The sequence below is a fragment of the Dipteris shenzhenensis genome, chromosome 9, assembly GCF_047967505.1.
Source record: "Dipteris shenzhenensis isolate YYH24624 ecotype China chromosome 9, Dip_SZ_1.0, whole genome shotgun sequence".
NCBI lineage: Eukaryota > Viridiplantae > Streptophyta > Polypodiopsida > Gleicheniales > Dipteridaceae > Dipteris > Dipteris shenzhenensis.
In genome coordinates, this window is record NC_141604.1 from 55,214,939 (window position 1) to 55,359,117 (window position 144,179).

The 144,179-nt window shown below is 44.3% G+C and overlaps 1 protein-coding gene across 3 annotated transcripts; it reads left to right on the top strand.

Moving 5' to 3' along the window:
* The first annotated feature begins 1,206 nt into the window (after positions 1-1,206).
* On the top strand, positions 1,207-118,240 carry LOC147898859 (uncharacterized). 3 transcript variants are annotated; one of them, XM_087378917.1, is made up of 6 exons: positions 1,610-1,734; positions 1,872-2,984; positions 8,112-8,264; positions 42,989-43,060; positions 105,808-105,972; positions 117,747-118,240. In XM_087378917.1, exons 2-5 carry the CDS (start codon positions 2,058-2,060, stop codon positions 105,925-105,927), a joined length of 1,272 nt encoding a protein of 423 aa, XP_087235043.1. In that variant the 5' UTR covers positions 1,610-1,734; positions 1,872-2,057; the 3' UTR covers positions 105,928-105,972; positions 117,747-118,240. The 3 variants fall into 3 exon arrangements, with proteins under 3 accessions (XP_087235041.1, XP_087235042.1, XP_087235043.1); XM_087378915.1 differs by having other exon boundaries at positions 1,207-2,984; XM_087378916.1 differs by lacking the exons at positions 8,112-8,264; positions 42,989-43,060; positions 105,808-105,972; positions 117,747-118,240 and adding an exon at positions 6,932-7,045 and having other exon boundaries at positions 1,207-2,984.
* Positions 118,241-144,179: the final 25,939 nt, after the last annotated feature.

Below are 144,179 nucleotides of genomic sequence, written 5' to 3' on the forward strand. Positions count from 1 at the left end.
CTCATCGTGGTGGATTTGTATGGAGAGAAGGGCACTGACAAAACGACACTCAGTATAATTATGGCTACTGAATTCACAAACGACGCTCAGTATAATTATGGCTACTGAATTCACAACACTTGGACTCTCTCATCGTGGTGGATTTGTATGGAGGGAAGGGCATTGACAAAACGACGCTCAGTATAGTTATGGCTACTAAATTCGCAAATTTGCGAGTTCACAACACTTGGACTCAGCATAGACACATGAAGAGAGTCTTGGCACCGTGCATAGTGAATCAGAGAATGTCGAGCCTCCCAATCTTGAGAGTGCATAGGAAAAGGTTAATGCTAGTGTTGTTGGAGCCCACGAACCATGCTAGCGCGATTTCGACAAGCTTCTTGGCTCTCATCGGCTTTGGCACGATTCCCAGCTCTCATGATCGTGACTATGCATTGAGACTATGGAATGTTGGTCTACAGGAACGAGGTTATGCAAACATTCGCAACTGATAAGGTAAAAGCAAAAAGAAAGTTCCTCGAAACATCAACAATACCACTACGCGGCACCTGGATTGATGAAAAAACACTCAAATACGAACAGCATGAGCATGCACGATTACAGGTCATGGGTCGTACCTTGCTATGCAAAGGGATACAAAAGGAGATGCCTGTGACATTGCTGCTATGAATTCCATAGGTACAAGTTTTGTAACTCGAATGGAAGCAGCCCACGAACCTTGGAATTTGAGTGGCACATGTTTTATAACTCGAATGACAACACGAATTCGTAGCATATGAACTTTGAAAGCTGAGTGGAGCGCTTGAAAGTTTTATTAGCTCTGCGAAAAAGCTAGGAAAAGCTATTAGAAGCTAGAAAGCTATAAAGGCAATTATGGAGTTGAGTCATCCAAAAGTAGAGCTTCTGAATTACAAAAATTCTCAAACAAGGTGAATGATAATAAATCATTCACAAGGCATGCCCGAGATCCAAATAGGGAAAGAGGGTGGAGATGATGCATTGAAAGCGATGAGGGAGGGAGGGAGAGAGCGAGAGAGAGAGAGGGTAAAAATGTGGAGGATTTCTAGAGGCAAGTGGATCAATAAAAAATCTAGATTAAAAAAAATAAAAAATGGCCAGGTATAATCACAAAAACTCTTCAATCTTTGAGCACTGTGTGACAATAATAATTTGTATGGAAGGACAAGTAGAGCAGCAAAATGCGTATGCTAATGGAAGCCCTCTACCTCTCCAGGCTTACGAGCTTCACCACCTCCTCCTCCTCCACCACCGCCTGCGCTCCTCCTCCGCCTGCCCTGCTGCATCCACGCCTCTCCTCCACGAAACCCATGGTTCACTGCCTCTGCTCTGCCCACCTCTTCACCCAGCCTTCCCCTCTCCCTTCCTCCTCCCCTCACTCTGATGACCTCCACCCCCTCGTCCTTCATCTTGAAGCGATCCAAGAGCTCGAGCTAAGCCCCTCAAACCAGCCTCAGGAGATAAATGAAGAGGAGGTATCATCTAAGGGATCAAACATTGCTCATCCCCCTAATGAAGAGCGCGCTGCGGAGGTTGGTCTGGCGAAAAAATATAAGAAAGTGCCACAGGCACAGTGGCGTGCTCTGCTCAAAGGCCTTTGCTCAAATGAAAAATTCGAAATTGCCATCCGCTTGTTGCATTGGATTCGCAAACACAAAATCTGCACTCCCTATGATGAGTTGTGTTCTATTGTAGTCGCGGGGCTCGGCGCGAACGGTAGGTTGGGTGACGCTCTTTTGCTTGACGATCAACTGAAAGGAAAAGGATGCTTTTTTTACAGCACATTGATGGAAGCCTGCCTGCGGAACGATGATTACTTCAGAATTCTTGATTTGTTGAAACGTATGCGACAGGAGGGCCCTCGTCCAGACATAGTGCACTATACATTTGCCGTCCAAGCGGGCATCAAAGCCAAAGTAGAAAGCAGCGTATTTGTGAAATTATACAGTGATATTCTACAGGATGGAATACGGATAGACTCAAAACTCTACAATGATCTGGTCTTTGCTTCCGGTACATCCGGTGATGCCGACCAAGGCATGCTTCTGGTGAAGAACATGCGTGCAGCTGGTTTTATTCCGAACGTCGCTGCCTACACTGCTGTTATTTATGCTCTAGGTGAGAAGGGCAGGATGAATGAGGCCGAGGTGATTGTTCAGGAAATGAAATCTGGCGGTTGCATCCCGAAACTTAGGACTTACAATACCTTAATCAGGGGTTATACGAGGAAGGGGCTATTAGAACAAGCAGAAAGCTTGCTGCAGTCTATGAAAGAAAACGATGTGGCACCTAACAGACAGACTTACAGCCTCCTGATCGATGCGTGCACAAATTCAGGTCGCTTGGATCAAGCTTGGGCCTATTTCCAGAACATGGAGGCTGATGGACACGAGCCTAACGCGTTTATCTATGGTAGATTGGTCACGGGTTTTAAACAAGCTGGCCACTGGCGGAGAGCGATGGAGATATTGCAAAAGATGCAGGGGGCAGGACTCCCTCCAGAGAGGCATGTCTACAATATCACCATAGACATGTTCGGCAAGCGCAAGGATGCGGTAAAAGGTCTTAAAGTATTCCAGAAGATGAAGACGGAGGGCATTGAACCAGATGCGGTTACCTGGAATTCGTTGATAGAGTGCCATTTCAAAGCAAGTCAAAAGGAGCAGGCAATGCAGTTCTTCTCCCAAATGCAGGCAGAAGGGTGCCCGCCAACTCAACACACTTATAATATTTTGATAGATTGGCTAGGACGGATGGGCAGTTGGGATGAATTGAAGAGAATTCTTGACAACATGAAGAGCAATGGTCTAGTCCCAAATGTTGTTACTTACACCACCCTAGTGGACATCTACGGTCGATCTGGACGATTTCAAGATGCATTTGAGTGTCTTGAGCTCGTGAGGTCGGAAAGCTCACAGTCTACTGCAAGCGTATATTGTGCCCTTGCGAATGCATATGCCCGGCAGGTCAGTTGCCATCATTTGTCCATGGCTGAAAATTGCATGTTGTCTGTAGACCCTCTTTGTTAACCTTCAACAGTCACCTCCATTCTGCAATCTTCAGTTTCCTCTGCGGTTCCGATATGGAGCAGTCATCGTTCAGACCCACAAACACTTCTAGCTTTTATTGCTCTTTACATCTTAAGCCCTTGTGCCTTCACTGTGGATTGTTCTGTCTTAGATCTCACCCCAGATGTAAAGATTTTACCTTTCACGTGGGGCATGAGAGGTAGAAAGGTGAAGTGAAGTAGTCTTCATTTTCCTGCTAGGGCACTATAATACCAAGCACCATGCCAAATTTGGTCCCATGTAGAGGTCTACATATGCACTTAATTTCTGTCAGTGCTATACCTAGCCGCTTTGGGAATCTGTTCGTGTCTTAAACTTTATGGAAGAGATTAAAACAAGCTTGTTCTACATGTTTCATAGATTACTTCACTTGTGAAAGCCATTAACCATCACCTCTTTTCTTTTAGTGGAAATCCCCCCCCCCCCTCCCCCCAACACACACACACACACACACACCCCACTCCAGGCACAAGCACATGCATGTGCATGTTGCATGTACACAAGTGCAGGTGTGGGATTATAAAGAGAGTGTGAGGGACTGTAACAGACTACTTAACATAACTTTTTGTTGACGGATGCAACTGTGTGGAAACGTGAAAACCTATCCCGAGCCCACAACGGAGGTATATGCATAAGTTCGTTGTCTTTCTTGACCTATACTTTCATTCAGGAGTATTGTGTGTGTTGCACCAAAACAAGTATCTATAAATCCATGGCCTTGGTCTAAAATTTCATTGGATGATTCATTTTCTACTGAAAGGAATATGCAGGATTTTGAAAGAGGAAGGCTTTGCTAAGCAGAGATACTGGGCTGCAAGACTGTGCACCTACATTAGCAGTTAGTCTCCAAAACTGAAGTTAGTGGTAGAATGTGTGCCCTTCCTCACAAAAGTTGGTCGTGGCACTAAGCAATGGACATGAGAATGAAGCGTTACTGCAGTATGGGTGCTATGAACAATGATTTTATTTTTATTGAAATACAAATCCTCAGAGGCTGCAGTGCAAAATCTCCACAAAAGACCCAAAATTTACACAAATCATAGTTAGATGTGAGTGGCAGAAGTTTCTTTTTAATAGCCTACTCCTAATGACTCAGCAGAAGGCCTTGTGGGTCAACCTAAGGCCTGAACTGGTCTCTAATGGTGCAAAATTGTACCAAATGTTTGAACAGACAGGTTTGTGCATAGCTCTACACCCACATCTAGGTGGCTGCCAAAACAGACTAGCCTAAATGGCTAACTGCCAGCTTAATTGCACCTGGGTTGGGCAAGAGTAGCCCGAAATGTGTGCTCAGAGTGGATGACAAGAGCCCTATGTGAGCCTAGAGGTCCATGCATGTACGTGGATTGCCTCTTCTCTCAATATCAATCCTGTGGACTGATTCTTGAGAAGACAAATTTTGTGAGTGCCTGGCTCAGCAATGCCAAAGCCCAAGCTCTTGATTTAGGATCTGCTCCCAAATCCTGAGTGTATGCACTGTAAATCAATAAAATGCTGGGCTCCAAGCTTGTGGGCAGACTAGGCCTGAAATATGTTATGCAGTGCAGACAACACTGCCGATCATTCAGTGGCCAAGGGAGCTACACTGGAGAGCAGCCAGAAGAATTTGGAGGTACTAGAAAGGTAAATCTGATTGCAGTGAGTTACAATAGCTTAGTGATGTCGACCCAGGCAGGCTAACTGGGATGAGAGGAGATCTGAGAACTGGGTACATGTTCTCTCTTGATTCAGGGGCAGGTACATCAGGCAGCAATGATCAAGATTGCCTTATCTGATACTGAAGTAACATAGAAAGCAGCCAGGATGGCAGTGTGTGAAGCCACAAGGCTAGTACTTCTACTGAAGGAATATGGATACAGCAAATGGAACGTAAAGCTGTTTGATTAACCCCTAGACTAGGTCTACATAGTTTTAACTGTTTAAGTAGGTGTGTCCATGTGATCCTTGTGAGAAGTGCAGTGGAAATGAACGAGAGAGAGAGAGAGAGAGAGAGAGAGAGAGAGAGAGAGAGCACGCCTCACACACTAAGAAAAGGGAAAAGGAGAGGACACGAGAACCTCGGAACCAACAGGCTGCTCAAGGGCTCAACCGGACAGCTCAGCAACCACAAGAGATGGAAGCACAAAGAAAGAAAGAAAGAAAGAAAGAAAGAGGCTATTAACGTCCACTGGAGACCAAAAGGTCTATGGGACAGCAAGAAACCCTCTAGTACATCTGCTTTAGGGAGGGCACATGGCAACTCCCAAGGAGTGCAAAAAGCAACCCCAATTATTTAGAGTACCTACATGATATTCTGGAAGAGTAAACAGCCATACATCAGTTTAAGACTGAGAGTCTTTTGGTTTTGATTTAAACTCTCTGATAAGTGCTACCCCTTCACGATAAACTGCCCATTTTCCATCCTTTCTGGCAGCCCTGACTTTAGCTAATTCAGTTGCCTTAATCTTGAGTTGAGTTTGTGTAAGCTCCTCTGCTATCCATACTTTGGTGCCCTTCAGCTTGTAAGATTGTCGAAGAAGCTTGATCCGCATAATTTTTGACTTCAGTGTAAGGATTGCATGACCTCTATAGTGCAAAATAGAAGCTGGATCATCATCCTGCTCATCATCATTCACCCATTCGATGTTGGGCAAACTTGATTTGATCTTTGTCAATATTTCACTATATGTATCCTCGTCTTTGTACCAATCTTTTGGGAGCCCCCCTATTCTGATCTTCAGCGCATTATCACATCTAGCTTCGTGTTCTTTAATCTCTGCTTGGATATCAGACTTACTTGCTTTGTTGTCCACACTCCTGCCCTAGGACTGCTCAACAAGGCAGGCTATGCTGCTCCACAAGGCACTGGACAGCAGTGGCTATACTGCTCCAAGAGATGATACTAAGAGGGCTGAGGGAGGGGCCTATATATACCCCCCCAGCCTCTCCCTAGTGCTGGCTGACCAGCCTGCAAGGTGGCTGACCCCACAGTACAGCATGACCGACTCAAGAGGGGGATGGGCTGACCCACCTGTGCCCTATAAAAGGGCCTGGTAGCAGCCCTACAGGGGCCTGCTCAGGGCCGACCCCCTAGGCGCCTCCATAGCCGACAGCCCCGCCTCACACAGCCCTAGAAAAGGGCTCAAGGACAGCCCTAAGGGCTGGCCTCTCCTCTTGCCCCTCAACACTGATCAGGCTGCCACTGCTGCAGCCCTACAGCAAACACGTAGTGACCAGCATACCCTAGACTATCCTCACGGGGGGGTGGGCACACCCACAACACAGGCCCTCACTCTTTACGCTAGCCTCACTCATTGGGCGGGCACACCCACATGCAAGGCCCTCTCTCTAGGTGACATCAGGAGATGCTGACCTCTAACAATCCTCTCACACACTCTTGTAGATATTTTGGTCCCTTTGATTGTGAGTTCAATCAATGAATGCAGGCTGTTTTATCTCTAGATAGTTTTAACTGTTGAAGTAGAGGTGTGTCCATGTATTTTGTCTGTCCTTTTGGAGCTCAATCAATGAACGTGGGCTGTTTTATTCCTTTCTACGCATTCATCCATTCCCATACACTCCATTTAGAGGATAGATAGAGGAGCAAGATTTGAAGTAGAACATTAACTTTTGTATATTGTCTGTCGCTTTGATTGTGAATTCAATCAATGAATGTGGGCTGTTTTTTCCCTTTCTATGCATTCATCTATTTCCCAAACACTTTGTTTAGAGGATAGATACAGGAGTAAGATTTTCTATGCTCACTGTATGATAATAAAAAACCTATCTATATTTTCCCTATACACTGCATGGCTCAATATTCCTATGTAGCTGGGATCATGGGTCATTTTCTTTTCATTCAACAGGGAACCACAAAACAGGTAGTAAGATGATTCTCAAAAGGGCCGATGGGCTGTGGCAAGACAGCACATGTGGACTCAGGGCTGGGCCATTTATAGGCCCAACACCCTTGTCGGCAGGAGCAGCTGCTGTTGGAGCAAGCTAGATGACATGGGACATTGCATCCTCAGGGAAGAGTGCACCTTGATTTCCAACTGGTGACTACTGCTAGAGAAAGGATTACCTTTTATTCACACCGGTCCTTCTACAAGTGCCTTACAGGACAAAAAGTTTCTCTGTAAATTTTTAGTACATGATCAGAAGTCTAATATAGCTTATACTGCAGACGACCATGTGTGGATATGTATGTGTGAGAGCATAGGCTTATACTAGGGTGTACACCCACCATTGGGTGCTGATGATGTCGGTGGGAAGCTAGTCATTGCTATGCGTGAAGGAGTTTATGGTTTTCATTGTTGTGAGTGACTGTCATGAGATTGAAGCTGCACTATGCGTTGTGTTTGAGAGGATGAGTTTGGGCATGTTCCTGGATTCATCTATATATAAGTACGGATAACAAGTTCAGGGATTGGGCAGAGGAATCTCATTATATTTTGTACCGTCTATCATCTTTACATGGTGAAAGTCACAACTTGTCAACTTGCTTGATCCAAGGTCATGTTCTTTCTTTGTGTTCTTCAACATATCCGTACAGATCTGCAATACCAAGTCGACATCATGCCTATATTCAAAGTATCCAATGAAATTGAAATGACAGAGGTACAATGCATGAGGTCAGGGGATTGTACTGCATGACATGTTGAGGCCAGCTGAAATCAAAGTTTAGAGGCGGCTTCTTAGTTTGTTATGCGCAAAGATCAGTGAGTTTTGGCAGTTGGAGTTAATACGTAGGCTGCCTCTCGTCAGTGATGCCTTCTGCAAGCTTTTGTAAGGGCTAGAATAAGTTGTGTGATGCTTGGGCAGGTCTCATTTTGTTGCTATTCTGATACATTTTGGAATTCTGTTCAGTTTTTAATGGTTTACAACCCGCTTTACGTGGGAGTGATTCTTCTTACATTTTACTATTTTCTTGTTTTTTGTAGTGATGAGATAATGTGTTTCCAAAGTCTTATGACAGCATTTTGCAATTTGAATTTTGCAGTAGACTTTCCGCAAATGACTGCTGTCTGATGGGACATGCTGCAGGGAATGTGTCAGCAAGCTGTGAACATATTCAAGAAAATGGAAGCAGATGGTATCAAGCCCAATTTACTGATGCTGAACTTGTTGCTAAATGCTTTTAGTGTGGCAGGAAGGCCCCTAGAAGCTTTGGCTGTGTATGATTACATTCTTGAATCTGTAAGTTTTCCATTTTACCCTGTTGTCTCTGCACCTTGTTTTTGCTGTATCTTTTGGTGTTTTGATCTGTTATATCCTCTTGCATTCATGTGCATTTCTTGGTATGCAAAGTTAGTGCATATCTCACTTTGTTGAGAGACTTGAGGTGCTCTCAAGTAGTCAGAGGTGCCTTTTGTTTGATTCTATTCACATTGTAAGTTTATTCTTTCTGGTTGGCAGAGTACAATGTGGGTTTTCAAACTTTTTGAGATTTTGTAAGATGTATTTTCTGAAAGCATTATCTCCTTAATATTTCATTGGCTTGAAGAGTTTTTATTCTAAATAATCATGGTTGCTAATGTGTTCCGAGTTTTCAGTTTGATTTTGTGAGGCTCCCCTGTGATCCTTTAGTCGGAAGTCATCTTATCAGAGGAACCTTTTTAAAGGCTATCCCCTTCAGAATCAGGCCAAGTCTATGACTTGAAAGGAAAGATCTGCAACTGCCAAGCATAAAAGTTATACAATTACCATGGGGTGGTGATTTGGCTTAGGTTCAGAGTTGTCAACTTTTTACTTGTACATCTGATTTGTTGTTCTCTCTTAGTGACGTGCAACAGATTGCTGTGGTCATGTTTGGATGTATGGGGTTCTGCATGTTGGATGATGTTTGGATTTATGGAGTTCTATCTTGCAATTTATATTGTTGCCTTTCACTGTTGTTTCTGTGCATTCACCTGTAATGAAGGCCAAGATTGGGCCAAGTTAGTGAGGGTTAGGGCTAATTTGGCTAGGGGATTTGTAGGCGTAGAGAGGGCAAAAAGGAGATAATGTCTCCCTTCTGCCAATTCTATTCTTTTCCCCTATTCAATCCTTTTCCTCTCTCCTCCCCCATCTCCCTCCACTTCTTCCTTCCTCTCTCTCCCTTCCGCTCTTCCAGCCCCTTTCTCTATTCTGCCCCGACCCCTTTTCTACATTTGTATTAGAGCATTTGCCTGGCACCTTTCCCTTCAACGATAGGAACCGATCTCTGAGACAGATTTAGATGCTTGGAAAAGATTAGCACCTACCACACTGATCAGTGGCAATGTTTTGAAGCTGGCTTGAACGGAGAAATACACAAGACAACACTAGTCTGCAGTGCGTGCTCCCGCCACCAATGATGATTTCCAATTGCAGCTGCCTAAATAGATAGCCACAAACACTCTACAAGCTACGCACCTAAGCTACAGCCAGCAACCGTTGCTTGTAGCAAGCCCCCTACGCCCTGTCGCTAGTTTTTGGAGAGCTTGTCAGTGAACTCTGGAACTGTTATGTTGTATGGATTCACTACCTTAGCCTTCGTTGAGTAAATAAGGGTCCTGCTTACCGTGCTCAGAGCATCTTGCCAGGTCTCCGCTGCTAATAATTTTGCCGATATTGGTGCTTCAGCTTGTCTATCCCTTTGTTTGCACGCTTGCAGCAACCAGCTGCTCTCCCTATTTCCCTCCGACTTGAACTGGTTTTGTCAAGACACCTAATCCTTGCGCAATTCTGCCAGCGTTGCCACCACTTTCAGCAGCAACGCGGCTAGATTTGCAAAAAACTTTAGATTAGGTTAATTTTTCCTAAGGTTAGCAGCTTGGGTAAGGTTGGTTAGGTTAGCAAGTTTAGTTTAGGCTAGGCTAAACAAAACTCGAGTTAGGCTAGGTTAGAACTAACTTGGGTCAGGTTACTTTAACTACAAGGTTAGTTGGGTTAAGTTAGGTTAAGTAGCCTAAGGGTCCTAAGGATACTAAGGGTCCTTGTCGTACCTAGGTGACCTCAGTCGACATTTCCCTTAAAGGATCTATGTTTGTAATATATTTGTTTGCGCTTTATGTAAATGATCGGGAGGGAATTAATGTCAAGGTCCTAGGTGAGGGTTGATAGCACCAGACTAGGTGGATCTAAGGCTAAGGGCCTAATGCATGAAATGTGCCTAGGGGCAAAGGAAATTAAAGCATCCCAAGAGAGGGGTGAAATGTTGCATTAGTAAGGCCCTATAATGATGACATGTGGCATCTAGATCCATCTAGGGAGATTGGGGCTTGCTGGAGCTAGTGAGAGAAGGAGATGGTGCTTTTTACGTGATTTTTGGAATTTCTGATTCTCAGCTAGCTCTCACGTTTCAGCAAGAAAGGCTGGGTGGAATAATATCGGTGCTACTCCCGTGATCTGCAGTAGGAAACAAGAGAAGGTAGTTAACAATTGGTATCAGAGCCCTTAGGTTGAACTAGGGGTTGGGTGAAAGACTTGCGAGACAGGCAGTGATTGGACGGGACGTGAAAGGCGTCGTGAGTGGGTAGCTGTCGTGCAGTGACGAATGTGTCTTTGATCTTGGAGCGGACAACAGGTTGGAGCGCAGACCTGACGAGGAACGACGTATCTGTTTGGTGGTATTCCCGCGTTGGCTAGCAAGAGCTTGCGGTGTATTAGGTGAAAGCTTTGGTAATTAAGCGATACGTGGATTGAACGGGTCCCGCAAGGATGGTTGATGAATTACGAATGATCTAACGACGAACAGCAGGGCCTAGGGACAGCGTGGTGGCTGAGCTCGTATTATGGGAGACCTTCGAAGCAATTCGTGGGTTTGGACGTGGTCATGGAATAGCCCGTGAGCAAGGTGTTGGCGCTGCCCGTGGTTTACGACGGAATGAAGACCTTCGAGGTGTTACGTGGTTGACTGGTCTGAAATAGATGTCGACCTGCTTCCCTGGCGGACTTACAGTCAGAGCCCTCCAAGGCCACGCAGACAGCTTGTAGGCTCAGACAGATTTCGAACATAGAGTTACGCCTTGACATAAAAAAAAAGAGGAGCGAACAAGACCAGGGAGCACTTTACTCATTTTCCCTTTTGTTCTGTCATTCCTGTTTTGTCAGAAACAGATTAGGCTTTTGTAATTGTAGCAGTGTTTGCAGTTTACGATGCTATAGCAGGGACAGATTATGCTTGAGGCTATGTCTGTGTGTTTCAATTAGAGTTAGTTTGCAGGAGCTTCCCTAGTATAGGGAAAAGCGCTATTTGGGTTTTGCATGTGTCAAATGCCTAGTCAGGTGCATGTGGGATTGCAGGTATTCCCTAGTATAGGGAATTGTGTCAGAGTGTTAGTACACTGAATTGTGTCAGTTTGTAAATACAGTGTTCTAGCGGTGTTAAAAAAAAAAAAAAAACCCCCACAAAACAAAACAAAACAAAACACCCATTGAACTGAATGGAAGCAGAAGAAGGGGCTTCCAGGAGGGACCCTGGTGAGTCAGGAGTCCGGCCGACCCAGCAGGTGTCGCGCCCAGGAGCTCACACCTTATCTGGCAAGATTGCATTGCTTGAGGATGCCTTGCAGTAGTTATTAGCGCAACAGTTACAGGCCAATGCAGGGCAATCTGAACTTAGAAGAGTGATACACAGTATGTCTGCCAGAGCTTCTCGAGATGAGAAGGGAAAGGCTCCAATGGAACCGGAGTCTAGTGTCCATACGATCGAGCCTAGGAAGGCTAAAGTACCAAATATTGCCAATTACAGGCCGGAAAAGTATTCTATTCGGATGAACGACCGTAGTTCTGATGTCATTGAGACCTGGTTACACAAATGGGACGAAGCGTTCGTCATTTGTGAAATCAGGAATGATATCAAGAAGATGCGCGAGGCCACCTACATGTTTAGTGAGGCAGCGGATTGGTGGTGGATTAAGCAACAAAAAGATGGTATAGCATCCACTACCTGGGAGGGGTTTAAAAGAGAATTCAGGAAACACTTCTTACCTCCTGACGAAGCATCCCGCGCTTGGGATCAGTATAGGAACCTTCGTCAAAGAAATTTATCAGTGGCAAAATACACTGATAAGTTTCGAGAGAGTGTAATGAAGGTTGATGAACCCCTGCCTCAATCAGTCCAAGTGAAAGATTTCATATTTGGATTGAATGATCGGATAAAAATGGAAGTTCGGGCTAAGTATGCGAATACGTTGGATGATGCAATAGCCATAGCCCTGAACTATGAAGATGCCAAGGGCAGCAGACCAAGTGGGTTTACACAGGTTGGAACCCAGTATGGGTACCAAAAGAAATATGGGTTTAAGAAGAAATGGATTAGTAAAGGGAGTGGTTCTCAGCCGAGTAGTCAAGCCAAGTAGGCGAAACCAGCTGAAACTCCTAAACCAAGTACCGCCATTGGAGTGAAAAGGAAAGTAACCCCAATGGCAGCCCGGGCTTGGTCTAAGTCTTCCTTAAACCCAGAGCAGAGAGAAAAAGCGAGGAGAGAAGGCTTATGTTTTGGTTGCCTTCAGCCTCATCAGTGGAAGGATTGTCCATGTAATAAGGATCGTCGGATGGCTGAGATGGTAGTCTCAGAATGCGACGTGGAAATGGAGGGAAGTCCCAGAGCGAGAGATGCTGATTCAGCTAGCGGGATCTTCTCAGAGGTCAGTACCTTGTTTGTTATGTGTGTTTGTTGCTAAGCTAGCAACGAGTGCACCTGATAACATCCTATCTAAGCCCGCAGCAACGGGGTATACAGCCTTTAATGATACGGAGTTAATTAAAATGAAAGGGCAAGTGGCCAATCATGATGTCATTGTGTTGTTTGACTCGGCGTCAACTCACAATGTGATTAACTCCAAGCTCGTGAAGAGGCTGAAATTAAAGACAAGTCCATCTGACTATGCGTATACAGTCAGGATGGCCGATGGAAGTTCAACTGAAGTATGGGACCAAAGGGTTACCCAGTTGGAGCTTCGTATTCAGGACTATGCTGAGAAGCTTGATTTTGAAATGACCAAGCTTGCTCATGCAGATATAGCCTTGGGTATGGCGTGGCATTCTAGGAAGAATCCAGCCATTGATTGGAAAAAGCACGTATATCAATTCAAGATGAATGATGTGCTTTATGTCTTGCGAGGTGAGAAAGATATACCTCAGGGACCGTTGGTTTCCGTGATGGAAATCCGAAAAGCTCAAGAAGAGTTTTTATTCCTTTGCACAGCATCGGTAGAGCCGGTTGATGATTCTTCGGCTAGCACTGATGTTATGCAAAGTGATGAGATGGCCAATCTTATTGCAGAGGAGTTCTCTGAATGTTTTAGGGATGAACTACCTTATGGGTTACCTCCAGAGTGGAATGTTCAGCATAAGATTGAGCTGATCCCGGGGGCAGAACCTGTAAATAGACCTCCCTATAGAATGAGTTTTACCGAAGAGGCGGAGGTGCGTAGACAATTGGAAGAATACCTCAAGTTGGGCCAGATTCAACCAAGTTTCTCACCTTTTGCTTCGCCAGTGATATTAAAGAAGAAAAAGGATGATACGTTTCGCCTCTGTATAGATTACAAAGCATTGAATAATATCACTGTTAAGCACATGTATCCGATGGCTCGGATTGATGATTTGAGCCGTGATTTTCAGCAAGATAGATCTTAAGTGTGGCTACCATCAGATCCGGATTAGAGCCGAAGATGTGCATAAAACGGCTTTCAGAAGCAGGTTTGGTCATTATGAGTTTTTGGTAATGCCCTTTGGACTTACCAATGCTCCAGTGACATTCGTCATGCTTATGAACGATTTACTACGTCCGTATATCGGAAAGTTTGTAGTACATTTTATTGACGATATTCTAGTGTTCAGTAAAAGTATTACTGAGCATCGTGAACACTTGAGTTTGTAGTACATTTTATTGACGATATTCTAGTGTTCAGTAAAAGTATTACTGAGCATCGTGAACACTTGAGAATAGTGTTCAATACTTTGAGGAAAGCCAGTCTTTATGTAAATAAAAAAAAAACTATACTGTGTATGGTTAGGCTTGAATATTTAGGATTCATAATTACTCGAGAGGGGGTAGAAATGGATCCAAAGAAAGTGGCAGCGATACTGACTTGGCTAATCCCTCAGAGTCTGACCGCGTTGCGATCATTCTTGGGATTTGTTCAATTTTATAGAAGACATATCAAAGGATATTCCGAAATAGTATCGCCATTGACTGATTTGACCTCAGATAAAGTACCTTTTATATGGGGACAGAATCAACAAGAAAGTTTTAACACCATAAAACAAGTTGTGGTCACAGGACCGGTGTTAAAAATAGTTGATCCCCAGAAACCGTTGTTCCTGGAAACCGATGCAAGTGGCATTGCGGTAGGAGCAGTTCTCCTTCAAGAGGGAAGGCCAGTAGCCTTTGAAAGCAAGAAGCTTTCTCCCTCTTAAAGGAATTAGCCAACTGATCAATTGGAGTTGTATGCTGTTATCCATGCTTTGAAAATATGGAGGCATTATTTGTATGGTTCAGAGTTTTATGTGGATGTGGATCATGATACTCTGAAGCATTTTTGTAAACAGCCTGACTTGAGGGGCCGCCAAGCTAGGTGGGCAGAGCTCATGCAGGAGTTTAATTTAACGATTCGGTACCGAAGAGGGAAGGATAATAAGGTTGCTGATGCGTTGTCTCGCATTATGCACAATATGAGTTTTACGGTATTAGAGAGTGCTCTAATGACCGAGATTAGAGAAACTCAAAAGGTGGACGAGTTTGTCCAGAGCCTATGGCCTAAGGCTCATATGTTAAAACCCGGGGAAAAAGAAAAGGATAGCCTGGCATCCAGAAAAGGCCAAACATATGCAAGATATACCATAAGGGATGGTATGCTGAAACGAAATGGCAAGGTAGTAGTACCTAGTCAGAATGATCTCAGGCAGAGAGTCATTCGATAGTGCCATGATAGCCCATGTGGGGGACATCCAAGAGTCGAGAAGACATATGATCTCGTGAAGCGAGATTTCTTTTGGCCAAAGATGGAAAAGCATATTCATGAATATGTGACACGGTGTTTTTCGTGTCAAGTAAGCAAGGTTGAACGGGTGAAGCCACCCGGACTTTTACAGCCCTTGGAAATACCACTAAGTGGGTGGGAGAGCATTTCCATGGACTTTATTGTAGGGCTGCCTACAACACAAGGAGGGTATGATTCTATCTTTGTGATGGTTGATCGTCTAACCAAGATGGCTCACTTCATTCCGACTAGAGAGTCTGTTAGTGTCCCGCAAGTAGCGGATTTGTTTATTAGACATATATTTCGTCTACATGGATTGCCTAGATCCATAGTGTCAGACATAGATGTCAGATTTACCGGTCATTTTTGGATAGCGGTATTTGAGACACTAAGGACTGAGTTGGGAATGAGTAGTGGGGATCATCCTGAGACGGATGGTCAGACGGAGAGTCAACCAGACTTTAGAGGATATGCTGAGGGCATATGTGTCATTTAGGCAACATACATGGGACAAGTGGTTGCCATTGTTAGAGTTTGCCTACAATGATAGAAAACATTCCTCTATCCATAGTGTCAGACAGAGATGTCAGATTTACCGGTCATTTTTGGACAGCGGTATTTGAGACACTAAGGATTGAGTTGGGAATGAGTAGTGGGGATCATCCTGAGACGGATGGTCAGACGGAGAGAGTCAACCAGACGTTAGAGGATATGCTGAGGGCATATGTGTCATTAAGGCAACATACATGGGACAAGTGGTTGCCATTGTTAGAGTTTGCCTACAATGATAGAAAACATTCCTCTACGGGGTTCAGTCCGTTTGAGCTGAACTATGGTTATAGACGAGTGAATCCAACTATAGTTGGAGTACCTCAGAGAGTGCCTAGTGCCGCGAACTTTGTAGTTTAGATGCGGGAGATGCTAGCACTTGCGAGAGCTAATATCCGCCAGGCTATGGATAGAGCCAAGGTGTATGCGGATGAAAAATGGTCTATAAGAGTATTTAAGGAAGGAGAAAAAGTTTTTCTCAGAGTTCCTTCGCACTCGAAGTCGTTGACTTCAAGAGAGTGTGCTAAGATATCACCTCGATACTGTGGGCCGTGGTTAATTCTAAAGAGAATAGGCAAGGTAGCCTATATTGCTACAGGGGTGTAAGGTGCACCCGGTTTTCATGTTTCGCGCTTAAAGAAATTTTTACATACAGGTGACTCACTAATCGAAGGTGTGGTTTTGTTTCAGGAGATAGAGGATAATGCGAGGCACAAACCAACAAGAATCCGGGACCGAGGAACAATGCAAATACGAAATCGGAAGATACCCACGGTGTTGGTTGCATGGCATGGTCAGCCTCTATCCGAAGCTACCTGGGAATCCGTGTACTAGTTGCGGAGAGTGTTCCCAGACTTTATCATTGAGGACGCTGATGTCTGAAGAGGGAAGGAATGTTACGCTCTAGCCGAGGTAGCATGACCTCGGAAGAATCAGTTGACATTTCCCTTAAAGGATCTATGTTTGTAATATATTTGTTTGCGCTTTATGTAAATGATCGGGAGGGAATTAATGTCAAGGTCCTAGGTGAGGGTTGATAGCACCAGACTAGGTGGATCTAAGGCTAAGGGCCTAATGCATGAAATGTGCTTAGGGGCAAAGGAAATTAAAGCATCCCAAGAGAGGGGTGAAATGTTGCATTAGTAAGGCCCTATAATGATGACATGTGGCATCTAGATCCATCTAGGGAGATTGGGGCTTGCTGGAGCTAGTGAGAGAAGGAGATGGTGCTTTTTACGTGATTTTTGGAATTTCTGATTCTCAGCTAGCTCTCACGTTTCAGCAAGAAAGGCTGGGTGGAATAATATCGGTGCTACTCCCGTGATCTGCAGTAGGAAACAAGAGAAGGTAGTTAACATGCAAACATGTACGTAGTCGATGGACAAGAGACAGATGCAAAAAGGGTTCTTGACAGGGTTCCTGACAGTGTTCTTGATAGAGATGCAAGCAATTCTATGCTGGAAGTGGAGATAGAAATGCTATGGAGCAGCCAACTACTGTTGAAGCTATGATGCCTATGGCAGTTATGACAAACACTCAGATGTTAGAAATGACCATAGCAGAGGGTACCTTACACAGCGGAAGACTGATAGATAGCTCAGGAATTGTGTTTAACTATGGAATCCAAAACTTCTTTACTTTGTGTACTTAATATGCATGTGTGAGCGAATAAATAGAAAATGCTCCTAGAAAGATATAGAACCAACAATATATTTCCGTCCAAAGAACACAATACAAAAGAGTCCAGAGTCCCACTAAACCGTGGACCCCTGTCCTTAACAAAAGTTGTCCTACCTCCTTGGCACTTTTAGATCCCTGAGCCCACGTGCTCCTTATCGGGCTTCCATAAACTTTAGTCACCGTGCCTTGATCCCTGCACCTTGCTGACCTAACTGTTAGCCTAGGTGTGCAGCCCCCTCCATGCTATGTCTGCAGCTCTTCAGCCTCCTCTAGACCTCCTGGATGTAGGCCCTGTAGGTGCTGATCTGCTGCTCCAATCTGCTGGTTGCTTGCTGCTCAAGTGGATGTGGAATGAGCCATAGGCCCCCCCCTTTTATAGGGCTTTGAAAGCCAGTAGGGGTCTTATTGGCCGACTTAAAGCCTGTTTCAGCCGACCCACTCAGTCTGTGAAAAGTGACTGGTGCCTAACTGCTGTACCAGTTCCGACTCTGTTCCAGCCATCTCCAGCCCCTGGAAAGCATGCTGCAGGTCCGTACAGCTTCTGTAGCAGGTCTGTACTGCTCCTGCTTGCAATCTGTACTGCTTACGTGTCTATCCATTGCTGGAATCACTGCACAATCAAGCTCTTCATCAATCGCTGACAGCCATGTTGCATATCCGTATCTCTGCAGTCCACTGTGGTGGCTCCAAACTGCCAGCCCACATGGCAGCCCATGTGCTGCCCATGTGGCATCCCCATGCTTTTATGATTTCTTGTTGTGAGCTTGCTGCTCAGATGGTAGTCAAAGCGCTGCCCGTGTGGCAGCCACATCACTTCTAGGTTCACCCCCAATGCTCTCCTCATATGGGGCGTACAGATGGGGAGGTGACCGTACAATCTCCGACATAGAAGGTGTGAGGGAAAAGTGAGGGAGTGGAACGATGATGACAGAGAGAGAGAGGGGGAGACAGAAAAGTGTGGGTGTGAAGTGTTGAGCCACACCACAAACTCATAGGTTTTATTAGGATTAGGCTTTCACCCTATGACTGTCTTAAGACAGTCATAGGTGTCATAACTTTAACAAAAGGGTGGCAATGTGCCTTTACCCCAACAACCTCCCACCTAAAGGCCAATGTGCCTAAAGGGGAGAAAAGAATAAAAATTACAGCAATATACAGTTACTGTATACAAGACCATAAAATAAGAATGGTCTCATCCTAATCCCATGATGTGGCGGCAATGTGCAAACCGCTCTGTAGGCAAGCTCTTAGTGAGCAAATCTGCAGGATTATCATCAGTATGCACCTTCACAAGCTCAAGTCGCTTGTCTTCCAGTACCTCCCTGATGAAATGATATTTCACATCTATGTGCTTGGTCTTTTGATGAAAGACCGGATTCTTTGCCAACATGATAGCACTCTGACTATCACAATGCAAAACTGGCATATCTCCTGTAATGCCCAAATCTCCCACCAGCCGAGTAAGCCATATTGCTTCCTTGCAAGCCTCAGTGGCTGCAACATATTCAGCTTCAGTGGTTGACAGTGCAACGCATTTCTGCAACCGAGACACCCATGATATAGCACCTCCTGCAAATGTGAAAATATAGCCGGTAGTAGACTTCCGGTTATCTGCATTCCCTGCATAGTCTGAATCTGTAAAACCATGCACCAATGCATCCTGCCTACCATAGCATATGCACAAGTCTTTGGTACCCTTGAGATACCTCAAGACACCTTTCACTGCTTCCCAGTGCCGCTTGCCTGGATTTGCCATATACCTGCTGATGACTCCCACCGCAAAAGCAATATCCGGACGAGTGGCAACCATGGCATACATCAAAGAACCAACTGCAGATGCATACGGAATCTTGGCCATTTCAGCCTTATCATCATCTGATCTGGGGCTGTCCTTACTGCTGAGTTTTAAATGTGGAGGCAACGGGGTACTAATAGACTTCCCCCCCTCCATTTTAAACCTCTGCAGTATTTTGTCAATGTACCTGTCACGAATAATCCGCATGCCAAGAATATGGTTTGCATCACCCAAGTCTTTCATGTCAAAAGACTTATGCAGTTGTTTCTTCAAAGCACTAATCTCCTGCTGAGATTTGCTGGCAATCAGCATGTCATCCACATATAGAATGAGTAGCATTAAACTGCCATCCTTTGCCCGTTTGGTGTACAAGCAATGATCGGTTTCACACCTATGATACCCTTGGGACTGCATGAAGGCATCAAACTTCTTGTACCATTCTCTTGGCGCCTGCTTGAGTCCATAAAAGCTCCTCTTGAGCTTACACACAAGCTGCTCTTTCCCTTTAACAGCATATCCCTCTGGCTGACTCATGTAGATCTCATCATGGAGATCTCCGTGAAGAAAAGCAGTCTTCACATCCATCTGACATAAATCCATGTCCTCATGAGCAACAAGAGCTAACACTGCTCTCAAAGTAGTCATCTTGACTACAGGGGAAAAGATCTCATCAAAGTCAATGCCCTTCTCCTGCTTAAATCCCTTGGCAACCAATCTGGCCTTATACCTCGGTAAAGCATTTGAATCCACTTTGACTTTGTAAACCCATTTGCATGGCAAAACCTTTCTGCCTGCAGGTAGCTGCACCAAGTCCCATGTATCATTTTGAAGTAGGGAGTCCATTTCTGACTGCATGGCTTTCTCCCACTTCCTTTTCTCTGTTCTTCCCATAGCTTCCTTGAAGCTGGAAGGCTCACCACAATCTGTCAGCATGATAAAATCAGCCACATTATTGGCTCCTGGAACAAACCTGTCAGGAGGCCGTTGTACACGGGTGCTTCTCCTAACAAAATGTTCCGGATTAGGCTGCTGTCTAGCCTGTTCGTCATGCATGACGGGTGGCTGTACCACCATATTTGGCTGTTCTACAGCCCCATTTGCTGGCATATCCAGTGGTGCATCATTGGCAAAATTGTTTGGCTGATTTTCAGCCTGTATACCCTCTTGAACAGGGTTATCTACAGCAGCCTGCTGCTGCATATTAATGGGCATTCTTTGCTGTCCGACATCATCATAAACAACCCTCCTGTATTCCACAGGTTGCACGGGTTCTTTGTGTACACTATCCTCTTTAAAGATGACATCATTGCTGCGTATAATCTTCCGTTTGACGGGATCCCATAACCTGTACCCCATTTCGCCTTCGTCACCATAACCCATGAAGATGCATCTGAAAGACTTTGGCTCCAGTTTGGTGCGTAGTTCTTTGCGTACATGAGCAAAGCACTCGCAGCCAAACACACGTAAGTGCTTATATGAAGGTGGCTTGCCAGACCACACCTCTTCTGGCACTTTCAACTCCAAAGCCTTGTTCGGCGACCTGTTAATTATGTGAACTGCTGTTTGCACGGCTTCTGCCCAAAAGCCATGGGGCAATGCAGCATAAGACAACATACATCGAACCTTCTCCTGAATAGTTTGATTCATCCGCTCACTCACACCATTTTGAGATGCATTATGAGGGGCTGTGAGTTCCTGTTTAATGCCCTTAGCTTCGCAAAAAAGTACAAAAGCATGTGACACATACTCACCCCCATTATCAGATCTGAGGCATTTCAGCCTGCGACCTGTCCGATTCTCAACCTGAGCGACAAACTTCTTGAAAGCATCTAAGGCATCGCTTTTATGCTTCAAGAAATAGACCCACACTTTGCGTGTGGCATCATCAATAAAAGTAATGAAATACTTTGCACCCCCTAGTGATAGCTGTGGCATCTCACACAAATCAGTGTGCAGTAGATCAAGCGGTGCTCTATTTTGGGGAGTTCTCCTCTTATGAGGAGTCATAGAATGCTTGCCAAATATGCAATGATCACAAGTAGGCAAATCTGAAAATGAAAGAGACGGCAGATAACCCAAACGTGACAGTTCTTGCATTCCTTTAACGGACATGTGTCCCAACCGGCTATGCCACAATGAGACCTTTGGCAGCTCGGCTATGGCAACAACATGATTACCTACACTGGAAACATAAAGAGGGTACAAGGTATCACTCTTATAACCCTCAGCCACTACAACCTGGCCATCAGTAATCACCCATTTGGAATCCCCAAATGTGGTGTGGTAACCACTGTCATCCAACAAGCCAGTGCTAATCAGATTTTTCTTGATTTGCGGCACATGACGAACACCATCAAGCATAAATGTGCGTCCATCAGGGAATACTATCTGTATACTGCCAATCCCTGCAATCTGACATGCATAGTTGTTCCCAAGGTGAACAACTCCATGAGTACCTGTGTAGGAAGTAAACCACTCCCTATGAGGAGTAACATGAAAAGAAGCACCTGAATCCAAGAGCCAGGTGTGCATGTCATGACCATCAATAACCAATGTATGTGCAATTACAGCAGAAGAGCATAAAACATCATGTCTGTCACTGTCACTGTCCTCTGCTGCAACATTCACTGCATCCAAGTCATCTGCCTTGGCCTTGCCTTTGCCTTTGCTTCCACTGCCTGCATCCTTTGTCTCAGCCTTCTTGGCTTTCTGATCCCGTATAAACTTGAAGCACTTAGACTTCACATGTCCCTTCTTGCCACAGTAAAAGCATTCAATATCCTTTTTGCCACGGGACTGACTGCGGGATTTGGACTTTCCAGCAGATCTCCCCTTCTGCTGAGTCCTACCTCTTTCCTGTACCTGCAAAGGATTGGAAGACTTGCCGCCCATATTATTCTTCCTGCTCATCTCCTCCATAAGGAGAGAGCTCTCCACATCAGCATACATAAGAGTGACATTTGAATTAGACAGGGTCGTCTTGAAAGTGTCCCAACTCTCAGGGAGGGTACACAACAAGAAAGTAGCCTTGAACTCCTCATCAAGGTTCAATCCCTGTGCAATAAGCTGTGTAAAGATGGCATTGAACTCACTCAAGTGTGAGGTCATAGCTGTACCTTCCTTCATGCGAAGGTCTACAAGCTTTTTCAACCAATAAACCTTACTGGCTGAACTCTTTTGGGCATACAACTCTTCTAGCCTCTGCCATAGGCCATAAGAGGTCTTTTCAGCCTGAACATTGAACACAAGAGAATCACTGAGAGTAAGCATGATAGCAGCCCTAGCGGACAAATCAAGCTCCTCCCACTCATCATCTGACATCCCAGATGGCTTGACACCCTTCACCCTTATGGGCTTAGAAATCTTCTTTAGTAGAAGTACATTCAAACACTGTTCTGCCCATATTGCATAATTGGGTGCCCCTTCCAATTTCTTTATGTTTAGAATTGAAGATTCACTTCCCCCTAGTGCCATATCAGATAAGGGAAGTACCTGACTCCCTGTAAGTCAAAAAAATGACTAAATAAAATTCTGATTTCTCAGAAAACCTGCTCTATCAAGAGCCAGGAGCACTCACAATAGTGCTGTTTTTACAGTCAAAAAATCTGCAGCAAAACAGAAAATTTTCCCTCCAGTCACTGTACTTTCTGACACACTGTACCGTGCTCAAATAGGCATAAAACAGTAACTTCAGAATGCTGCAGCTGTTCCACAAGTGCTTTATCAGTGCATCATCAGCTGACTAAGCACAAAACACTGCTGTCCTGGACACTTCTCCCACCTCAGATGAGGTATTGCACTGATTTTATATGCATAAACCACTTGTCATACATTGTTTTGTTCACTGAAAAGAGGCTCCAAACACCTCAGCCTGTCAGAAACCTGCAACAAAGAATGGGACAAATCCCAAGCAATCACCCTTCTGCCAGGGGGAGAAAAGGCATCTGAAGGTCTCAAACAGTAACTCAAGTGCTCACAAGAAAAATCTGGGCAAAAGCCCCTTGATTTGACACCTGTACCAAGTGAAAAACACCTCAACACTGAGGTAGCATACAAAATACAGCGCTCTCCTGGCACTTTCACCTGACAATGTAATGCATAAACGGCCCTGTGTACACAGTAACAACACAGATCCCAACGTACAAACACTGAAGAGAAAATCTTTTGAGCACTGTCAACGATGGACAGTTAGGGACCGAGTAAACTCGATGCGCCCTGGCCAAGCGTGGCTCAACTGAGATTTTTCAAGGTGTTGTACACAGAATGTGACCTGCAAGAAATGTCACTGAATACACTGCGGAAACAAGACCAATGTGAGCACCCTGGCTCCACACTGCCTCAAGGCATACACTGCATAAACTTCCAGGCAAAAGCCCTTTGAAATTGTCACCCGAAAGCTGAGATTTGCACTCAGCAAAAGCATAAAAGCCCTCTGCAAAATCAAGGCATTTGACCTTCCCGAAACAAGATAACTGTGCAACCACCACACACTGTGGCACTAGTCACCTCAAGCACGAGGGACACGAGGGTACTTGCTGTACCTTCAACACACAGTTTTGAGAACTGAACAACCGGGAATGAAGAGCAGAGTGCTCTCTCTTTTCCTTCTTCCCCCAAAAAAAATGTGCCTCCTGTACCTGCGCAGGGTACCTGCTGTACCCTGTACCTGCGAGGACACAAATCCCAAGAAAAAAAAATAATTTCTGACCTGTGCCTCCCTGATGCAGCGTCTGTACGGTACGGCTGCCTTGCTGGCCACGCGATCGTACAGCCGTACGACGGCCTGTACAGATTCCGTACAGCCGGTATGGGTGGCTGTACAGGTCGCTCGTGTACGGTTGCCCGTGTGCAGCCTGGGTGCGCGCCGGCGCTGCGCGCTGGCTGCACCCGCTTGGTAGCGGGTAGCAGCTAGCTGCTGCTGTTGCAAGTGCGAGCTGCCCCGCGCTGCCCTGCTCTGCCCGCACGCGCTGCCCCGCTCTGCCCGCGCGCTGCCTTGCTCTGCCCGCGCGCTGCCCTGCTCTGCCCGCGCGCTGCTGTAGGGTGCGATGCCCGAGGGGAGAGGAAGGGGTAGAGGGAGGGGTAGACCGGAGTGGAGTGGGAGAGGTAGAGGCTCTGATACCAGTTGTGAGGGAAAAGTGAGGGAGTGGAACGATGATGACAGAGAGAGAGAGGGGGAGACAGAAAAGTGTGGGTGTGAAGTGTTGAGCCACACCACAAACTCATAGGTTTTATTAGGATTAGGCTTTCACCCTATGATTGTCTTAAGATAGTCATAGGTGTCATAACTTTAACAAAAGGGTGGCAATGTGCCTTTACCCCAACAGAAGGACTATGAAAATAGATGCCAAACTACTAATGCTTGTAATGCACTCCAGCCATGTTATGCCACTCCCTAGCATGCAGCCAAACCATGCTTCAGGGCCATTGATGATGCCTTTCGATGCAGGACAAAATTCTGATTGTTGTCAAGTGATTCGAGCTGCAAATACCAAAGGATTTTGTGGGGGTAAGTGCTCTAATGAAAACAGAAGCTTAAATGGTGGGAATGAATATGGACATCAAGAACCACATGCTGGCATTTCCGAAGCATTCAAGGGTATTATGAAAATACCTCCTAGCATTTGCAATGCACATGCTTGATGGCACAAGGGCCAAGTTCATGGACGCTTTATCGATGTTGCTTCAGAGCATGACCCAAGATCAAGCTCAAGGTAGTGAAGCAGATGGGCCAGCAAATCGGCCAACAAATTTGTGAGAAGATCAGAGAGGTTGTGCACATTGCAACGTAGGAGATGGCCAAGTAGCCCATACTTATATGCACCAAAACGATGGGGATGGGAAGGATACATTTAGTCTATCACAAGAGGTACAATGACCCCTCTTTAGGGGACCTAGGATAGACACCAGGAGGTCTCTTGTTAGCAAGGATGATGCTTTGACGTTGACCAGCCACCAGGTTCCCTCTATGTTGACTATTCCTACGGAAGGCCAACTGCATTTTTGAGTGATTCCCATGGACAACATGAGATTCTGGCCACTAACACCAAACAAGAGCTTGTCACCCATTAGCATGGAAAAGCTCGATGCATTGACCAAAGTTGGTGGGTTTGGGACGAATGCCTATTCAAATAATCCACCCAAAGAGTCTCCTAGACTCCCACATCAAAGGGCAATTGAAATTTGAGATGCTCAACCTACATGCCATGCTCATGAGGCACACAAAGAGATGCATTCACAGGAGGTTCAAGCTTCTACCTGCGAGCTGTACCCCCCTTCCCCCCTTCCCCTCACTCTCTCCTCCTCCTTCCTCTGATCTTCTCCTCCACTCCCAGCCCTCGAGCTCACCGCGCGAGTGTGGTGCAGTCCACGCGACAGTAAGGTGGGGGCGTGCTGTTCACGACCCCCCCTTTTTCGTTTGGCGCCTCTTTTGAGCTGTGTGATTGCTCCTAGCCCCCCGCGGGGTCTCCAGCCAAGCACATGAGTTGCGAGCTCTTGGTGGCTCTTTTAGTACATTCTACGGAGGGCCACAAGAGCCAGGCATTGGCGGTTTTGGCTTGGCCTAGTGCGTCTGTCCAGCCCGCCATTGCCACTAGCCTTGCTCCAGCTTGACACCGGCGACCACCCCTTGCTCCAGCTGCATCCCTACAGTGCCCAGCCCACCGTTCGGGTAGGGTGTTTCTCAGCGGCAGCAAATATTCCTTCCCCTCTGAATCACAGGTATTACATCACTTCTTTCGACGATTCAGTAGATACTTTCATTGTTGGTGGATGGGCGCATGATGAACTCTCCTCTCTTGTGGAGTTTTTCTCTCGTTCTTACTAGGAACGTGTGTCAGCAATTCCTATCCAAAGCATTCTTTCCTTTGACGTCTTCTAGTCCCCCGCTTCTTTTCTCAATTGACAGTGCAGCTTTCTTGTTTTCTTTGGTGATTGTGGCAACCTTCGGTTTGGTCAGAGGGGCTCTATGGTAGCACTCCCCTAGCTGTCAAAGTTCTCCTATCACCAGCTGATAAGCAACATGTACAGCAAGTAGTGAACCTTCTACAGGTCAAGGCAGTTGGTGGTAGGATAGTTGGCCTTACTCCTTCGAGGAGACAGATTAGGAACTGGTGGCATTAGATGGCGACCACATCTAGGAGGTCACACGAGGTGTGTTTTTCCTCCAGGGATACCGCTCTGGATCTCGTGGAGAGGAGCCCTATTCTCCTGGGCCCACATTATCTACAACCTCTGCATCAAGAAGCTCCCCCAATGCTACAATAGACATCTTGGTGCCATTGAAAACCCATGCATCTATCCCTTAGAAGATTGCCGGTAGCCTCAACAATAAATAGAAAAGGTAGAGGGGGCAAGGGACATCCTTGTCTCTATGGTCTGATTATGTGAAATCTCCCCTCGAGCTCCCTTCATGAAAACGTGGCTATGTGTCGTGGAGTAGAGTGCTAACACCCCTCCTATCCACTATCTCAAGCCCATCCTATCTAGAATCCACTCAAGAAACTCCAATCCACCTTATCATCGGAAAATTCTCAAAATTGAGAAGCAGAACCAGTAAGTCCTCTTGCCAGAGTGTTCCAACACTGAACTTGCCAAAAATAAAAGAGATTATTGAAATGCTCTGGTCCCATGATAAACCTATCTGGGTGGGCTAAATAACATATGTTAAGAAAGGGAAAAGTCTTAGGTTGATGGCGACCTCGGAAGGGTTGGTGGGCAATTTCCTTTAAAGGACCAGCGTCCCTCAAGATTGTGGCTAGCACAGAGAGGATGATGAGGGACTTCACTTGGGGGATGGCGGCTTGGCTTACGGAGGGAGGAGACGCCTTCTCGATTGATCTTGTCTCACTGGCCTACATGATACATGGACAACAGGTCCCCCGGATAGAGATCTATGATGCATCTCAACCCTCTTGATCACGTCGAAAATCTCCACTGGAGGATATTGTGTGGGAGACAGGAGCACCAGGGTACACTAATGCATGGGGATTTTACTGTAACCCTACACAAGGTGGATTTTGGGCAGAAGGCAGAGTATTTATTACACAGCCAGCCAGATCCTTCCTTCTTTGGGAAGCCTTTTAGTGAGCAGTCCGCTATGCTCTTGCCCATGGGAAATTTGAGCCAGAGACTTCCAACAGTGACCCCTCCAAGGTGTGATATCCTTGAGTTACGTGCAGGGGATAGAGGCCAGTCTTCACAAGGCACTTCCCAACCTCATGGGGATGCTTTTGGGAGAGCCTTCCCTCTAGCATTTATTTCACAGCTGTTTTTCAGCACATGTCTATGAGAGGAGTTGGCCTCAATCTCAATTAGATAGGAGAGTCTAGGCCACCTCAAAGGGAGCCTGGACAGTAAATATAGTCTAGGCAGATTTATGTGGGAGGTCGCCATATGCCCAATACGCACATGGGTTTGCACGGTGAGTGGGACATTGATGTTCCCTTGTCAAGTCTGCACCATGCTTACATGGGCCTACCTTCTGAGGTCAAAGATAATGTCTTTCTTACATCATGGCAGGGGCTTGGTTGGACAAGTGTGTGCTAGACACTTAAAAGATAGTTTGATGGACCACCGATTCAAAGGAAAAACCAAGAATCCTAATTAGCGGGAAGAATGGCTCTCAGCTTTGGAAGGATATATTAAATTATATTGAATGGATGATGAGGGCAAGATTCCTTATGATGGCCTGTGCCATGCCCACATTTGGTTAAAGATGAGGACTTCATCTTGAAATCACTATACATCTGGTTAAAGATGAGGACTTCATCTTGGAAGCGCTATACATGGGCAGCTTTCAAAGACTCCGTGGGTCTTTAGAAACCCAGTATAGCTGCTCATGCTTGGGCACTGATGACAATGTAAGTGTTGCTTTGCTTGCCAAGTAGGTCTTCCCTTTATTTTTCAAAAAAATTTGTTACCTCCTTTTTCTTCTCTTTCATTTTCTCTTTTACTTTTTGTGTAGATTTTGGGACTTTAGAGCATCAAAAAATCTAAATTTGTACGATTGGATATATTCTAGTCTTACAAAGATATATAGCTTTTAAATTTGTCATGGGTGTCATGGTTTGAAGGAAATTACAGCAGTACAATCTAGGGCTGAATGCCTTACATGTGGGGACTGAAAATCTCTGGAATGTTGAGGAAGCTCAAGGACTACTGGGACTGTTTGAGCGTGAATATAGCATCCATAATGAAGATGTCTTTCAGTTCTTCAAGGACAACTCAACCATAGATGCAATGCAAAGACAGGATAACAGCTATGATGAAGATGATTTAGAGTTCTTTAAAGACAGCATAATCAGAGATGCAATGCAAAACAGCTCAGTGAAGCGCACATTGAAGCTGCCGTGTGGGATCTATGGCAAAGCAATCAATGCTTCCCATATGGCGAAAGGTGGACAGCAAAGCACAATGGGGTGTGCAGAATAGAAACCACGAGAACATGCGGAACTTGTGTGATTATGGAGCTTTGTGATGATGAGTGTGGAGGATGGATACCACCCACATGACCCCAGGGTTGCCAAAACACCCAAGGCAAAGGAGGATTTCCTTTTGACCGTGGTGGCATGCATGATAGAGTATGCCCTTTTGATAGCAGGGTGCCTTGGTGCCTAACCATCACCTGCAAATTTTGAGGACAAAATTATTTTCGAGGAGGGATGGATTGTAATGAAGGCCAAGGTTGGGACAAGTTAGTGAGGGTTAGGGCTGATTTAGCTAGGGGATGTTTAGGCCTAGAGAGGGCGAAAAGAAGATAAAGTGGAGGGGGGGACTATATTCCCCACCCTTTGTAAGGACTTTTTGATGTGACATCTATCTATCTACTCTCCCACCTTCCTCCTCTACTTGCTGCCTACTCTCTCTCTCTCTCTCTCTCTCTCTCTCTCCACAATCTGATCCTTCCCCAACGACCCGATCCGCAGGGCCCGAGATCAAAAGATGCCTCAAAACCCTTGGCTCAATGACGAGTGTAGAGAGGCGAGAGCCCACCTTACACGGCAGCGAGCCCTAGGCCATTTGACGACATCTAAGGCACAGTGGGTCTTCCGACGACTAAGACGTCATAGGAGATGGGCCTTTCTCACACACAAGGTGGATGAGATTATCAGATCATTTTGAGGAGGAGACCCGACCACTAGATGGGGGCTTCTATCTGAGGGGAAGCCATCTATTCCCATCACTGATCCCAACGTGTGGCACATGTATGCATGCTCTCTATGTGATGTTCCGATGCAAACACCACTGGACATGTCCTCTATGCCTAGGTCCACTACATGTCACTTGTTACACTACACAGAATGTATTGGTCGCACTCCTTTGGCTACACAACCGAAAAGCACATGATCATGAGGGCCTACGGCGGACTGAGCATTTTGCACATGGACATGAGGTCTTAGCTCTAGTTCTAGCATTGATGTTCAACCATGTTGTATGCCATGGCTTCCAACCTGCTTGGAGCACTACCACTATTGCACCGATACACAAAGCAGGAGACCCAATTGATACTGGGAAATTCTGCACCCTCATGGCTGGGCACACACTAGCCAAGATTTATGGATCAGTACCATAGAGGGTGATAAGCAGTCATACAGAGCCTGTGGGGCAGCGGGCACTAGGATAGGCAAGATTCCAGAGGCAGGATTCCACCCTAGATTAGCAAAAGAACCATGAAACTGTATTACAAGCCCGTACTCTGCGATCTGTACTGCAAGTACACTGCGATACGTATTGCAGGCCCATATATTGCGATCCATATCAACACAAGCCCCAACCCCAACACAAGCAATAGGTATGAATCCAAGGCGTCTTCCTGCTTGCTCTCGAAATCCGTCGTTACTTTTCTCCCTTATGTGAAATTCCTATGGATTCTCCCCAGGTTTACCTCCAGGTAACTTTCCAAATCCATCCAAGGTATGGGAGATGCCACGTGGTATCCCCCTCTTCATTTGCCCCCATGCCCATTTAGTGGGGCACTTTTTACGACCAAACCAATGGCCAACTTAAACTTCTAAGGTCCTGCCACGGGGACGTGATTTTTGTTGGCAAATAAACCGTGACTACCTAGGCTTTGGGGGACTAGCCAAGAGGAAGCGCAAACGTCCTAAAAGTCCCTAGGAACTACTGTTGAAGTAGGGTCTAATTCTAAGTGCACCTACTAGGCCCAAGTGCTAGGCCAAGGCAAGGTAAAGAGGGCTCAAAATTTTGGGCCCAAGGGAAGGCATAAGTGTGTCCTTGGTTAGTGGGTTAGAGGCTTTAATGAGCCACGTGGCATTCATTTCTTCGCATGTGATGGCATGTGTGCTTTTCTCTCTCTACCTTGGACTTTGGAGGCTGCTCATTTTGACGTACAACGATTCTCCTCTCCCCTAGTGAGCATTGGCATGCATCTCGAGGTCTTGTACGGATTTTCTTCATGCATTCCAAGGCACATGAACTGCTGTATGGGCTGTACGGCTCCTCCGGGACGTATCGCAAGGTCTTTCGCGGGCTGTCCAGCTTGTTTTGCTCACATTTCGATGATCGTGCATTTCGATATCTTGCTCTTCTCTCTCTCTTGCACGCACCCCCGAGGTAGGCGGCTGGCTGTATGGATTTCTCTCCCCTGTGTGTGATCATTTCGGCCTCTGGTTCCAACACTTTCTCTCTCTCCTAGCTGCCCATTCCTTGCTGCTAGCTCTTGCTTTGTGGATCTGCTGCCTCCTTGAGGTGTTCTAGCCTGGAATAAAGCACCTAGAAGTTGGATTGATGCCTTCTGGAGCTGGTCCGAGCCCTTTTGCTGCTGTTTTTCGACTCCATTGTGATTGAAGATCTTTCGTGCACTGCTGGGGGCCTGGATAGAGGATAGGTGCGAGGCCATAGCTCACCCCTCTTCGATGGACAGCGGGTACAGTCGTTCTGACCTTCATTTGGATTTCATTTGTCATTTTTGCAGCTTGTTGTTGCTCTTTTGTTGTTCATCAAGCTGTGGACAAACACCCAGACACAGAGGGTGTGCCTAGATTGGTGCTAGAGGGTCAGTGTCGTGAATTTCTTCCTGCCACCACCTGGACTCTGCATTGTTGATTTGGGCAATTTTCACGGACAGGAGTGCCTCTCAGGGAACAATTTTGGGATCTGTGTTGTTGCATTGTCGCCCTGAGAGGTTGGACATTGGTTTGTGGGACTGCCAAACACTCTTTAGCAAGCTAGATGCCTTGTGGAATACATTGTCAGCTTTCAGTTGGTCACATACATTGGGGAATGCCTTAGCCTTGCCTTGGCAGTGGGGTGCTAGTGTGTGCTTGAATCTGATGTCTACTGAAGACAGGAATTGGCTTGGACAGTGGAATTGCTAGTGAAGCAAAGTGCAATGGTGAGCCCTTGTTGTAAAAGCATTTTCCATTGCCGGAAGAAATAAATAAATACGGAAAGAGGTGCCAAAGCATTTGGGGCCAATTTGCATCTCTTGTATATGGTTCATGAGTAGGGGCACTCTAGCGACTGCATTGTCAGTTTTCAGTTGGTCACAGACACTGGGGAATGCCTTAGCCTTGCCTTGGGAGTTGGGTGCTAGTGTGTTCTTGGAATTGGATGCCTATTGAAGCCAGGAATTGCCAGTGAAGCAGAGTGCAAGGGTGAGCCCTTGTTGTAAAAGCATTTTCCATTGCCAGAAGAAATAAATAAATACCGAAAGGGGGTGCCAAAGCATTTGGGGCCAATTTGCGTCTCTTGTATATGGTTCATGAGTAGGGGATCATCACCATCTCCTCACAGAGGTGAGCCCTGGTAGTGCTGGGAACAAAAAGCCTTTGCTGCATTTTTATTACAGCCACAAATTTCAGCCACAATGGTGAACACACCTAGTGATTGGGAGGACTCCTCAGAGCCTTTGAATATAAGGCATGGCATTAAGAAGATGACGAGCAGTATAAGGAGGAACATCATGTTCCCTTAGACTAGGCCACTGAGGTTTCCCAGGATGAGGCAGATGAGGCCGAAGAACTAGATGTAGAAGCCCATGTTAAGGTTCAGTTGGCACCTTGACATAGTTGACTCAAAACCTTACTGAAATTTTGAATGCCCCTCCCAAAAGTAAACAGACAGCTAAAAAGAAGCAGCAGAAGAAAAGGCATACACATAGTCATGCACCCTCTGGTGGACAGCATGATGCCTTCAGTTGGTCTTGGAATGGGAAATGCCCAACATGCCAATAGTTTTCAGTTAGTCAATCAAGGAAAGCAAACCTTTCCTCCCTCAGGGATGCACCCCGGGTTTTTTGGAGGAGGCTTGTTTTTTCAGGCAATGGTTGGACAGCCATTGCCTTGGAACTTACTTGGCAAGTATGCAGCCAGGAATGCAAAATTTTCGGCAACCCATGTTGGGGAGTATGCAGGCTGGAAATGCAAGTATGATGTATGCCAACATAGGGATGCAGCCCGGAATGCAAATGGGAATGCCTGGGATGATGGGTGGTTCAATGAAGATGCCTCAAATGCAGGGGATGGGACCTAGAATGGTCAACCCAACTGTGGTGGGAAGTGGTAGTAATGAACAGAGCACGGGACAGATGATGCCACGTCCATTTTTGTAGCCACTTGTATATGATAATCTTGCACCCAAGGGTAAGTTGAAGGACCTTAAAGAAGGTGGGGCTGCAGTAAAGTTTGAGACTTCCAATGGAATGCGGGATATGCTGAAGGCCTTGAACTTTGTGTGGCAGTTTGATGCATGGTGGGAATTTCACTGAGTAATCAAAGGTCAGAAAGGCAGCCACTTTTCTAAAAGGAAATGAACTTCAGTGGTGGACAAACTTGCTCTTGCAGGGTAGAGCTCCTGCAACATGAGTGGAGTTCAAGCAAGTGTTTTTATTTGCAAAAAGTTTTACTTAGAATGTCTTTTGAAAGGAGTGAACTCGTCTGCCAAAACTTACGCCCCTGCATTAGTTTCTCAAAAGGATTTGATCTCAAAACACCAGAGTTTTTGCAAGTCTTCTGGGTTTGTTTGCAATCCAAGTATTCCTTTTCTTTGTGCTCCTTGAAAGTTTCACAAAACTCCAAAAAAGCCAAGATTTATTGCAGCTGCTTGTGAGACTACTTTGACGTATGTCTCTAAATGGGTAAGCTACTGCTTCAAAGCCATGTTGCCTAGTGCCCATGAACTTTGGAGCGACTTATTAAAGGAGGTAGATGTCCCCTCGCACTCAAGCTGGATTTTAAATGACTGTGTAAGAGTGATTCCTATTGTAAAATTTTTTAGTTCCTCTCGAAGCATTCATGCAAAAGAGTCTCCTATTCTCCTTCAAACCTATGATTTTACTATGCTTTACACAAAGATCGAGCTGGAAGACCTGAAGTTTAGAATCAAAAGCTAGTGGCTGAAGTTTTCAAGTTGAGATTTAACAAAGATAGATGCAAAGTGCTAAAAGTTGAGAAAACAGCTTTATGCTTTGACTTTTTGTGGCTAAAAAATAAAGATCATGACATCGGTTCCAAAAAGAAAAGATACACAAAGGTAGTAAGTGGTGAAGATGTTTGCTCTTGGATAGATTTTCTTTAAGATAATCTTTACATCACCATAGGTGATTCTTTGTTTCAACAAATTATAGGAATCCCCATGGGCACTAATTGTGCTGTCCTTTTAGCAAACTTTTATCTTTTCACTTATGAATTTGAGTTTATGCAACGTCTTATTTCTATCAATACCTGCCCTACCATTTTACATAAGCTTAGCCAAGTTAGGCGTTTTATAGATGATTTATTTGTACTAGATGTTCTCGACTTTCAAGATTTTATGTACAAAGACGCTTGTGCTTTTGGAGAAGGAATCTATTCTCGTGACTCTTGTGAACTGAACTGCATATAGCTCCCCAGCCCCTCCCTAGTCAGGTAGGGCAGGTCGGTCGACCAACATGCTAGGTGGCCGACTCAACAAGCCTGCATGGCCGACCAGCCTGCTTAGGGCCGACTCTCTGGGCACCACCAAGGCTGACTGCCCCACCTCCACACTACCACACAAAGGGCTCAAGGACAGCCCTAAAGGAGGACTCTCCTCCTGCCCCTCAGCCCCGACCAGGCTGCCAGTGCATGCAGCCCTATAGGAGGCTGCCCTACACCAAACATGGCAGACCCATGGTGACCAGCCTACCCTAGACTACCCTCACGGGGGCGGGCACACCCACAACAAAGCCCTCACTCTCTACCCTAGCCTCACTCGCTGGGCAGGCACACCCACAACCAAGGCCCTCTCTCTCTAATGTGACATCAGGAGATGTTGACCCTCCAACACTAGGGCCCATATACCATATACAACTAACCGCCGCACTGGTGATCACGTATCCTATACTACCATTGTGCTGGTTGCGATCCTAAAACAAAGGAAAATTTTGAGACCACTTATCCTATACTACCACCGTGCTGGTTGCGATCCTAAAACATCTTGTTTGTATAAAGGAAGATCGTAAAACAACTTGTTTGTATAAAGGAAACTTGTATTCAAATGGCTATAGATATTATATAACTCTGGCAATATTTAAACAATGGTTTCATTAATAACTGAAAAGATACATCTCATACATTGAGGTCTTTGAGCTACATCCGATCACTGGGAGGTCTTTTAGGTACATCCTGTTGCTTGGAGGATGGGCTCTTCTTGCTCCTTTCCTTCAGGGGATGAGTTCCGCATTTTACTTTTCGCTTTGAGCTCTCTTCATGAGGTGCCTTTGAGCCACTTGGGTCCTTGATGGGAGGGTTGGCCTTGACGGGGGATTGGCCCTTCTTCCTGAGGCTCGAGCTTAGGCTCCTTTCTTTTAGGGGGCCGGTTCTTTCCTTCAAGACCCTTTGTTTTTGCTTGTAGACCCACTTGGCCATTTCTCTCGTAGCATCTACTTTCTCGCTGTTGCGGATATCTTTAGCAAACAGGCACAATTGATGTTTTCACAATGTGGACAGTGGCATACTAGTGGGTATACCTTGGCACTGCAGGGTGGGGGCTCTTCTGGATGCAAGAAACAAAATGTCGACTTTGACTCATAGAGGCAAAACCCATGTTTTGGATGTAAAACCAAAAGGGGAGTCTATACTAGTTGTATTTGCTTCAGCTATTTCTAATGTAATGAAAAAGCATCTTACAATGTATTTAGGTTTCGCAACAGAAAAACAGTTAGATGAAGAAAGATCCAATCTTTCCAAGCTGGAAAAAGAGAGGACAGATTCTCTTTTTCAGTTTAAAGATTGATTTTCTGACTCTCTACCACAGGAATTACCTCCAGAAAGATTTGAGGATTATGCCATAGAACCAGGGAAAGGATCTCTTTTGGAAAAGGCTAATTGAGCCCAGCTCTTCTCGCTATTGTTCACCCGCGTTGCTTGTGCAAACGAAAGATGGATCCTGGAGGATGTGCATAGTTTACAGAGCTCTAAATAAGATAACGATTAAGAATAGATTCCCTATACCCAGGATTGATGATATCTTAGATAAGCTAGAGACGTAAGGATACGGCCTAATGATGTGCATAAGAGAGCTTTCAGAACCACATTTGGCTTGTATGAATTACTTGTGATGCCATTTGGGTTGACAAATGCATCTGCCACCTTCAATAGAATAATGGACATGATCTTCAGAGAGCACATAACTCTTTGTGGGTATTGATGATATCATAGTGTTCTCTAAGAGTGAAGCTGAGCATATGGAGCATCTAGTAGTTGTCTTTGCAGAGCTTAGGAAGCACAAGTTGCTTATGAATGCCAAGAAGAGTGAGTTCTTCATGCACAAGATCCTTTTTCTTTGGCACATAGTATCCAAAGACGGAGTCAGGATGGACCCTGTGAAAGTTGAAGCCATTAGGAATGGTCTACCATTGAAGAATATCCATGAACTACGCAGCTTTCTGGGTCTATGCTCGTACTACAGGTGGTTCATCCGCTACTTTGGAGAGATAGCTTCACCCCTTCATGCTCTACAGAAGAAAGCATGCATCATTTGTTTGAAAGATGTTGAGGCATATGTGAAAGCATGCATCATTTGTTTGAAAGTTAAATATGATAGGCAAAAGATACTTGGATTGCTACATCCACTATCTATTCTAGATAGACCTTGGTTGAGCATTGCCATGGACTTTGTGTTTTGATCTTCCTCGTACTCCGACTAGACATGATGTGATCTTGACAATCATATGCAAATTCAGCAAGCAAACGCACTTCATTCTAGTTAGGAAGAAGATTACAACGAATCAGATGACAAAAATATTGCACAATATTTTCGCCTCAATCTATTGTCAAAAATCATGGAATGCCTCAATCTATTGTCAGTGACAGAGATCCGCATATGACCACCCTTTTCTTGAGAGGTCTCTTTGCGAACATGGGCACTACGCTGAACTTTTCATCCTCTTTCCACCCATAGTTAGATGGACAGTCAGAAGAGGCAAATTCTACTGTCTTGGGTCTTCTAAAATGCTATGTCTCAAAGCATAAAACAAATTTTGCCACTTGTTGAACTTTTCATCCTCTTTCCACCCATAGTTAGATGGACAGTCAGAAGAGGCAAATTCTACTCTCTTGGGTCTTCTAAAATGCTATGTCTCAAAGCATAAGGCAAATTGGGAACAAATTTTGCCACTGGTTGAGATTGCATACAACAACACCGTGCATTCTTCCATAGGGAAAGCACCCTTTGAAATTTTGGAAGGTGGAAGAAAGGTCCTGCTCATTTTGCACATAAGGAAACGATCTTTGAAGCATATCGATATCTGTAAATTCTGGATGCAGCTTATAAGAAGGTAAAAGACAGCTGAATATGAGGTACGATGGGCCATTTCAAGTCTTGCAGAGGATTAATGATGTAGCTTACATGCTGAAGCTACCACAGCACTGGACAATTTACAATGCCTTTCATGCGAGTTTGCTTCATTGTGATGTGCATGAAGAGATGCCTAATGAGGAACAGCCTGAAGTGAAAGTGCAAGATGAGCTCTTGATTCTAGAGCAGATCTTGCACATAAGGAAAGAAAGGTCAGAGATAGAGTTTCCCGTCGTTATCTAGTGAAATTCAGGAATTTAACAGCACTGGATGCGAAGTGGATGGAGGAAGGTGAATTGGCAGATTCACTTGGGTTATTGCAGCTCTACCTGAAAGCATTTCAACTCGAGCCGACTGCGGTTGAGGCTCATTCAAGCTTAGCAGAGCAAAGGTGTGGAGCATTGCCTGATGCTCAAGAGGGGGGTAGCACCTCCACTCCCTCAGGATAGACAGGCTCACGTATCTAGAGGTCGCTTGGTGACACTGCATATCTCACTCGAGGTACTGGTTGCTGATAGCATTTCTGCCACGGGACCTGTATGATGAGTGTACTAGTCATTCCACATAGACAATGAAGTGATATATCAATGGACTCTCGTGCTCTCCTAGAGCATATGTTCATTGCCAATGGTATATTACAGATGATACATAGTCTGGTATGAGCTATTCATACCTATTTCATCGTTGTTTATTTGCTGTAATTTTCAGCAGCAAACTAGAAAGTTTGTTGTCTCAAAAGGAGTTTATGTCACGGGGATGTGATTTTTGTTGCCAAATAAACCGTGACTACCTAGGCTTTGGGGGACTAGCCAAGAGGAAGCGCAAGCCTCCTAAAAGTCCCTAGGAACTAATGTTGAAGTAGGGTCTAATTCTAAGTGCACCTACTAGGCCTAAGTGCTAAGCCAAAGCAAGGAAAAGAGGGCTCAAAATGTTGGGCCCAAGGGAAGGCATAAGTATGTCCTTTGTGAGTGGGTTAGAGGCTTTAATGAGCCACGTGGCAGTCCTTTCTTTGCATGTGATGGCATGTGTGTCTTTCTCTCTCTACCTTGGACTTTGAAGTTGCTCATTTTGATGTACGGTGATTCTCTTCTCCCTTGGTGAGCATTGGCACGCATCTTGAGGTCTTGTACGGATTTTCTTCACGTATTCCAAGGCGCATTAATTGCTGTATAGCTCCTCTTATATGTATCCCGAGGTCCTTGGCGGATTGTACGGCCTGTTTTGCACGCATTTCGATGAGTGTATGGCTGATTCGCGAGTTTCGAGGGTGATTGTACGGCCCTTCATCACGCATTTCGAGATCTTGCTCCTCTCTTGCACGCATCTCGAGGCAAGGTGTTGGCGGTACGGATTTATCTCTCCTTCCCGTGATCATTTTGCCCTCTGGTTCCAACACTTTCTCTCTCTCCTAGCTGCCCATTCCTTGCTGCTGCCTCTTGCTTTGTGAATCTGCTGCCTTCTGGAGGTGTTCCGGCTTGGAATAGAGCACCTGGAAGCTGGATTGATGTCATATGAGCTGGTCCCAGCCCCTTTGCTTCTGTTTTTCGACTCCATTGTGATTGAAGGTCTTCCGTGCACTGTTGGGGGCCTAGACAGAGGATAGGTGCGAGGCCAGAGCTCACCCCTCTTCCATGGACAGGGGGTACAGTCGTTCTGACCTTCATTTGGATTCTGTTTGTCATTTTTGAAGCTTGTTGTTGCTCTTTTGTTGTTTGAAGCTCTCTCTTTGCCATTAAGGGTGTGGACAGATACCCAGACAAAGAGGGTGTGCCTAGATTGGTGCTTGAGGGCTAGTGTTGTGAATTTCTTCTTGCCTTGAGGTCATTTGTGCATTTTGGGATCTGTGTTGTTGCATTGTTGCCTTGAGAGGCTGGACATTGGTTTTTGGGACTGCCAAACGCTCTTTAGCAAGCTGGATTCCTTGTAGAATGCATTGTCAGCTTTCAGTTGGTCATAGATACTGGGGAATGCCTTAGCCTTGCCTTGGCAGTTGGGTACTAGTGTGTGGTTGGAATTGGATGCGTACTGAAGCCAAGAATTGGCTTTGACAGTGGAATTGCCAGTGAAGCAGAGTGAAAGGGTGAGTCCTTGTCGTAAAAACATTTTTCATTGCCAAAAGAAATAAATAAATACCGAAAGGGGCGCCAAAGTATTTTGGGCCAACCTACATCTCTTGTATATGGCTCATGAGTAGGGGCACTCTAGCCTCCCTTCCAGTGTTCTTAAAGTTGATTTCTTTGTGTTTATTAACTAAAGGATGTGGCTGAAAGTGATGCATTGTGGCTGTGATTAATGTGGATGTCAAGTTAGTTACGGATTACTGCTCTTTAGCTCGCTAGAGGTTGGTTTCGAGTCCTTTGGCCCCTATTGGGACTAAACCCAAATTTATTGCCCAAGGCACAATTCCCCTAGGGAAAATCTTGCATTTCCACACCCCATGGCCCCCTTAGTTTTCCAGGGTCTTGCCCACATGTAAGTTCAAACTCATGTCCTTGTGACATCTCATCTTCACTTTGAGGGCTATCATTGAGGAGGCGAAGTCCAGATACCAGAAAGTCTACGCTTGGTTTGTAGACTTTCGAAAGGCTTTCGACATTGCCCCACGATCCCTTATGATCAGGAGACTGCAGGAGATGCAGATTCCAAAGACTTTGATTTGGGGGGTGATGAGCCTTCATGAGTCCGTCGGAGGGAGAGTCTGCTGTAGGTGGTTTATCAGATTGGGTTGAGAGCATGATAGGGGTAAAGTAGGGCTGTTCTCTCTCACCGACTCTTTTTGGACTCTACATTGATTAGATCACATCTTTCATAGACCGTCTAGGCGGTGAGGGATTGCTACTAGTTGACCTCCTGACACATAGATTGCTGTACATTGATGACATAGTCCTCGTATCATCGTTAGCGGAGGGGTTGTAGAGACATCATGAGGCCCTAGAGGTTTTCTCCAGAGAGAGAGATCTAAGAGTCAATCTTGGGAAGACCAAGGTTATGATCTTCAATACTTCACGCGCAGTGCTTTGCCGACATAGCTTCACTTACTGAGGTGAGCTAGTGGAGATAGTATAGTCCTACACATACTTGGGAGCGGTCTTCACAGGACCCATCTTCACGGTGACTCAGGCAACCACGGCATGTCTCACATGGGTGCAGAGTGCTTTGGCCCGACTAGTGAGAATGTTTCTTCAGGATCCACCAACAAAGAGCTGGCTCTTTGACACTTTAGTGCGGGAGACGGCCATGTATGCAACACCCTTCTGGGGGGGTGATCTCTCGAGGACAGAGTGGAGGAGATTTAAGCGGCTAGAGGTGACTATGGGATCTAGGATGATTCGGAATAAGCTCTCAGTCTCACATGAGATAGTACAGCCAGAGTTCGCCTTGACAGCTCTCCAGATTGATTCACCTTGACACCTCTCCAGGTTGATGCGATATTTGGGATAGTGACATTCATTCATAGAGTTTGAGACTTAACTCATTAGAGATTGCCAAGGCTGGCCCTGGAGTCATTTAGACGAGTAGCAGAGAGTGGGACAGACACATGGTATGCACGTATATGCGCATTGTTTTCTAGGCATGGTATCTAGATGGATGAACTTCCCCCTTTTCGTACTGCATTGACGCGCCACCTAAGTTGATCCCACGAGATGAGATCAACTGTATCATATGGTTAGATCTCCTCCAGCTCCATACATCTCGACTTGAGAGGGGACTGGGAGCTCCCCACCAAGCTCTAGTTCTATCGCGCCTTCCTAAGAGTATCGGAGGAGGGTCTCATCATTAGACCCCATTAATGGGAGGACGGAAGAGTCTCACATGCACTGAGGATTGCCATTGGATAGTTGTGGGCTTTGTTCCATCAGTTGAGGATTTAGGTAGGGAGAGCTGCATGTATACCCAGAGAGCAGTGAATCTGCATGTTATGCACATTGGGGGTGGTTGAGATAGAGGAGCAGTTTCTTTGTGCTTGTCTATCCTACTATGAGATCCAGGGACGCTACCATTGTCTTTACCTGGAGGGGAGCGGGTTCGGTCCACTTTCACAACTTATCCACTTCCATGACCAGGTCTGCATTGGGCTCTATCTGATGGAGATGTGTCGACAGAGGGAGACACTACTATGACAGATTAGAGAGCAGCAAGAAGTGACCATGCCATAGGATATAGTGGTTGATCGAGCACACATTGCGTCATAGACTTCTATACATTTGAGTTAGCTGCAAGACACAGCCAAGTAGAGGAGGAGGAGTTAGCTAATACGGGGGCAGCTTGGATTAGTAGAGAAAGCCGACACAGTGCCACCGAGAGAGGGATGCAGAGACCGCGCGTGAGACAGAGAGTGCCCAGAGCACATTCTATTGAGGTCCCACCTATCCTAGCTTTCCTCAAGGGAGACAGAGAGAGATGAGGGGTCACTCTAGACATAGCTCAACGTTCAAAGATTGTGGAGACTGCGTCCCCCGCCACAGCTTGAGACAGTTCGATAGATGGAGATCCGAGATATTTTCACAGCTCACTGGAGAGCCACCACTGTGCGGGGCGTCGGTTTCTAAGTCCCTGCTCTCAGATTGCTTCGGTTTGCTTTAGTATGTATTTGTTTTGCTTTGGCTTGAGCTCTAGATCAGCATTGATTATTACTCTGCAAGGGCCCTAGTGCACCCTTTGCTCCAGCCCGTCGTGTCTTGCATGAGTCTCCTTTTTTGTGCATTTTGTCCCATAGGCCCTTGAGGCCTCCCGCGGACATTAATACATCTTTCTTTCTTTCATTCTCTCTCTCTCTCTCTCTCTCTCTCTCTTTTCCCACCTCTTTTTCTCTCTCCTTTCCCATCTCCCTCCTCCTCTCCCTTCCTCTGATAGCTGAGGAACTTACACGAGCTAAATTGAAGAATAAGGCAATGGAATTAGCTAAAGTCAGGGCTGCTAGGAAGGATGGAAAATGGGCAGTTTACCATGAAGGCATAGCACTAATCAAAGAGTTTAAATCCAAACCAAAAGACTTTCAGTATTAAATTGACGTATGGCTGATTACTCTTTCAGATTATTATGTAGGTACTCTAAATAATTGGGATTGCTTTTGCACTCCTTTGGAGCTACCATGTGCCCTCCCTAAAGCAGATTTACTAGATGGTTCTTTTGCTGTCCCATAGACCTGTTGGTCTCCCGTGGACATTAATAGACTTTCTTTCTTTCTTTCTTTGTCTCTCACTTTGGCCAATTCTATCCTTTTCCTCTTTCCTTCTCATCTCCCTCCTTCTTTCCCTTCCTCTCTCCCCCTTCTGCTCTTCTAGCCCTTTTCTCTATTCTACCCCGACCCCTTTTCTACATCGCCTAACCTAGGCTGTAGTCTAAAGAATATCTTTATTGGGAATGGAATGCTTAATCCATGTAAACAACTAAGTCTAATGATTAATTGCTCCAATTGCAACACAATTCCATAGAGAAATTACACCCAAAGTTTCCTTTATTCGTTTGCAAGCTGCACTATGTGAGCTTTGCAGTCTTTCATAATGGGGAAGTGCTTCTCCTTCAAGAGAAAGAAACTGTTTAGCTAGCAAAATTTAATATGTTTGCGGGTTGACCTCTAGTTATTTTGTTTTGAACCTCCTTAGGACTAGTTCAACCCTTTTCCATTCTTCCTTTGCAAGCCCTGGTGTCATGAACAGACACTTGGAAAAACATTTGTTTTTGTATTTTGTGTGCTTGATGTTACATTTTCGCAAGGATATGTGTGGAGCTGGTTTTTTTCATTTTATAGCAGCAGTTGGGAAGCCATGGGCAAAGCCATTGCGTAGTGTCTGCACATATCCTACAAACAATGGCTGTTTAGGCTCTAGAAGAATGGTTGGTCCTGGTGGTGGTTGAATTTGTAGTTAAAATAGACAAATCTTTGCTTACAAATATGTTCAGCATTGTGTGGATAGGACTAAACTGAGATAACTTCTCATTCCTTCCAGTATCAACTTACCCTTTTTAAGTCTGTTTTGGTCTAATGTTCTTTTTGGGTGTATGATGTAGTATTAAAGTTATTGGCTTCGGTGACTTTTTTCTCTCTTCAAAGTGGCATTAACATTCTTTGATTGAGGCTGCACTACCCATGGGACCCCTCTAATGTATTGCATTTTATGAAAAGGATATGACAACTCATCTAATTGGTGCTTATTGGTTTGTCAAAGGGCATGAGTCCTGATGTGGTGACATATACAACTCTCATGAAGGCATACATCAAGGCTGAACAATTTGAAGAGGTATGCCTTTGTTTTGATGACTTGTATGGTCACAAATGGCTTTGTGTAGAAAATTTTGGGAGAACTGATTTGTATGAGATATTGAGGTGCGGTGGGTTCAGTGAAGCACTTCGTAGTTTTATCATTTTTTGATTGCTAATGTTGATCAAGGCTAAGCTTGATCGGTGCTGTGCGCTACTAAAGAGGTGATATTAACTTGGCATGTGGGTTCTTGTTTTAGTGCTTAAATCCTTGTTTTGATGTCTTTTGATATGTAACTTGGATACAGGTCTACCTTGTGTTTTCAGGGAGGGATGTTAAGTAGGATGTCCTTGTATGGTTGACAGTTGGAAGCCTTATCTTCAAACCTGTGTTATGGAAAAAAGTCTCTATGGCTTTTTGGGATTCCATTAATTTATAAATATGTACCTTGAATGCAAAGTACTTGTGAAAAGATGGCGATGTCTTGAGATAATTGAGACGGTCTTCCAATTTAAAACATGCAATGCGATGTAGATAACAAATCTCAATAGAGCTTACAATGCGTTAAACTGGGAGCAATTATGGTGGGTTACTACAAGAAATGTTCGCATGTGAAAAACTAGGCAAATGTTAAGTACATCAACTAGTTTTAAAATTGCCAAAATATGAGCTTGCACCTTTCAAAACATCTCCAATCTTTGACCCATGGGATTGTTTTGCAATAGTTACAATTTTTGCAAGGCTTACCAATGCAAATTTCATGTCTCAAAAGGACAAAATGTTGTTGGACTTCTACTATACATGGCAAGCTCGACTATACAATCTAAAAGCATTCAAATGGGGGATGTGCACAAAACATCTTTATTCTATATTCGTGATGGCATCTAGCCAACGTATTTACAAGATTGTCTATGAAAATGTTCCATGTCTTAGAAGAACACAATGCTGCCTAGCTGAGTCATAGCCATTTAACTAGTGCTAAAACTTCTCAAATAGGGTACTTGCATAGTGTGAAACATCTCCACTCTATCTCTACATGATGGTTTAGGTCGGGTACAAATTCTATAATGTATCAAAAGAGCAAATGGTGTCTTTTAAATGCTTGATACGCCTTGTATGACAAATTTTTGTATCGTGGGGCCCCTTGCCCTTTCAACTACCTTTTCCTAAGCGCTTCTACTTATGAAGCACAGAGACTGTTTGCTTATGAAGCTCCCTTCCCATGGCCAAGTAATGAGGTGTCTCATTAAGGATGGTTGGTGAAATTTACCTATGGTGTGAGGTAGGAACACAACATATATTTTGTGAAAAGAGACAATGTAGTCCATGTGAAAACATGTGTCCAACAATGCCACAAAATGACCAACAAGGTCAAAGTGTGTCAAAGATACACAAGGCCTCCATTAGAGAAGACTCACTTGTGTAGGAGAAATATACTCCATGTAAGTAGCCCACCCAAAGTGGATGGCAGCACGAAAATGTTATATTGCATTCTTCTCGAGCTTCATTGACAAACAAAGTTGGGGAATAGGCTTTGTATTTATAGAGTTCCATGGGTGCTCATGGGCAGCCCAAGTAGGTTGTCTAGTTGGTTGATGTACATTCTCATCCGTAGCATGAAATTGGGCACCTATTCTCTAACCATCTCCTAAACAGTGGTAGGGCATGTCTCTTGCTCAACGTCCAATTGATGGACCAATGCTGGAGCTTCCAATTTACTTCCCCAACTTTAGTCCGTCGTCGTAGGAAGAGATTTGTTGCTGAACATGACATGGATTAGGACATATAGCTTGGCGAGATTCGTTTATGTGAACTGTTTGGTTATTTTGCAAGGGTAGAAATGTGATGCATTGTTGCAGTGTGCAAAAAAATGAGTGTAGAGTGGTGCTAAGTTAAAGAGGAATATAATCTTAGGCCTAGGCCTAGATAGAGGCGCTTCAACAAAAGCTATTGGTTTAAGGATGGATCTACCTCTTTACTCTTTTCCTGTAGGGGAAATAAGTTGATCCTTAAGATTTTTCCATGAAATTTAGGGGTTCGTGTGAGAGTGTGCATTGCGGAAGCATACATGAGAAGAGAGAGAGAGAGAGAGAGAGAGAGAGACAGAGAGAGAGAGAGAAGGTAGAGGCAATGGTAACTGTACCAACGAAGAAGAAGAGAAATGCTCCAGAAGATCTGTCCAGGAATGGTGAGGGCAGGGCCTTTTATAGGCCTTCCTAGCATGGTCGGTTGACCTGACCTGCTGGTCGGTCTGACTCTGACTAGGGTTGAGGCCTAAAATGGCCTAGCCAGGTGGCCCTACAAGCGAACTATTCCATCCATGCATACCCGAACAGATCCTGGCAAAGAACAGTCCACAGGGCTGAGGGCAAGAGAGGGAAGGATTGATGGGAGTGTGGGAAAGAAGAGGAAGAGGCGACCTTCTCTTGCCCATATGCTGTCCATTCTCTTGCCAAGCTGTTGTGAACAGCAGCCTGTGTGATCCGCCTCAAAATCACCCTGTAGAGGCGCATTAATCGCCTATCTCCTCAGCATCAAATCGCCTTAGGTAATGCTGTCCTCGCCTTAGAACTCTATGCCAAACACCTTGCTGATGATGTTAAAGACTCCCTGAGTGGAGCACGAGAAAGAGAAAGCGGGATTGAGAGAGAAAGCGGCCCTGATCACTGCACCAACACAGATGGCCGACCAGGCTGGCTGGCTGCCCCTCTATTCCAGGTGATGACACGAACAGGCTGCCTTGTGTCAGGTGCTACTAGATTGCTGTACAAACTGTGAGTTGACCCCTTGTCTCAGGCGTGCGCTGATTGTACCAGTCGCCTACAAGTGCTGCCTCCAAACGCCCTTGGGAGGCACTTCACAAACACCCATCAGCTTCTTTGAAGTGCTGCCAAGTCTGCAGTACACTGCATTCTTCTAGACTCGGGTGAATTCTAAATTTCTTTCTGAACCTGCAGCCTCAGATCGCCTGATAATCAGGCCTGCAAACACTGATTAGCACCTCAAAATTCTTCAGGATCTACGCTGCAAAATGCACATAAATGCTGCCCTCCCTTGGTCCCTGGCCAACCCAAGCATCTGATACCATGTGAGAGTGGTGTAATGCTGGAGCACACATGAGAGAGAGAGGGGATACAGAGAGAGAGAGAGAGAGAGAGAGAGAGAGAGAGAGAGAGAGAGAGAGAGAGGATGTCTCTTGCAGCATTGTCATAATTATCTTCAACAAGTGTTCTTTTTCAGGAGAGAACATGTGGCAGTACCACCAAAATTGTATTGTGGGCAGCCACAATCCGCAATTTCAGATTTTCAAATTACAGCTTTGTTTCAAGTTGGGAGTTGTACCTTCATCCTCATGTGTGGATGTGCCCATAAGGTCGCTCCTGCTCATGTCACACACATATATATATATATATATATATATATATAGAGAGAGAGAGAGAGAGAGAGAGAGAGAGAGAGAGAGAAGAAAGAAAGAAAGAAAGAAACTATTATTATCGTCCTCTGGGGGCCTGAAATCGACCCATGGGACCCAATGGAATGTTACAAAAAGTCTCCTTCTTTGAAGAAGGGTGGAGTGGACAGCTAGCATGTTGCTACCTGTGTAATACATTGGTCACGGTATGCAAGGACCTTGGTAATGTAATTGCCCAAGGCTGCGAGGTGAGGATGGGAAAGCAAGCTCTCCAAACTGTTGTGATGCTGCGTGACATTGCTGAAATCTTCTCTTAGATGCTCATATCGCGGACATGTCAAAAGAACATGTGCCTCATTTTCCACTTCATCTAAGTTGCATAGCTGGCAGAGGCTTTGTTCCCTTGATACTCCTTCCCATGCTTTTTTCTCCACTTCTAGGGAGTGTGATCGAGTTCGGATGATTGCGATGCTTCTTCTTGCCGTGAGAGAGATAGGTGTGCATATATATTTGTGTGCTTTGTTCTCTTTCTGAGAGTATGTGGTCCAATAGTTGGGGTTGATATTCTCACAATAATATTCATATTTGGTCCTTTTCTTCGCTGATTGCCATTTACTGTGTAGTGCTTCTAAAAGGGCTGTAGAAAATGTCCTTTTCTCCTCTTCCCTTGGCATTGCATCTAGGTAAGAAGCAACTTCCCATCTTTGGAACCAGCCTTTAATGTCATACCCCCATCCAGATGATACCATCTTGCTCTTGTTTGTTTTTTGAGGTCTCTTGCTTGCCTCCCATGCTCTCTTTGGTAGCCTATGTGCTTGCATATCTTGAATCCTCTTTATATATTTGAAGACTCTTTCCAGTGCTCTCAGCTCAATGGGTCTGCAACCAGTTTCAAGAAGCATGATTGAGTATGGTGTGGTGGACTTAATTCCTAAATGCCTTTTGAGAAATGACTTCTGCAATTTCTCAATGTCATTCCATTTTGATGCTGAAATGCTGCCTCCCCATACCTCCACACCGTAAAGCACTGTTTGAATGACATACACATCAAATAGCACACGCCTAATATCCCATCTCGTGGTGTCATTGTTTCTGCAGTCATTTTCAAAGCGGTAGTACTTACCCCATCCTGCATCAATCCTCCTCTGAACACAATCTCCCCATCTATGGTTAGATGGTTAGAGAGAGAGAGAGAGAGAGAGAGAGAGAGAGAGAGAGAGACAGAGAGAGAGATTAACGCTTGCAGGAGGCCTCGTGGGCCTATGAGACAAAGTACAAAACCAAAAGTAACTCATACAAGCCGCTATGGGCTGAAGCAAAGGGCTCACTAAGGCCCTTGCTGAAAGCTAAAGTGCTAAACTAGTGAGCAAAATAGCAGAGTAGCAAAATAGTAAAATAGTATCAGGTGCTTAGAGTTAACGCTCCTAGTACACGCCCAGGTTCCATATATCTAGGTATGCTGGTGGCTTTTTAATGGGATGTGAGGAGCTCTCGTATCTGTGTCTCTTGAGCTATCTCTTGAGGTTGCGGAGGGCGTCGTCTCCTCGATCTTTGTAGCCGATGGGTTACGTCAAGGGTGACGCTTCGTCTGTGGTGGTCTCCTCTGAGGAGGGCTGAAATAGACCGGACCTCGATCATGCGTGCTTTGGTCACTCTCCATGCCGCATGTGGGCTGTGTGTCTCTAATCTGGCAGCATCGTGGCGGTGACTCTCACTACTAATCCATGATGCTCTCATCTCATCAAGCTCTTCTCCCTCAGCCTCCCCGGTAGTTGACTGAGATGCATAGAAGTCTGTAACATGTGTCTGTGAGAAGTGCAACGGAAATGAACAGCAGTGAAAGAGAGAGAGAGCACGCCTCACATGCACCACACTGAGAAGGAGAGAAAGACACAGGAGAATGGCAAGTGATCTCTGGCAAAAGCCCCACTACAATTGGGGGAAAACTTCTGCACAAGAGGCTGCTTGAGAGCTCCACTGGACAGCTCAACAATCTCACAAATTGGAAGCACAAAGGGGTGGATGAGCTGCTCAACAACCCCGCCCTAGAACTGCTCTACCGGGCTGGATATGTTGCTCCACCAAGTGGTGAAAAGAGGGCTGAAGGGGGGGGGGCATATATATAGCCCCGAAGCCCCTCCCTAGTCGGGTACGGTAGGCTGGCCGACTAGCCCAAGGTGGCCGACGTAACATGCCATATGACCGATTCCCTCTAGTCTACAATTGGGTTGCATACAATCCTGGATAGAGGCGCTCCTTTGAGCCTAGACAGCCGACCTAGCAGCTAAGGGGCCGACCCCCTCTCGCCTCTATAAAGGCTACTGTACAGCCTCTATATGATGGTTGCAGGCCTTGCCACATGGCTAGTCTGCCTCCTCTCCAAGAGCCGACACTTGCTGCCCTAACATGGGCCTCCAGGAGAGCATATCCTATTGGACCCTCACAGGAGGCGGACACACCCACAACACATGCCCTCACTCATCTACCCTAGCCTCACTCACTGGGCGGGCACACCCAGGAGCAAGGCCCGCTCTCTCTAGGTGACACCCGTAGATGTTGATCGCTAACACCCCCTCTCAGTCTCTTGATGGAACAGAGACGCCAGGGAGTTGGGTGTGCTGTTGGAGCAACTAGACGAATTCCATTGTGTGATGCTCCATTGCTGAAGACCATGCCATAGGGGCTGTCGAAGAAGCCCTCTCTTGGCGTGAACCGCTTCAGCACGATCATTGGAAACCTGGAACTATTGCTCCCAGGCCACAGGTGCTAGGTACATTGCTCTAGTCTACTGGATCATCTGGTACAACAATCCAAGTGTTGGACTCATACAATACTCCAACAGAAGGTACTGGAACAATAATCCTACTGATACTGCCACCGGTGCAAGGTTTGCTTCCCTATATGGGCACTTGTATCACAGAGCTAGATAGCCCCCTCTCAAGTCCGAATTGGTACACGATCGCCAGATCGATGAACTTCAGTGCTCCAATGACAACGGTGATATAACAACTCACAGGGATCAATCAACTGTGTCTGGATTCCCGCACTGGCAATCTACTAGCCCATTCGGATCTCCAGCAACATGAAACAATAGCTGCAGCAGAACACGAGGAGACCCCCTCTGGATTTATTAGGTCATTACGTCCAAACAAAATACATACAAATAACATACTGCCACCTTAGTCAGCGGGAACAACTCCGTGTGGCTCGAGGTCCTACCTGAAATCCTGCCTCGATCAATGACTCCCTTCCCCTTGCACCTGATTGGCAGGTACTGTTGCCACAAACAAGCAAGCAATCCTCCATCTGGAGTTGGAAAGCTTGCTTGCAACGCCTGCCTTGTGCTACTAGAAGGTTGGAGTATACATTGTTGCGGCAGTAACACTATTGGCTAACTGGTTACTGGGCCCCTCAATGTTCCTTTGGGGACACTGTTGCCAATAATGCCCTTTTTGGCCACAATGGTTACACATATGGGAAGCCTTGAGTGCTTCTTATTCGTCAGCTGTCAACTGCTTTCTGCCTTTTTGCTTAGTTGCCAAAGCGTCAAGCTGACACTCATAGGTACAATCTAGAAAGCACTCCTCGTGGTGAAGCACCATCGGTTCCAATTCCTCCCAAGTCAACTCATTTATCCTTCTACTTGTGATCAAGGACGATTAGAAGGCCCCATGCTGAGAGGATAGCTAGGACAACAGTGTTATGGCCATGTCCTCGGATGATATTTGCTTTGCTGCGTGGAGGATCTCCTGCTGAACTTCCTGTAACTTGTTTATGTGGTCCCGCATCGACGAAGACTTCTTGGGATCCAACAACCGCATCTGGACTTCCTGAGAAACCCTCTTCATGGGAGAGGTTCGATTATTCATGGATGCCAAATGCTCCCATATACTTTTGGCCATTGTCATGTGCTTCACATGATCGATCACCTGAGGAGTACATGTAAGAAAAATGGACGATCTTACCCTTGCATCGACACGGTCCTAGAGCTAAGACAGGGTCTTGGCCTCCTCGTGTGCGAGGATGCCAAGGTCCTTTGCAAGGGGATCTGGTCTGGCAGCACTGAACAAGATGAGATCTGCCAGATCGTATGACTGTAACACAGACTCCATCATTACCCGCCAGACGTCATAATTGAGCCCATCCAACTGCGGTCAACCGGGAACGTGGGCAAAACTAGGATTTTTGTCTTGTTCTCTGCTATCTTGGACAAAGTCAATATGGAATGATGTCTTTCAAGTGTTTGCATGAGTGCAATCAATCTGGAATAGAGATGGATTCTTACTGCCAGGTTTAGTGAGAGCAGTGTACAGTAAAGGCTATGCAGGGTATGTGGATGCCCAAGGGGATGTGGAATGCCCCAGTTGTAAGAAGAAATGTATCCTTTATGTAGCCTGGAATTCAAGGCCTCTCACTTAATTAAAGAAATACCGAAAGGGGCACCAAGGTTTGGGGCCAATCTGTGTCTTTGTCTTGGTGCAGGGGCACTCTAGCTCCCAATTTGTTGGTCATACTTTTGCTGAATTGTTAATGTAACAGTGTTGATTGGTTACTTGTTAGTTTTATTGCCCTTTGAGGCCGGTTTCAGCAAGATTATGTTACCAAGATTCAAGATATGCGTGAGCAACTCTTAAATATCAATGAGGTCATTATAGACTCACAGCTTGTTTCCACTACTTTAAACTCCTTGCCGGAGTCTTATCTTTTTTTTAAAATATATCGCTTAACCTTTTGATGTGAGGTAATCAAAATTATCCCACTTCTCAAGAGTTGGTAGTGCTCTTGTTGCACGAGGAGCAAACACAAAAGAATATGACTTCATGGTCTATTAGTGGGGAGCATGCTTTTTAAGCCAAGGATAAGAGCAAAAAAAAGTTCAGCCAAGTCATGGCTCTAGGAGTGATTCCGGACATGCACATGCAGGTGGTAAAGATAAAAAGGATGCCGCAAAGCCTTTCAAGAAAGAAAGACATTTGTCATTATTGCAAAAAGACATGTGTCATTATGCCGCAAAGCCTTTCAAGAAAGAAAGACATGGTCATCACAACAATTATGCCCCAAAAGGCTTGCAAAAGAGAAGAAGAAGGAGTGTGGTATGGCAGTTTCAAGCTCAGCTCATCATGTAGGTTTTGATGATGCTTCTGCTCATTTTGTTGAGCATGTTTGGACCTTATTTATTTGCATCTATGATGTCTCTTGGGAGTCACACATCTTCAGTGTGAATGAGAAAGAAAGAAAGAAAGAAATTTTATTAGAGTGTTCGGAAGACCGATGGGTCTATGAGATTGAAAGAAAACCTGATACAAATCACAGTAAGGGTGGAGCTACTGAAACGAGCATCATCACCTGTGCTGAATCCTAAGTCTGACCATACATAATCAAATACATCTGGATGTAACAATGAAAAGAAAAGGACTGGAGCGGAGCGGAATCCTCTGTATGTCATGTTGCCTTGGCTGGTGCATAGCCGGTGATAGGATGTTGGCGCCCGTCAAGGGGTGCCGTGCGTCTCGGTCTCCTGGACGAGGCTCGACGCAAGACCAGAGCCACCATGACTCGCGTGGGACGTATCCCGGGTCTAAACAATGACGGGAGGTCCCCCAGAGTGATTTGTGTGTCCCCTCGATGTCTCGTGTGTCGTGTTGCGATCGTCGGGTCGGGGTCTCTGTCACGTCTGCGGCTAGAGACTGGACAATCAATGTCACTCGATGGGAAGAACTCTGTGATCCTGCTATGAGAGGTGTCTGATGATGTGGCCAAGCCCCGTCGCCTGAGTAAGTACTCTTTGTGTCGGACCCCCTCGTGAATGAAGGTCGCGATTCATCTCTGATCTGGGTAGGCGAGGAGTCTGGAAAGGAGCCCGGAGTCGTCTCTGAAGAGGCAGCGGTAGCGACCTCGGATCTCGTAGTACACTGGGCACCTGAAAATAAAATGCTCCTCCGACTCAACCTCTTGACAGTCGCACAATATGCATAAGCGATGCTCCCTAGGAATCCCCTTTGCTCTGCTGTTCTCTATGCGGAGGCGGTGTGATGATACCCGAAACTGTCCGATGGAGATACGTACGTAGCGAGGCATATGAAGCTTAGTGTACGCTGGTGGTGTGATGAATCCCTTCTCCGAAATACAAAGACAGTAATCTCTGTAGAAACTCAGCTTCACTGGAAGCTCCCTCGGCTCCAACCAGGTCCTAAAGGTGTGTAGCTGCAGGAGATCCTCTCGAATGACCTGGTTGGTGTGTGGCCCGATTAGGCTGGTGGGTGGGAGTAGCGGAGGGGCATCTAAACTGTACTGAAAAGGAGGTATCCTCTCGATGTGAAAGCCTAGTCTCACAAACCATCTGTGAGTCCGTGCATTCCAGCATCGCTCGTCTCTCTCTGCTGCCAATCTCATGGAGGAATCGAGAGCCAACCATGGCAAGGTACTGTAGAATCACGTGGGATAGAATAGATGCATCTTGGAAGAGGAGTGAGAGCACACGATGAAACCAAAATGTTGTTCACTATAGATTGTGAGAGAGGTGACTCTCTCTTATAGAAATGGGGAGAAGGTAGCACCTTCCCTACATAAGTGGCAATCAGCCCCTACATCAGTGGGAATCAGTCCCTACATCAGTGGGACTGGCCTAAATCAAAGGAACCTCCCATGTGGGGGCCTTTGGCTTACATCATCACTTGGGTCACACACTAGACACATCATAGCACTTGATGTGCCTTTACAACACACACAAACACACATGTGACTCCCCTAGATGCACACATGCACCATAGAGCAAACCCTTGATCACACTTATCCCAACATACCCTCCCTCAAGGGTTTGCCTCTTGCAGTGTCAAGGATATATCTAGTCTCATAGTTTCTCATGCCATCTCATGGTGGTCAAGGATAAATCTATGGCTAGGATCTCATGCTAGCAAGGGTTCCCAAGGGTGTGAGGTTCACAAAAATGGGATATACAAAACACATATCACATGGCCTACATCATATGGTGACCAGAGGTGATTTACAAAAGATAAAACATATGATATTCTTTTTGGAGTACTACTCTAGGCAGAGTACCTCAAAATTTGACCAAGTGATGATAAACAAAAATTCAAAAGACAAAGTGCTCAAAAAGCATAGTCTTTATCTTCAAAGTTTGATTCTTCATTTGCTGATGGAGTTCTTCCTTCAGCCAGATTTGCTTTGTTGTTGAAGTAGCCCTTCAATGCTTGATTCTCTTTGGAGTTGTTCTTCTTCATGGAATAACACATCCCTTTTCCAATTGTAGCCAAAGGAACTTAATAAGCAAGATATATTTGAAGCATTTCCCTTGTGCACCAAATACTGTGAGAAGATGATCCCAAGCTTCATGTGAAGTTTCAAAGCCATCAATGTGGTGAATGTATGAGTCACTTAATCCCAAAGCAATGATTGCAAGAGCCTTCTTGTCTTTGATCAACCAATTAGCTTCTTCTTCTGTAGACTTCTTTTCCTTTCCATTCACAACATACCATATCTCCTTTTTCATAAGCATAAACTTAGCTTCTGTTTGCCAAGTATGGAAACTAGTTCCATCAAACTTCTCTACTTGCTTGGGCTTAGTCATGTTTATAGTTCAAGTACTCATCAAAGAGAATCACATAGTCATCATTCTAAATGCAAAGTATAAGGACACTTATGAGCTCCATGACTGAGTTCTACTACTCAAGTACAAGCAAAACAATGAAAGTTTGCAGTAAATAATAGAAGCCCCAAACTTAATGGTGATTGCTCAACACACTTTGACCAAAATATGCAGAATTCTGTCAACAGAGACCAGGGTAGATTGGAGGGTGCAATTTGCATAGCTCATAGCTCTATTCAAGGGGATTTTTATGCAGGAAGAAAGGCCTTATACCAGAGAAGGTCCTCAACCAAGGAAGCGCCCAATGTTGCGCTAGGTTGCCATAGCCAAGCTTAGTGAAGTCGACTGGTCTTTTCTCTGTTTCTCCTCCAATACTTGACCAAACGAGCTCAGACTTCATCAGCAGCTTGCTTGTAGTGTCGCCCAACTATGGCTGGAAGCAATTAAAGATCTTTCTTCTCTGTTGACAGAATTGATCGACTGTTCGGCGAGTGAAGTTTGTGTCGGCATTGCGTGTACAGGAAATATCTGGCTAATTGCTTGCAGCTGGAGGGTCGCCCATACAAGAGGAGTCTACAGCTCAGAGGATTTGAACAATGGTCGCGTGTAATGGGAGAACTGAGCTCTCACATATTTTGGAAAGAAAGAGGAAAAATGGAGATGATGAGGAATCTTTGAAAAACTAGTAGGTCATGCTAGAGAGAGCATCTAATGCTAGGCTAGGCTAGATCTAGAACCTAAAGCTCTGATACCAAATCTACTCACGTGGGATAGAATAGATGCATCTTGGAAGAGGAGTGAGAGCACAAGATGAAACCAAACTGTTGTTCACTATAGATTGTGAGAGAGGTGACTCTCTCTTATAGAAATGGGGAGAAGGTAGCACCTTCCCTACATAAGTGGCAATCAGCCCCTACATCAGTGGGAATCAGTCCCTACATCAGTGGGACTGGCCTAAATCAAAGGAACCTCCCATGTGGGGGCCTTTGGCTTACATCATCACTTAGGTTACACACTAGACACATCATAGCACTTGATGTGCCTTTACAACACACACAAACACACATGTGACTCCCCTAGATGCACACATGCACCATAGAGCAAGCCCTTGATCACACTTATCCCAACAGGTACTGTGTCAAAGGCTCTGCAGAAATCCACAAAGCAGCAATATACCCTCTCCTTCCTGTAGGCCATCTCCTGGTGGTTCTAGTGATGCCCTATAGGCCATGGTATGTGCCTTGTAGGCATAAATATAGGCACTTGTAGTGTTAGTGCCTTTTAGGCCACATAGGACACTTAGTCCTATGTGACACCTAGGACACTTATATGTCAAAGGAGTTTGATGCATTTCTGTCTTCACGGGGCATTATTCACTCGTGCACTACTCCGTACACTCCTTAGCAGAATCTTGTTTCTGAAAGGAAAAATAGGTCCACAATGGAGATGGCTAGATGCATGCTTAAGGCCAAGTCTTTGCCCAATAAATTTTGGCTTGATGCAGTGATGTGTGCCAACTATGTGCTGAATAGATCACCTACACGGGCATTGAAGACTGTTACACCTTATGAAGCATGGAAAGGCAGGAAGCCTTCACTTTCACACATGAGAGTTTTTGGGTCTCTTGCATATGTTCATGTACCATCTCAGCTGAGACATAAGCTTGATGACAAGGCAATCAAATGCATATTTATTGGTTACAGCTAGGAGAGCAGAGGGTATCGGTTATAACAACCAAATACTGGGAAGATTATTGTCAGTAGAAATGTAATCTTTGCTGAGCATTCAGCTTCTCCTCTTGTGGACTGCAAAGCTAAGCCAGATGTTGACATGTTTGATGCCTTTGAATCTTGGTTACCTCTGCCTTCCTGAGAAGAGGACTTTGACCAGCAGCATGAGCCTCTTGCAGGCCCTCCACCAAGCAATAATCAGCCACTACCCCATGCTGATTTGCAGGTTTCTCTTCTAGCACAAAATGATCCCACTATTCATGATGCAGTCATTGACGAAAGAGCTGTCAATTGACAGCAAAGGCAAGTTCCCAGATGGCTTCTTGATACATTGAGGGACAGCAAACAAGATCAGCCTTTTGCTGTCTGGACAAGATCAGGGAATAGACAGCATGGTCACTTTGTTGAGTTTGCACTCCTTGCTACAGCTTGCAATGAAGAGCCTCTGTGCCATAAAGATGCTTTTGACAGCAAAGAGTGGATGGATGCAATGAGAGCTGAGTTACATTCCATTGCTAAAAATGACACATGGGAATTAGTAGATCTCCCTCCCGGCAAGCATGGCATTGGTACCCCGTGGGTCTACAAATTAAAAAGGAAATCTGATGGCAGCATAGATCGATACAAAGCTCGTCTTGTTGCAAAAGGGTATGCTCAACAACAAGGCATTGACTTTGAGGAGACTTTTCCTCCCACATCCAGGATTACTACCATTAGATGTGTCATTGCCATTGCAGCCCATCATCATTGGCAAGTGCACCAACTTGACATCAAGACTGCTTTTCTTCATGGGGATCTGCAGGAAGAAGTATATTTCACACAACCTCCTGGCTTTGAGGTTGTTAATTCTGAAAATAAGGTATGCCGGCTTGGAAAAGCCCTTTATGGTTTGAAGCAGGCACCCAGGGCATGGTATTGCAAAATTCATGCACACTTACTATCCCTTGGTTTTTAGAATAGCCCCACAGAACCCACTCTTTATGTCCGTGGGAGTGGATGTGATTTTTTAGTGCTGACTTTATATGTGGATGATATGCTCATCACGGGCCCAGATACTCAGCAAATTGCAGCTTTCAAGGCTGATTTGCAGCAGATTTTTGACATGTCAGACATGGGACAGCTCCATTATTATTTGGGCATTCAGTTTGCTCATGTTGAGGGGGGTATCATGATGTCTCAGTCCAAGTATATTGGACAGCTCCTTGATCGTTTTGAGTTCGAGGATTGCAAGCCAATCTCTACTCCAGTGGACCCTGGCTTCAAATTCTCAGCTCATGATGGCAGCCCACCATGTGATATCACTCTTTATCAGCAGGCTGTTGGATGCCTTATTTATTTATGTCACACTAGACCTGACTTACAGTATGCAGTATCTCAGCTCAGCAGATTCATGCACATGCCCAGTTCACAGCATTGGCAGGCAGTGAAGAGAGTCTTTAGATATCTCAGAGGCACTTATGATTTAGCCCTCTTCTATGGTGATTAGGGTTCACTTACCATGCATGCTTACACGGATAGTGACTGGGCAGGATGTTCCGACACTAGAGTGTCACATACTGGCAATTATTTTTCATATATCTTTTGGGTCAGCAAGAAGCAACCAACAATTGCCACATCTAGCTGTGAGGCTGAGTACAGGGCAGCTTTCACCGCTACAGTAGAGTGTGTTTGGCTTCGGCAATTACTTACAGATCTTGGTATTCGCCAGACATCCTCCACTATTATCTACACTGACAGCCAGAGTGCTTTGGCCATTGCTTGTAACCCGGTGTTTCATGTGCGTACCAAGCATATTGAAGTTCTATGTTTGGGAGCGGTTGTCAGCAAGAGACATAGAGTTGTCCTATCTTCCCACAGAGGACAACATAGCAGATATGTTTACAAAGGCACTTCCTCGTCCCAAGTTCGAAGTCTTCCGACAGGATAAACAATTGGTTCCCTTTGTTACATGATCTGACATCCCTTGTACATTCATAGGTGGCTATATCCTTTTGGATGAACATGTGCCACCATGACCAGAAAATACGAGGTATTCTGAGATGTTTCAAGAATACTTCAGCCCATCCCATGGAGGGGGGTTTGTAGGCCATCTCGTGGTGGTTCTAGTGATGCCCTATAGGCCATGGTATGTGCCTTGTAGGCATAAATATAGGCACTTGTAGTGTTAGTGCCTTTTAGGCCACATAGGAAACTTAGTCCTATGTGACACCTAGGACACCTAGTCCTAGGTCTAGGTACTTGTACCTTGTACTCCTTTTTTTCATTATCCGAGTTGACGTGACGGCTAAGACTCGTGCGACTCTTTGCTACATGCACTCTCTCTTTCATTCGATCCTTCACTTCCGTGATCTAGCCTCCTCAATGACACTCCTGAGTGTGAGTATGTGATCTATAGTCCCATGGTCTCGCCTGAAAATGTGATCGATGTAGGTTAGGAGTCTGTTTAGGCGTCCAGAGTAGGCCGGTGAGAGGCTGTGATCAAAGTGTATGTCGTGGTAGGTTTCATGCTTTCTATGTGGTGTGTGTGGTGTGGCTAAGCGTGGGGTGGCGATAGTGAAGAATAGGTATGTGTGATCAGCTCCTGGAGGGAGTGGTGCTATGGTGAAGTCAGTGATACATGAAGGGAAGGTAGGGGATCCCATGATGTAATCTACTACACTAGTGCCCCCCCCCCCCCGTGTGGGAAGCAAGTAAAACCACTTGAGGAGGGCCATAGGTCAAGCCCGTTGTAGATGATGAGATCATGCATCCTGCCCAGATCAAGGAGCGCGTGTCCATATGGTGTAACAGGCCCGTGTTGGTCCGATGAGGTCCTGGTCATACCTGCTCCGTCTAGGTCCATGTCTGGTAGCATGATAGAGTCGTCTCAGAAGTCCAAGAGTGGTGCCTGGCGTGTGCTCGTCTTGGCGTTGAAGTCCCCAACAAGGAGAACTTCCCCGCGGGCTGAAAGGTCTGGGATATCTTGATGTAAGGGTGCATATGGTGATGTCTCACCCTCCACTCGTGCCACTCTGGCGAACTGGGATGTGTCTTGTGGGAAGTAGCATATTGCTATGAAAAGGTCACGGGTGTCTGTGTGTCGCATCTGGATCCACATGAATCGGGAGTGTGCGTCCTTCCTCTCAATGGAGATGGCTCTAGCGAGGGAAGACCTGTACAATACTGCGACCCCGCTTGATCCTCGAACTCCTTCTGTATTCCTTGTCTCATCCCTGAAGGCCGACTCCCATGTGTAGCCACTGACTATCGATAGTGGACGCTCTGGGCTTTGTATAAGACTCCGAGAAGTTCCCTGGGTCTGACCATAAGGTACCATTACAGTTCCAAATGGTGCAGGCTAGGGTCTCGGAAACTTGAGTCTCATAGGCCCCGTTACCCTAGGGGGTACGGGTGGGAGCCCGATGGGTGCCTGTCAACAACCTACCATCTCAAACCACGGTCCATTGTCCCTCCTTACGGGCAACATCCTGTTGCTACAGAAGAACTCGTCGCTCCTCAATCTCTAGTGGTGTCAAATCCTCGTCCATGGACAGGGTGGGATGCTCTCGTAGAGCGGCTCGGCGTTGGAGTGTCGCTAGTCGAGCATGTGAATCTCTGAAGCGAATGACTAGGGGCTGCTCTCGGTTGGGATCTCTCCCAACACGCCATGCTCCCTCTATGCCATGGTCGGGGACCCCCATGGTGGTGGTCACAAAGGTGATCGCCTCCTCCATGGGCGTCGTAGTGGTGGTGGTGCTGTCTCACGTGATCCCTTGTATCCGGATGTTGAGCGCCTTCAAAGCCCTCTGCTGCTGCTCCTGTATGGCGGCTGAAACGATTGCCTTTGCATGCTCCCGTTTCGCCACGTCCACCCATCTAGTCGTCTCTGCTATAGCCGACTGTATCGTGGCTATCTGTGCATCACTGGGGTCCCTCCAGGCGTTGCTCTGAGGGTCTCGAGCTCCTCTCGAAGCTGTGTGATGTCGTGTCTGAGTCCTTGGATAAGGGTGCCCTGCTCGTGTATAATGCGGGCCTGCTCTTGGGTGTATCGGGCCTGCTCTTGGGTGTAATGTGTCAGCTCTGTCTGACGGGCCCGGATGCTGTGTATCTCAGCCAATAGGAGTCCCAAGCATATGGTGGGGGCCTAAGATGTCCTGGTCCAAGTGGGAATTGGATCTCGAGAGGGGTTGGAATGAAGGTGGGCTGCTGAGGTTGTACTGAGGGTGGGGACAGCATGATCTGGGCAGGGGAGTGGTATGTAGTAGGAGTAGCGAGGCCGGACGAGGTGATGAAGGGCGGCTGACTGAGAGGTAGAGGTGATATGAGGGGAAAGTACTGTGGAGCCATGGCCGGTGGGGCCACTGGTGAGGCTACTGGAGAGGAGACTTGTGATGATGATGCAGGAGAGGGGGAGACCACTGAAGGATCGAATGAAAGAGAGAGTGCAGGTAGTAAAGAGTCGCACGAGTCTTAGCCGTCACGTCAACTAGGATAATGGAAATAGAGAGTACAAGGTATTTGTACCTAGACCTAGGACTAAGTGTCCTAGGTGTCACATAGGACTAAGTGTCCTATGTGGCCTAAAAGGCACTAACACTACAAGTGCCTATATTTATGCCTACAAGGCACATACCATGGCCTATAGGGCATCACTAGAACCACCAGGAGATGGCCTACAACATTTGCACCCACTTCATGCATTACTACCTTCAGGAACATCATTTTGCATAGTTCATTGGCAATTGCATCAGCTTGACATCAAAACAACTTTTCTTATGGAGATGTGCAAGATGAGGTGTATGTCTGTCACGACGTGAGTCCGGAATAATATACACCGGTGGAGAGACATCGTACCCGTGTAGGCAGATTGTAGGCGTTGTACACGCACAAGCATGGATGGAAAGTAAAGAAAACTCGTGTTGGGTATACTCCACCAGACCATAGTCAGGGAATCTTTGAGAATTGTGTTGCATGTAGAAGTTGATCAAAGAGGTCATTGATGCGAGGCAATGAATACTTGTTTTTGATAGTGAGCTTGTTGAGGGCTCGGTAGTCGATGCAGAGACGCATGCCTTATTCTTTTTTTTCCACAAGTAGTACAGGAGATCCGAAAGGGCTGCGACTGGGCCGAATGTGACCTTTGTCGAGTAGTTCGGTCACCTGTCTTTGGATTTCTTCATTTTGAGTGTAAGAAACCCGATAAGGAGGTTTCGACGGTGGATTACTGCCAGGAATAAGTTCGATTGGGTGATCCACTAGTTGTCGAGGTGGTAACTGCTTTGGCAATTCTTGTGGAAAAATGTCCAGGTAAGGCTGGAAAAAAGGTTGGTTGAGGTACTCAGGAGGATCCTTTGTCGATGTCTCCTCTACTGCCGTAACCAACGACGACCTTCTGTATTATCAAGATCGTGTCTGTCTACCACATGACAAGGATGTTCGAGGTCTTTTGTTAAAAGAGCATCATGTAGTTCCTTATGCTGCCATCTAGGCATCAACAGGACTTACAGGTTACTCAGTGCAACATACTACTGGCCTCAGGTGAAGAGCGACGTCATCAAAATGGTTACATCTTGCTTATCTTGTCAACAAATGAAAGCAAGCCGACGACTTCCAGCCGGATTTCTTCAGCCTCTTCCAGTTCCAACTGAAAGGTGGGAGAGTGCCCCTGCTCAATGAAACCAAGTACAAGACACCACACTGGCCCCAAACACTTGGCGCCCCTTCCGGTATTTATTTATTTCTTTAGGAATGAAATTGGTACATACAACAAGGGCTCTCCCTTGTGCTCTGCCCCACGGGCAATTCCACTGTCCAAGCCAAACCTTGGCTATAACCTGCATTCCATCCCAGTGCACACACTAGCACCCAAGTGCCAAGGCAAAGCTAAGGTATTCACCATTTGTCCATGACCAGGCATCCAGACACTTTCAAAAATCTCCAAATGCAATCACATGAAAAGGATAGTGACAAGAGAATTCAAACCAGCCTCAACTGACTTCAATCCAGCTCCGAAACACCTCTAGAAGCAACACATCCAGTGTAGTGGCTAGCGGGAGGAACTGGCAGCTAGGAGAAGGGAAAGAAGAGAGGGATAACGGGCTGGAATCTGAGATAGAATAGAGCAAGAGAATCACGGGCAGGAAAGGGAAGCTGAGCAGGCCATACAGCAAGGGAAAGGGGCTGCATAACAGTGAATAAGCATCTGTACAGCAGCCTTTGGAATCCGTGCAGCAGCAGCAGCATTAATGACATCCATACAGCCAGCAAATAAACGTCCATACAGCCAGCAAAATCACTCCTACTAGCAGGAAAATCATCCGTACAGTCCGCCTTGGATCCCGTACAACAGCACGTGAAAAGTCCGTACATTCAGCCTAGAAAAGCGTGCATCTGTCCGTACAGCCAGCAATAAAGACCTCATACAACAGCGATGAAAGGACCGTACAGCAGGTACATACTCCTTCAATGCGGTTCCTGCAGTCCGTACAGCCGTACGGACTGCCTCGAGATGTGTGCAGGCCAAGAAATGCAAGGAGTCAAGTCTTCCTTGGAGTTCATACAGCGTGCCCCTTCACCTCGGGATGCGTGAAGAATGAATAATCAAAATAGAAAACGTACCTTAGCCTTGGAAGGAGAGGAAGAGGGTAGGTATGCATGATGGAATGCCATGTGGCACCCTCATTAAAGCTCTAACCCTTGGAACATTGGTTTGCCCCTCACATTAAAATCCTAACCCCTTCTAACCAATGAAACATTGGTTTCCTTGGGCCAAACTTTAAGACCCCTCTAAACCTTGCCTTGCCCCTAGCAAGTAGGCCTAGTGTGTGCACCTAGGGACTTCTGGGAAGTGTCGCTTCCCCTGGGCTAGCTCCCTAAGCTAAAGTCAATCACGGTTCATTACTTCACGTCCCCGTGATAGAATGAGTAGAATGAGTGAAGTACAAAGAAAGAGTTTGGGGTTTTGTCTAAGTGACAAAACCCTATCCTATCCACTAACCGTAGTTAGGGATTGGTAGGGGGAAAAACCTCAAAGAGGAAAAAGTGCCCCTAACCTACTTATTACAATACATTGGCCATTGCCTACAATATGATAATAATTCTAACACGACATGCATCACTTGTCAGAAGGTGAAGTATGACAGGCAGAAACAGCTTGGTTTACTTCAGCCTTTGTCTATACCAGATAGACCATGGAAGAGCATCACTATGGATTTTGTTTTTGATCTCGCTCGCATTCCTTCTGGTCATGATGGCATATGGACTATAATTTGCAGATTTAGCAAGATGGCTCACTTCATTCCAGTAAGGAAGAAGATTACAGCCAAGCAGATGGCAAAAGAATTCTTGAAGTTTGTTTTCAAGTATCATGGGATGCATGAGTCTATTGTGAGCGATAGAGATCCACGGATGACCAGCATGTTTTGGAGAGGTTTGTTTGATAACATGGGTACCTTGTTAAAAATGGGGAGAGGGTGAGAGACAAGATCTGAGGCACGAACTGATGTTGATGGATTGTGTAATCACAGCAAGTACATAGCCTCATTTATAGGCTGGGCAAGCCTTATCTTCCCACACAGACACCTCATAGATGAGGTCACACACAAGAGAATCTAGATCCTATAATCTAGGAGAGGAATCACACCTACCACATGAGGTGGCACAAGTGGCCTCAAGACTCTTCACAGTCTCACAATTGTAGGACACTCCTAGGACTCTAGGACCACACACACACACTAGGACTCCGATTCCAACAAACCCCCCTTCGGAGCTAGGGTGAGAAACTATGACATCATCCAGACTGTGCATCCCAGGCAATCTCAGAGGCTAACAACTGAGCATAATTCAGAGGTTGAACCAAGCACTCTCATGGCTTAGGTGTCAAGGTGATCAGAGACTCAAATCTGAGCATGGATGCATGACCAACTCATAGGTCTAGGGAGTACACCAACATCCTGGAACTCGGTAGGCCTGATAAAGGAAAGACAACACAACCCCCCTGTCTCCTAACTGGGTACATGGAAATAAGTGGAGCCTTTTATAGGACAAGGCACACAATGACAAATTATTACATTATTTTAGGGGGACTACCCAAGGCAGAGTACCTAACACACATGACTCTAGAAAGCCCACTCTTTATCTATCACCTCATGGAGGGATAGACCAGAAACAGTAGCAGTGCAGGCTTGTTCCTCAGGCCCAGAAGGTGTAGCTTCATCTTCTTTGTCCTCGCTCTGCTCCGCAACCAGATTGGCATGTTCTTTGGCTTGTACCTTTGCCATCTTCTTGAAGCAACGATCCTCTGGATGGCCAAGCTTGTGACAGTAATTACATTTAAGAGGTTTTCCTTTCTTCTTGGGCTTATTCTTGAGAAAGAATGCTTTGTCAGATTCAAAGGAAGATTCTGCTTTCTGTGTAAGCCTACGGTCCTCATCAATGAGATGAGCTACCATATCCTTAAAGCTCATATTGCGGCTGACTCTTAGGACAGCAAGGATCTCATTGTACTTGGAAATGTCTTCAATACTTGAGAGAAGTACAGCAACTTCATCATCATCTTCAACAATGGCTCGGATGGCAGATAATTGTTGGAGAATTGACCCAAGATTGCTCAAGTGTTCATTGAGGGTTTCAGTTTCCTTCATCTTGAGCTTGAAGAGTTTTTGTTTGAGAAATACTTTGGAATTATTGATCTTATTTCCAAACAAATTCTCTAATTTTTACCAAACGTCATTTGCAGTCTTATGAAAATCCACATGGTGGATAAGGTTGTCAGCTAAAGCTAGGCCAATGATAGCCATTGCTTTATCATTTTGGTTCTCCCACCAACTGATTCTAGCATCATCACTTTGGGGTTTTGGCTCCTTGCCATTGGTGATATTCCATATCCCTTCTCGCATAAGAAGAAGTCGGAGTTTCGTCTGCCAAGTTGGGAAATTGCTCCTTGAGAATTTCTCGATGAACGAGTTGTTTTTTATGCTATCCATTGGTGGGAAGGTCTTAGCTGTTATTACAGCCAGTGTCTAAATCCCTTACAATGTTTACTCAAATTTTGCAAAAAAAGCCCCAAATTTTACATGGTAGAAGCTTCAATTATGCCAAAGGAAGACACAGGACAGAAAAGCCCTAAATTTTTGGGTTACGGTTGCTGCAAAATTAGGGTTTGCAGAAAATTGGGGCTTTTCAAAATTTCCTAGGGCATAGTGTTCTAGCAATACTAGGGAAGCTTCAGACAATAAAAGCCCCAACAAATTCACCCAAAATGAGGCAAAATTCTTGAAAATCACAATTTAGAGTTTTGGGCTCAGAAATGGGCTGGAACAAGCCGCTCTTCAGGTCGTCATGCAGCATACCTCCGAGTTCACAGCAGGGAAATGGACCGGGCAGGTTGGAACTGTTTGCAGAAGAGCTGCGTTGAGAGGCGACGTACGAGTCGATGGCCACGGTCCTCACAAGGTTGTCTGTCGCCGGTATATGCGAGACGCCGCCAACATCATCGCAACGACACCTTCGCAGGTCATTGGGGCAGAATGCTGCTGTAGAGCAGATATAGATGTGCTTTGCGATTGCAATCCATCTTTATTCTGCAGTCCATGCTCGTCCGATGATCAATAGCGATGACCCAACATCGAGCATGCCGTTTGAGCTTCCCATATCTAGCCTTGAGCAGAAACATCAATGCTTAAATCTTTCTAGAGATGGTCCCGCAAAGGTGTCGCCCATCAAACTTGAAGTTTTCTTGGACAGGATCGAAGCTATCTCCATGAAAGACAGCAATGGACAATGGCGGGCAAAGCTGGATTAGTGACCAAGACTAGACAGTTGTAGCTTCATCAGGGCAGAAGAGTGCAAGGGATGACGGGCAGAATGGTACAGCATCAGGGAAGATAGCGGGCAGAACTGGAACGGCCTGTTGGTCAGCAATGTAGAGATGGCGACGTGCGGTGGAGACATACGGCAATGTTATCGCAGAGACATGGCAGGAAAATCGTGCGTGATGAGGCAAGGCTCAGTCAGGGAAGACGTGCTCTGATACCAACTGTTAAAAATGGGGAGAGGGTGAGAGACAAGATCTAAGGCACGAACTGATGTTGATGGATTGTGTAATCACAGCAAGTACATAGCCTCATTTATAGGCTGGGCAAGCCTTATCTTCCCACACAGACACCTCATAGATGAGGTCACACACAAGAGAATCTAGATCCTATAATCTAGGGGAGGAATCACACCTACCACATGAGGTGGCACAAGTGGCCTCAAGACTTTTCACACTCACACAACTGTAGGACACTCCTAGGACTCTAGGACTACACACACACACTAGGACTCCGATTCCAACATACCTCATTGCTGTTTTCATCTTCATATCATCCACAGTCTGATGGCCAATCAGAAGAGGCAAATTCTCCAGCTTTGGATTTGCTGCGTTGTTATGTGTCTGAGTACAAAGCAAAATGGGAACAGTATTTGCCATTAATTGAGTATGCATACAAAACCACTGTGCATTCTTCCACGGGTAAAGCACCGTTTGAAATAGTGGAAGGAGTGAGAAAGGTTCCTCCTATTTTGCATACAAAAGACAAGATATTTGTGGCTGATGAGTATGTGGAAGACATGCAGAAAGCGTATGAAAAGGTTAAGTATGCCTTTCAACGCAGTCAGGACAAGCAGAAAAAAGCTGCAGGTAAGCATCGCAGGAACCTGGTCTTCATGGAAGGTGATTGGGTATTGCTGCGTTTTCTTAAGGCCTTTCCGCATGAAAAGGTTAAGTATGCCCTTCAACGCAGTCAGGACAAGCAGAAAAGAGCTGCAGATAAGCATCGCATGAACCTAGTCTTCATGAAAGGTGATTGGGTATTGCTACGTTTTCTTAAGGCACACCTCAAGAGCAAGAAAGGGAAGGTGAAGCTGTACACCAAGCTGAATATGAGATACTACGGGCTCTTTCAAGTTCTTAAGAAGATCAATGAGGTAGCTTACAGGCTGAAGTTACCTGAGAGGTGGACCATCCACAATGCTTTCCATGTTAGCTTGTTGAAGCCTTTTCATGGAGAAGTGCCACAGGATATGCCAGTTGAAGAGCAACCTGAAGTTGATGAGCAAGATCAGGTCTTGATTCCTGAGCAGATTGTGGCACATAAGGATCGGAAGGTTAATGGTAGAGTTGCCAGATGCTATCGAGTGAAGTGCAAGAATTATCCTGCAAACGATGCGATCTGGATGGAAGAGAATGAATTGGCAGATTCACCACAAGTTTTGCAGCTCTACCTTGAGGCATTTGGTCTCGAGCCTACTGCGGTAGCGGCTCATTCCGGTTCAGCAAAGCACAGGTCTGGAGCATTACCGGATGCTCATGGGGGGGGGTAGCACCTCCACTCCCACAACGCAGACAGGCTCACAGGATATCTAGAGGTCGCTTGGTGACACTGCGGTTTCACCGGAGGCACCGATGATAACAGTGTTTCTATCATGACACTCCAAACGGTTGATACTGCAGTCCTACTGTATGTGTATTGTATTTTTGTACTTCATGTGATGTTGTACACTGGATTATGGGCTGTTAATGCCTATTGTGAAACCCTTTTCTATTTGCTGTAATTTTGGGACAGCAAACAAGATAGTTTGCTGTTTCAAGAGGGGGGTGTGTCACGGGACGTGATAGTGATGATGAAGTGTGTAAACTAAGTGTCACTGAATTTGGCCTAGGGGTGCCAGGCTAGGGGCATTAGTTAATGTCCAAAGGGTACCTATGATTCATGTGCAACAAGTGCAACTCCTAGTGTTATTAGAGTGGTTCCAATTTCTAAGGTCATTGGTTTAGTTCATTGGGGTCATCCTTTAGAAATTGACCCACTAGAGGTCCTATAAACTAGGGCCATTGGTTCCAAGCATTAGGGTCATGGTTTGCCAAGTGACCCCCCTAGGGGCATTAAAATCCCACACCCCATTTGCCATGTGTTTGTGTGTGGAGCATGTGTGGTCTCTCTGCTTGCCTTGTGGCACCTGTGTCTCACAACTGGAAGCACCTGGAAGGCCCTGGGGCCTTTCCCTTGCCTTCCTTTCTGTTCTGGGTCTTCTCCCCCACCAGAGAAGACTTCTTCTGAAGATGGCGGATTTTTGCAGCTCTCCTTCTACTGGCTGAAGTCGATTTTGAAGCTTTCTCCGAGATAGTTCTCCTCCCCTTGGTGTTTCCTATTGCTGGCATGCTCCTTGGGCCTGGACGCCTTCATTTGGGGCCTTTTCTGAAGGTTCTCTTGACTTTCTTTGCGACAGAAGTTCTCCTTTCTTGCATCTGAGGCCATATTCTTGGATGCCTCACTCCTGGCCTCTGTCTGGTGCAAGGCGCACTAAATTCTGAGGTGTTTGTGGGAGAAAACTCCATTCTAGTGGACGTATTCATGGTGGATTTGCTACAGCTTGCTGGACGCTCTCCTTTATGACCTTTGCTGGTGCTGGAAGTCAGTCAAGGGCAGCTCCCACCTACCAGAGTGTGATTTCTGCTGTTCAACCATCTTTTGGGGCTGTTTCAAGCTGAAACATGCTCTGTTTGTTGGCCGAATTCTTGTCTTCTCCTTCTGCTCTGTGCTACTGTCATTCTTGATGGATTTCTGCAAGGTTGGATGCCCTGCCGTTAGCAAGGGAGAGGATTGGGGCACTGGTTGTGATACTCTCTTTCTGGGGGTGCAATGGCAAGCCTTGGGCTCAGTAATGGCTTTGATTTATGTGGATGCATTGCTTGGCATGATGCTGGGTTGTTCTGCTTGTGATATGTATGGCCACTGAAGGGAACCAAGAGAATAGCACTGGGAGTTGGTCACTGGCACAGCCACGGGTTGGCTGTGTTCGGGCCAATAGGTGTCACTGTGTATGCTTTTGAGAAGGGGCATTCTAGCCTCCCTTGTTTTGTATGGTTCTATGATGCTATGTTGTGAAGTTATATGCTCTAAGTATTGGGTGTGGGCAATGGCAATGGTACATGTTGGCTGTATTTCAGAGTTGTGAGATAATAGTGTCAGTTATACTGCCCTTTGTTAGTCACTATGTTGCCCTTCTTACTAGTATTTGTACACTCATTGCGGTATTGTGCATGCAGCACATTTTGTGCATTTAGATTACCGTCATGTTATTGACCTCAGTCATTTGATTCAATTAGATTTCTTTGGGTTCTTTGCATTTGTGCCTTAGCTGCAATGGCAAACAATGACCTCGTTGGCATGTTTACTCTTGAAGACAAGCTTGATGGCACCAACTACCCCACGTGGTCATACATGATGGGTCATGCCTTGGTGGCCAAAAATTTATGGAATACCATTGCAAATTTTGAGATGAGACCTCTAATTGCAGTGATAACCTTGAAGCTTTGACATTTACATGGCACTTTCCATTTTGGGGATTTTTATTTGCAATGGCAAACAATGACTTGTTTGGAATGATTTTCGGTGAAGACAAGCTTCATGGTACCAACTACCCCTTTTGGGCATACTTGGTATGCCACTTCTTGGTATCTAGGAATTTCTGGGGTTTTGTATCTGGATCAAAGACTAGACCTATCTCTCCGGCACAAACACCTGTTGCCACCACACCCACTATGGATGATGCTACCACTGCTACTGCCACTTCTGGTTCGTTGACCGCTACTGCCTCCCACATCAAAACAGATATGTTGGGATCAAAGAGATGCACAGGCACATGCTGTGATTGCTATGTCTAGCAAGGGGTTTGTTCTACCTCACATTCGGTCTTGCAAGGCAGTCAATGATGCATGGGACAGTTTAGCCAATCTATATCAGATTTGGGATGAGGCCAGGGATGCCTATTTGTGCAGGCAGCTACACGGTGTGAAGATGAATGAAGGGGACAGCATCTCACACAGATCAAGGACTTTAGAGAACATCTTATCAATGTAAGTGAGATTATACCAGATTCACAGGTTGTGTCCACGGCATTGAATGGACTCCCTAATCTTATGAGGGTTTTGCCACGACATTGGGGTTAGTGGCCATGGGGAATCCCAACCCCTACTCCTTTGATCAGCTTGTTTCCAATAAGGTAGCCTCCATCATTGCAGACAAATCCTTTGCCACAATCACAGAGAGATTATGACAACTCAAATACGGCAGTTTGGTGAAAATGCATTTCAAGGACATAGTGGTAGACCTCCCACCATGCATGCACTTACAAATCATGTCTGTGACGGCCACTTCTTGGGCAAAATTCATCGATTCTCTTTTCAAAAATATGGAGCTGTTGGTGCATCCAGAAATTTGCATCTCGTACATAGTGATGTATGTGGGCCATTGTGGACAGCATCACTTGGAGGCTATTTATACTTTGTCACCTTTGTGGATCATTTCACCAAATATACTTGGAGTAATCCTTTTAAGTCCAAGTGTGATGTCTTCTCATGTTTCAAGAACCTTCTTGCCAGGGCGGAAAACGAGAGTGGAAACAAGCTCTTGACCCTCTGCACTGACCGGGGGGCTTAATATATGTCTCGTGAGTTTTGAAAATTCTCAGAAGCTTGGTGCATAATACATCAATGCACAGTGCCATACTCTCCACAACAGAATGGAGTTGCAGACCGGAAGAGCTGGACATTGATGGAAATGGCCAGATGTATGCTTTAGGGGAAGCCTTTGCCCAAGAAGTTTTGGTTGGAGGCAATTATGTGTGCCAAATATGTGCTCAATCGAGCACTATGCATGCATTGAAGACCATCACTCCTTATGAAGCATGGATAGGACGAAAGCCTCTGATCTCACAAGTACGGGCGTTTGGGTCCTTGGCATATATGGACATGTTCTGTCTCACTTGAGGCATAACTTGGAAGATAAGGCCATCAAATGCACTTTCATGGGCTACAGTTCATAGAGCAAAGGATACAGATTGTTTTAGCCTAGCACACGCAAGGCTATAGTCAGTAGAGACATGGTTCTTGCTGAGAATGCAACTTTACCTTGTCTGGACTATATAAACAGCCATTAGTAGAAGCCTCTAATGTGTTTTATACCTTGCTGCCCCTCTTTCAGTTAAACACAGACTCAGAAGAGATTTTGCAAAGAAGACATCCCATGCTTCTAGCAGTTCACAGCCTCCACATGATGCCAATGTTCAGTCTGACTTGCAGCCACTTGATGGTCATGATGTTGAACACACAGTTGCACAGGAGAGGGCTGTCATTAGACAGCAAAAAACAGTCCCAAGGCAGCTCTTGGAGACTCTCAGAGACAGCAAGCCCTTGGATGCCTGCACCAAAGGTGGTCGAAGACAGCATCATGGCAATTTGCTTGAAGTTGCATTGACTGCCACTACTTGGAATGAAGAACCCTTATGCCATAAGGATGCATTTGATAGCAGGTAATGATGGATGCCATGAAAACTGAACCTGATTACATACATACATATGGCTCTTCCAGCCTGCATTCCAGCCCCCATCGAATGTCCTGAGCCTCCCACTAAATGCGTTTACACAGTAAAGCAAAAAGCTGACGGCAGCGTAGACCGCTATAAATCCCACCTTATTGTGAAAGGCTATGTACACCAACATGGCATTGACTAAGAGGAGACCTTTGCTCCCACTTGACGCCTATGACCATTAGGTGCATCATTGCCATTGCATGAAATAGGGGCATTGGGAGATTCATCAACTTGACATGAAGACAGCTTTCCTTCATGGTGATCTACTTGAAGAGGTCTATGTCCGCCAACCTCCAGCTTTGAGGTTGAAGGTTCTGAAAATCAGGTTTGCTGCCTGAAAAAGCCCGCTATGGATTGAAGTAGGCACCCTGGGCAGTATGCTAAAATACATTCACATTTGTTATGCCTTGAATTTCAGAACAGTCCCACAGAGGCCACTCTTTATGTCCAGAAGAATGAATTAAATTTTCTAATTTTAATATTTTACGTGGATTACTGCTTATTACTGGGCCATATCATAGCAAATTGCAGTTTTCAAAGCTGATTTGCAGAAATCATTTGGTATGACAGATATGGGGACGTTGCATTCCTATCTTGGCAGCCAATTCGCTGGTTTTGAGGGGGGTGTAATGATGAGCCAATCCAACTACATTGGACAGCTCTTACAACGCTTCCAATTCGAGGATTGTAAGCAGGTCCCTACACCCTTAGAGCCTGGCTTCCGTTTCTCCTCTCAGGATGGCAGTGACCCATTTGATGCTACCTTTACCAACATGTTGTGGGCTGCCTTATCTATTTATGTCACACTAAGCCTGATCTATCTGCCTTATCTATTTATGTCACACCGGCCCTGATCTGCAGTATGCAGTCTCTCAGTTCAGCAGGTTCATGCACAAGCCTAGTACACAACATTGCCAGCCAATGGACATGTCTTCCAATAGTTGAAAGGCACACAGCATTTTGGGCTGTTATTTGATGAGAAGTCTTCACTCGTTATGCATGATTTCACAGACAATGACTAGCCTGGTTGTTACGACACCCATGTGTCTAACAGCGGAAACTATTTCATGCTTGGCTCTTCATGCATTTCTTGGTTCAACAAGAAGCATTTGGGGCTGTTATATGATGAGAAGTCGTCACTTGTTACAAATGATTTCACGAACAATGACTAGGCTGGTTATTACGACACCCGTGTGTCTCTAACAGTGGGAACTATTTCATGCTTGGCTCTTCATGCATTTCTTGGTTCAACAAGAAGCAGGCTACAGTTGCTACTTCAGGTTGTGAAGCTGAGTACAGGGCAGCCTTCACAGCCACTGTAGAGAGTGTGTAAGAAATCCTAGATTTACTATATTTAGAAATGTGCTAAGGAACAGAAAGGAGACTGAAATAGCAAAGAACAAGGAATATTTGTATTGCTTGAGTGTCTGTAGTGTGTCATCCATATAGTTGGGCCTTTCTTATATAGAGAGTGAAGAGTCACACATGAAAAGGTGTGTACTCTGTGAGGGAAAGAGAGGAGGTGGAACGTTAGGAGAGGGAGACACAAGAAGTGTGGGTGTGTAAAAAGTGTTGAGCCACACCACAAACTCAAAGGTTTTATTAGGATTAGGGATTCCCCCTATGACTGTCTTAAGACAGTCATAGGGGTCATAACTTTTAAAGGGTGGCAATGTGCCTTTACCCCAACAACCTCCCACCTAAAGGCCAATGTGCCTAAAGGGGAGAAAAGAATAAAATTACAGCAATATACAGTTACTGTATACAAGACCATAAAATAAGAATGGTCTCATCCTAATCCCATGATGTGGCGACAATGTGTAAACCGCTCTGTAGGTAAGCTCTTAGTGAGCAAATCTGCAGGATTATCATCAGTATGCACCTTCACAAGCTCAAGCCGCTTGTCTTCCAGTACCTCCCTGATGAAATGGTATTTCACATCTATGTGCTTGGTCTTCTGATGAAAGACCGGATTCTTTGCCAACATGATAGCACTCTGACTATCACAATGCAAAACTGGCATATCTCCTGTAATGCCCAAATCTCCCACCAGCCGAGTAAGCCATATTGCTTCCTTGCAAGCCTCAGTGGCTGCAACATATTCAGCTTCAGTGGTTGACAGTGCAATGCATTTCTGCAACCGAGACACCCATGATATAGCACCTCCTGCAAATGTGAAAATATAACCGGTAGTAGACTTCCGGTTATCTGCATTCCCTGCATAGTCTGAATCTGTAAAACCATGCACCAATGCATCCTGCCTACCATAGCATATGCACAAGTCTTTGGTACCCTTGAGATACCTCAAGACGCCTTTCACTGCTTCCCAGTGCCGCTTGCCTGGATTTGCCATATACCTGCTGATGACTCCCACCGCAAAAGCAATATCCGGACGAGTGGCAACCATGGCATACATCAAAGAACCAACTGCAGATGCATACGGAACCTTGGCCATCTCAGCCTTATCATCATCTGATCTGGGGCTGTCCTTACTGCTGAGTTCTAAATGAGGAGGCAACGGGGTACTAATAGACTTCCCTCCCTCCATTTTAAACCTCTGCAGTACTTTGTCAATGTACTCCTTCTGTGACAGAAACAAAAGTCCATTGGACCTGTCACGAATAATCCGCATACCAAGAATATGGTTTGCATCACCCAAGTCTTTCATGTCAAAAGACTTATGCAGTTGCTTCTTCAAAGCACTAATCTCCTGCTGAGATTTGCTGGCAATCAGCATGTCATCCACATATAGAATGAGTAGCATCAAACTGCCATCCTTTGCCCGTTTGGTGTACAAGCAGTGATCGGTCTCACACCTATGATACCCTTGGGACTGCATGAAGGCATCAAACTTCTTGTACCATTCTCTTGGCGCCTGCTTGAGTCCATACAAGCTCCTCTTGAGCTTACACACAAGCTGCTCTTTCCCTTCAACAGCATATCCCTCTGGCTGACCCATGTAGATCTCATCATGGAGATCTCCGTGAAGAAAAGCAGTCTTCACATCCATCTGACATAAATCCATGTCCTCATGAGCAACAAGAGCTAACACTGCTCTCAAAGTAGTCATCTTGACTACAGGGGAAAAGATCTCATCAAAGTCAATGCCCTTCTCCTGCTTAAATCCCTTGGCAACCAATCTGGCCTTATACCTCGGTAAAGCATTTGAATCCACTTTGACTTTGTAAACCCACTTGCATGGCAAAACTTTTCTGCCTGCAGGTAACTACACCAAGTCCCATGTATCATTTTGAAGTAGGGAGTCCATTTCTGACTGCATGGCTTTCTCCCACTTCCTTTTCTCTGTTCTTCCCATAGCTTCCTTGAAGCTGGAAGGCTCACCACAATCTGTCAGCATGATAAAATCAGCCACATTATTGGCTCTTGGAACAAACCTGTCAGGAGGGCGTTGTACACGGGTGCTCCTCCTAACAAAATGCTCCGTATTAGGCTGCTGTCTAGCCTGTTCGGCATGCATGACGGGTGGCTGTACCACCATATTTGGCTGTCCTACAGCTCCATTTGCTGGCATATCCAGTGGTGCATCATTGGCAAAATTGTCTGGCTGATTTTCAGCCTGTATACCCTCTTGAACAGGGTTATCTACAGCAGCCTACTGCTGCATATTAATGGGCATTTTTTGATGTCCGACATCATCATAGACAACCCTCCTGTATTCCGCAGGTTGCACGGGTTCTCTGTGTACACAATCCTCTTTAAAGATGACGTCATTGCTGCGTATAATCTTCCGTTTGACAGGATCCCATAACCTGTACCCCATTTCACCTTCGTCACGGTAACCCATGAAGATGCATCTGAAAGACTTTGGCTGCAATTTGGTGCGCAGTTCTTTGCGTACATGAGCAAAGCACTTGCAGCCAAACACACGTAAGTGCTTATATGAAGGTGGCTTGCCAGACCACACCTCCTCTGGCACTTTCAGCTCCAAAGCCTTGTTCGGCGACCTGTTAATTAGGTGAACTGCTGTTTGCACGGCTTCTGCCCAAAAGCCATGGGGCAATGCAGCATAAGACAACATACATCGAACTTTCTCCTGAATAGTTCGATTCATCCGCTCACTCACACCATTTTGAGATGCATTATGAGGGGCCGTGAGTTCCTGTTTAATGTCCTTAGCTCCGCATAACTGTACAAAAGCATGTGACAGATACTCACCCCCATTATCGGATCTGAGGCATTTCAGCCTGCGTCCTGTCCGATTCTCAACCTGAGCGACAAACTTCTTGAAAGCATCTAAGGCATCGCTCTTATGCTTCAAGAAATAGACCCACACTTTGCGTGTGGCATCATCAATAAAAGTAATGAAATACTTTGCACCCCCTAGTGATAGCTGTGGCATCTCACACAAATCAGTGTGCACTAGATCAAGCGGTGCTCTATTCTGGGGAGTTCTCCTCTTATGAGGAGTCATAGAATGCTTTCCAAAAATGCAATGATCACAAGTAGGCAAATCTGAAAATGAAAGAGACGGCAGATAACCCAAACATGACAGTTCTTGCATTCCTTTAACGGACATGTGTCCCAACCGGCTATGCCACAATGAAACCTTTGGCAGCTCGGTTATGGCAACAACATGATTACCTACACTGGAAACATAAAGAGGGTACAAGGTATCACTCTTATAACCCTCAGCCACTACAACCTGGCCATCAGTAATTACCTATTTGGAATCCCCAAATGTGGTGTGATAACCACCGTCATCCAACAAGCCAGTGCTAATCAGATTTTTCTTGATTTGCGGCACATGACGAACACCATCAAGCATAAATGTGCGTCCATCAGGGAATACTATCTGTATACTGCCAATCCCTGCAATCTGACATGCATAGTTGTTCCCAAGGTGAACAACTCCATGAGTACTTGTGTAGGAAGTAAACCACTCCCTATGAGGAGTAACATGAAAAGAAGCACCTGAATCCAAGAGCCAGGTGTGCATGTCATGACCATCAATAACCAATGTATGTGCAATTACAGCAGAAGAGCATAAAACATCATGTCTGTCACTGTCACTGTCCTCTGCTGCAACATTCATTGCATCCAAGTCATCTGCCTTGGCCTTGCCTTTGCCTTTGCTTCCACTGCCTGCATCCTTTGTCTCAGCCTTCTTGGCTTTCTGATCCCGTATAAACTTGAAGCACTTAGACTTCACATGTCCCTTCTTGCCACAGTAAAAGCATTCAATATCCTTTTTGCCACGGGACTGACTGCGGGATTTGGACTTCAGCAGATCTCCCCTTCTGCTGAGTCCTACCTCTTTCTTGTACCTGCAAAGCATTGGAAGACTTGCTGCCCATATTATTCTTCCTGCTCATCTCCTCCATAAGGAGAGAGCTCTCCACATCAGCATACATAAGAGTGACATTTGAATTTGACAGGGTGGTCTTGAAAGTGTCCCAACTCTCAGGGAGGGTACACAACAAGAAAGTAGCCTTGAACTCCTCATCAAGGTTCAATCCCTGTGCGATAAGCTGTGTAAAGATGGCATTGAACTCACTCAAGTGTGAGGTCATAGCTGTACCTTCCTTCATGCGAAGGTCGACAAGCTTCTTCAACCAATAAACCTTACTGGCTGAACTCTTTCGGGCATACAACTCTTCTAGCCTCTGCCATAGGCCATAAGAGGTCTTTTCAGCCTGAACATTGAACACAAGAGAATCAGTGAGAGTAAGCATGATAGCCGCCCTTGCGGACAAATCAAGCTCCTCCCACTCATCATCTGCCATCCCAGATGGCTTGACACCCTTCACCCTTATGGGCTTAGAAATCTTCTTTAGCAGAAGTACATTCAAACACTGTTCTGCCCATAATGCATAATTGGGTGCCCCTTCCAATTTCTTTATGTTCAATATTGAAGATTCACTTCCCCCTGATGCCATATCAGATAAGGAAAGTGCCTGACTCCCTGTAAGTAAAAAAAATGACTAAATAAAATTCTGATTTCTCAGAAAACCTGCTCTATCAAGAGCCAGGAGCACTCACAATAGTGCTGTTTTTTACTGTCAAAAAAATCTGCAGCAAAACAGATTATTTTCCCTCCAGTCACTGTACCTCTTGACACACTGTACCGTGCTCAAATAGGCATAAAACAGTAACTACAGAATGCTGCAGCTGTTCCACAAGTGCTTTACAAGTGCATCATCATCTGACGAAACACAAAACACTGATGTCCTGATCACTTCTCCCACCTCAGATGAGGTATTGCACTGATTTTATATGCATAAACCACTTGTCATACACTGTTTTGTCCACTGAGAAAAGGCTCCAAACACCTCAGCCTGTCACAAGCCTGCAACAAAGTATGGGACAAATCCCAAACAATCACCCTTCTGCCAAGGGGATAAAAGGCATCTGAAGTTCTCAAACAGTAACTCAAGTGCTCACAAGCAAAATCTAGGCAAAAGCCCCTTGATTTGACACCTGTACCAAGTGAAAAACACCTCAACACTGAGGTAGCATACAAAATACAGCGCTCTCCTGGCACTTTCACCTGACAAAGTAATGCATAAACTGCCTGTGTGCACAGTGGCAACACAGATCCCAACGTACAAACACCGAAAAGAAGATCTTTTGAGCACTGTCAACGATGGACAGTTAGGGACCGAGTAAACTCGATGCGCCCTGGCCAAGCGTGGCTCAACTGAGATTTTCTAAGTGCCGTACACAAAATGTGACCTGCAAAGAAATGTCACTGATACACTGCGGAAAAACGAGACCAATGTGGGCACCCTGGCTCCACACTGCCCCAAGGCATGCACTGCATTCACTGTCAGGCAAAAGCCCTATGAAATTGTCACCCGAAAACTGAGATTTGCACTCAGCAAAAGCATAAAAGCCCTCTGCAAAATCAAGGCATCTGACCTTCCCGAAAAAAATAACTGTGCAACCACCACACACTGTGGCACTAGTCACCTCAAGCACGAGGGACACGAGTGTACTTGATGTACCTCAAACACACAGTTTTAAAACTGAAAATTCTGGGAATGCATCAAGAAAAAAAACATCGTTGTACTTCTGTACCTGCGTGTACTTGCAAGTACCACGCAAAAAGAGCAGAGTGCTCTCCCTTTTTCCTTCTTTCCCAAAAAAATTTCTGTGCCTGCTGTACCTGCAAGTACCTACTGTACCTTGTACTTGCGAGGGCACGGATCCCCAAAAAAAATTGTCGAAATTCTGGCCGAGGGTACAGCCGGTACGGCTGTACCTTGTACTTGCACGTGTCCGTACAGCTGGTACGGCAGGCTGTACCTGTCGTGGCGTTCGTACAGCCGGTACGGTTGGCTGTACGGCTGGTCGCGGCTGCTGCCTTGCAGCCGGTTGACTAGCTGTGCGCGGTCGGTGCTGCGCGCTGCGCGCGCCCGCCTGGTAGGCTGCGGCCGCCGGGTAGTGGGTAGCAGCTAGCTGCTGCTGCAGCTATGGGTGCTCGCGCACCTGCTGCGCGCGGCGGGTGCCCTGGCTTGCTGCTGCCCTGCTCGCTGCTGTCGCGCCCTGCTCGCTGTTGAGGGCACGAGGCCCGAGGGGAGAGGAAGGGGTAGAGGGAGGGGTAGACCGAAGTGAGAGAGTGGCTCTGATACCACTTGTGAGGGAAAGAGAGGAGGTGGAACGTTAGGAGAGGGAGACACAAGAAGTGTGGGTGTGTAAAAAGTGTTGAGCCACACCACAAACTCAAAGGTTTTATTAGGATTAGGGATTCCCCCTATGACTGTCTTAAGACAGTCATAGGGGTCATAACTTTTAAAGGGTGGCAATGTGCCTTTACCCCAACATACTCCAAATTGTATGTGCATGAAGAGGTGTGTACCCCTTGTGAAGGGTGTGATCCTTGATGAGAGGGTACATTACAATGGTAGTGTCTCTTCAATAGAATGTCTCTTGCGAAGGGTTGTGCCTCATAGGAAGTGTCCCGTCGAAAGGGCATACCCTTCCACAGGCGTCCATTCATCAAACGATCCATAAGTCTAAGGTATAGAGAAAGGAATACGTCACAAATCGTGACATCCCCTCCCACTCAAAATAAGACCCTGGTGGAGATAATGAACTGGTGTAGAAAATATCACGGTAATTTCTGAAAATACTGTTGTAAAATGTCAAGATGCTGCTGTAAGTCTTCATCAGATTGCCAAGTAGCGTCGGAGTCGTCCAGATCTGGCCAAAGAACAAGAAATTCCGTGATAAGTCGATGTCGAGTCTCTCTCTGTCGATGGTTCAAAATACGCTTAGGAATAAGGAGATCGATTTCTGGGACATAATCACCTGCAGGAGGAACTGCTTCATCACCTGGAATGTACGTCTTTAGCCAAGAAATATGAAACGTCATTTGGATTTTACCCCATGATGGTGGTAATTCCAATTTGTAACTTAAAGGTGAATTTTTCTTACCGATCCGGAAAGGTCCATAGTATCTTGGTCGCAACTTAGGAAACACAAACTTGACCGTCTTGTAGCGATGTGGGGCTACAAATAATAGCACCATGTCACCAGTTTCAAATTCAAGGTGACGTCTATGTTTGTTGGCGGACTGTTGATACCACTTTTGCGCTTTTGCATATGATCCCTGACTTGGAGTAGAATGTCTTGCATTTCTTGAACCAGTTGATCAGCTAGGGCCACTCGATGTTGAAGTACAAAATTCGTTGGTACAATGGGAGTGTGTCCATAAGCTGCTTGGAATGGAGTCATGCTAATGGCACTATGTAAAGAGTTATTATAAGCAAACTCAAGGAGTGGTAGATACTCTTCCCAAGCTGCTAGGCATGACTGAATATAGTGTCGAAGCATTTCTTCCGGAACTTGGTTGACTCTTTCAGTTTGACCATCTGATTCTGGGTGGTAGGTTGAACTGAACAGTAGAGTTGTACCCAAAGATTCAAACAGTGAAATCCAAAAGTGACTAGTAAACTTAGGATCCCTATCGGAGACGATATTCTTGGGCAATCCATGGTGTCGGAAGATGTGTTGTATGAAGAGTTTGGCGATGTCCGGAGCCTGTGCACTTCTTTTGCAAGCAACAAAGTGTGCCATTTTGGACAATCGATCAACAATTACCATAATTTGAGTGTTACCTCTGGAGGATCGTGGTAGTGTTGTAATAAAATCCATGGAAATACTTTAGCCTCCATCCAGTTATTTCGCAAATTGTTTTCTAAGTGGTGTTGTTTAAGTTAAGTGGTTGGAAATGATGCAATGAGGCTGTGAATAATGAATTTGCAATGCAAGTTATGGTCTACTATCCTTTAGGAAACTGAAGGCCAGTTACAGTGGTTCCATTGCCGGGATATCACCATCTTCCTACAGAGGTGAGCCCTGGGAGTGTTGGGTGAAGAAAGCCCCATTGCATTTTTGTTACAGCCATATCATCAACAATCATGTTGCACCGCGAGAGATCACTGACTATCTCCGAGCAGGAAGTAGACAGCTTTGAGGAGGAGCACAACACCAGTGAGGGTGAAGAAGAGCAAAATGATGAGGGACAGCATGTTTCTCCTGAGCATGCCACTGAGGATTCGCAGGACGAGTTAGATGAGGCAGAGGAGCTTGATCCCAATGCCCTTTTTCAGTTACGAATGCAAAGTGCAGTGGGAGCCCTATCACAGCTGCAACAGACTTTCATGGAGATTTTGCAAGCTTCTCCCGGTAGTAATGCTCCCGCTGGAAGCAAAAAGACAGCTGAGAAGAAGCAGACAAAGCATAAGAAGACTCAGAGGCGTGTATCTTTCAGTGGACAGCCACGAGAGATGCCCACAGTCACCCCTGTAGCGGGTAATGTCAATACTTTTCATTCAGTTAATCAAGGACAGCAAGTCCTCCCTCAGCCCATGAAGCATCCAGGATATTTTGGCGGAGGATCAGTTTTTCAGTCAATGGTGGGACAGCCCACCGAAGGGCTTAGTATGCCTTGTACATACTTGGGTAGTTTCAACCCATTAATGCAGAATTTGAAGCAGCATATGGAGGGTGGAATTCCCCCTGCAAATGCCAATATGATGTATGCAAACATAGGGATGCAGCCTGGTATGCAGACAGGGATGCCAAGAATGATAAGCAACACTAGGAGTATGCCACATATGTAGGGAGTGGGACTTGGAATGCCAAACCCCACCATGGGTACGGTTGGAATGGCTCATAAATGCGGGAGCAGTGATGCTCCTACCGTTTTTACAGGCCCCCATTTATGACAATCTCACCCCTAAAGGCAAATTGAAAGATTATAAGGAGGGAGGGGCAGCTGTGAAGTTTGAAACCTTCAATGGGATGCAGGACAGATTGAAGGCTGTGACATTTGTGCAACAGTTTGATGTTGCCTATTCCGGTGGTCATTTCACAGAGTCTTCCAAGGTACGAAAGGCAGCCACTGTCTTGAAGGGTAACGCACTCCAATGGTGGACCAGTGTGCTTTTGCAGGGTAAAGCCCCTAACACTTGGATTGAGTTCAAGCAAGTTTTCTCATTTGCTTGGCTCGCCACCACTTTTGAAGTGGATATAATGACAGCATGGCATAAGCTGGATGCCGCAAACTGTAAGAATCTTGAAGAGTATAACAAAAAGTTCTGGGAGGTCTTATTGCCAGTCAGCTCGTATAGGACCGTATCATTGTCTGAGCAGGTAGAAAAGTGTTGTTGTGGGCTGCCAAAGGAGCTTCATGACTATTGCACCAGGACAAAAGTAAGCAAATTTTTGAAGACAGAGATGTGGATATAGAGATGCCACTACCAATGTCGGATCCAATTGATCCAGATGGATCTAGCGAAGAAGATGAAGATCATAATATGAGCCAAGAGGAAGATGCGCATAATGACATCATACGGGAGGAAGATGGAGATCACGATATTGAGGCTAATTGAGAACGCTACTACAGCCTATGCTCTCATGCAAGGGATGACTCCAGGATTCAAAGGTAAGCAGCAGGATGACTCTTTCACGAAAAGGAAATTTGCCAAGACGACCAAAGTCAAGTTTGATATGGACCAGCGACCTGATAGTAAGCCCAATACCAGAGAGAGATTGTCTCCTGAGGAACGGCAAGCCCTATTTGAAGCTGAAAAGTGTTTCCTTTGCAAAGAAGAGGGCCATCAGGCCAAAGATTGCCCCAATCGTAAACGAAAACAACCTATGGGAGCACAAGAAGCGAAAAAGGACAGCCACGCGCGCTAGGAGATTTGTTTTCCTTGGGTAAAAAGCAGTAATATTGGTATGAATAATTGTAACTGCCGGAAATTGGAGTGTCTCCTCTTTCTAGGCTGCTTTGTTATTTGCAGGATGTTTATTCTCTGCTAGTTTTGCATGGTAATTTGCAGGATGGTTCTTCCCTGCTAGTTTTGTTGATTTTTGTATAAGTCAGAAGATGGAGAGTCTCCTCCTCTAGGCTGAATGGTAAATTGCAGAATAAGTAGTCCTTGCTACTGTTGGATTGCTCTTGTTGCCCGGCATGGCTAGAGCAACACATCCATGTATCACATGCCTGTTTTGGATGCTCTTGTTGCCCGGCATGGCTCGAGCAGTAAATCCATTTAGTACATGCTAGTTGGTTTTTGATTCGAACCATGAGACAAGGATCCAAGTCTAGCATAGATCGGCTGAACCGATTCAGCTTGCGGTGATGCAAGTCTGAAAGGATTTCGAGTACCGGGATCTATGTTCCTAGGATCCATTATTGCGATGTGTGTGTGGTTCAAGTTATTGGAGGCGAGTGAACTAGCAGATTTCACTCAGAGTGGTGTAGTCCACTCAGTTGTTGTGCTTTGAGCTGACTTTGGTTGTAGCTCCTTCAGGCTCACCAGAGCATAGGTCTAGAGAGCATTGCCTGATGCCCAAGAGGGGGGTAGTTCCTCCACCCCCTTGTCAACAGACAGGCTCACGGTGTCTAGAAGTCGCTTGGTGACACTGTATGTCTCACTGGAGTTATTGTTTGCTGACAATACATCTGCTACGGGACTTCTATGATGAGTGTACTAGTCACTCCACACGGATGATGCATTGATATATGGATGGACACGCGCGCTGTCCTAGACCATATCATCATTGCTGGTTGTTTATGTTTATAGCAGCAAACTTGATAGTTTGTTGTTTCAAGAGGAGGGTATGTCACGGGGACGTGAAGTTATGAACCGTGATTAACTTTGGCTTAGGGGGCTAGCCCAGGGGAAGCGACACTTCCCAGAAGTCCCTAGGTGCACACACTAGGCCTACTTGCTAGGGGCAAGGCAAGGTTTAGAGGGGTCTTAAAGTTTGGCCCAAGGTAACCAATGTTTCATTGGTTAGAAGGGGTTAGGATTTTAATGTGAGGAAGGGTTAGAGCTTTAATGAGGCGGCCACGTGGCATTCCCTCATGCATACCTACCCTCTTCCTCTCCTTCCAAGGCTAAGGTACGTTTTCTATTTTGATTATTCATTCTTCACGCATCCCGAGGTCAAGGTGCATGCTGTATGAATTCCAAGGAAGACTTGACTCCTTGCATTTCTTGGCCTGCACACATCTTGAGGCAGTCCGTACGGCTGTACGGACTGCAGGAACTGCATTGAAGGAGTATGTACCTGCTGTACGGTCCTTTCAACGCTGTTGTATGAGGTCTTTATTGCTGGCTGTACGGACAGATGCACACTTTTCTAGGCTGATTGTATGGACTTTTCACGTGCTGTTGTACGGGATCCAAGGCGGACTGTACGGATGATTTTCCTGCTAGTAGGAGTGATTTTGCTGGCTGTACGGACGTCATTAATGCTGCTGCTGCTGCACGGATTCCAAAGGCTGCTGTATGGACGCTTATTCACTGTTGTGCAGCCCCTTTCCCTTGCTGTATGGCCTGCTCAGCTTCCCTTTCCTGCCCGTGATTCTCTTGCTCTATTCTATCTCAGATTCCAGCCCGTTATCCCTCTCTTCTTTCCCTTCTCCTAGCTGCCAGTTCCTCCCGCTAGCCACTACAGTGGATGTGTTGCTTCTAGAGGTGTTTCGGAGCTGGATTGAAGTCAGTTGAAGCTGGTTTGAATTCTCTTGTCGCTATCCCTTTCATGTGATTGCATTTGGAGATTTTTGGAAGTATCTGGATGCCTGGTCATTAACAGTTGGCTACAGTCTTTGTGGAATGCTTGGATACTTTTACAGTTGGTCATGGACAAATGGTGAATGCCTTAGCTTTGCCTTGGCACTTGGGTGCTAGTGTGTGCACTGGGATGGAATGCAGGTTATAGCCAAGGTTTGTCTTGGACAGTGGAACTGCCCGTGGGGCAGAGCACAAGGGAGAGCCCTTGTTGTATGTACCAATTTCATTCCTAAAGAAATAAATAAATACCGGAAGGGGTGCCAAGTGTTTGGGGCCAGTGTGGTGTCTTGTACTTGGTTTCATTGAGCAGGGGCACTCTAGCCTCCATCCAGTTATTTCTCAAATTGTTTTCTAAGTGGTGTTGTTTAAGTTAAGTGGTTGGAAATGATGCAATGAGGCTGTGAATAATGAATATGCAATGCAAGTTATGGTCTATTGGCCTTTAGGAAACTAAAGGCCGGTTACACATTCTATTCAGTACACTTACGTTTGCTCACTCTCACTCTTGCTCATTTGCTCACCTTGCTCCCACATTTGGTATCAGTGCGAGTTTTCCCTGCTCTTGCTTGCGTCAGCTCGTCCGTACATTGCGCAGTCATCCGTACCACTTTGCACCGCTGTACTGCCGTACAGATTTCGTTTGGTAGCTGTACAATCTGTACCGCCGTACGTTTCTGTCACCGCCGTCCGTACTTGTGAGCGTTGCATGTGCGAACCGTACTCTTGCTGCATCAACGCCATACAGCCAGTCTTGTTGTTGTACTACCTCCGTATGATAGTCCGTGAACTACGATGTACTGCTGCATCCGTACTCCGTACAACAAGTCGTCTGTACAGCAGGTCGTGTGGGCGTCCATACAGTGCAGCGCTCTGTACAAGTTGGCCGTACACAGTCCGTACCTTGTAGGAATCCGTACTGTCAGTTCCGTACTGTGAGTTCCGTACAAGTTGAAGGTGTCCATACACATTTGCAGGTGTTTTGGGCAGGGTCCTGAAGGGGGAAGGTAGGGAGAAGAAGAACCACGGGGAGAGAGTGAGAGAGAGCGAGGACTCCAAACATGCGGGTGTGAAGTGATGAGCCACACCACAAACTCTTTAGTTTTATTAGGATTAGGTTTTTACCCTATGACTGTCTTAAGACAGTCATAGGTGTCATATCTTTAATAAAAGGGGTGGCAATGTGCCTTTACCCCAACAACCTCCCACCTAAAGGCCAATGTGCCTAAAGGGGAGAAAAGAATAAAAATTACAGCAATATACAGTTACTGTATACAAGACCATAAATAAGAATGGTCTCATCCTAATCCCATGATGTGGCGGCAATGTGCAAACCGCTCTGTAGGCAAGCTCTTAGTGAGCAAATCTGCAGGATTATCATCAGTATGCACTTTCACAAGCTCAAGTCGCTTGTCTTCCAGTACCTCCCTGATGAAATGATATTTCACATCTATGTGCTTGGTCTTTTGATGAAAGACCGGATTCTTTGCCAACATGATAGCACTCTGACTATCACAATGCAAAACTGGCATATCTCTTGTAATGCCCAAATCTCCCACCAGCCGAGTAAGCCATATTGCTTCCTTGCAAGCTTCAGTGGCTGCAACATATTCAGCTTCAGTAGTTGACAGTGCAACGCATTTCTGCAACCGAGACACCCATGATATAGCACCTCCTGCAAATGTGAAAATATAACCGGTAGTAGACTTCCGGTTATCTGCATTCCCTGCATAGTCTGAATCTGTAAAACCATGCACCAATGCATCCTGCCTACCATAGCATATGCACAAGTCTTTGGTTCCCTTGAGATACCTCAAGACACCTTTCACTGCTTCCCAGTGCCTCTTGCCTGGATTTGCCATATACCTGCTGATGACTCCCACCGCAAAAGCAATATCCGGACGAGTGGCAACCATGGCATACATCAAAGAACCAACTGCAGACGCATACGGAATTTTGGCCATTTCAGCCTTATCATCATCTGATCTGGGGCTGTCCTTACTGCTGAGTTTTAAATGAGGAGGCAACGGGGTGCTTATAGACTTCCCCCCCTCCATTTTAAACCTCTGCAGTACTTTGTCAATGTACTCCTGCTGTGACAGAAACAAAAGTCCCTTGGACCTGTCACAAGTAATCCGCATGCCAAGAATATGATTTGCATCACCCAAGTCTTTCATGTCAAAAGACTTATGCAGTTGTTTCTTCAAAACACTAATCTCATGCTGAGATTTACTGGCAATTAGCATGTCATCCACATATAGAATGAGTAGCATCAAACTGCCATCCTTTGCCCGTTTGGTGTACAAGCAATGATCGGTCTCACACCTATGATACCCTTGGGACTGCATGAAGGCATCAAACTTCTTGTACCATTCTCTTGGCGCCTGCTTGAGTCCATACAAGCTCCTCTTGAGCTTACACACAAGCTGCTCTTTCCCTTTAACAGCATATCCCTCTGGCTGACTCATATAGATCTCATCATGGAGATCTCCGTGAAGAAAAGCAGTCTTCACATCCATCTGACATAAATCCATGTCCTCATGAGCAACAAGAGCTAACACTGCTCTCAAAGTAGTCATCTTGACTACAGGGGAAAAGATCTCATCAAAGTCAATGCCCTTCTCCTGCTTAAATCCCTTGGCAACCAATCTGGCCTTATACCTCGGTAAAGCATTTGAATCCACTTTGACTTTGTAAACCCACTTGCATGGCAAAACCTTTCTGCCTGCAGGTAGCTGCACCAAGTCCCATGTATCATTTTGAAGTAGGGAGTCCATTTCTGACTGCATGGCTTTCTCCCACTTCTTTTTCTCTGTTCTTCCCATAGCTTCCTTGAAGCTGGAAGGCTCACCACAATCTGTCAGCATGATAAAATCAGCCACATTATTGGCTCCTGGAACAAACCTGGCGGGAGGCCGTTGTACACGGGTGCTCCTCCTAACAAAATGTTCCGGATTAGGCTGCTGTCCAGCCTGTTCGTCATGCATGACGGGTGGCTGTACCACCATATCTGGCTGTTCTACAGCCCCATCTGCTGGCATAGCCAGTGGTGCATCATTGGCAAAATTATCTGGCTGATTTTCAGCCTGTATACCCTCTTGAACAGGCTTATCTGCAGCAGCCTGCTGCTGCAAATAAATGGGCATTCTTTGCTGTCCAACATCATCATAAATAACCCTCCTGTATTCCACAGGTTGCACGGGTTCCTTGTGTACACTATCCTCTTTAAAGATGACATCATTGCTGCGTATAATCTTCCGTTTAACGGGATCGCATAACCTGTACCCCATTTCACCTTCGTCACCATAACCCATGAAGATGCATCTGAGAGACTTTGGCTCCAGTTTGGTGCGTAGTTCTTTGCGTACATGAGCAAAGCACTCGCAGCCAAACACACGTAAGTGCTTATATGGGGGTGGCTTGCCAGACCACACCTCCTCTGGCACTTTCAACTCCAAAGCCTTGTTTGGCGACTTGTTAATAATGTGAACTGCTGTTTGCACGGCTTCTGCCCAAAAGCCATGGGGTAATGCAGCATAAGACAACATACATCGAACCTTCTCCTGAATAGTTCGATTCATCCGCTCACTTACACCATTTTGAGATGCATTATGAGGGGCTGTGAGTTCCTGTTTAATGCCCTTAGCTTCACAAAGCTGTACAAAAGCATGTGACACATACTCACCCCCATTATCGGATTTGAGGCATTTCAGCCTACGGCCTGTCCGATTCTCAACCTGAGCGACAAACTTCTTGAAAGCATCTAAGGCATCGCCCTTATGCTTCAAGAAATAGACCCACACTTTGCGTGTGGCATCATCAATAAAAGTAATAAAATACTTTGCACCTCCTAGTGATAACTGTGGCATCTCACACAAATCAGTGTGCACTAGATCAAGCGGTGCTCTATTCTGGTGAGTTCTCCTCTTATGAGAATGCTTGCCAAATATGCAATGATCACAAGTAGGCAAATCTGAAAAAGAAAGAGACGGCAGATAACCCAAACGTGACAGTTCTTGCATTCCTTTAACAGACATGTGTCCCAACCGGCTATGCCACAATGAAACCTTTGGCAGCTCGGTTATGGCAACAACATGATTACCCACACTGGAAACATAAAGAGGGTACAAGGTATCACTCTTATAACCCTCAGCCACTACAACCTGGCCATCAGTAATCACCCATTTGGAATCCCCAAATGTGGTGTGGTAACCACTGTCATCCAACAAGCCAGTGCTAATCAGATTTTTCTTGATTTGCGGCACATGGCGGACACCATCAAGCATAAATATGCGTCCATCAGGGAATACTATCTGTATACTGCCAATCCCTGCAATCTGACATGCATAGTTGTTCCCAAGATGAACAACTCCATGAGTACCTGTGTAGGAAGTAAACCACTCCCTATGAGGAGTAACATGAAAAGAAGCACCTGAATCCAAGAGCCAGGTGTGCATGTCATGGCCATCAATAACCAAAGTATGTGCAATTACAGCAGAAGAGCATAAAACATCATGTCTGTCATTGTCACTATCCTCTGCCGCAACATTCACTGCATCCAAGTCATCTGCCTTGGCCTTGCCTTTGCCTTTGCTTCCACTGCCTGCATCCTTTGTTTCAGCCTTCTTGGCTTTCTGATCCCGTATGAACTTGAAGCACTTAGACTTCACATGTCCCTTCTTGCCACAATAAAAGCATTCAATATCCTTTTTGCCACGGGACTGACTGCGAGATTTGGACTTACTAGCAGATCTCCCCTTCTGCTGAGTCCTGCCTCTTTCCTGTACCTGCAAAGCATTTGAAGACTTGCTGCCCGCATTATTCTTCCTGCTCATCTCCTCCATAAGGAGAGAGCTCTCCACATCAGCATACATAAGAATGATATTTGAATTTGACAGGGTGGTCTTGAAAGTGTCCCAACTCTCAGGGAGGGTACACAACAAGAAGGTAGCCTTGAACTCCTCATCAAGATTCAAACCCTGTGCAATCAGCTGTGTAAAGATGGCATTGAACTCACTCAAGTGTGAGGTCATAGTTGTACCTTCCTTCATGCGAAGATCAACCAGCTTCTTCAACCAGTAAACCTTACTGGCTGAACTCTTTTGGGCATACAACTCTGCTAGCCTCTGCCGTAGGCAAAATCTGGGCAAAAGCCCCTTGATTTGACACCTGTACCAAGTGAAAACCAACCTCAACAATGAGGGATAAGGCATACAATGTGCAAATCTCTCTGACAAAATCAACTAACAGTGTAATGCATATACTGCCCTGTGTAGAAGTGGCATACACAGATCCCAACGTACAAACACTCAATGAGGAACCTTTTGAGCACTGTCAACGATGGACAGTTAGGGACCGAGTAAACTCGATGCGCCCTGGCCAAGCGTGGCTCAACTGAGGTTCTCTGAGTGTTGCACAAGAAATGTGACCTGCAAGAAAATGTCACCTCCACACTGCGGAAATCGAGACAAATGTGTGCACTCTGGCACCACACTACCTCAAGGCATACAAAGCATCAACTGCTGGGCAAAAGCCCTATGATCTGCTCACCCGTAAACTGAGATTCAAACCCAGTAAAAGCATATATCCTCTGTCAGATGCATAAATCCCGATATCTGTGCACAAGTCCTCCTCCAAGCAGGAGGGAAGTAAAAGTACTTGCTGTACTTCACGCAATACAATGCACCTCGGGAAAAGTCCAAATCTCCTCGCTGTACCTGATGTACTTTTCTCGAAATTTGAGATTTTCTTCTTCTTCTTCTCGAATGCTTCCTAGGCCTGCGTGCCTAGATGCATATCAGTTGCACTCGTGTCGCACACAACTCGTATTCCAGCTGTACCAGCTGTACTTCAGCTCGTGTACTTGTGCAGGGTTCAAAAAAAAAATCCGAACAGAAAACCTTCCTTGACGCAGATTTCTAACGCAGCAGTTCCTTACGCTGCTCCCAGACGAAAAGTGTACCTCCCTGTCGCAGTCCGTACGGCGATCCGTACGGTACGGTCGACCGTACGGTCTCTGTACGGATGTACGGACGGCCGTACGTCCGTACGCGATTCGACGCCCAGTTGCGCCCACGCGATGCCTGCACGCTGCCTCTTTGCCCGCGCTGCCTGCGCAATGCACCTGCGCGCTGCCGCTGTCCCGCGCCGCCCTACCCTGCTCGCAGACCCGCTGCAGCACTGCGCGCTGCCCTGCTCACCCGCGTGGGCTGTACGGTGCGCTGCACCGATCTGCTGCTCTAGCAGAGGATAGGTAGAGGTCGAGGGGGTGGGTAGGCAAGGGTAGAGGGAGAAGAGGCTCTGATACCAGTTAAAGGGGGAAGGTAGGGAGAAGAAGAACCACGGGGAGAGAGTGAGAGAGAGCGAGGACTCCAAACATGCGGGTGTGAAGTGATGAGCCACACCACAAACTCTTTAGTTTTATTAGGATTAGGTTTTTACCCTATGACTGTCTTAAGACAGTCATAGGTGTCGTATCTTTAATAAAAGGGGTGGCAATGTGCCTTTACCCCAACAGGTCCATCTGCAGGCATTTGTGCATTGAGCCATCGTTTGGCTATGGATTCAAGCAGGCATTTCTTTCTAGCAGGTGGAAATTTTGGGCTTTTGTAGGAGACTTGAAATTTGAGTGACATTTGGGGCCTCTGGTGAATTTGCCCCAATTTCGTCCCGCCTCTACCTCCCTCCCCTCTACCCCCCTCTCCTCTACCCCGCTCCCTCCCCCCTGCTTCTACCCCCCTCTCCTCTCCCCCGCTCCCTATCCCCGCGCCTTAGCAGTCTCCTCTACCCCCTTCTTCTTCTTCCTGTTTCTTCTCCCGCAACGCTCTTCGAAGCTGACGGAGCCTCAAAAGTGTTCGAATTGGCCTCTTCACCTCGATTGGCGATGGATATTCTGTCAGCCAATCCTACTCCACCTCCACCAGCCGCGAAAACTATTACTTTTTGAGTTGCAGCAGCTCAAGATCCCAAGTAAGAGACTGAATGCTTGCGGCTCTCCCCCCAGATCTCATTCCACGATTGTTAGATGTTCGTCTTCTAGGATGAGGTTTTTTCCAGGTTGTTTTTGACACTCCAGAGGTTGCGAGCACTGTGCTCAAAGCTGAGTTTTTACACGTGGGACATAGGAAGATCTTCTTTGACGCCTTCGATATTGGTTTCGACCCAGTGGAGGCAGATAAGAAAATCTTTTCGCTCTTCATCAGATTTTTCGGGCTTTCCCAGGTTTACCATTGACTTCTTTAAGTTATTGGGGAGCATTTCGGCGTGGTTGCTGAGATCGCACCCCTCCAGGGGTTGCCGTTGATTGTAGCAGGGCAACCAAGGCTGATGGGGTACCTAGAGTTAGGGTCCTCTGTAAGGATCCCAACCTCACGATGGACCATGTTATCATCCAGCGCTCGGATGGTTCCTTTTTTCGCCAGAGAGTAGAGATTACAGGTAGGCAGGACCAGTGCAGGATATGCAGGACCATTGGATACTTTGCCAAGGATTGCCCTAGGAAGAAGAAGAAGCCCAAGAAGTCCTCTGGTACAGCTACCGTCCCACGGCCTCGACAGGGGGGTGGTACAGGTCCAACACCTACTCCTTGGCCTCGACAGGGGGGTGGTACAAGTCCAGCACCTGCTGCTCGACCTCCACATGGTGGTCCTCCTCAGGGTGGTGGTGGTACAGCTCCTACTCGCCAGAGTGCTCCTTCGGTACCGCCACCTTCTACCTTAGGTGCCTCACGACCTGTAGGGGCACCCGCCGCATACCAGTGGATTCCGGTTCGTGTGTAGATTCCTCCTTCAGTTCACGAGGATACACTAGTGGACTTTGCTTCACCTCGGGCTGTCCCTCCAGTCTCACCTCACACAGTCCCAGATGCTTCAGCTTCGACCTCCTCCCCGGTTGCAGCTTCTCCCCTGGAACCAGCGGTGCCAGACACTCTCCTCGAGGCAGTAGAGGTCTCCGCGGCCGTGCAGACACAAGATCGAGAGCAGTCCTCACTTCCTTCCTTGGATAGGGGAAAGGGGATGGTTTACACTATTGATTCTCTTCCCTCAGAAGAGATCCTTCGTACTCCGGTGTCTGGCCCGATTCATAGGAACTCATTTTCAGCTCTAGCAGATGCTTCAGATTTCCCGGAGCAGGAGTTTGTGCCCTCTACTTTTGGTGAGCCAGTGATTGGGTTTTCTGTTGACAGGCCGTCAGGTGGTAGGGTTCTTTCCCCTGTTGATTTTTCGCCACTTGGTTCCATTCCTCACTTCTCGAGCAGGAGGTCTTCCGCTGTTGAGGGGTTTGTTTCCGTCACTAGGTCGGGTAAGGTGTTCCACTCTATATCCTCCCGTCGATGAGGATTGTTAGGTGGAATATACAGGGCCTAGGTGGCGTCCCACATTGCCGCCGCAGACAGCTGATCCGGGATCAGCTTCATCCAGGTGTTACTGGGGGTTCCATTGATATCTTATTTATTCAGGAGCACAAACTGGATTCTAGAGATTGTGCCAAGTCAAGCAAGTTGCTTTCTGGCCATACATTTTGGTCACCTGCCTTGGGTACTAGGGGGGGCACTTCTATTGCAGTTTCACAGTCGGTTCTCGCCTTAGTTGTTGGACACGGAGTCATTATCCCCTCTAGGGCTCAGTGGATTATTCTCTTGATTGGAGGGCATAAGGTTGGTTTCCTTAACCTGTATGCCTCCAACATTAGAGGGGAACGTGTCATTATGTGGAAGGATTTGCTCTCCTGGGCCCCCATTGCGAATTCATGGGTGATTAGAGGTGACTTTAATGTGGTTGAGTTACCGTCAAACAAAAAGGGGGTAGAGAAGGAAGACTTCACTCTTTGGAGAGAGCAGCTTGGGATGCCTTCCTTTTTCACTACTGTGGCAAAGATACTTGGTTGGACGACGCCTTTCTTATTCAGCCACAGTCCCTCCTGTTCTCTTGGTCAAACAAGAGGCAGTAGATGCCTATTCATGCACGCATTGACAGATTCTATGTAGATGATTGGGTACTAGACAGAGGTGGATCGGTATGCATTGCTTCTGGGGTTTCCACTTTAGACCACTTTCCTGTTGTGCTGGCTATCTCAGAGCCTCACTTGAGAGGCCGGTCTGCCAACATCAGGATTCTAGATGCCTTGTACATAGAGGAGGACCTTACAGAGGCAGCCCTGCAGATATGGGTTTCTCATGTCTAGGGTCGGCAGCCAGCCATCTCCATCACATGTAGCTGATGCCCTTTCTGGTATTAGCAACTTCTACCACTCAGTTGCTTGTACCAGAAGGCGAGATATTCTCAGACGTGATATTGGTGTTTGCCACCAATTGGCAGCTTTGCAGAGGGAAGGGCAGAAACGGCCTTCAAATTCTTGGATTCAGGAGCGCTTTGTTGCAGCAAGGACTCATCTGCAGATATTGCTTGATCAGAGAGCAGAGTATGCCTTTCATGCACGGGAGTCCGTCTGGATTCAGATGGGTGGCAGAGTCAATAAACACTTTTTCTCTACTCTTGGCCCTAGACATAGTAGAGAGAGTGTATCCCAGCTTATTGACTCACATGGGGTTTTACAGACAGATCCAGATGATGTCATGCGCATAGCTTCAGATTTTTATGCCGCCCTTCTTACTACAGATGTCACGGGGACGTGAAGTTATGAACCGTGACTAACTTTGGCTTAGGGGGCTAGAGCCCAAGGGAAGCGACACTTCCCAGAAGTCCCTAGGTGCACACACTAGGCCTACTTGCTAGGGGCAAGGCAAGGTTTAGAGGGGTCTTAAAGTTGGGCCCAAGGAAACCAATGTTTCATTGGTTAGAAGGGGTTAGGATTTTAATGTGAGGGGCAAACCAATGTTCCATTGGTTTGCAAGGGTTAGAGCTTTAATGAGGGGGCCACGTGGCATTCCCTCATGCATACCTACTCTCTTCCTCTCCTTCTAAGGCCAACGTACGTTTTCTATGGGGGCATTCATTTTTCACGCATTTTTTGGAGATCGCCTTTTCCCCACATTACTTGCTGTTGCACGATTTTCGAGGCTGCTCCTTTGCTCACATTTTTGGCATGAATCCCAAGGCGCTTTGATCATTGGTTGTACGGAGTCCTACGCACGCTGCAGGTTGTATGGCTATTGCACGCTCCTCGAGGTCGCCGTACGGCTGTATGGACCTGCTGTTGGTGATTTGAAGCAGCCGTACTGCTGTACAGGCTGCTGGTGGGCCCTTTGTGCATTTGTACGGTTGTCTTTTGCTGCAGGCACGCTTCCCAAGATTAGCTGTACGGGCTTTTATGACTGCTTTGCACGTAGATCGAGGCTGGTTGCAAGTGTACAGGCTGCTGCATGACTCTCAAGGTCTTAGTTGCTGGCTGTACAGAAGAGGTACTCATCCCAAGGCTGATTGTACGGAGCATTCATCGCTGCTGTACGGAACGGGCCTGCTGTACGGATCAGTTAGTACGCATCCCAAGGTGTGGTTATTGCTGTACGGACTGTTTTCACACAGCCCAAGGCTGTTTTGGATGTTTGTATGGCCCATTTAGACTTCCCAACGCTCTTTGCTAGCTGCTTACCTTCTCTCTTCTGCCCGTGATTCTTTTGCTCTTTCTTTCTCTCTGATTCCAGCCCGTTATCTCTCTCTTCCTTCCCTTCTCCTAGCTGCCAGTTCCTCCCGCTAGCCACACTGGATGTGTTGCTTCTGGAGATGTTTCGGAGCTGGATTGAAGTTAGTTGAAGCTGGTTTGAGTTCTCGTCGCTATCCTTTTCATGTGATTGCATTTGGAGATTTTTGGGAAGTGTCCGGATGCCTGGTCATTAACAGTTGGTTATAGTCTTTGTGAAATGCTTGGATACCTTTACAGTTGGTCATGGACAAATGGTGAATGCCTTAGCTTTGCCTTGGCACTTGGGTGCTAGTGTGTGCACTAGGATGGAATGTAGGTTATAGCCAAGGTTTGGCTTGGACAGTGGAATTGCCCGTGGGGCAGAGCACAAGGGAGAGCCCTTGTTGTATGTACCAATTTCATTCCTAAAGAAATAAATCAATACCGGAAGGGTCGCGAAGTGTTTGGGGCCAGTGTGGCGTCTTCTACTTGGTTTCATTGAGCAGGGGCACTCTAGCCTCCATCCAGTTATTTCTCAAATTGTTTCTAAGTGGTGTTGTTTAAGTTAAGTGGTTGGAAATGATGCAATGAGGCTGTGAATAATGAATATGCAATGCAAGTTATGGTCTACTGCCCTTTAGGAAACTGAAGGCCGGTTTCAGCAGATCCTGACACACAGGATAGAGAGGATGCTAGATAGGTTATTTGGCAGAGCATCCCTTTGTTGGTGAAACCGGATATGCATGTTTTGCTTGATGCACCTTTCACCAACACAGAGTTCAGGACTGCACTTTCAGCCCTTCACAAGGGCAAGTGCCCAGGTTCGGATGGCCTCATCCCTTCTTTTTTCATTGCATTTTGGGATATGATTGGAGACTACATTACATCAGCCCTGCAGGGCATTTGGGACTCTGGCGAGATGCCCGGGTCGCTCACAGAGGGTCTCATCCACCTTATCCCGAAAGGAGGTTGCAGAATTTTAGTGTCCCAGTGGAGGCCTATCACACTTTTGGGGACATGTTACAAGATTTTGGCCAAGGCAATCAGTGTTCGATTGCAGCGCCTTCTCCCAGATCTTATTCATGACACTCAGACGGGATTTGTGCATGACAGAAGCATTTTTGAGTGAACCATGCAGAGCGGCCAGAATCTAGCCATTCTACTCTTAGATTTTGAGAAAGCTTATGACAGAGTAGATTGGGGTTTTTTGGAGGGCACCCTTCTACGTTTTGGTTTTACTGATGCTTGGATCAGAGGTGTTTCCTCTTTGTACAGATCAGCCCACAACCAGGTACTTATTGGTGGGGTAAGGGGTGAGATTTTAGATTTCTGGATCAGTCCGTCAGGGATGCCCCCTTGCTCCTTTTCTTTTTTTGTTCGTGGCTGAAGCTATGAGTATCTATGTTAGATCTCAAGCTGACATCTTTGGGTTGAGACTTCCCATTAGAAGGGAAGAGGAGCTACTTGACAGTGAGTTGGCAGATGACACAATAGTTTACTTGGATGCCACACCACATACGCTCACTTTTTTTAGACAACATTGGATTTATTTTGCTTTGCGGCGGGGGTGCAGATAAATTGGCATAAATCCAATGGCTTTTGGATCAATGATGAGGACACTCCAGTTTGGGGGCTTGAGGTAGGATATTCTTGGGTTCAGAGGGGTGTGCCAATCAAGTATTTGGGCTGCCAGGTCGGCTTGGATATTTCTTCCACGCAGCAGTTTGCTCCCGTGTTGGAGAGCATCAGGAGGAAGCTCCTTTTTTGGAGCTCAGCCAAGCTGGATCTTTCCTCTAGAGTTATGGTGGTCAACCAGGTCCTCTTGGCCACGGCGTGGTTCATTTATTCATGCTGGTGCCATTCTAGAGACTGCATCACTAAGCTCAGGAGATTGATCAGAAATTTTCTTTGTAGTGGGGGGCTTGATGGCACAGCAGATGCATTAGCCAAGGTGGCTTGGGAGACCCTCGTCCTCCCTACACAGGAAGGGGGTCTCAATATTATTGATCCAGATTTATAGTGCAAAGCTTTACTCTACAAGATGGTGGTGCGGGGACTTATGCCAGGGTGCCAGGGCAGGAGCCGTGAAAGGCATTTTTAATTAGCAGCATACAGACGTGAACACCTTCTTCAAGACGAGATTAGATGAGCAGTATTAGGTGGATTTTCACCACAGCACACCTCAGATCATCTTCGTCCCCTCTCACGGTTGCCATAATGAAAGCATGGGCCAGTTTCAAGAACACTCTTCGGAGGATTCCCCCTTTCTCTCGTGAAGAGATTGATAGGCAACCGATCATGTGGAATGACAGTATATTGGATGATCATGGCAGATCACTTGGTGCCTCACTCTACATGCAGTGGTCCAGGCGGGAGAGGGGACCCGCCTCATCATTGGAAAGCTTTCCGCGGGCTTCCAGAGGAGACCAAATCTCAGCTGACAGGACATCTCGGAGGGAGTGCAGGGAGGATCTTGCAGATTGAGGCAGCCCTTCCAGTGGATTACTCACTTGCTCCACTTGGGCAGGTACTTTTACGAGAGGCGGTGTTCCTCTTCAGGTTTTGGCCTTTCAAGATGCACATGAGAATGCTTTGGTTTTTAGTGTGTATGATGGTGGCAGATTGCTCAGGTCCACAGAGGACATCTTGCTTGAGTCTGCTTTTCACCCAATCAGGGTTGTAGGTCTTTTGGTACAGGGATCAGATTTAGAGTGGTTCCTCGACCCAGACCCCCAGCTTCTCTCCATCGGATCTTGGAGGCTTTGGCTCTACGGGGGAGTTCCCATTAGGTATTTGCAATAAGACCTTGGAGAGTGGGAGTGGATTGACACAGGGCATCGAGAGAAGAGCATCCCCTTCTTTTGTTATACGGTTAGTAATGCTAGGAGATTCCAGCTCAGTAGTAGAGGTTGGAGACCTTCCAGAGTTCCTCATTGGGAAACATTTGATATCACTGCGGATTTGCAGAGGTGCTTCTAGAGGAGACTCTAAAAATCCCACAGGAATAGAAAGATCACTCTCTTCTTTTGGCTTTCTATCCATGGTGGGATTGCAGTGAACCTTTGGAGATCCAGGTTCGGAGCCAACCCTACTTGCCCTCGTTGCCTCTCTGCTTTGGAGACTATTCAGCATTGCTTATGGGATTGCAGACAGGTGAGGATGATTTGGTAGCCAAGATTTTTAGTCACTTTGCCCACTCCCCATTCTTTATGACATGGGGCTCAGTGGCTTGGCTTTCTCTTGTAGGGCCTCAGGTATTCTATGAGAGACTTGACTCCTCTCGGGCCATTTCGGTTCGACGTCATCAGGTTGAGTCGTGTTCTTTGGATGTGATAGCACACCTTCCTTTTGCAGCTGTACATGCCTCCGTGGATACCTCTTGGGAGATTCTAGCGAGCATAGCAGCCTGGCATATCTGGAGAGCCAGATGCACAGAGGCATTGGAGGGAACTCAGGTTCATCCCTTGCACACATTGGCTAGTATCTGGACAGACACCATACATACCTTGGTGGCCGTATGGACAAGTATGCAGGGAGACTGCCGTGCAGCCTCAGCTAGGAGAGCTTCTTTTTTCAGGGAATGGAAGGATTCTCCTTTCTTCTCTGAGACTGCTACATGGTTGAGGTGGCACTTTCAGCCTCAGCCTTGGTTGTTTTCCACCTCATTCTGAGGAGGTTTATTTATCTTCATGATTTCATGATGTATTCCGCTTTGAGCTTGCTCTCACAGGTTTTTTCTCTTACTTAATTGAAGTCTCTCTCTTGGAAAAAAAAATAAATTTGAGGCTTTTGGTTTTGAACTGCAATTTCAGGCATTTTTGGGGCTTTCAGATAATTTGCCCTCTTTTGGATGCATTTTCCCTGAAGAAATTGGGGCTTTTGGCATTCGGATGCAATTTGGCAGTTGAAAGACCATTTGGGAGATTTGCAAGCAGTTTTGGACTCAGTGTGAGTCAATTGCAGGGCCCTTCACGGGTAGCCTCTTCTAGAAGGACTATATTTCTTCGAGTTTGGAGAGGTTCTCCCTTTTTCTCGGAGGTTTCTACCGGATTGAGATGGCACTATCAGCCTCAATCCTTCTTTTTGGCTCTTGAGCTTTTTGTGCATTGCATGATGTATCCCGTATGGAGCTTGCTCTAACGGTTTTTCTTTACTACTTAATAGAAGTCTCTTTTTGCCCAAAAAAAAAAAAATTGCAGGCTTTCCCACTTTTTGCAAATTTTTAGGCATTTGCATAGCATTGTGGTGCATTTCAAGCCTTTGATAGGCTATGACAGTAATTGTCACTGTGGGCAGATTTTCTTTGGCAGACTCTGGTTGTGCATTTTATATCCCAGGAAGGGATTTTACTTGCCTAGTTTGCTGTGTTTTTTGAGTTTATCTAGCAAAAATGGCTCAAAACAACTCCAATGAGGTGTTTGGAGTCCTCACATAGGAGGATAAGTTGGATGGCACCCACCACTCCTTGTGGAGTTTTATGGTTCGCAACATCTTGGTTGGCAGACATCTTTGGGATTATGTCAATGGAGATGAAGCAAGGCCAGATTCTGTGGCTACACCTGTCACTCTTACAGCTGGAGGCAAGGGTGGAGGTCAAAATGCAGCACAAGTAATTGGAGCAGTTGCTGCTCCAGCGGCTCCCATAGCAGAGCAGAAAAGATGGGATTCTAGAGATGCACAAGCTCTATCTGCGATTTCTCTTTCTGTGAAGAGGTTCATTATTCCTCACATTCGGTCATGCAAGACTTCAAAGGCAGCTTGGGAAATTTTAGAGAGTATGTTTGCAGCAAGACATGATGCCAGAGTTTCCTTCTTGAAGAGAGAGCTATCTCATACGCATATGAATGAGAGAGATTCAATGAATGCTCACCTCACAAAGCTTCAGGATTTGAGGGAGCAGTTACTGAATATAGATGAAGTTATTCCGGATTCAGAGATAATTACCACCACTTTGAATTCTCTTCCTGAGTCCTATCTTGGTTTCCACACCTCGCTGAATTTGTCATTGAGGGGGGGCAGCAATCCTCTCTCTTTTCACGAGTTGGTAGGACTTCTGTTGTAGGAAGAGCAGACAAGAAGAAATATGGCAACACGGGCTGGCGAGCATGCCATGCTTTCTAAGTTTAAGCCCAAAGGAAAAGGGCAGCAAAAGCAAAATGCCAATCAATCTACACATCAGCATAAAGCTGATTCAGGACAGTTCTATTATAAGGCTAAGGGTGTTGCCGATAAGCCTAAAAAGAAGGGCATTTGTCACTACTGCAAGAAGCCAGGTGATTATATTGGTGAATGCAAGAAGCGCATAGTAAAAGAAAAGAAAAGGGATTATGGTATGGTTGTGTCAAATGCATCATCTCCTAATGCACATGATGGAGGAGATGTTACAGCAACTTTGTGGAAGAGCACTATGCCTTTTTGTCTTGCATTTCAGATTTTTCAGTGTATAGTTCAGATACTACAGCCACTATTGAGGATGATCCATATGCTTTCTTGACTTGTAGTTACGATCCTTCAAAGGATACATGCTCTCTTGGTGTCAATGAGACACTGAATACTTGGTATTTTGATAGTGGTTAGAAGCACATCACTTCTAAGAAGAGCCTTTTCGCATCTCTGCATCCTCCGCCTACTAAAAAGAAGGTGACTTGTGCAAATAATTCTTCTTATTAAGTGTGTGGAGTGGGGGACATCATCCTCACATCCACTAATGGCACATATTTCAGAATTACAGATGTTCTCTATGTGCCAGGTATAAAGAAGAATTTGCTTTCAGTGTCCTCTCTTAATAGAGGAGGGTTTCAGGTTATATTCGATGAAGCTAAGTGTGTAGTCAGAAACAAAGAGAATGACTATGCTTGGATGTTGTATGGAGCTTTGTATCGGGGTCTTTTTCAGCTTGACATATATACGAGAAAAGATTCACTTTCGATGAGCACTCCCATTGCTGCGATGGAGAATGCTATGTTATGGCATGCTAGGTATGGGCACATGAGCTATGGCAGCTTAATGACACTTCAGAAGCATGCTATGGTTGATGCATTGCCTCCTTTGGAGTCACCTCCTCCTCATGCATGTGAGGGTTGCATCCTTGGCAAGATGCATAGATATCCTAAGGATGGTGCAGTAAGAGCTACTCGAAAATTACAGCTCATACACAGTGATGTTTGCGGTCCCATAAGGACACCTGCTTTTGGTGGTTATCTCTATTATGTTACATTCATAGATGACTTCACGAATTATACTTGGGTCTATGGTCTTAAGGCAAAATCAGAAGTGTTTATGCATTTCAAACACTTTGCGGCTATGGTTGAGAATGAGACTGGACTCAAGGTGTAGATACTTTGCACAGATAGAGGGGGGGAGTATATGTCTCATGAATTTAAGGCATTTTTTGACAAAGAAAGGCATCACGCATCAGCTTATAGTGAGGCTTATACCTCAGCAAAAAGGCAAAGCTGAGAGCAAGAATCGTACTCTTATGGAGATGGATAGATGCATGCTCACAAGTAAGAAGTTGTCTCACAGGTTTTGGCTCGAAGGCCTCATGTGTGCAAATTATGTTTTGAATCGGGCTCCCACAAAGGCTTTGAAGACAATCACTTCCTATGAGGCATGGCATGGGAGAAGGCCTTCAGTGGATCTCTTCAGAGTTGTTTGTTGTGTTGCATATGCCCATGTGCTTGTGGAGGTTCGACATAAGTTGTTTGATAAGGCACTTAAATGCATTTTTGTTGGGTATAGTGCACAAAGAAAAGGCTATCGTCCCTACAATCCTGCTTCACGCAATATTTTTGTGAGTAGAGATGTTATATTTTCAGAGAATTCAGCACATACACATGCTGAATTTTTTATTCCAGCTTCTTCAGATGATGTTTTTGAGGGGATCCTTCCTATAGCATTTGGTTCCCCAGCTGGGGCTCATGCTGAAAATCAGAATTTACAGCAACCTCCTTCTGATCCACATGCCTCAATTCAGCCATAGGCTGATTTTGTACCTCCACAAGGTGTGGATGAAGTTGTCAGGAAAGAGATTCAAGAGATACACGCAGCCAAAACAGTCCCGAATTGGTTGCTACAGACTCTCCGGGAGAGTAGGCTTGAGGCACCATTGCCTGGCAGGATTGGTAGTGCAGTAGGGGCTCTTTCTGTTGAGACAGCTTACGCAGGTACTCTTCTTGATGAAGAAGAACCTGACTCTTTTGAAGAAGCCAAGGATAATGTGCATTGGATGCATGCCATGCGCAATGAATTGCAGTTCATTGAGAAAAATCAGACTTGGGATGTTATGGATTTGTCACCAGGGAAGCATGCCATTGGTACCAAATGGGTTTTCAAGGTGAAACGGAAGCCAGATGGGTCCATTGACAGGTACAAGGCAAGGCTGGTTGCAAAAGGCTATGCACAGAAGAAGGGCATAGATTATGAGGAGACTTCTTCTCCTACATCCCAGATAACCAGCATACGGTTAGTTATTGCAATGGTTGCAAATTTTGTTTGGAATGTCCATCAGTTGGACATAAACACAGCTTTCCTTAATGGGGACTTGTAGGAAGAGGTTTATGTCAAACAACCTTCTGGATTTGAACTTTCTGGCAGTGCACTTCAGGTTTGCAAGCTGAACAAAGCTTTATATGGGTTGAAACAATCTCCACGTGCATGGTATGCCAAGATTGATGCATTCCTGGCAAGTAAGGGGTTACATAATAGTCCCACGGAAAGCACCCTCTACATCAAGAAGGATGGGGGGGGGATATTTTGGTCATCATTCTTCATGTAGATGACATGCTGCTCACAGGGTCAAATGAGGAAATAATTGCAGATTTCAAAGCTTTAATTTGACATGATAGATTTGGGCATGTTAAATTTTTATTTGGGGATCCAGTTTATACAAGACAAGCGTGGCATCGTTATGTCTCAATCCAAGTTTCTGCTGAAGCTCTTGGATAGGTTCAACATGCATGATTGTAAGCTTATAGCCACTCCCATGGAGCCGGGGCTGAAGCTTACTATGTATGATGTAGGTGAATTAGTGGATGTCACACTTTACAGCCAGGCTGTTGGATGCCTCATCTATTTGTGCAATACTAGGCCTGATATTCAATATGCAGTATCTCAGGTGAGTAGGTATATGCACAGCCCAAAGACAACACATTGGCAGGCTGTAAAACGCATCTTCCGTTATTTGCAAGGCAGTCTTATGGCTTGATGTTTCCCGATGCATGCTTACAGTGATTTAGATTGGGCTGGAGACTATGATAAGAGGCAATCCACTAGTGGTAATTGTTTCTTTTTGGGCAAGGCTTGCATTTCTTGGCTGAGCAAGAAGCAATACAGTGGCTACTTTCTCATGTGAAGCTAAGTACAGGGTAGCTTTCACAGCAACAGTTGAATGTGTTTGGCTATGTCGTTTATTCGCTGATCTTCGTCTCTTATTGGAGGGTCCTTCTTCAATTCTCACTGATAGTTAGAGTGCTATAGCAGTGGCAAAGAATCCTGTGTTTCATGCTCGAAACTTTCGATGCTCTCTGAAAATGCGGTCCATCATGCGATTGAAGGTAGCAAGAGCATTAGTCAAACCAAATGGCATGACAAGAAACTCATAAAGCCCAAAAGTAGTCCTGAAAGCAGTCTTGTGTACATCTTTAGGCGTTATTCGTACATGATGATAACCTCAATGCGACTGAAGATGGCTGATCCCTCTAATCGATCCAAGATGTCATCAATGCGTGGAATAGGAAATCGATTCTTGATAGAGATCTTATTCAAAGCCCTGTAGTCAATACACTCTCTCCAAGATCCATCCTTCTTTTGCACTAGTAGGACGGGAGAACAATATGGAGAAGAGCTTGGCTGAATCAGCCCCTTCTGTAGCAATTCATTCACCTGACACATGATCTCCTCTTGCTGTGCTGCACTAACCCTGTATGCTGGTCAGTTCGGTGGAGAGCTGCCAGGAATGATGTCAATGGTATTGATCTTTTGGTCTTTCAGGAGGTAACTCCTCTGGGAGTTCATTTGAGAAACAATCTTGAAACTGAAATAAAAACTCAGTTTGCTGTTTTTCCAGCTTGGAGAAGTTAGATTCATCCTCTACTGGTTCCTTTTCTTTTACAAATATCAAATACGCTGAAAGATGCTTTTTCATTATGGAAGAAATGGCCGAAGCGGATACAACTGGGACTGATTCCCCTTTCATTTTTACATCCATGACTTGGGTTTTACCCCTATAAGTCAAGGTAAGCTTCTTATCATGTGTATCTATGATAGAGAAAACACTTCCCTTCAGCAAACAATTTATTTCTCTCTTTAGAGGTGAGAGAAGAGGGCTGTTGCTTTCTTCTTTGACCGGCCACAAACTTTGATTTGAAGGTACTTTTCCAGCTTGCTGTGGTTTCTTTGGCTCCTCCTTAAAGTTGCTTTTAAAGCTTGAGACTCTGCCCTGCATGAGTGAGTAAGCTGTCCAGCAAGAGGAGAGCTGCAAAAATCCGCCATCTTCAGAAGAAGTCTTCTCTGGTGGGGGAAGGAAGGCAAGGGAAAGGCCCCAGGGCCTTCCAGGTGCTTCCAGTTGTGAGACACAGGTGCCACAAGGCAAGCAAAGAGACCACACATGCTCCACACACAGACACATGGCAAATGGGGTGTGGGATTTTAATGCCCCTAGGGGGTCACTTGGCAAACCATGACCCTAATGCTTGGAACCAATGACCCTAGTTTATAGGACCTCTAGTGGGTCAATTTTCAAAGGATGACCCCAATGAACTAAACCAATGATTGGAACCACTCTAATAGCACTAGGAGTTGCACTTGTTGCACATGAAATCATAGGTACCCTTTGGACATTAACTAATGCCCCTAGCCTAGCACCCCTAGGCCAAATTCAGTGATAGTTAGTTTAGACTCTTCACCATCACCATCATGTCCCCGTGACAGCAGTCAACCCTTTACAGCTGCAGATTTTTGATCAGCAATAGTGAGCTCCAAAATAAGTGAAATCTGTCCAGAGTTGGCTGCAATAAAGCAGTCCAACAGCTCAAAACTCAGATACAACAGCACCAAAACAGCTCCCGGAGGTGACAGCTAGGCTCCAAGCCCAAGAAGATAGTGCTGAATTGCCCCTTCCCAGATTGAAACAGCAAAACAGACCTGAAATGGACCTCAAAGCTGAGGCAAACGCTCAAAAACTGATGCAATCAGTAGCAAAACAGCACTAGGTGGCTGCTTGCTCCAGGAAGGGTCGCGCAGCAAGGGGCAGCTTAGAAAGGATTTAGCAAGAGTTAACTGCACAGCTCTAGAAACGGTTGCACAGCAAGGAGACATCTAAAAAAAAGTCGCATCTGAGCAAAAAGTTTGCTGAAGGTAATGGCTGGTGCTGAACTTGTTGACTGAAGGAGGAGCTCAAGTTTCTCGCGACAGAAGTGCTCCAAACTGATTGAGAGAGCACAGGTTAGGGATGGAAACGTGCTTTGATATTGCTTTAGGGATGTGTGGAAGTAAGGGAGCAAAAATGCGAGTGCAAGGGAGCAAGAGCTGAAGCTGAACTGAAGTCTATTTTAGCAAAACGTTTCAACCGAAGTGATTGTACAAGACTTCAGTTCAGCTTAAGCTCTTGCTCCCTTGCACTCACATCCCTTGCTTCCACACATCACAAATAAGACCATGACAGAGTTAAGAGTTTTTTTTGGTGGAAGGGATTGTGGAAAAAAGATTATGTTGGGAGCTGTGTTTCTTGTCAGCAAGAGAGGGATTTTACTCTTGCTCCGACTGGAATGCTCCAAACCCTCCCTATTCCTGCTGCTTTGTTAATTTCTTTGAATCTAAAGTTTATTTTACGCTCATTTAGTTAAATTCATAACTCTTTAAAACTTGCATGATCTCTTTACCATCTTTATTTAATATAGTTGTACATATATAGGTTGTCAAAACATGAATGCAGCGTGTAAAATTTGCTTATCTAGAGGTATTTAGTGACTTATATAGTCTTCCTATAACGTGTATCATGCATCCACTTGCAGGCTCTTTCAATGTATGATAAGATGGTAGGGTCTGGCCTTTCACCTGATAAAAAGGCAAAAGACATGCGTCGCTTCATTGTGAGATATAATTCAAAGCCTCACAGGCCCCAGTTTTCTTGAGCAATTTTTGCCGCATTATTAAAGCATGCCAAGCTTCAAGTCATGGTATTATTCACTTGCCTATCAGCAACATCCTATAGTGCTGTTTGTATAATAGTCAAATCGTTATCTTAATTCATTTCAGTTTCTAAATGCGATTTTCATTAATACATTAGAAATGAAGTCTGTTTAGAAATATTCTTCAATCAATAATAATTTGCAGTTAAAGCTATATTTTTCCTTTATGGTTTTCTTGGCACTCGGGCAATCTTGGGAAAGAAGCGATTGGTGCGTTGTTGCTCTGGTGAGAAGCTTGTTGAAGCACATTTAGGCTGAGCTCAAAGCATGATTAGAAATCCATGTGTTCATGACTCATGTCTAGAGACAGTTGGGAACTAAAGTCAAGTAAATTTTCAACTACTTATACTATTGGGTATTATAGTGCATCGTTGCTCTGGTGAGAAGCTTGTTGAAGCACATTTTGGGTGAGTTCAGAGCATGATTAGAAACCCATGCGTTAATGATTCATGTGTAGAGACAGTTGGGAACTAAAATCAAGTAAATTTTCAACTACTCATAGGATTGGGCATGACCTTTGTTACATCTTATCATTGTTGGAGACAATAGAGAGCTAAAGTCTAATTTTTTTCAATTGTCATAGAATTCTCTGTTACACCTTATCACAATCCACTTAGGCTAAAAAGAATTCTTCTTTTTGTTGATATCATGTGTACTCTAGCAATGGTGTGGTGTTTAGCATACAAAGTCAAAGTCACATAGTTTTACTAGCTTACATTTTGGAAGCAACCAGCTTCTTGTTATGAATGACACTCATTTAAGTGATGAGCTACCTTGTTAATATTCTAGAAAAGATGTGGGCATGTTTTTGTGTGATCAAGGAGCTCATCATCAAGGCCTACTAGCTTTCTGTTCCAGGTGGCTTATGTGATTGACTACGTCAATCATATTAGAGCACACATTGATTGTGTTTAGAGATACTTACAGGTGTTTCCTCTGTCTCTCAGTGGTCAAAGTCATAAGTGCTTGTAGGCCACTATCTGTATGTTGGATAAGAGACCGGTTGCTCTTACAAGGTGGTTAGCTATACCAAGAATGGCTATATTAGTAGACCTAGTAGGTTCCACTATTCAAGCTAACAAGTACTCTTGTTTTTCATTCAATCCCAATGCATTGGTACCTTGTAGGCATAGTCAGGTATATGGATGTTTGCATGGGCAGATCTAAGCATACCACTCTATCCTAGCCTAGTTTCTAGAGGCGAGCGATAGATTCATATGAAGCTGATGTCCATTTTCATCAACTAGCCTAAATATTAAATAACACAATTGAAAGGAGTTGGCATCTGTGGTAAACCCCATTGAAACAAGAGTTCATGGTACGAGGAATATATATACAAGACTATAGATTGGGTGTGAGTGAGTGTCTTCCTTGTCCATGGGGACGTGAATTTTCTAGACCCGTGAATACCTTTGGCCTCTCATTGATTACAATTGTAAAAAGGGCTAATCCAATGTATTAATTCCATGGGCCTAGGCAAGGAGATGAACGGCAAGAGAGGGGTAAAAATCCCACTGCTAAAAACAGCTCCATGGGCCACCTTTGGCAAGTTGGCTTGGGAAGCAAGCAGAAAATCCGAAATTCACTTTGAGGCAGGTTTGACCACAGGAAGGGGAAATTGCTCTAGGGCTGTTCTAACAAATCGCCTTGCTGATTTTTGACTACGAGAGCAGTCCGTGGGTTGTTTGAGAGCTGCCAAGGCTGCTAGAAGCTGCAAAACTGATCTGCCTATTGCTAGGAGCCTCCAGAACTGAATCGCCTACAGCTAGGGAGCTTTTAGAAGGAATCACCTACTTCTGGGAGCCTCTAGAACTGAATCGTCTTCAATCAGGGAGCTGCCAGGTGAATTCACCTTTGACCAGGAGCAACCAAATTGACTCACATGCCTGCTAGGAACCTCTAGATTGATTCGTTTTCATCCAGGGCCAGTTGCTGGGTTTGGTGCTGCGTGCCAGTTGGGGACAGTGGAGAGTTGCTTTCCGATTCTCTATCAGACAGCTTGCATGTAGAGTTGCCTTCTTTTCTCTGTCAACTAGAGTATCCCCAGGAGGGAAGCAAAGGTTTGGCACTAGTGGCTGAGTTGGGTTGCTAGTAACAGCTCTAAGCTGTGTGCAAACCTTGTGTGTCCAAGGGATTGATGCTTGTACAGCTAGAAAGAGGGTGATTCTGCCTTGTAGGTGTTGATGGGATTTTTGGAACCGTTGGCCATGGATTTGGATGCCAAGTTGTTTGTGCTTGGACAGTGTTTAGATTCAGTTGGGCTGTGTTTGGACAAGTGCAAGAGCATTTAGCCTTGTTGTAACTTTTCCTACTTAATAAAGAAATAAAGAAAGGGGCGCCAACGTTTGGGGCCAATCAGGTATCTGGTTTCTGAGCAGGAGGAATCTAGCTCCCCATTGTGGGTTCTGTGTTTTCTTTGTTTTGCTGAAAATATTTTCTAAGTGGCGGAAATACTAGTACTTGCTGGTTAATATTTATTCAAGGTCCTTTAGTTCATCTAACACTGTGGCATATGCTCAAGACCAGTGGCTTCAAAGGCAAAAAAATTCAGCAAGCCTTTCAAGGATGTTTTTGTTGGAAGTCAGCGGTGTAATAAACCAAGTTTTAAATGGCTGTCCCTTGAAGAAAAGAAAGCCTTGATGGAAGCTTATAAATGCTTTCATTGCAAAGAAGAACGCTATCAAGCCAAAGAATGCCCAAACCGTAAGAGAAAGGAGCCTACTGATGATAGGGGTGAGTAGGAAGGTGACCAGAGGGGCAAGAAGTCCAAGCCCATTGCCGGATTGGTACATGATGTGATGAGTGAACAAGCAAATGGGGATGCCATAGAGCTATGCCGAGCATGGTGCAAAGTGCGTGATCAGATGTCTTTGATTTTCTTTGAACCAGGGGCGTTAGCAAGTTTTATTTTCCTAGAGGTGGCAGGTAAACTTGGAATCTGTGTAGAGGAAAGGGGGCCATTGAGCGAACTAGGCTTGGCTTGTCCAGAGCTCAGTGTACCAGTCACTCCCATCATTGGAAAGCTTCGATTACATGTTCAGAGCTATGCACATTGCAGATATTGAAGAATTCCATATCATGCCTCTGGATGGTTGTGATTGTTGGGTATGCCGAGGTGCCATCATGTTCGGGCTTTTTAGATACTTTTAATAGGAAGATTACTTTGACACATAGGGGCAAGACTCATGAATTGGATGTAAAACTCAAGGGAGAGTCAATCCCTGTTGTATCCGCTTCGGCTATTTTTTCTGTAATGAAAAAGCGTATTTCTGCGTATTTGGTTTTTGCAAAAGCAATACACCGAGAAGATACTCCCTCTCATTTTTTTGGGCTGGATAAAGTTGATATAATACCAGGCAATGGTCCACCGAATATACCACCTTTACAGAGTAAGTAAAGATCAACAGAAAGAGATCATGAGGCAGGTGAATGATTTGATGTCGGCCTACTTTCTCTCCTTTTTGTTCATCAGTTCTACTGATGCAAAAAAAAGATGGTTTGTGGAGGATGTGCATTGATTATCGTTGTAGAAAAGGTGTAGGGGACAGATTGGAGAGCGATGCAAGATTGAAGGCTCATGCTTGAGTGACGCTGGCAGTCGGCTATTGATGAGTGCTCTAGGGATAGGCTGAGTGGTTGACGCAGCCCATCAGTTACAGATTTCAGCTATTTGTTGTAGGAATCCCCTTGGGCACCAATTGTGCCGTCTTTTTAGCAAACTTTTATCTTTTCACTTATGAATTTGAGTTTATGCAACGCCTTATTTCTATCAATACCTGCCCTATCATTTTACATAAGCTTAGCCAAGTCAGGTGTTTTATAGATGATTTATTTGTACTAGATGTTCCTGACTTTCAAGACTTTATGATGTACAAAGACGCTTGTGCTTTTGGAGAAGGAATCTATCCTCGTGACTCTTGTGAACTGAACTGCACTTCAAGAGGGGATTTTTGTGTTCTCTTAGATTGTATACTTTCGCAATCTACCATAGGATTAGAGGTTGATATATATGATAAATGTGAACAACCTGAATATAGTGGTTTACACATTATAAAATTGCCTCACTTTGACTCAAAAATTTCTGATTTGGCAAAATATGGAGTCTTTTCTTTCCAATTCCATAGATTTTCCCGCCTTTGTGTAACTAAGGAGTCTTTAATCACTCATTGTAGTAATTTGATCACTTTACTTTTACACAAGAGGTATAAATAATCCAAGGAAACTAATGAAAAAAGTATGCACAATCTAAAATATGAAGTCTTTTGTCTATGGTGTATCGGCGTTAGGTATGTTTAGAATGATTGAACATAAGCTGAAAACAAAAAGCGGGGAGCTGAATAGCTCGTTTTTCTTTTAGTTTCAAAAGATATTTTGATTGAGTATGCTTGTGCTTTCTTAGTTAGGAATGTAATTTTGCCTCTTTGTAGGAAGTGATACATAAGTGTAAAGGGTCCATTTAGCTTTTATTTTATGTTTTAAATAAGAGAGAGAGAGAGAAAGAGAGAGAGAGAGAGAGAGAGAGAGAGAGAGAGAGATATTTTATTCCTGTTTTTTTGAAAGATTTTGTTTCTTGACTCGCTTGTTTATTTTTGCTTAGTCACCTTCTTCCTTTCTTCTTTATTTCTTGTTTTCTTTCTCTTTTGTTTATTTGACGTATTTTAGTAAGCACTGGGTTTGCCCAAGAGACTCCGCGGGTCTTTAGAAACCCAGTATAGCTGCTTATGCTTGGGCATTGATGACGACGTAAGTGTTGCTTTGCTTGCTAAGTATGTCTTCCTTTTGTTTTTCATAAAAGTTTTTGTTTATCTCTTTTTTCTTGTCTTTCATTTTCTCTTTTATTTTTTGTGTAGATTTTTGGTCTTTAGAACAACAAAAAATCTAAATTTGTATGATTGGACATATTCTAGTCTTACAAAGGTATATTTGACGTAGGAAAGGATAGGCACTAGTCGTTGACATAGGAAAGGATAGCCCGTCAGGTGTAGATTTCAGCCAAGAAGGTCCAAATGCGAAGGGTAGATTGCTTCTTTTGCATGGAAGACTCGAGTCAGTTGTAGTCACGGCTTGAGTGTTTTCAGCTGTGTTGCTCTAGAATTTGGGATGAAGGGTGAAAGGGGGAAACAAAGGTGCCAGGGTTGGAGCTCTGATACCAATGTAGAAAAGGGATAGGATAACGATGCCAGATTGAAGGCTCGTGCCTGAGTGACGTTGGCAGTGAGCGGCTCTAGGGATAGGCTGAGTCATTGACGTAGCCTGTTAGTTACAGATTTCAGCAATTTGACCTAGGAAACGATAGCCACTAGTTGTTGACATAGGAAAGGATAGACTATCAGTTGTAAATTTCAGCCGATCAGGTTCAGAAGGCTAGGTTGCTTTTTCCTGTTGCTGTGCTAGTTGTAGCTTCTGCTGCATGGAAGACTCGAGACAGTTGTATGTTGCAGTGCGGCCTGGGTGTTAACTGTTGTGTTGCTCTAGAATTTGGGATGATGGGTGAAAGGGGGAAAGAAAGGTGCCAGGGTCGGAGCTCTGATACCAATGTAGAAAAGGGGTAGGGGATAGAATGGAGAATGATGCGAGATTGAAGGATCGTGCTTGAGTGATGCTGGTAGTGGGCTGCTGACGAGCGGCTCTAGGGATATGCTGAGTCGTTGACGTAGCTTGTCAGTACAGGTGTCGGCCATTTGACGTAGGAAAGGATAGCCACTTAAGAGGAGCTGCCCTCTTGGCAAATTTGCGAATAAAGCACCTGTCTTGGTATTCCCTGATTTTTCATGTCCTTTCATTGTGGAGGCAGATTCTAGTGGCAAAGGATTGGGGTCTATTATGAGGCAGGATGACAGTGTAATAGCCTGTGAAAATAGGAACTTTGATGCAACGGAACTCAATTACCATGCTTATGATTAGGAGATGTTGGCTATCTTGCATGCTTTCAAGAAATGGCACCACTATCTGTACGGGGCAAGAATTAAGGTGAAAACAGATCATAGGACACTCAGATTCTTCCTTACTCAGCCAAATTTGTCATATAAGCTAAAGAGGTGGTTGGCTGCAGTTCAATCTTGTGATTTTGACACTAAGTATAGAAAGGGGAAGGAAAATGTGGTTGCAGATGCCTTGTCCAGGATGTGGGCTTGCAATTTGTTTGCTATCTCTACCATATATCTAGAGTGGATTCATGGCATTCAAGAAGAGTATTTGCAGAATTCTAAGGCAGGTCCCATATTTTCAGATTTGTAGAAGCCTTCTAGCTAGGGTCATCCGGATTTAAAATTGCATAATGGGCTGTTGTGGTGCAAGGACAGGATTTATTTAGTGCCAGACTCACAATATAGAGAGCTGGTTTTGCAACAAACGCACTCCTCTCCCATGGCTGGACATGCGGGTGTCACTAAGACATATGAGAGAATCAAATAGAGCTTTCTTTGGGAAGGCATGCGGCAGGATGCAGTTAAATACGTGGCTGAATGCTTGCCTTCCCAACAGAATAAAGTGGGCAGCAAATTACCCGCAGGTCTCTTGCAGCCATTACCCATTCCAAAGGGAAAACGGACGCACATAGAAATGGATTTCATCACATGATTGCCTTCTACTGAGAGGGGATGGGACAACGTCTATGTTGTGGTGGATAGAATGACAAAACAGGCCCACGTCACAGGTTGCTTGGCAATTCATTGACCATGTGTTCAAGCATCATGGCTTTCCTCAAGAAATTGTAAAGATGCAAAATTTATCGGTCACTTTTGGCAGGAGTTATTTACAACAATGGGTACTTTGCTCACACCTAGCATTGCATACCATTCCGAGACTGATGGACAGTCGGAAGGGGTGAACAAATGGGCGGAGGAATACTCGAGGCATTTTTGTCATGCACTTGCTGAATTTTGCTACAACAGTACCAAGCATCTTTCTATTTGCAGGAGCCATTTGAGGCAATGTACGGATGCAAGGTTGGAATGCCCTCTTCAATTCTAGACCTGGCTGTGAAAATCATTTAGCACGGAATGATTTGGAAAAGAAGGATGCCCTTCTAGAATTGGCTAAAAAGAATATGCAGGATGCCAAAACCAAGCAGAAGAAATATGCGGATGAATGCAGGAGATATTTGGTATTCAAAGGAGGAGATTATGTGCATTTACGTCTCCACAAAAATCGTTATGCTTTATTGAGAGGTAATATCAACACAAAGCTTGCTCATCGTTATTATGGACCTTACAAAATTATTCGCAAGATTGGGGAGGTAGCATATTAACTGGAGCTACAAAGTACCTCCAAGATTCACGTCGTGTTTCATGTGTCCTTGCTGAAACCACATGTAGGTCAGCATGTGCACGTACTTCCAGAGCTTCCACCGCTGTGAGAGCGTCTACTTCTCACTGTAGATCTCTCACGTGTTGTTGTAGAAAATAAATCTGATCATTCTGTCCAAGGATAGGTTGGTGAAGACCACCTTGATAGTATGTCTTTGTGTAGAGAGAGGGTGTCTTGGCGAGACTGAGGAATAAGGAGGTTTCCTTGTAGAAGTTGGTGGTATTGGGGTTACAGTAGAGGGAGATTTCGAACCACTCCATTTGAGCCATACCTAAAATGCACCCCCTGGCTGAAACTAACCCTCGGGCTGGGTTGGGGCTTCAAACCCAGCTTGGGGTTACGGGACGGAGAGAGTCTCTAACGGAGAAGTTGACGGGATGACTACAAGTGGCGACTCTAGCTACGAGTAGAGAAGGCTACGCAGGTGCAGCGAGAGGGCTACGCAGGTGCACCTAGGGAGGGAGAGAGAGAGAGAGAGAGAGAGAGAGAGAGAGAGAGAGGCAATGGGCAAGAAGCAGTGATGGACGACGAACAAGAAGTAGGAAGCAATGATGAATGGATGAGCGGAGAAGTTTACGAACGGACAAACATAGAAGTTGACGAACGGAGAGCTAACGGGCTGATGGAGAGAGAGAGAGAGAGAGAGAGAGAGAGAGAGAGAGAGAAACATCCACGGGAGGCCTCGTGGGCCTATGGGACAAAGTACGGAATCAAGTAGTTCATACAGACCACTGTGGGCCGGGGCAAAGGGTTCACTAAGGCCCTTGCTGAGTACTTAAATGCTATGCTAGTACAAAATAGCAAAAAAATAGCAAAATAGCATGAGAGTGGCATGAAGATATCAAGTCCTCAGAGCTAGAGTCCAAGTGTATGAACCGGCTGCATGTCTCGAAAAAGTTGTTGCACAGTATTGATATTGAAGAGAACAAATCTCAATTCTTAAGACTATTATAACAACTCAAAGTGTTGATCTGTCTAGATGGGAGATTCCCAACGACCTTGTGTCCATATGGTTAGAGTATCAATATTCTGTAGATCATACATTTACAAGGGGCCTCAACGTAGAATGGCATCTTCATTACACAGTGCCTCTGAACAATCGTAACAGTTATCTAGTACCACATATACGCCAAGGAGGCCACCAATTACAAGACTAAGACCGGTAAGAAATGGGTACTTCAATTCAACTGCATAAACATGCAATTGACCAAAATGCCTTTCCAGTCAGGCTTGGATAACAACACCAGCATGCAAATATAGCAATGGATGAATGGATAAGCAGAGAATCCAACCGCATGGAAACCACATCGATGTCTCACCCACAATACAGTTTTAAAAAGAACAATACATTCTAATAAAATCCAAAACATGCAATGGCCCATTATAAAATACATTTCTTGAAACCGATACCAAGATGTATTTCAAGGTGAAAAAATGTAAGAGTGATTTGGTGTATAAAGCAATAAGAAAAAGAGCATGGTAAAGAAATGCAAAAGCAAGAGGAACCCCCCCCCCCCACCACCACCTTCCCCCCTTTCTTGGAAACAGATAATGCAGGATCGATGGTGGAAATTCAGCTCAACTTGAAATGAACGCCATCACTGAGGGTCAAAGCTGCTCTACAAAATGGCCACAAATATTTGAGCTGCCTCAACACCTTGGCCTAGCTTTGCCTCCTGCCCCCCCATAGCTACTATTCTTTTTCCTGCCGCCTCCTGATTTTCCACCTTGAAAGTACTCAGTTTTCTCCTCAGGACTGAACCAGGACTTCTCGTAGTTGCTCCGCCCCTCGCTCTTAAGGCAGCCAATTTTTGTCAGAGAACCTCAGCCATCAAGTAGATGCCCTTCAAAGATTGGCCACATTTAAAACTAAGGCATTCTAGGATCCAGATCAGGAAGACATTGCAAGAATTTGTACCAAAGAAACATCAAAGATGTGTGACAAAACTCGCAGGAGCCCAACATCTCTCTATCTTACATAAACTTGGACCCCATGCTAGAATATACTGTTACTGTCCACTTCCCGGGCTGCAGACTGAGCAAATCACATTGCTGCCATTCTCTCTAGACCTGCATCATCATTGTAACCACTAAATTTTAACCTCACCAGTATATGATTAAGGTTCGTCAGCAACAACTAATTAAGTCTCTCTCTTTTACACTTCCTCAGTCTAGAATTGAACAATATATCCTATTGTGCAGTATAACCAGTTTCTGCTTCATCAAAGAATATATTCCTGCTAGTGATGATGTTCACGAGCTTCAGAATTCCAAATCCCATGGGCCTTGTGTGATCATCATAGTGCCTTCAGTCAATTTATTATCGAGTTCCTTTGTATTGGTATCAGGGATACGAGCATAAGTTGTGCGACCAAATGTTCTTAGGTAATCTATTTTAGGCTTTACACATGTAAACACCTCTACAAGAGTTAAATCTATTTTAGGCTTTACGCATGTCCTGAAACTAGAAATGCTCATCCACAATCTTCAAGACAAGTTGTGACTAGGCAAACTATGGATGCATTGGTTCATGCCCATGCCACTGTTCATATGCCTGAAAATGTTCGTGGGGTTGAACAAGGATTTGCAAAAGAGGATCTCATTGCCTATTGATGATTCAGAATGGATATCTCCTATAGTTGTCACACCAAAGAAAGGAAATAAGTGGCAGGTTTGTGTGGACATTCGTCCTTTGAATGCATGCACTAAGAGGGATCATGTCCTTTGCCATTCCAAGATGGAATACTAGACCAAGTAGTAGGGCATGAGATTTATTCTATATGTGATGGGTATTCTGGGTACTTTCAAATTTGTATTCGGGAGGAAGATCAAAAGAAAACATCATTTGTCACACCTTGGGGAGTTTTTGCTTACAGAGTGATACCTTTTGGGTTGACCAATGCACTAGCTACATTTCAAAGGTTCATGAGTCAAGTGCTTGAGCCTTACTTGGGAAAGTTCATAAGGGTGTTTTCCGATGATTTTTGCATTTATTCTCGACGCAAAGATCACATGGAGAAGTTAAAGATGGCCTTAGCTAGGATTGATGAAGCAAAAGGGTGTCTAAATCCTAGCAAGTGTCATTTGGCTCAAACAAAAGTAGTCTTGTTGGGGCATATTATGTCTGAAGAAGGCTTGCAAATGGATCCTGACAAGGTTCAAGCAATCATGGTGTTGCAAAGTCTTGAGAGTGTCACTGGTGTTTGCAGAATTCTAGGAAAGAGCAAGTATTATCAACTACTAAAAATACCACTATGGCAGATTTGCTCACAAGACGGAAGGATCTAGGGGAAGAAAAGAAATGTAAGGAGAACATTGAAGATCAAAGGGATACACCACCAATAGCTCTTGTTTTGTATTTTGATGGGGCTTTTAGTCCTTCATGCCAACAAGGATCCGGGGGGATAGTCTTGATGAATTTTGAAGGTCAAGAGGTGTGGGCAAGAGGACAAGAGCTTCCAGGTATCACAACTAACAATGTAGCTGAGTATAATGCTTTGATTCTTCTTTAGAGGTATGATTCGGTATGGCTTTCCACGTATAGAGGCAACTGCTTCTTCGGCCAATAAGTAGTCATGTATATTATGAGGCTTCAACATTCTCAACGTTTTCTTTTACCTAGAGTATGCTCAACAACACTACTTCATTAGGGGGTGAGAGAAACAGAGCATTGTCTTTCAATGACCTTCTCCTTACATAATTCAATAACTTATTTAGAGTTATATTCTCCCCGTTTCCAATCTATCATGGAGGAGGTAAAATGGGCTCCGTTTGTGATAGCCCTATGGGCAAAGGAGGCGGCCAAAGTTCCCAGACCATATTTTGATACACAAGTGGAGATATTTGGAAGGGACTATTAAAGTTCCCGGGCCATATTTTGATACAACACCTTATCCAATCTACTTTTTGCTTCTTGCGCCTCTCTGTTATTAGATGGGGTGCAATGGAAGGGAAGCTAGAATGCAAGAGAGCAAGAAAGCAATGAAGTGTACTTGCAAATGGATAGAGTGGAAGTACAAGTCAATGGCCATATAGGCCCAAGTACACCCTGGATGTCCTAGGTGAACGAAGTGTCCTCCCTGGATGTCCTAAGTGTCCCAAATATCCTCCCTAGATGTCCTAGGTGTCCCAAGTGGACCAAGTGTCCTAACTACCCTACAAGGCCATACTAGGGTTAGACTGACATCAAACCCTCCTCCATGGTATGGCTGGAGTATCCTGGAAACATCTCAAGAATACCTGGAAACTAAATCATGGTTGCACATGTTCATCCGTGATGGATATAGCAACCTAAGATAGTACATGGAGACAAGAATCACGTAACAAAAGGTACCAAGTGTAACACTTGCCAAAAAGCTTCAACCTTGGGTCGCGGTAGAGCCTTCGTGAGAAGATCTACTAAGTTGTTCTCTGTCGGAACATAAGACACTTGTATGCATCGACTTCATGTGCAGGACTATTGCCAACCTCACGTGTCTTGGATTTGCAACCTGTTGAAAAGAACAGAAACATTTTGCTTGTTAAGCTCGTATCCACAGGCAACAGACTCGGTGAAAATGCATTTGTTATGTAATATGCTAGGTGTTGGCAGAAGAATCCCTACCATGATGGTAGAGGTTACTGTAGAGGTTACTTGATGTCCCGCTCTGCAATTCTTTTCAGGGGCAATTGTCACGTGTTCGCTGTCTTATTAGGTTTTCATTGCAATAAGTTTGGGGCTTACAGCCTATCGTGCAAGGCAGCACAAAGGATGCCATGCTTTATGCTACTTCCTTCATGATGTGAATCAAGCTTAACATTTGATTTGTGCTCCTTTTGAACTCATTTATTATTGGTTTAGTTTCCATTTACTGTATATTGATGAAAAGTTATTGAGAGAAGTGGAGTTTCTGATGTTCCATTTACAATTAGAATCACTTCTCTATAAGAACGGATTAAGCAATGGAGATAATGGGGTTTCTTTCTTGATCTTGAGATCTAGGTCCAAATCTTTTAGAATGTGCGATTATGTTCTATTGGCTTCACCACTCCATAAAAGAGGCTCCTAAATTGACCTTGTGTGCTAAGATGTGTGAGGCTCTGATTTTCTTACCAAAAGGAAAAATAAACCTGATCTTTGCTAAGATCTTCAAAGAACTTCTTTGGAAAAAAAAAAAGATCTTCAAAGAACTAAGGGTATGATGAATAATAATGTGCATGTCCATCTCATTCTTAGACCTTTAACATGTTATCAAATTGTGTGAAACTGGACCATTGAGACCTTTAAATTTTGCGAGTGAAGGAATTTAGCCTTATTCAAAGAAGGTATTCGAGAGTTCATGTAAAACAACTCATGTATAGTGTCTTACATGCAACTTCTCATTCAGTGTAGCCATAAGGAGTCCTTGCAAGTTAACCTAAAATGATACTGATGTAAAGCGCTTACATGTGAAGTACTCATTCCGCCTAGACATGCAAGTTCTCAAATAGAGTTTGCATTGAGGAGTGCACATAGATGAGCATTGCAATAAACACTCTAGACAACATACAAATAAGGCCAGTTTTAGATTGGGTCACCTACCTAATCGTTAGGTGCTATAGGAACTTTAGGTACTTGGGGTTATTTTAGTGAAAAATATACAGACTTACCTCAAACCAATCATATGGACGGATGGCTCATTTGTGCCGCTTTGCAACCTTCATCATGTGATGCAATGCCTAGTTGTTATGGCATCTTAGGGGCTTAGCACATGGGAAGAAATAGGATGGGAATGGGAAAAGGTGGTCCCAAGTGGTCCCATGCATATTTCCCATCCCACCATGTGCTAACGGAAAAAGAACTAGGGATGGGTTTAGGAGGAAGAGGACGCATGGCATCATTTCATGTGTTTAAGAGGTGGGGACTTTGTGGGGACAAGGACACATGTCATCCTTCCATGTTTTTGAATCCCTAAAAAAGGGGAACCCATTTTGGTTGCCAGGGTCTAGGATGGGAGAAAAAGTGGCTACTTCCATTCTAAATCCATCCTAGACCACTTGGTGTAGGATGGGAGTAATGATGATAAAAATATTCCCATCCTAAACCCATGCTAGCCCCTCCATGTGCTAAGGCCCTAGACCACTTGGTGTAGGATGGGAGTAATGATGATAAAAATATTCCCATCCTAAACCCATGCTAGCCCCATCCATGTGCTAAGGCCCTTAGCCTTGCCCATGCATGAGTTTGGGCTTTGCTAAGCCTGTTTTGCAGCCCACATTGAAAAGTGTCCATGAGCAAAAGACTCTCGAATAGCTTTGCGCGGACATTAGGACAAGCCCCAATCACCATAAGAGCATGGGGACTAGCTTTGTAGCCTTCATTGTTCAGATGAGTTGCGACATGATGACCTACTTTAGCTAAGGTGGAAAACTTCATCAACTTGGAGGAGTAGCATGGTTAAAATTGACTAGCATGGTGCTTGGGCGACAAGCGTGTACAGTCGCTAGGATGCAATCGTCCTTTATTTTGCTATTGCAAAAGTAGATTTCAAAAGTAGATTGGAAGGTCAAATAGGTCCCTGGTGGAGTGATTGATTGACTGCTTGCATTTGTGTGCACCTGGAATATGTTGTTCCGATCTTGACTATTCAAGATGGAAACACAGACCAGTATCCTCTTTAGTATGATAAAGTCCCATTACTAGTGAGGTCCCCAATGGAAGGGAACATCATGATGGAGTAGCTCTATGAGAGAGCAAGCAATGGCAACAAAATGTCGATTGAAATTTTTAGTGATTAACGTAAGTTCTTGAGGAAGTCGCATACTCCCTTGACATCTATTGGGGTCTCCATTCTGAGGCCATGAAATTTTTTGGATTAGGGTAGAGATGCCCATGCATGAAATCACATGCCCGTAAAGATGTTGCGCGCAACCAAAGGTTCACACTTCATGCTTCATAGATGTCGAGTGCTTATAATGCAAAAGTGACCCTAGGTGGTTGGCCTATATATATCTCTAGATTGCACTAAATTGAGAAGTTTATCTCTTAGTAGAATTGTGAGCTCTTCCATGCCTTGTCGCATGTCCTTATAGAGGGGCTTTGTTGGTCGAGGATTGCTTGAGAGAGTGGGGCACAAGGCCCCCCTTTATATGCTCAACGGTTGGTAACCTTTCCCTCCCCTTAAATGAGGTTGAATAGCCCTTTGTAGGGGAATGTCTTGCTACAATGGTCAACTGGCAAACCTTATGTGATGATGGCCAACCTAACCAGGCCCTAATTTTGGGTTGAGCCACACGTGACTTATCCAACCAGGTGAATCTCTTCCACGGTCCATGTGCGTTTATAATTCCTCAAAGGCCCATTCACCTAGGGTTGTTCCTAGTTAGCCCCTTTGCTGCCCATGTGGTAGACAAATCTAATAGAGGTTGGTTGTCCATTTTTGCATTTTCCATATGCAATTGCTTGAGCCTTGGCCCTTATCTAATTCGCCATGTATTTGGCCTTAGTGACAGGGGCAATCTTGCATGTCCATTTGTTCCCCTAAATATTGCACATAGTTATTTGAGAGAATGCACACCAATTTTTGTGAGCCATTTCTCTAATGTGAGTGCACACATGAGGAGGATTTGATGCATCATGAGACCATGCTTGAGGAGGACAGATTCTACGACTCTTGGTTAATATTACTAGGCAAAGTAGAGGATTGTAACAACTCTTGAGCTTGGCCCTCCTCTTGCACCATCTACATCTAGAGATACTATGGCTACTAGTGTGGGGAAGCAGGGTAGTTTCCTATAAGCTTAACTTCAAAGATGTGGCAATACATTGCTAATATTGAGAGGGTAGGAAAGTCTCACTGAATACAATTTCACTTTCGATCTTTTACAAACTCCTGAGTGGAAGAGAATGATTAAGATAGTTGTAGATATAGTGGTTACGCACAGATGGATGTGCACTATTGTGCCTGACGAGACGAGAGCGATAGAGCTTTTGATCCCATCAAGGAGGGACGGAAGAAATTTGGTTGTAGCATTCTCTTTGATGGTTTGAGTGATGAATGGAGACGGGGCATTATTCCTATGTTAAGTCACCTCATTCCTTGTTGGCACATCTTCTCGAGGGTTATTGACATAGGTAGGCATAGTATTAGCACTATAGGAGATGTTATTTGTTAGCACATCTGTGAGATTGTTATTGAGGTGAGTCTTGAGATTGTGGGCTAGGTCATCACAATAATGCAAGTAACTAGGGTTATTTACATAGCTAGGCATAGTATTAGCACTTTAGGAGAGGTTATTTGTTAGCACATATATGAGGTTATTATTGAGGCGAGTCCTAAGATTATGGGCTAACTCATCACAATAATGCAAGTAACTATGTGAGGATTGGACAACTTATTAAGCAGGAGTTTCCATCCATTATATGTCATCTCGTGGTTCATAGAGCCTTTATAATGCCTAGACCTCCTCATGGAGGACATAGGCAAGCATTTGTGAATTGCTATTGTCATGCAAGATGGCAGTATCCTTATGGAGGACATTGGCAATCATTCGTGGATTGCTATTATCATGCAAGATGCCAATATTATTACCTCCTTTAAGAGAGGATCAAGCCCTCCTCAACAAAAAAGCTCAATAAAGGTCTAGGGCAGAGGCTAAATAGTTGCCTCATAACTATAGTGACCTTCAAAAAGAAGGGGCAATCTCCCCACTCCTTAACATAGTCCTCTTGGTAGAAGCAACCTTGCATAGTTAACCAAATGACAATGAAAGTGTGTATCCTAATACTGGCCTTGTTGTGAGATGTGTGGACTTGGGAACCATCAAGTGCATTGGATACCTAGATATGCTAGGCTGAAATGCTTGCTATATTTGGCTATTTTTAGAGCGCATAACCCTCTTGACATCATTCGACCACGAAGACACACTTCATCATGCACATTGTATTGGAGTGTCTTTTTTCATACATGCAATGGGGTAGAATGGATCCCCATTTCATTCCACAAATATATTCTTTTTCAAACAGAATGCCAATGGCAAACACGTACGTTAACATTATTTCATGTTGTATTTATGTTGATCAATAACAACTACGACGACATAAAATTTCTACAAAATTGTGTCAAGAATCAATGACTTAGTATAGTTTTGTTTCAATGCATAATTTGATGAATATGGCAATGTTCTTTCCTTAGGAAAATTTATACTAACAAGTTTTGTCAAAATCTGTCTAAAAAATATGCTAATGTCTCACATACATGTGTGTGTTTACACAATTGCATGTGCATGCGTGCGTATGTGTCTTGTGTGTGCATGTACAAGTGTGTGTACGTGGGTGCATGTGGATGTGTGTGAGTGAGTGTGTGTGCATGTATGTGTACGTGTGTGCATAGTCGTGCGTGTGCGTGTGCATGTGCACACACATGCAAGCACACACGTGTATGTGTGTGTGCACCCTCAAATGCATGTGCATGCACGTGCTCATGCATGTATATGTGGTGCACATGACATGCATATGTGCGTGTGTGCATGTATGCATGTATACAAGTATGTATGCATGTGTGTGTACATGCATGCATGCATGTGTATCTGTATGTGCATGCATGCATGCGTGTCTATGTGTGCATGCATACATGCATGTGTGTGCACATGCGATTGTAGATGTGCACACACGTGTGCCCATGTTTCCCTAATTTTTCTTTCTCAATTTCCCATCTTTTTCCACTCGAATTCCTAATGTCCAATAAGGAGAAAAGAGATGCATCATGACACCTACACATATAGAGTAAGCTTGGAGATGTCAATTTCTAAGGTTTTGAAGGAGAAATGATGCTTGAAAAAGCATGCAAAATATGTTTCACCTATTTTGATGTAATGTGCTTCTTAGGATGACTAAGCATAAATATGATAACAATCTTGAAACTTGTCAAGCAAGTATCCAAAAGAATGTAAACAAGCATTTTTTCATGTGCATTGCTTTTGTAACACGGTAGTGTAAAGATAGAAACGCATCGTAACCTTGGTATGATATTCATTTAAATGAGCATGGTGAAAACACATCAATCATTAGGGGAAATTGATGAGTGCAATAAGGTACAATGCAACAATGATACCTTGTTAGAAATGCTATTTTTGGGCTACCCATTCTATCTTTGTGCTTAATTCATCACATGATTGATCGATTGAAATATGCAATATGAATTCACCTAATGACAAAAAAATATTCACTGTTTAACATAAATGATCTCAAATCAATGTGCATTTGAATCTATAAAACTCATCATAAAGCTACCAATAATGACACTTAAACAACCCTCGATCAAGCTTTATGAGAAATAAACCTCCTAGAAATACGTTTGGGTGATTACGCATGTACTATTGTTATTTTTGTCCTATCTTAAGAAACGTTTTTATGACAAAAACAAACACCAAATTTTCTTGAGTGGTACTCCCTTATTTTTATTATTGTGAGATGGTCATATGTGACAACATTGCCCACAAAGTTCTAGAAGATGCATAGCCATCATTTATACCTTCTAGCTAAACACTTGGTAAAACTCTCGAAAGCAATGGTGTGCATGTAAGGAAAGGGTGTTTTTGAGTCATGGGTTACCATAAACAAGGTTTTTTTTTTGTATACAGGCACCCCATATACAAGGGAAATTTCTTAGATTCCTAGAGTACATGTTAATCCATTGAGCTCCAACAATTCTCTTCTACAAATGAATTAGTAACAAGTAAAAGTGGACTTCAACAAAGTACCACTCATTCAAATATAAGAACCCTACTACAATACCACTCACCAATATAGACTCATTATTAAGTGCTATTTTCCTCCCAAAAATTTTGATGCTACATTGAAATTTCAGCCCCACATTTCATGGTATCTACTGTGATATAAGAAAAATGCTCAAAAAGTTGGACTAGACAATATGTACATGCATATTATAGCAAAAGCAAATGTCCCAATGTGAGCTAATGCTATATATAAAATTCCCCATTAGCCTTCAGTTTGAATAATGTAAAGCCAAGTATATTTTATAGGATACACCTAAGTGTGTGTTCTGTTCTTTAATTCTATATTCCTCAAAGTGGCTAATTTTGGTAGGTTTTTGATTATAGATGCGTGCAAATAAGCTTTATAAATCAAAAGGAGGCCTTTGATAGTTGTTGAGATGATGGGTTGCAAGGATAGCCATCTATGCTCCTCTTGCTTCCTTATCTTGGACACAAAGCAAAGAGCATAGAACACAAATCTCCCCATCTTGTCCCCCCTTCACGCCCACCTCGCCTTCTTTTCTTCTTCTTCTTCTTCATCAATGCAGGAAAAGGTGTCAAAAGCCTCATCAGGGGGAAGATCTTTGAGCAGGATAAGAATATTGACAAGAAGAAGGCCATCTCTAGATCTACATATGCTTGATTGTAGTTGCGTACCCGCCTTGTTTCTCATATCTATGCATGGCTTAACTCTCTCTCTCTCTCTCTCTCTCTCTCTCTCTCTCTCTCTCTCAGGGGCAGGCCATGGTGGGTAAAAGCACCCACTTACCCCAAATCTGGAGCTCCATAGCCCCAATTTTAGGGACTCAAACATGCTAGAAGGTATGCAAGTCAAGAACTATTCCTTTTGGGCATACATTTCAAAATTTTAGCATTTCCCTTCAACCATGCATCCTCCAGGGGGCCTTGAGTCCTTCCCTTATCCTCTGGCAACATTTTCTTGTGGTTAGCTTTGGAGAGGACTTCATTGACACTTTCGGTAATTTGCCTTTCATCTTCTAAGACCTACTCACAAGCACTTGCAATGATGTGCCAGATTGAGGGTCCTGATGATCAACTTTTTGCCCCTTGTTTCTTAGGATCCTTTGGAAAAGGTCTTGCATCCATCTCCTGCACTCGCCCTTTCTTTCACTTTGAAGGTGTGTATTAAGATGCTAAGGAAGAAGGACCAATAAGGGTTGCATCTTCTCCCTATTTCCCTTAGCTTGACAAAGATCTTCTTGTATCCAATGATGTGTCATGTTTTTGGGGAGAAGAGCAACATCCATCAAATATGGTCATGTGTGTGTCCCTATAAAAATAGCTCCTCACAATTTCTCTCTCTATTTCTTCCTCTTTGTATCTCTAATTTACTTCTTCATGTCAATGCTACTATTGAGGATACATAGCTTATGTTCTCCCTAAAAAATTCACTAATCTTTCTTATAATCTTTTTCAATCAATTCTACATACTAATGCTATTGACAATACAACACTTAAATGCCTTCTCCTTAAATAATTGTCTCATCCTTTCCTTGTAATCTCTTTGCCTTCAAAAACCTCCTGCATCATACAATGATCATCCTTACTATGCCCCAACCATTCCAAGGATTGACATACTTGGATCCATGCATGCAAGGACTCTATGATATATACCAATGACTCTTGCACAAATCAACCCTCTACCATGCTTCCCTTAGACCTTGCTTTCCACCTCATGAATTGGTTCAAGGATTTCATAAATATTTTGAGAAAAAACAACCAATGACTATGGATTGGTCCCATGGGCCAAAATGCTCACCTTATTTGCTATGTGCACAAGAAAGTGCACTTAGATTGTCACTGTAGTTGACAAAAAGTTCTTCTGCAAGACAAGCACATAGTTTTGATGGAGTCCACCCTAGCTTGTTCTATGCTTAATAAGGAGATATCATTTAAAGAAATTCATCTTTTCTATTTTCCAAACATTATAACATTGCTCATTAGGCACACATGAATTTACTAGAAAGATATTGAATCATGGATAGTAAGAATATCTCACATGCCACTAATCTTTTAGATGCATTTATTGAAGTTTTATTACAAGAATACTTTCACCACAATTGGAATAATAAACTACATGTAGAAAACTCTTATGTTTTGATCAAAACTTTTGGTGGGAGGCAGGTTTAGGGATTTGCAATCACAAAGTTTCAAATTAAAAAAGAGAAGCACATCTATAAGAACTTGTGGTAATCATGAGACTTATGGGAAACTTGCTTATGGTCCCTAGTAAAAGCTCCCTTTATGCAATGCATATGCCTCATTGGTGTCCAGAAGACCAATGAGGTGTGTGCATTGCATAAAAGGATATTTTCTATATTGTCACTCTTGACCATTTTCTCCTCCCTCTTAGTGAGGATCCATGATGCCTTCAAAAATGCATCTTTGCGATCATTGTTTTCTAGCCACAAGCCATGTCATTAGTTTTTCTATGTACTTTTAGCTAAACATATCCTCTCACCCCACAAGTCTTATCTTGAAGATCCTTAAAATTTGGATAGCTAACCATATGCCCACATTTGTGTTGAAAGGGAATTCACTCATTAGGACATTCATGGATAGTGTTATAGTCCACTCATGAACATATCATTTGATTTGTAAATTGATGTAGGTATGGTGCCAAATGATTCTAGCAACATCTTTGGAGAAACCTATTCCAAATCATATGTGAACGTAACATGAGTAATATACTAATAAAATTCAATAGCCTTACGGTGATATAGTACTAGTTGTTTACTATTGTATTACTATTTAGTACTATACACTAATAAAATTCAATAGCCTTACAACGATATAGTGCTATTCGTTTCTATTCTAGTACTAATATATCAAAGCAATAATATAGTACTAATATAAGACTCATATAGTACTCATGTAGTACTCATATATAATACTTATAATACTATATGTTTCTATACAATACTAATATAGTAGAGCACTCCTAGTACTAATATAGTAATATCTAGTTCTATACAATACTAAGATACTAGAGCACTAATAGTACTAATATAGTTTCTATAGTAGAGTACTAATGTAGTACTATATGTTTGTATACAATACTAATGTAGTAGAGCACTAATATAGTTTCTATACTAGAGTATTAATGTAGTACTAATATGGTACTATCTGCTATACAATACTACTATAGTAGAGCACTAACATAGTACTATTTGTTTCTATTCTAGTTTTCATATAGTAGAATACTAATGTACTATTTGTTTCTATTCTCTTATTATCTGATACTATTGTAGTACTATATGTTTCTTCATTACAACTGAGTCTAGCATTATACACTAGGTTTAGTACTAAACTTGTTTCTTGTAGTACTCAATGCTAGTGCATGTTGTATCTACTTAGTTGGTACAAGTTAGCTATACTTTATTTAAATTTTCATTATTAAATAAAAAACTAGTTATTTATACTTAGTACTAACTACATTTGTGAGATTTGTGCTTGTTTTGTAATTGAATAATATTAGACTATTTTGTGGAATTTGTCCAATACTTCATGATACACAAGCATCGAGAAGTCTAGGAGAGTACTTGCCCAAGATGAGATTTTCAAAACTCCTAGCACTACAATTTTGGTTTCCCAATGTGAAGAAAGACCATCATGGATCCACACATGCCTCTTGTGGTAAACTAACTGAAGAGATCATGGGGACAACCCCTTGGAGAATGAAAATATTCCTAATCCTAACTTGGTTATCACAAAAGGGGGAGAGGACAATGATTATATTATAACGAAGATGATGTCTTGGAAAAGGTGAGAAAGTATAGGGAAGTAATTGACAGAGGTTGAAAAGGAAGGTTTGAAGACAAAAGAGGGACATGGGAAGGGAGAGATGACATGTGTGACCTCTGATAAAGGCAGGTCATTAGCATTCTTTCCCTTTTTGTGTTTTTTTGATATATATGGAGTAAACATTTAGAGTTTAATATTGTATTTTGTTATCTGTTTTAGCTGATAAAATCACATCAAAAGATGAGGCTATTGGTGCAATGAAGGGAGAAGTAGAATAGAAAAAGAGAAGTGTTATAAGGTCTTTATACAACAGTAAGAAGAACTAGATTACAACTATGATGCAAATAACTAGATTTTAATTGACACTATAGACAAGGGCAACCAAGACATAATCTATGAAGCTTTTAAATGATGACATAGATGTTTAGCTAGAAGACATCGTATAATGGTTAAAGGAAAGCTAGGATACCTGAAAGGACAGCCATGGTACCTAGAAGGATATCCCTGAAAAGTTGGTAGAGGCTATTGAAAATTTTGCTATTTTAATTTCTAGCCATGTAGAAGAAGACATGCCAGATGATACTATTCTTGGTAGCTTCTCCAAACTAGCTCAAAGAAATGAAAATTTAGTCTCCTAAAGAATCCTAAGGATTTTGTAAATGAGCTTGCAAAAAGCCCAACCCCCAATCATAGGACAAGATCCTCAAAGCAGTGATAACATTGTAAATGCTCTTTGAGCTAGTTTTTATGTTTATTGTGCACGGTCCATTTTTATATACACACCACTCTTATGGATTTTTAATTGCTTTTGATGTATTTAGACTTGCTAATTTTTCATAAATTTGTCTACACTCGTGCAAAATTGTTTCTTGTTAATTTGTCATGTATTTAGCTTTGTGTTTATGTCCTTCCTTATGGGTGATATTGTAAATTTCCCCCCTTAAGGGAAGCTAATTATTTTTTATATGAATGGCATTTACCAAAGAGGTTATGGAAGAATGCTCCCTTCGTGGCCCAAGGGGGGTGACAATTCACGAGGTGAGAAACCATGTTTTTCATTACAGCTCCACTTAATAAAGTTTTTAGCAACTTTGTGGATCCACATTGAGCTTGCTACATGGAGTAGCACCTCCAAGAGGAATTTAGAGCCCTTTGTAGCTTTGATAGAGAGGAACATGGCTTGGGATGGTAGACTGAAATGTTTCAAGTTTAACCTTTCATAAGATGAATGTTGCACAATTGATGTGAATATTGTTATCCAATCCAATCAAATGACTTGTGTTACCTAAATCCAACAATATTGTACTATGTATGGATTTTCGTATAGCAGCACCACAGCTCTTCCGTACATTGTACGAATTCCATACAGGTCTTCAGTGTAGGTTCTTCTCTGCAGGCATTCTTGCAGGTAATCTTTGGCAGGCATTCTTGCAGATAGCCATTGTTTGGCTTGTAATCTGGGAGCGCATTTGGGGCAAATTGTCTTGTTGGCAGGCAGGTTGCAGAACCTACTCCAGAAATTTGGGGTTTTTGGTTCAGGCTTGCAATCTTACAAACAAAATTTGGGGCATTTGCAATTTTGCACATCTATATTTGCAAAATTTGGGGCTTTTAGTTCATTTGTCCCTTTTAGGTGCAATTTCTTGCAAAAATTTGGGGCTTTTGCATTGTAGATGCAATTTGGCACGTAAAAGAGCATTTTGGAAGTTTGCAAGTATTTTTGGACTTAGTACGAGTCAATTTGCAGATTTTGCCACTTTTTGCAGATTTTATTCATAGATTTTTGGGCATTCAATAGAGCATCGTGGTGCATTTTGAGCCTTTGATAGGCTATGACAATATTTTATTCACTATGGGCAGATTTTCTTTGCAGATTTTACTTGTGCATTTGGCATCCCAGAAAGGGATTTTACTTGGTTATTTTGTTGTGTTTTTTGAGTTTATCTGGCAAAAATGGCTCAGAACAACCCTAATGAGGTGTTTGGAGTTCTCACATAGGAGGATAAGTTGGATGGCACCAACTACTCCTTGTGGAGTTTCATGGTTCGCAATATCTTGGTTAACAGACATCTTTGGGATTATATCAATGGAGATGAAGCAAGACCAGATACAATGGCTACACCTGTCACTCCTACAACTAGAGGCAGGGGTAGAGGTCAAAATGTAGCACACGTAGTTAAAGCTGTCGCTCCCATAGCAGAGCAGAAAAGATGGGACTCGAGAGATGCACAAGCTCTTTCAATGATTTCTCTCTTTGTCAAGAGGTTCATTATACCTCACTTTCGGTCATGCAAGACATCAATGGCAGCTTGGGAGATACCAGAGAGTATGTTTGCAGAGCAAGAAATGATGCCAGAGTTTCCTTTTTGAAGCAAGAGCTTTCTCATATGCATATGGATGAGGGAGATTCCATGAATTCTCACCTCACAAAGCTTCAAGACTCAAGGGAACAATTGTTGAATATTGATCAAGTCATTTCGGATGCAAAGATGATCACCACTCTAAATTCTCTTCCTGAGTCCTATCTTGGTTTCCACACCTCGCTGAATTTGTCATTGAGGGGGGGCAGCAATCCTCTCTCTTTTCACAAGTTGGTAGGACTTTTGTTGCACGAGGAGTAGACAAGAAGAAATATGGCAACCCGAGCTGGAAAGCATGCCATGCTTTCCAAGTTCAAGCCAAGGGTAAAGGGCAGCAAAAGCCACATGCCAATTAGCCTACACATCAGCATAAAGCTGATTCAGGACAGCCCTCTTATAAGGCTAAGGGTGATGCAGATAAGTAGAAAAAGCAGGGCATTTGTCATTACTGCAAGAAGCCAAGTCATTATATTAGAGAATGCAAGAAGCGCATAGCTAAAGAGAAGAAAATGAATTTAGAATGCAAGAAGCGCATAGCTAAAGAGAAGAAAATGGATTTAGGTATGGCTGTGTCAGATGCATCGGCTCCTCATTCTCATGATGGAGGAGATGTTGCAGCCAACTTTGTGAAAGAGCACTATGCCTTTCTGACTTGCACTTCATATTTTTCAGTGTGGGTAGTTCAGATGCTACAGCCACTAATGATGATGACCCTTATGCTTTTTTGACTTGCAGCTATGATCCTTCAAAGGATGCGTGCTCTCTCATTGTAAAGAGACACTGAATACTTGGTATTTTGATAGTGGTGCTTCAAAGCACATCACTTCCAAGAAGAGTCTTTTTGCATCTCTGCATCCTCCACCTACCAAAAAGAAGGTGACTTGTTCAAATAATTCTTCTTATTCAGTGTGTGGAGTGGGAGACATTATTCTCACATCCACTGATGGCACATATTTTAGAATTTCAGATGTACTCTATGTGCCATGCATAAAGAAGAATTTGCTTTCAGTGTCCTCTCTTAATAGAGGAGGATTTCAGGTTGTTTTTAATGATGATAAGTGTGCAGTCAGAGACAAAGAGAATGGATATGCTTTGATGTTGTCTGGCACTTTGTATCGGGGTCTTTTTTAGCTTGATTTATATGAGAAAAGATCCAATATTGCATTATCAGTGAGCACTCCCACTGCTGCAATACAGAATGTAGAGTTAGGGTATGCCAGGTATGGGCACATGAGCTATGGCAGCTTAATGACACTTCAGAGGCATGATATGGTTGATGCATTTCCTCCTTTAGAGTCACCTCCTCCTCATGCATGTGAAGGTTGCATCCTTAGCAAGATGCATAGACTTCCTTTCAAGAAGGATGGTGCAGTGAAAGCTACACAGAAAGTACAGCTTATTCACAGTGATGTCTGTGGTCCCATGAGGACACCTACTTTTGGGGGTTATCTTTATCTTGTTACATTCATAGATGAATTCACCAACTACACTTGGGTCTATGGTCTCAACGCAAAATCAGAAGTGTTTATGCATTTCAAACATTTTGTGGCTATGGTTGAGAATGAGACAAGACTCAAGGTGTGACACTTCGCACAGATCGAGGGGGAGAGTATATGTCTCATGAATTTGTGGCATTTGTGAAGGAGAAAGGTATCACGCATCAGCTTATAGTGAGGCTCACACCTCAACATAATGGCAAAGCTGAGCAAAAGAATCGCACTGCATGGAGATGGATAGATGCATGCTTACAAGTAAGAAGTTGCCTCACAGGTTTTGGCTTGAAGGCCTCATGTGTACAAACTATATTTTGAATCAGGCTCCCATAAAGGCTTTAAAGACAATCACTCCCTACAAGGCATGGCATGGGAGAAAGCCTTTAGTGGACCATTTCAGAGTCTTTGGTTGTGTTGCATATGCTCATGTGCCTGTGGAGTTTCAACACAAGTTGTCAGATAAGGCACTTAAATGCAATTTTGTGGGGTATAGTTCACAAAGCAAAGGCTATCGTCTCTACAATCTTGCTACACGCAAGATTTTTGCGAGCAGAGATGTTATATTCTCTGAAAATTTAGCACATACACATGCTAAATTTCAGATTCCAGCTTCTTCAAATGATGTTTTTGAGGGGATGCTTCCTAGAGCATTTGGTTCTCCCACTGAAAATCAGAATTTACATCAACCTCCTCCCAATCCACATGCCCCGATTTAGCCACCGGTTGATTTTTACCTCCACAGGGTGTGGATGAAGTTGTCAGGCAAGAGATTCAAGATACACACGTAGCCAAAAAAGTCCTAAATTGGTTGCTTTAGACTCTCAGGGAGAGTAGGCTTGAGGCCCCATTGCCTAGCAGGACACATAGTGCACTAAGGCACGTAGGGGGAGCTCTTTCGGTTGAGACAGCTTATGCAGGGATGTTCTTGATGAAGAGGAACCTGACTCTTTTGAAGAAGCAAAGGATAATGTGCATTGGATGCATGCCATGCACAATGAGTTGCAGTCCATAGAAAAAAATTAGACTTGGGATGTTGTAGATTTGCCACCAGGTAAACATGCCATTGGTACCAAGTGGGTTTTCAAGGTAAAAAGGAAGGCAGATGGGTCTATTGATAGGTACAAGGCAAGGCTAGTTGCCAAAGGCTATGCACAGAAGAAGGGCATAGATTATGAGGAGACTTTTGTCCTACATCTCGGATGGCCACCATACGGCCAATTATTGCAATGGGTGCAAATTTTGTTTGGAATGTCCATCAGTTGGACATAAAAACAACTTTCCTTAATGGGGACTTGCAGGAAGAGGTTTATGTTAAACAACCTCCTGGATTTGAACTTTTTGGGAATGCAATTTAGGTTTGCAAGCTTAACAAAGCTTTTTATGGGCTGAAACAAGCTCCACGTGCATGGTATGCCAAGATAAATTCATTCCTGGTGGCAAGTAAAGGATTACACAATAGTCCCACGAAATGCACCCTCTACATCAAGAAGGATAGGGGAGATATTTTGGACATCATTCTTTATGTAAATGACATGCTGCTCACAGGGCTAATGAGGATATAATTGTAGATTTCAAAGCTGAGTTGAAATTTGAATTTGACATGATAGATTTGGGCACGTTAAATTTTTATTTGGGGATCCACTTTATATAAGACAAGCGTGGCATCGTTATGTCTGAATCCAAGTATGTGCAAAAGCCCTTGGATAGGTTTAACATGCATGATTGTAAGCCTATTGGCACTCCTGTGGAGCTGGGGCTGAAGCTTAGTATGTATGATGCAGGTGAATCAGTGGATGTCACACTTTACAACCAGGCTTTTGGATGCCTCATCTACTTGTGCAATACATAGCTTGATATTTAGTATGCAGTATCTCAAGTGAGAAGATATATGCATATCCCAAAGATAACACATTGGCAAGCTGTAAAATGCATCTTCAGATATTTGCAAGGCACAAAGTCTTTTGGCTTGATGTTTCCCAGGGGGTGACTTGCAAATGCATGCTTACAGTGATTCAGATTGGGCTAGAGACTCTATGATACCAAGTAGTCCACTAGTTGTAATTGTTTCTTATTGGGCAATGCTTGCATTTCTTAGCTGAGCAAGAAGCAATCTAAAGTGGCTACTTCCTCATGTCAAGCTGAGTACAGGGTAGCTTTCAGAATGACAGCTGAGTGTGTTTGACTGTGACATTTGTTCACTGATCTTCATCTCATATTGGAGGGTCCTTCTCTAATTCTCATTGATAGTCAGAGTGCTATAGCAGTGGCAAAGAATCCTATGTTTCATGCTCACACGAAGCACATTGAGGTTCACTATCATTATGTCAAAGAGAAGTTGCATGCAGGGGAGATCAGTATGATCTATGTGTCAACACATGACAATGTTGCAGACATCTTCACCAAAGCACTTCCACGTGAGAAGTTTGAGGCATTTCGCAGTGCCCTAAACTTATCTCCTTTTGGTGATTGATCACTACCTTGTACACCACATTGGCACTGTAGGGGGGTGTTAGAATTATTATTATGTTCTAGAGAGTGGCCAATGTAATGTAATACGTGGATTAGGGGCACTTTTCCCTCTTAGAGGTCTTTCCCCCTAACCATGGTCTAATCTCTAACTACGGTTAGTGATTAAATAGGGTTTTTTCACTTAGACAAAACCCTCATCTCTTTCATTGTACTTAACTTCATTTCAGTACACTTTGGGGAGTGAATTACATTCAACTCACTCTCTCCATTTTGCTCACTCTTGCTCTTGCTTCCATTCTTTCTCACAAGCATGGCATTAAGTTCTATCCAATGCACACAATGCTCATTGATGCCACCCCTCTAAAGGTAGTGTTGAGCCCATTCGTAACATGTATCACTCAAAACAAATTTAATGGAGATCCCAATGATGAGGAGCTCTTAAAGTTCTTATTGCCATATTTGGGGCAGATAGTAGATTCCATGGAAACTATCCTAGATTTTATTGTAAGGCATCCCTATAATGGCCATGTCATCGATGTCTTAGCACATGATTATGGTGAGCATCCATTTCACTGGTTCCTTCAATAAATTTTTGAGACTATGGTGAAGTGGTTGATGCTAAAAATATTATTAGATATATGGTGTTAGATCTGGCGCTTGCACACTCACACGATGTGTAACAAAGAATCACAAGTTTTACATGTTGAACGAAATGCTTGCAAAAAACCCATTTTCTAATCACTATCCTCTATTCCTTGGGACTTGAAGATGACTTTTACATGGATATATCATTCAATGCCATTGTACTTGTAATTGTATTGAAATGGTTACTTTTTTTGTTAAATGTAGAGCTAGTGGACTAAAGGAAGGTGGATGCATGGAAGGTGGACTTAGGAAATATAGATGTAGGGATTTTTTATGTAGGAAAGGTAGATGTAGGGCCCATGTATGCCAAGCAAGTGGATGCAGAGAAGGATTTAGGGAAGATGGATGCAGGGAAGGTAGATGCAGGGAAAGTAGATGTAGAGCATGTAGATTCCGAGAAGGTGTATGCAAAGATAGAGGATACAAAGCCAATGGACATAGGGAAGGTGGATGCAGGGTAGTTGGATGCAAGGAAAATGGATATGACGTAGAAGGATGCAGAGTAACTATAGATTGTTTTGTGGGATGGCATCCTCTCATCATCATTCTTCAACATCCCCTTGCAACCATCATCACCCTATGAGAGGCCCTCATTGTTGGGATGCAACATCCCTCATCACAAGTCTATAAAGAGACTTAACCATCAGCTCTTGAACCATTGCTGTTGGAGCCATTCATGAGGTGGTACACAAATCATCCTGCCAAATGTCTTGTACTTAACCCATGATAGATCTTCCCCTGTGTATGTACAAGAAGTTTCAAAATCAGTTCTATTGTAGATAGTAGGGTACGAGTTTTCAATGAGTCTAAAGATGTCATGCTTATAGTTAGGCTAGATGCACTACCTTTCTTAGATTGGTGCCTGTAAAATTTTAGGGTTATATTGTGGACTGCAGCTAGAAGATACTAAGGACCATGCATTGCTACTTTCCAAGGAAGGTAATGGATCAGTTTATGGTGTCTATTCACGGAGTGAGTGTCCAAGTACAATAGCCCATTAAACCTCACTCATCTAGTGTACTTGCCAGTGTGAGATCTTGTAAGTGATTTGGCAATGTATAGGATGGCTAGGAATGATAGATGTTGTACCTTCACTCCTATACTATTTGATCCGAAGGATAGTAGTCATGAGATGCATCACATGATGAAGGTGTTGCAGCCATGGCTACATGAGTGGGACTACATCTCAGACCCATCTCAGACCCATAGCAGCATCAGTACGCATGGGAACATGAGCACATTAACTATGATGATGAATCAATCAAAGTATTGGAATAATCAATAAAGTTGGATGAGAAAGAGAAATAACAAAAGTGGGTATCAAGTTAGTTGTTGGCATTTGTAATGACCCTGGGTCACCAATTAAATCTAAAGAATTAATTTCCTTTATTTGTGTTGTTTCTTGCTCTCTCTCCCTCTCTCTCTCTCTCTCTCTCTCTCTCTCTCTCTCTCTTCTTGAAATATTGTTATAAAGAGTGTTCTACTATCATGTAATCAAAATCAAACCTTGTAACCTTTTCAATTATATATGTTTTTTAGAATGGCGTATCTTCTTGCAATTCAAAACCTTGTATGAATTATGTTTGGAATTTGTTGAGAGCCTTGAAAATGGGTTGTGACGATTGTGTGTTGTGTTTGTTATGTGCAAGCAATGGGCTTTAGTGTTATGTAGATTATGCCTTGTTTGTCATATCTTGGAGCAAGATATTACTTGGTATTTTGGACGTTAATATTACTATGCATACCTCTATAGATATGCTTGCTCATTTGGAGTTTTCTTATAGACATGTCATCTACATGTGTTCTTGGGTGTTGTTAAATAGAAGCCACAATAGCCTTGCTGCTATGGACTAAAGAAACCATAAAATAGAGAGGGTAAAGGAGGGGAGTTCTACTAAAACAAGTGGTTGTATTCAAAGGTGCAAATAGGGACCATTAAGGTAGTTAGTGACTTCATCCACTAAGGAAGAGGAACATTCCAAGCAGCATGGAAGTAACCAAGAACTTGTCATGGCCTTCACACTTGATTGAGGCACAAAACCACTTTTTTACTTCTACTACAAAACCATCTGCACAAAAACCAGAGATGAAAACTATGCTCTTTTCTACCTACAAATGTTTGTCAATGTGTTTGTCAATATGGCCCTTGCTCCTGAAGGGGACCCCTCAAGGTCCATATAGAAAAACACATTGACAACAAACAATTATCTCTAGAAAAGAACAATTTACTGACTTAACAAGTGAGTAGATGTGCGAAAAACACTATTAAAGTAGTACTAAATCTACACTAAATGAAAACAAAAGAAGTACTAAAACACTAACTACTTGTTAGGAAATTAATACTAAATTCATACTAAAACAATACTATATTAGCACTAATATATTAGTACTAAATCACTACTAATTTCATACTAAATTAGTACTACATTAGTACAAAATTATATATTGGATCATGAAAAGGATGGCTCCTCATTTTGAAAGAGGGAAAGACACTCAAGGGTGGACTCTTAATGGTGGAGAATGGCAATGTCAGTGGTTCTTCGGCTGGCTTCATTGCAATATGCAAGTGATGTTAGACATGAAATGAATACTGACATGCAATCCTTAGTGAACAAAGCTGTACATGGGGACTCCAAGGAAGTAGGTCTCTCTTTCCAAAGCAAAGTGGGTGATACTAAATGAGTAGTAGATCAATACTATACTAGATCATGAAAAAGGATGGTTCCTCATTCTCATGGTGGCAAAGGCACTCGAGGTGTAATTTTTTGATGAAGAAAGGTGATGTGAGTGATGGGTGATAGGTTCTAACTTCTTTGGCTTGGATTTGTTGCTAGTATCATTGACATGTGACACAAAAGTGCCATAGTGGCATGGGATCTTCAGTTCTCAAAGTGGACTTGCATGACATGCATTGGGCCAATTCAGATGATCTATGTGAAGAGACCTTCCACGTAAGCTTAACATTGTCAGAAGATAGGTTAAAGGCTTTGAAAGAGAGCAGGACGTCTCAGTAGTTTAATGAATCTTTGCGTGGAAACTCCTTCCCCAACCCTTCAAAACTCAGAGTCTTTGGAATGGCACCTAGGTAGTTATTGGAAGGATACATGCATTGCAGGCAAACTCCAAACAAACAGGATCTATGTAAAGCCTGCATTTGTAGCAAATATGTGAATTTTGTGCAAGCAAACTCATCATCATTAAGTTTCTTTACCATTTCCTACATGCACCAAAGAGCAAAGTTGGCCATACACTTTTGCTCGGCATGTGAACTTGGTCCATGTTCAAAGCGACAGAGGGGCATTCCTACAATTGACCAAGTGCTCAATCTAATAGAAGAGATGGGGTAGGTCTTCTAAGAATTATTCCTTCTATTTGTATCAACACATGTCTAGGTAAAGTTCTTGCTTTGTCTCTTTTCATAGCTAGAAGCATTGTGTTTGCCTCTATGCTAACTTCTAGGCTTAGAACAAGAGAAATTTGTAACCTTGTGTACTTATGGTCTTTAGAGGCCAATTACTATTGTTTATTTGGTTTCAGAGAATGCTATTGCTCTTTAAAGTTAAATTTGTTGATGCAACTAAACTAACTCTTCATTTGTTGATGCATACAGGCCCGAAAGAGCATTAGAAGCCTTATTGATAAGATCGGAGATAACCTCAAGATGGATGTTGAAATTGCAAGACTAAGCATTTGGATGTTACAAAAAAATAGGAATCAATTGTTTGCTGGATCCGCATGCTATTGTGTCCCCTTCTCATGTTGATGTGCCTCCCTCTCAAGATGGAGTGAAGGCTTAGTGAAGGAATAATGAAGCTTCTCTACTCTCTGGTTTACATAACCTGGTTGCTCACCTTAGAAGTGTTATGTTCTCTGGTTTTCCTCTAGTTACTATCATCCTGGATGCTACTCTGATTGTTTCATGGTTACTATTACTAAGCTTGATAGCAGAAGTGAGAGAGGGAGAGAGAGAGGAGATATAGCTATGTGTACACTAAGTTGTATTGAACATGAACATGAACATGAAGATATACATGTGAACCCCTTAGGGTTAGGGTTAGGGTTTGTCCCTAATGCCCTAGAGATATGGTGCAATTTTTACCATCCTCAACACCCCCTCTTAAATTGCACTAGGTAAGTAGAGGGTGCATGTACAATACCTTTTTGTGTTTTGTTTGGTGCATATGATAGCATCCAAAACTAAAAAGAAAAATAAAAAGAGCACAATGACTACATAGCGGAAGCATGTACAATGAGTACAACTTACGATCCTGTACATATTGTGCATTTCCCCCTCTTAAGTTGTGGTTCAACTTTTTCCTTTGGGAATAAAACCCAGAAGATAGGCCAAAGGGATGAGGAAGGAAAGACAAAAAGTAAGATGCCCGCCTAGATCGAAGACTGGTCGATCAAAAGATGACTGCATCGAGAACTGTGTATATGGCCGCATGCTGGTCATGTCAAAGCTGAACATGTCATAAGTCACCATGGATTGGGCAGCTACTCTGAAGAAGAGGCATCTGGATGTGAGGCTAGTCGATGTAGCGATGGAGATGTGATCCAGTAGGTTGTGACAAATGAGGGTGCTACCAACCCAAGAGAACTAATAGCAATGTCGAAGGAATGTTGTAATAGAAGTATAATCTCTATCGAATGATGCAAGGTGAAGAAGATAGCATAGTCGGTGTGGATAGAACGATCCAGGGGCTGTATAAAAGCTAGGGCCAAAGGTGCAGGTGTGATATTCTGCTCTCCTAATGAAGAGGCCTGTAAAAATGACAAGGTACGAAAACCTGACAAACATGTATGATCAACTGTCATGAGCTGAAGGTTGTCTAATGTGTGCATAACTAAACATCCATCGTCATGGGATGTAGCATTTGAAAAGCTCAAGGTGGAGCTGACAATATAAAGGCCTGGAAGCCTAAAATACAATTGAGAAAACATAAGATGTCCCTGATGCATATGAGGTACCGAATATTGATGAAGGGATTGATCTGAAATCGTGGATCCAACGACTAATTTGCATCAAGTATGGACTGTATATGATAGCCATAAGTGCATGCTAAAACACTAAGTGCACTATGGATGAACCTGATGATGTCTATTACACTGGGGGCTGATGCATAGGTTGAGGAATCATCTATTAATCAGAGGTGGTGGTGATCACTGGATCCAAGGGTGGTGCAATGCGGCACGACTGAGCCGATGATAGAATGTCCTAAAGACTGATCGGGTCTTGGGGATATTGAGGAGGAAGAAGGCTCTGACAGTAGCGGGAGTGATGATGGGAGCAAGGACAACGAGGATGCCTCTGATTAGTCATAGTAGTAGTGCTAGAAACAGTGCTAGCTAGCTAGTATTCTTTTTTGTACTTGAAGCCACAGGTGTCTTGGCTTCATGCTATATGTATATACAAGCACTTTTTGGGTTATGAATTAATATACACTCCTCTAATTTTTTTGGCATTCAATTTCCTTGTGCAATGTTTTATCAATGAATGCCTTGTAATGTAAATGTTTTGGAGTTGTAATGTTTTATTTGGAATTGTAATCATCGACTTGTATATGATCGTTTGATACACCGAGTGGCACTAGAGACACTGAGGATGCCCAATATTTGTGAGTCATTGTGGGTCAGCAACATACTTGAGGCAGATGAGCTAAATGGTTTTGATGATGCACGAGACAATGTGCATTGGATGCAAGCAGTGGAAGCAAAGATTGAGTCCATTAAGAAAAACCACTCTTGGGAGTCGATGGACTTGCATGTTAGCAAGAAGGCAATTGGCATGACGTGGATGTAAACTTTCTAGCCCTGCGAGGGTAGCCTCTCATCACATGCAAGGACTCTTAGTGGAAGTTGCTTTGATTGCTACTGCTTGCATTTTCCTGTCGGTACATTCCATACACTTCTATGCCCTTAATTGCACTAGATGGATGCATTACATAATATGCTTGTGCTCATGAGACCCTTGATCGAACGAGGCATGCACCTGAAGATTATCCGCCACACCCTCACATCAGTATGGAGCTTGTGCACCCCTTGCAAGAACACACATTGCAAGTCTTACTAATACGGAGGCTGAGGGCTCACATAAGCCCTATGAAGCAATGAACAGTGATGTTCATAGCTGGCTAATATGCGCTTGCACCGGTATTACAAAGCTAGTCAAGCCTTGGGGCCAATACGGATGCTAGATCAAAACCAAAGGGATGTTTGAGCTCATGCGCTTGTTTTTTCCTTTGCATGCTCTCGTCGGTTTTGTGTCTATGTCGTAGATGCCATAGGATGACTGGTCTGTCAACCGATGCGCTCCTTACCTTAATGACTACCCAATACCCACCCGTGTGTATCACTACCCCCCCGAGCAAGCATGGGCCTTATGAGCACCTTCCCATACGTTGAGAACATAGTAATCATGGAGTTTAGCGAGATCTGCTCATGTATAAGCAGTACGCTAAAAATTACTCTCATTTTAAATACTACGCACTATAGCACCTATACACCTTGTTTTCTAATTTATGCTACCAGAACATTTTATGTGGGAGATGAGGTAGCTTGGGACCCTCTTGAGCTATGTGGACAAATAAGTATGAAGTAGGACTTTTAATCACGACTGAAGTACTTGCAACTGGCTTATGTTTTCCTCTCTGGCTATCTAGAAGGAATACTGAGGATCTAGGACTAGTGATCATAAGAGGATGCTAGGATATTATGAGCAACTGTTTGACTCTAGGACATTTTTGTGGTTTACTGAGATATCAACGATAACTATAATTGAAGTTTCCTACAATTCCTGAGACAGGCTTGTTCTATGGCAGTATTATATGTATATATAAATTTTGTTTGCTGCAGTTACAAGGACTAACACTGTTATGGGTTTATGGCAACACTTTTGCTTTGAAATCATTTAATGATAGGATGAAGAAGTGGTGGCATTAACTAGTCACATACCTTATGAACTTTAAGGCCTTTGGGCAAGTAAAAGGATTATTAATGACCCTTACAAATGATAAGATCTCAAAAGAAAGATCCTTAGTGCTCTCTAAAAATCATCACCATAAGCGTCTCCTTCTTGATCATAAAATTGTTGGGGTTGACAAGGATAACAATTGTGGCTAGGGCCGTGAAGCTTGTAGTCCCACATTGCATTGTGTTCATGTTCTAACATGCTGTGCTTGTGGATGGATGCAAGTGACTCCAGATATCTATCCCGGCTATTTGAATGAGAGGGAAGATGATAATGGGATGCTTACTAGCAACTTGGATCACTATACAAGGTTCCTCTATTGGGGAATGTTCACTATGGGAATGGTTTTTGTAACGCCATGAGGGTTTTGATGCTTTTTGTTGCCTATTAGGAAAGCATATGCAAACAGTACCAGACCGACTGCAGATGATCATTATAACTCAGCTACAGTGCAAGAAGAGCACCAATAATAGCTACTTTATAATACACTCTGTTTTCGATAAAATGGGAAATTATGAATTTTGGAAACATTTTTGAGATCATGAACTACGTTCTGCATTTTTTATATATATATATATATATAAGAGTTGATTTGAGGATACCAGTCCTGACTAAATGCTACCTGCTTGTGGAATAATATATATGCAGTGACAGGAGAAACTTCTGATATAGTTTTTTGCAGCATAGTAATCATTAGAAACATGGAAATGAGGATGCTTTGGCTGTAGATGACAATTGCAAAATTATGATCCAAGAAGATGTAGGAAGAGAGAAATAGATGACACTGTTTCTGTAGGCAACACACACACACACACGTGTGCATGCACCAGGCACGCACACACACACACAAACAGAAAGATCAATAAACGTTTGCAGAAGACCTCATAGGTCTTTCAAAAAACAAATCAAACACCAAAAATTGACTTATTGCATCTAGATAACGAGAGAATTGGGGGAATGCATAGAGCTCATCTCCTCCTAAGTTATTATAGGATATAGCTACATTCTAGTACTATCATAAAGTGGCCTCACTTTAAGATTGAGCATCTAATTGAAATCCCTAATCAATGCTTGCCCATTTTGATAAACCACCCATTTTCTTGCTTTGCATGCTTCCTTTACTTTTGTGAGTTCATTGTTTCTTTGTTTGAGCTAGATCGCAATGAGCTCTTCAAATATCCAAACTTTTGTACACAATCATTTTCATCTCATTCAACTTGTGCTACTTCCTTCTTAAGGAATATGAATATATCATCTATGTCTTTCTCCTCATCATCATGAAGGCAGCCATCTTTCAGTCCCCCAATGCTTATTAAGATCATCTTACTGTGTGCTCTAATTTCTTGCTCTTTTACTTCCATATAAAGATCTGCTATATTGACTTTGTTGCTAACATTAGTAGCCATTTCTTGCTTGATCAATGTAACATGATTGGTGATCATATCATTGCCCTTGCAGACAAGTATGGGTAGAGGTGGACATGCATTACATATGTTTATGACCTATACAATAATTGATGGGTTGGAGATGCATTACATTTGTGTATGACCTCTACAATAATTTTCTAACTTCCACTACTTTGAATACCTTGCACTTTTCTCCCAAGGGCTGCAAGCTGAAGTTTGATCTCTCCGATTGCTTGCGATAAGTAGTCTTGATCTCTTTGATTGCTTGTGATAAGCAGTAGATTTTCTCCTATGGTTTTGAGATGATCTCTATCTCACATAACCCTTTACATAGGAAATGGGTGTTGATAGAGCTGCAATGGTTGAGTATGAGGTAGCAAATGACTCCATCTTGTTGGTTGGAGTCGTAGTTACAATAGAGGAGATGGTTGAAGAGAGCCCGAGGAGGCTAGCTATACTTCTTTGGCCAACTCTAGCTTATCCAATAGCTAAGACTAACCCTTAGGCTCTGTTGGGGTAAATCCCAACTCAGGGTTAGGAAAGGGAGATTGCTTTTGTGAAGAAACAAAACATTGGACCTACAAGTTGAACCTGGGGGGGGGGGGGGGTGACCTGGGACCTATGATCAGAACTAGAGCAAGAGTTTGAAGGCCCGCGATCTTGGTGCTGAGCGGTAGTTATGACCTGTGGTGCCTAGCTAGCTGAAACGATTTCTTAGGCCTGGTGGTAGCGATGACCTTTGAAGCTGGCTCAAGCAACGGTGACCTGAGGGAAAGAGAAGGAGAAGAAGAAAGAGAAGAAGAAGGAGAAGGAGAAGAAGGATCAGGAGAGGCACAAGGAGTAATAGAAGAAGGAGAATAAGGAGACATACATACATAGAGATAGAGATAGAGAGAGAGAGAGAATATATATATCTATATATCTCTGTGTGTGTGTGTGTGTGTGTGTGTGTGTGAAGCCACGTGGAGGTTCAAGGAGTTTCTGGAGCTTTGGAAAAAGATTTGAAAAAGGAGGAGGGAGGCCATACGGCAACAAGAGGAGTTGG

Coding starts and splice junctions, on each gene's coding strand:
- LOC147898859 (XM_087378915.1), top strand. CDS start 1,212: ATGGAAGCCCTCTACCTCTCCAGGCTTACGAGCTTCACCACCTCCTCC. Junction 2,985..8,111: donor CGAATGCATATGCCCGGCAG/GTCAGTTGCCAT, acceptor GACATGCTGCAG/GGAATGTGTCAGCAAGCTGT. Junction 43,061..105,807: donor AGGCTGAACAATTTGAAGAG/GTATGCCTTTGT, acceptor ATCCACTTGCAG/GCTCTTTCAATGTATGATAA.